The 144,179-nt window shown below is 39.2% G+C and overlaps 5 protein-coding genes and 1 pseudogene across 5 annotated transcripts; 2 read left to right on the top strand and 4 right to left on the bottom strand.

Moving 5' to 3' along the window:
* Positions 1 to 6,948: 6,948 nt before the first annotated feature.
* Positions 6,949 to 7,887, bottom strand: LOC118836981 (olfactory receptor 148-like). Its single transcript, XM_036744042.1, has one exon. It carries the CDS (start codon positions 7,885 to 7,887, stop codon positions 6,949 to 6,951), a length of 939 nt encoding a protein of 312 aa, XP_036599937.1.
* Positions 7,888 to 16,150: 8,263 nt separating this feature from the next.
* Positions 16,151 to 17,089, bottom strand: LOC118839090 (putative olfactory receptor 10D4). Its single transcript, XM_036746526.1, has one exon. It carries the CDS (start codon positions 17,084 to 17,086, stop codon positions 16,151 to 16,153), a length of 936 nt encoding a protein of 311 aa, XP_036602421.1. The 5' UTR covers positions 17,087 to 17,089.
* An 11,706-nt stretch (positions 17,090 to 28,795) lies between these two features.
* LOC118836980 lies at positions 28,796 to 29,703 on the bottom strand (annotated as a pseudogene).
* A 9,726-nt stretch (positions 29,704 to 39,429) lies between these two features.
* Positions 39,430 to 40,362, bottom strand: LOC118839673 (olfactory receptor 148-like). Its single transcript, XM_036747181.1, has one exon. It carries the CDS (start codon positions 40,360 to 40,362, stop codon positions 39,430 to 39,432), a length of 933 nt encoding a protein of 310 aa, XP_036603076.1.
* Positions 40,363 to 50,606: 10,244 nt separating this feature from the next.
* On the top strand, positions 50,607 to 82,145 carry LOC118839670 (von Willebrand factor A domain-containing protein 5A-like). The gene is made up of 19 exons (XM_036747179.1): positions 50,607 to 51,031; positions 56,559 to 56,608; positions 56,732 to 56,934; positions 57,333 to 57,555; positions 57,696 to 57,871; positions 58,181 to 58,295; positions 59,138 to 59,304; positions 59,570 to 59,658; positions 59,876 to 60,020; positions 61,221 to 61,300; positions 61,600 to 61,714; positions 65,294 to 65,458; positions 65,933 to 66,033; positions 66,247 to 66,500; positions 66,982 to 67,065; positions 67,181 to 67,312; positions 79,263 to 79,399; positions 79,780 to 79,906; positions 80,837 to 82,145. Exons 2-19 carry the CDS (start codon positions 56,566 to 56,568, stop codon positions 80,914 to 80,916), a joined length of 2,436 nt encoding a protein of 811 aa, XP_036603074.1. The 5' UTR covers positions 50,607 to 51,031; positions 56,559 to 56,565; the 3' UTR covers positions 80,917 to 82,145.
* A 19,174-nt stretch (positions 82,146 to 101,319) lies between these two features.
* On the top strand, positions 101,320 to 128,527 carry LOC118839671 (von Willebrand factor A domain-containing protein 5A-like). Its single transcript, XM_036747180.1, has 18 exons — positions 101,320 to 101,344; positions 108,019 to 108,070; positions 108,194 to 108,396; positions 108,797 to 109,019; positions 109,160 to 109,335; positions 109,645 to 109,759; positions 113,613 to 113,779; positions 114,052 to 114,140; positions 114,358 to 114,502; positions 115,512 to 115,591; positions 115,889 to 116,003; positions 116,663 to 116,827; positions 117,309 to 117,409; positions 117,626 to 117,879; positions 118,449 to 118,601; positions 125,671 to 125,807; positions 126,187 to 126,313; positions 127,240 to 128,527. The coding sequence occupies exons 2-18, from the start codon at positions 108,028 to 108,030 to the stop codon at positions 127,317 to 127,319; spliced, it is 2,373 nt and encodes a 790-aa protein (XP_036603075.1). The 5' UTR covers positions 101,320 to 101,344; positions 108,019 to 108,027; the 3' UTR covers positions 127,320 to 128,527.
* Positions 128,528 to 144,179: the final 15,652 nt, after the last annotated feature.

Below are 144,179 nucleotides of genomic sequence, written 5' to 3'. Positions count from 1 at the left end.
AATTGCTTGCCACCTCAATGAGGGGAAGGAGGAAGGGAGATCATTTAAAACTCAAAATTTGAAAAATTAATGTTAAAAAATTATTTTGCATGGAATTGGGGAAAAATAAAATACTAAACAAAAATTATTCAAAACTAAATTCAGAATAATATTTCTCCTCTCCTTTCTCTAATTTCACAAAGAGAGAACTCTCTCCCCCAAAAAAACTCCTTCATCATTCCTTAAGATCAACAAGCATATATTAAACATATAAAACATTCTATGTCATCATGGTGCAGAGGTGTCAGACTTGTCTCCTGGGCCCCAGTTGAGAAATGTTAAGAAAAATAAATAAAAATACAATGTAGATAATGTTAATTTATGGGTTTTGAAGTCAATATCTGATGTGCAGGGAATTATTTGAGTTTGGCCACACTGGTACAAGAGATAGGAAAATGCTTTGTAAACCTTAAAGTACCATAAAAAATGGGAGGTGTCATAGAATGCCAGCCTTGAATCAAGAAAACCCTGGTTCCAATTGTGTTTTTGACCAGTTGTGTAACTCTGGACAAGTTGTTTCACTTTTCAGTGCCCCAGGCAGCTTTCCAAGGCTATATATTATAGATGAGCTATGGAAAAGTTTCCTTACCAGGATTTCTCTGCACAAGTGATATTAAAGACAAAACATGACAGAAAATGCTAGGCACTGGAAACACAAAGAACAACAACAACAAAACAATTTTTACTCTCAAGAAGCTTATATCCTGCTTGGGAATACACATTTAAATGGTTAAATAAACAAGGTAATGTTAGGGGGAGCAAAAGGAAGCAAGTGTTTATATGGTACATACAACTGTGCTAATCATTTTTCAAATATTAAATCATTAGATCCTCACAACAATCTGGGGAGGTGTGTACTATCATTACACACATTTTATAGTTAAGGTAACAGAGGCAGACAGAAGTTAAGTGACCTGCACAGGGTCACAAAAGCTAGAAAGTGTGTGAGGCTGGATTTGAAATCAGGTGCTCTTGACTCCAGACCCAGAGCTATGTCCACTGTGTAATGTAGAGAAATGAACATTTATGAGAATCAGGAAATACTGTCTTTAAGGTGTGGTAGCTTAAATCACCCAATTATATGCCAATAAGTTTAATAATTTAAGTGAAATGGAAGGATAATTACAAAAATATACATTGCCAAGATTTTCAGAAGAGGAAATAGAATATCTAACTAGATTTATTTTAGAAGAAATTGAACAGGCCATAAATGAGCTTTTAAGAGAAAAGCACTGGAACCAGAAGGATTGATAAGTGAATTCTATGAAACATTTAAAGATCAACTAATTCTAATAGTAAATAAATTATTTGGAATAATAGGTCAAGAAGGCATAGTACCAAACTGCTTTTATGTACTGATACCTAAACCAGGAAGAGGGAAAACAGAGAAAAAACACTATAGGCCAATTTCATTAATGAATATGGTTGCAAAAATCCTGAATAAAAAAAAAATTTAAAAGATTACAACAATATGTTCCAAAAATTCTACATTATGATCAAATGGGATTTATACCAGGAATGTAGGGATGGTTTAACATAAGGAAGAGTATTAACATAATTCATTATATAAATCATAAAAATTTTAAGAAATCATATGATTATATCAATAGATGCAGAAAAAGCTTTTTAACAAAATTCAATACTCATTTCTATTAAAAACACTTGAAAGTGTTGGTATAAATGGATGTTTCTTTAAATTGATAGAAAGCATTTAGGTAAAACCATCGGCAAACATTATTTTTAATGGGGTTAAGCTAGAAATCTTCCCAGTAAGATCTGGTATGAAACCTAGTGCCAACTGTCACCAATATTATTCTGTATTGTATTGAAAATCCTAGCAATAGAAATAAGAGAAGAAAAAGAAATAGAAAGAATCAGGATATGGAATGAGGTAACAAAACTATCTCTTTTTGCAAATGATAAGATGATATACTTGAAAAATGCCAAAGACTTAACTGAAGAGTTAGTTAAAACAATTAGTAATTTTATCAAAGTAGCACGATATAAAGCAAATTGACATAAATCATCACCTTTCATTTACGTCACTAACAAAACTCTGCAAAGAGAGTAAAAAAAATACCTCATTGAAAATAACTCTAGGCAGTTTAAAATACGTGGAAGTATGCCTATCAAAACAAAACTATACAAACAAAATTATAAAAAAAACTTTTCATAAAAATAAAACCAGATTTAAATAATTGGAGAAATATTAAGCATTTATGGGTAGGCAGGGTCAATATAATAAAAATGAAATTTTAACAAACTGATTGATATATTCAATGTTATCCCAATTTAATTACCAAAAAAAATCATTTTACTGAATTAGAAAGAAATAACAAAATCATTTGGAAGAAAAGTGAAAAATATCTAAGGAAATAACAAAAAGAAATGTAAAGGAAAGAAGTTTAACAATATCGGATCTTAAACTATATTATAAGGCAGTAATTATCAAGACTTTCTGATTTTTTTCTATGAAATAAAAATGTAGATCAATGGAAGAGAGCAGAAAAACAATTTATAGCAGCAAATAAACATAATGATCTTTTATTTGACAAGTGTAAAGGCTTCAGGTTTTGAGATAAGAATTCATTGTTTGGTAAATATTGATGGGAAAGCTGGAAAGCAATATGGCAGAAACTGGGCACAGACCAATATCTTACACCATTTACCAAGATAAACTCAAAATGGATACATGATCTACATATGAAGAGAAATATTATAAGAAAACTAGAACTAGTACTTACCAGATTTATGGATAGGTGAACAAGCTATACATAAACAAGAGACAGAGCAAAGCTAGCTGTAAAATGGATCATTTTGATTACATTTAATTAAAAAGGTTTTGTGCAAATACAACATATGTAGCAAAGGTCAAAAGGAAAGTAGAAAATTGGGGGAAAATTATAGATGATTTCTCACATAAAGGTCTCATATCTCAAATACATAAAGAACTTTGTCAAATCTGTGAGAATATAAGTCATTCACCAATTGATAAACGTTCAAAGGATAAGAATTTCCAATGAAAAAATCAAAACAATTTATAGTCAGATTAAAAAATGCTCTAAATCATTATTGATTAAAGAAATACAAATTAAAACAACCTTGATATATTATTTTTATACCTACCAGATTGCCTAAAATTATACAAGGGGAAAGTGACAAATATTGGAGGGAATGTGGAAAAATCGGGACACTAACTCATTGTTGGTGGAATGGTCTATTTCCAGAAACAATTAGGTAAAAAGGAAAAGAACCTACATGTTCCAAAATGTTTATAGCATTTGTGGTGGCAAACTACTGGAAATTGCAGGGGTGCCCATTAATTGGGGAATTGCTGAATAAGTAGTAGTATGTGATTGTGATGGAATACTTACTGTGATGTAAGAAATAATGAATTCAATGATCTTAGAAAACACAAGGAAATATTTCCACAAAATAATGGAGAGAAATGACCATAACTAAGAGAATATTGTATACAGTAACAGCAATATTGTTTCAAGAATGACTTTGAGGACATCATTTATTTTGATTATTATAAACACCCAAATTAACTATAAGGACATATGAAGAAAGATGCTATCTGCATCCAGAGAAAGAACTGATAAATAGAAGTTTGTATAGAATAATTACATATATATGTATGTATGTATGTATTTATGTGTATGTATGTATATGTACCTATTTGTGTCTGATGGAAGCCATCTATAGGAAGACCTGGGAGGGAAGAAAGAAAAAAATAACATGATAACATTGCTGCATATTTAAAAGGAATAGCAAATTGTACATAAGAGATTTGCAGTTTCATGTGCAAGAATCTTTTTTGTTATACTATGTTATGGAAATGCTTGTTTTATCCCATGAATACAAAATATTTTTTTTGAAAAGGTGATGAGTACAGACTAGAAGGAAGGTTAAGATTTTAAGAGACGCAAATGAGAAGAGACTATACTCCAAACATGCAGGACAAAGGTCAATGAAAATAGATATAAATATAGATATAGATATAGATGTAGATATACATATACATATACACTCACATATACATATGCATATGTATATGTGTATGTGTATGTGTCTGTTTCTGTGTGTGTGTATCCCCAGTGCTTAGTACATAGTAAGAGATTAATGTTTACTAAATTGAATTGAATCACAGCCCAAGATAGATAGGGAGACTGTGTGTGAAACCTGGGGGTAAATCTAGGCCCCCACAGGATCAAATGGAAAGGTCTGGAGCATGATGCTACCGTGCTATAGGGATAACTCAAAAATACAGTCAAGGCTGTTGAGGATCTGCTACTATGGAAGTCAGAAGGACAGAGGATAAGGTTCAAGGGCCATGACTAGCTACATGGTACAGAAGATAGACTGTTGGATCTATAGTCATGAAGACTTGAATTCATATCCAGTCTCAGACATTGACCAGCTGTGTGACAACACAGTCACAAGTCACAACTTCTGTCTGTCTCCATGTCCTCTTCTATAAAATATCTCCCAGGGTTGTTATGATGTTATGATGATTGGACAAGATAATATTTGTAAAGTGCTTTGTAAGCCTTGAATTGTTCTATAAATGCTAGCTAAAGTGACGATGGTTAGAAGAAGATTCAATTAAACTCAACGAACATTTATTAAGCACTTATTATGAACAAAGTACATCATTAGACACTGAAAGGTACAAAGACAAAACAAAATATTTCTTACACTCAAGGGGCTTACATTCTACTGAAGAATAAACAATACATGCTAATAAGTAAATAGAATATATACCAAATAAATATAATTTTATTTCAGGAGGGAGATATCCAAGGGTATGCTGATAAATGTTTACCAACCACCTCTCTGAATATGTGTCTGTGAGGGAGTGTGTATTCACATATACCTGTATACATGACACTGCTAACAAGATTTTAATGTGTTAGCCTCTAACCAGAGAATAACAAAAGAGCAGATCAGAGACAAAGTGCCAGTAACCAGGTAGCCATTTAATTAATTAGCTTCATTAAGAGGAACAGATTTGCAAATGGGAATTCTCCTGCTCAGTATTCCAACTTGCTGAAGTGAAGACAGAGAGTAAATTCAAAAATCACAAGTGGGAGGGTAGGGGGTAAGGTAGACTACAAATAATTGTTCCTACAGAGTAGTTTCCCACAACAAATCCACAAATGGAAGACAATACAACAATTCTGGAGTCCTGAGGAAAATAAATTGCTCGAGTCTTTGGGGTCATTACTTGGTGGGTCACAGGACCATAGTTCTGTGACAGGAACAGGTTCTATAATCTTTGATTCTCTTCACCTCAGGTACACAGGGAGAAGAATGACAGTGATTGTGAGCCTTGTCAAAGTTTGATAGATCAGTTCAAGCTGTATTGTGAATCCGACTCATAAACTGACATAGGCAATTCTGAAAAAATCTAATCTATTAGTATATTCATTACACATATCATATCAATTATAAAAATCATAATTCCCTTCACAACATTTTAGTTCAATCAGGATTAGTAAGATTTTCTTTATCACTCTCTTAAGTCTAGACAATCAACGAAACAATAAATCAAGCTCTGATTTGTAGCATTTGATTATTTCTAAGGTGTAAATGCTCACACGAAAAATTTAGCTATTAGTTCTTCAGTCCAAGCTGATTATAGCACATCTCTGGTAGATATGGAAGAACAGCAAGGACCTTACATGAGAGAGATTATGTAAGTTGAATCTTAAAGGAAGTTAGAAATACTAATACATAAATATGAAAAGGGAGTACATCCAACAATGGGAAATTATTGTTCTATTTGACCGTAGACAGAAGAACTAGGAAGAATGGATAGAAATTTCAGAGACACAGATAGTAGTTTGGTATAAATGAAAACTTCATTCACAATCAGAGCTATAAAAAAAAGCAATTGGCTATCTTGGAAAACAGTAGGTTTCCTTGCATTCAAATTTTTCAAGCAAAGGCTTCATGTCAGAAATGTGATAGAGAGGATTCTTGCTCAGGTTCATGTTCAAAAAGAGGCTTTCTGACCTTGGAAATTGACAGATGCCACAAATTAGGGCTTGGTTTATTGTTTGGTTGATTGTCTAGACTTAGGAAAGTGATAGAGAAAATATTTGTCTTGAGTACATTTTTTCCCATAGGGCCAGTTGTTAAACATCTACCAGAATACCTCTGGATTAGGACACATACAGCAAATAACATTCCCTGGCAGTGCTTTTTATAATACTTACTCCCTGAAAGTGAATGTAAACAGGAGATTGCTAAAGGTGTGGAAGAAGAAAAGACTAAAGGTGTGGGATAGAATGCAGAACATATCTAGGAGAGATTTCATGGATTTTTTTCTAAGAGAATAAAACTAGAACTGAAACAAAGTAGAAATTTGAAAATTAAGATAGGCTGTCAACTTTGCGTCAGAGACTAGAGTAAAGGAGCAATGAATGGGAGATATTGTCAATGGGTTTGGTGATTTAAAAGTGGGAAAAGGGGAGCTCTTTTGTACCTCTCTACACCAATGAAATCATATGCCTAAACTGTCCCTTACTTCCCCCAAAGAAACACTCTTCAAAATTGCTACCATGAGAAACACAGGTATGTTCAAAGATGAGTTTCTCCTAAGATAATGATTTCAAAGAAGTAATAAACTAGTGAAGCCTTCCTACTCACAGACACTTCATGAACTCTGCAATGGAAAGGGAATCCCAACAGAAAAAGGCCTTTAAGAGAAAAAAAACAACTCAACTATTTTTTTCTCATGTTGTCCTACTTTCTGGTTGCGTGCACCATACAGAACAGACAGAATGACACACAGAGAGGGCACAGACATGTTGACCATTCGCTGAAGGAAAGGAATCTGATCAACAGTTTCCATCCAAAGATGGAAACAGAGACTGACCAGTGAGATTGAGGCCTCCTTATTTAGGCCTCTGTAGTTAGTCCTGTCCCACACAAAACACTTTTCAAGGCTCTTTTTACTTCCTTGTTTCTCAGAGAATAAATTAAAGAGTTCAGCATAGGTGAGACAATGTTATTCAAAATTTGAACCACAGCACTAAGCAAAGGGTTGGGTGTGGACTGAAAATAGATAATGATAACTGGTCCATAGGCACACATGATGGCAATGAGGTGGGCACTAGAGGTAGAGAAAGCTTTGCTCCTCCCTGCAGTTGAACGGATCCTCAAAATGGCTATCGCAATGTGGGTGTAGGAAACAAGAATAGTGAAAAATAACATTAAAGCCAAAAGGCCAACATTAGTGAAACCCACCCTTTGGGCCAGTGAGCTGTCAGCACAGGCCAAAGGTAGGATGACGGGGATGTCACAGAAGTAATAGTCTATTTCACTGGGGCCACAGTAAGGCAACTGGAAGGTGAGTGATGTCAGTATAGTGGCATGGATACAACCTATCATTGAGGTACATGTGGCTAGGACAGCACAAAATCTGGGGTTCATGATGACTGTGTAGCGCAGTGGATGACAGATGGCAACAAAACGGTCATAGGACATCACAGAGTATAAAATGCCCTCTGCACATCCTACAAAATGGTAGAAGAAGAGCTGGGAGGCACATCCTTTATAAGACATGACTCGACTATTTCCAGAGAGAAAGACCAGCATTTTAGGAGAATTCACTGAAGGAAAAAATATATCAAAAGTAGATAAGAGACCCAAGAAGAAATACATGGGTGTGTGAAGGTGAGAGGAAGAGATGATGGCCAAGAGGATGAGGAAGTTCCCCAGCAGGGTGAAGATGTAGATGAATAAGAAGATGACAAAGAGCATAGTCTCCAGGCCTTCTGTATGAGGGATTCCCAGGAGGATAAACTCAGTCACCTCTGTGTAGTTCTTTATGTTCATAGGAGAGTCAGACCTGGGGAAGACAGAAGAAAGCAGATGCTGAGTACAGATATCAAATACAAAGGGTGAGTCAGTTTAGAATGATACAAATTCATCTTCTATCATCAATTTATATTTTTTATTGAAAACTTTTTTAGTACAACAACTGGGAAGATTATCACGCACTGGAAGAAAGTCTGACCTTTTTTTACCTGAGACTATCACCCTCAACTTTCAGTCACCATGATTGCAAGTAAAATGGAGCTCAAAGGTATATAAAATTATGACTTCTAAAAAAGTGAATGGAATGAAATTCCTGCTATTAATCAAAGGAATACTATTCAATAAGCATTTAAAATTGGAGAACAAAAAATATCCATCATAAAAAATGATAAAAGCCAAAAAGAAATGTCAAAATGAACCCACCAGTCTTGGATCCTTGTTCTTATTTTATGCTGGTTTCCTTTATCATTCCTGAATGAGGTCATCAATCCTGGCCGCCTGCTAAGAAATTAAAAGATCATAGGCATTAGAGCAACTTTGACAGTGACTGTGTGAAAGTCACAGCCAAGGCATAGACTGAATGGGGACCTCAGTTGTGTAGAATATGCTGTCACTAAGTAGAAAATCATTTCCATATCTTGACATGAAAGTAATCCTCACAGGGGTACAAAGATGCTCCTCATTTATCAGGTAGCACACTCAGAAATTTAAGTCCAAACATGAACTTGGAGGATTGACCCTGGGACCAAAATTTTCAAAAATTTCCAATAAACACTGCTTCAGGTATCGACTCCTCTATCACAATATGGTTAATGATCATGATAACAGGCATATATAGGACTTAATGTTTGTAAAACACTTTCCCTGCATGATCTCATTGAACCTCTCAACAACCCTATTAGGTAGGTACCATATGTATTATTATGACTATTTACAAATAAGGAAATAGAGTCTCAAAGAGGATAAGTGACTTGCGGATAGTTGCAGAGCTTATGTATCAGAGGTAAGATTTGGACCCAGGGCATCATAACCCCAAGACAAGGACACAGCCTGTCACTGGCTTTTCCATGATCAACAAAGATTTCCTCACAGAAGAAGTTGAGGTGATTCCTTAATGAAGTATGATACAGTCTTTTGAGTCTTCACTTTTTGTGTCTGTGTAGCTAAGTAAAAACTGCTGAACTCTACAGGTTCAAGGAACACAGCCAACTGTTCCCAGACACCAATAGTCCAATATACTTTTCTCCTTGAATTTCCTGTTCTGGAGATTCTTATAGAAATTTAGCTCCTAACCTTGGGAGTCATTTAATAGCCTCACCCAACCTATGATTTCCCATTATGTTCTCACCATGAAAAGCAGTGAGAGAGTAAAATTAAGTGAACATATATGTCCAAGAGAGAATATAGTTGACTGGGGATGAGAACTCTTTCTTCCTTTTTTCAAGTCTCTCATGAAGGGAAGATGCAAATTTTTCTATCAATGCCTTCTATTTTAGGTGCCATGAGGCAGGGCCAGTGTATGTAGCTGGCAACCCTGAATGCTTCTCCTTATTAGACAAAATTACCAAATTAGACAACACAGAACCGACTTTTCCTATGCACTTCAGTGATTCTTTCTCAGACCTTAATAGCTGCAGGACTTGGGGTGGGAAGTAGAAGGAGAATTTATAATTAGCCTTGGTTTCCCCTTGGGATCTCATCTCTGGATACATCACAAACTCAATAAATCTCTTGAGCTGAGTGAACAATTAGACCTTGGGAGTTTTGAGACTTTAGAAAAGGGACAACACTCTGGTGGAGTAGAATCTAATGATATTTTTCTGGTAAAGCAAGTTTCAAAGTGTCACAGGTTTACAAATTCTTCTCTAAGTTTATTGCTTTCCCTATCCCCACCCCAAAATTATTATCAATCATAAATACAATGTGAAAAATTCAAATGACTCCAAAGTGAGCCTGAGAAAGGAGTGACCTCCAACTTAATTTGGGAATTCCAGATCTGCAGTACAGTTGTAAACCGTGGGATCTTCTCACTTAATGAATATTCACTTTGTTAATAATACCTTCCTCTCAATAGCACTGTAGATTCATAGTGCCATTATTTGAGTAATGGCAAAGGTGGGAATGAATTTTTATTCTTTCTGGTTGGGCAAAGTCTTTGTGTAAGAACTGACTTCCCATGGCAAATCCAAACATAAAGAATGTATTATTATACTTTCAATAAGTAGAAGAGTACTTCTGAATGGCCATAATTTGCAGCCCTCATACTTCCATTTTTAATTTTCCAGACACTGTACTCTGATTTCCACCCCACCCCCCAAAGGAATCCAGGAAGGCTGGAGTGCCTATTGCTCTTCAATCCATAGTCTCATTCTTCCTTCCCAAGTTATGTGGCCCTGAACCCCTCTGTCCTCCTGCACTGATTCTACCAAATGGTCTTTCATACTACTTCAATGAACTAAGAGTCACCAACTAATATACTTTTGGTAATGTATAGAATCATCAGCCCTTGCCATTTGTATTGCTAATCCCTTTCATCTACTCTTTCCGATCTCCCTACCCTAGCACTTCATGTCTTAACATTCAGGATTTATAAAGCTTTAAGAATAGGAGCTGGTAGGCCCTGAGGGATGCTGCCATATCTTCCCTTCCCTTCCCTTTGTTTCCCTTCCCTTCCCTTTCTTTCCCTTTCTTTCCTTTCCCTTCCTTTCCCTGGCTACCGACATGCTGCCAAGATCTTCCCTTCCCCCCAACCTCTTTGTCAATGTTTCCTTCTATTCCCTCACTCTCCATTGATCTTCAAACCTTCATTATTCTTATTATTCCATTTTTCCCTGTGGATGGGAATTTGGAATGTGCCTTTCTCTCTAACCCTTAGGCTCATTCCCTAAGGTTGTAGGATCTTGGAGTTTTCTGGCTTCCTCCTATCCCCAATTTGTTACTCATATAGCTTTGATGAGTTAGGAGATATCAACAACGATATTCTTGTAATGTGGAGGACCACTGGATCTTGGCATCTGTACTAATGATATACCTTTTGAGCAAATAAGTCATTTTGACTATTATAAATAGCCAAATTAACTACAAAGAACATATGAAAGAAGACACTGTCTGTATCCAGAGAAAGAACTGATAAATAGAAGTATGCATAGAATGGCTTTATATACATATATATTTATATATATATATATATATATATATATATATATATATGTCTATGTACCTATCTATTTGTGTTTAATGGTAGCCATCTCTAAGGTGGAGAGGGGAAGAAAAAAGGGAAAAAAGAAATTCACAACATAACTTTATGGAATGGCAAGTTGTCCATAATAGATTTGCAGTTTCATGTGCAATCATATTTTTTGTATTGCATTATGTTATGGAAATGCTTTTTTTATTCCATAAATTAAAAATAAAATAATTTTTTTTTAAAAAAAGGGAAATAAAATTCAGGAAGAAGTAAAAAAAAGAAACAAGATTTTCAAAGGAATTGGCATTGCATTACTGTATTTTTCTCAGCCCCGGCAGAAGGTTGGGAAAAGAAATTTGAGTGAAATATGTGAGCATTTTGTTTTGTTTTTGATTCAGTAATCGGTTTGTATGATATTTTCTTTTAACAGTTCTGAGTTATTTGGGCAAAAATCTGAATAGATGCCATTTTTAAAGAAATAAATCAGTCTATATGAATTAGATGTCACTCTTAACAAAAATATTTGTCTATTAAAAAAGGATTAGAAAGGAAAAAAGCACTCAAGATGGGGGAGTGGAGGTTGCCTTTGAGAGAAAAAAGCAAATAATGAGTAAAGGTGAATACAATTAAGAAAAAATTTAAGACTCCAGATCTTTGTTTTGAGCCTCTGCTGGTCTTCATCTCTATATGTGAGTGAGCATCTTTAGAAGGAACTACAATTTTATGTTATGATTCAGTGAAAATAACATAAGCTTTAAAGTATCCATGTGAACATTCCATTGGAAACAGCCTGACATATAGCCCTATGTGTATGACCCAGGTAGGGGTTGCTTGGAGAAGAATGCCTGGATCACCATGGTTACCTGGGTGCAAAGGACAAATCACTTTTGACATTTGTCAACGTGACATTTTATCACTCCCTCAGGTATGAATTGTCAGACCTGTGGTGGAAGAGTCTGTGGTAGCTTCAGAAATTATTTCAATCCATAAGGAACTTTACTATGACATCCTTTTCTACCTTATCCCTCTTGAACCATGTTGTTCCATTGCCTGCAGGTTGAGTGCACCATTTGAATGTGAGCTCCTCTGTAGCCCTGTGACTTGGGTCTGGATCTCAGGCCTTTCAATTTTACCATCATATTATCTTTCACATACATATCCCCTTCTCTGCTGCTACTGAATACTGACATCACCCTCATGTATACCTCATGGCTAGACTATTGCAATAGCCTGCTTGTTTATTTCCTTGCCACAAGTCTCTCCCTTTTTCAGTCCATCATCCACTCAGTTGTTCAAAATGATCTTCCTGAAGTGCAGATCTGACCATGTCACTGCCCTATTTAATACACTCCAGTGGCTCCATATCATGTCCAACACCAAATATAAAGTCCTCTTTATGGCATTTAAAGCCTTTCATAACCTAGTGCTCTCCTGCTTTTCAGTCTTCTTACTCCTTGCAGTATCTCACATACACACACTTTACAAAGCAGTGATATTGTGTTCCTTGGTGTTTTATGAACAAGAGCAGGACCTTCCATCTCCCAACTTCAAGCATGTCCACAGGCTGTCTCCTCTGCCTGGAATGCTCTCCCTCCTTAACCCTGCCTCCTGATCCTAGCAACTTGACAGGCTTGGCTTCCTTTGATTCCTTCAGATCCTCAGCCAAAATCTTACCTTCTATAGGAAGCCTTTCCTCTGTTGATTACTCCCAGTTTATCTCTTGTATAGCTTGCTTGTACAGTTTCCTACACATTGTCTCCCCCATTAGAATGAGAGTTCTTTGAGAACATACATGAGTTTCACTTTTATTTTGTTTAGGAAGAAAAGAATGAATGAATGTCAGATGCCAGATAGATAAGTGGCAAATTTTTAAATGATGTCATAATTTGGGTACACAACATCACCTACTAAAAGAACTCTCCCGAGAGAAGAAACTAAACTGAGTGAAAGTCATTGAATTTTTTTTCAAACATCTCTTGCTCTCTCCCTCCTACAAATATCAGTGGGGTGAAGGGGAAAGGGGAGGTCCATAGGAATTGACTAGACTGGGTAGAGAAGAGGAAGACCGAGACAGAAATAAGCTCACAAAGACCCTACATCCACACAAAATGTCTACAGACTTATAAGATGTGTCTCTTGGGCTGGCACAACTTTGCAGATGAATCTTTTTCATTCTGTAACCTCCACTGGACTCATTTTTCTCCTTTTCTGTGAGGAGGATGACTTTTTCTGTTTAAAACACCTTATGTCTGTGGATTGCTGCAAGGAGTCTCAAGGTGGTAATTCATTTTGGTGAGAATTTTAAACTTCCTCAAAAAGTAGAGTTAAAAAAGAAAAAAAAGAGCTCTCTCCACTTGCAGAAATCTTACCTATCACAATCTTTCTGAGCCATCTCTTCGCTATGCTTTTTTTTTATATTACACTTCATTGATTTGTCATGAAAGCTAGCCACACAAGCAAAGTAGTGAAGATCGTTCCCTATATCTCCCCAAAGTATCCTGGATGCCTATGACATTAGGAAAGGGACATTAAAAATTGTCCGCCTTTTATGACTTCTTTCTTAAGTTTGTCACTTGATCTTACTGATACAATCAAATTGCCATGGGAAGCTGAGTCTTATTATCTAGTTTCCACTGAGGGAGCAAACTCTCATTCTTCTGCACTGGCTGAGAAGGGAAAGAAATAGGAAGTCATTTTAATACTCCATCACAGCTTTCTTTTTTCATTTGACTCTCTCACTTTTCCCATCCCTCTAAGATTATGAGAGACATACCTCTAGCCTCTCTCTATCCCAGGTGACTGTTTTGAAAATTGAGCATACACTAGATTAGTGATATCAAACTTACCTAGAATGGTGGGGGGAGGTGGGGCAGAGATTGTCACTAAACCATGCTTAACGATCTCTGTGGAAGCATATTTACTTAGAAAAACACATATGAACATTGTATATGTTTTATTTTATTTTATTTATTTCTTAAAATATTCCCAATTAATTTTTCTTTTTTCTTTTTTTTGAGGGGGGAAGGCAAGGCAATTGGGGTTAAGGGACTTGCCCAAGGTCACACACAAAGTAAATATGTCAGTGTCTGAGGCCACATTTGAACTCAGGTCCTCCTGACTCCAAGGCTGGTGCTCTACTCACTATGACACCTAGTTGCCCCTCCCAATTACCTTTTAATCTGGGATGTGGCTGCATATGAAGCCTTCAGGCCATGTATTTGATGCTTTTGCATTAAATTTTTAAAAAGAGAAAACAAAAAGAAGGTGAAAAATAATGACATTTGATGGATGTTTTAAGTGTGCACTGAGACCATAGCACTTAGTGAACAGATTATTAAAAGTAATATCTCTCCATCATCAGAGAGCATTTAAATTGTTAATATGTGTAAAAGAGGTGGGGGTAATCAACACTATCATTTCAGTTTTACCTTTTAGTATTTCACAAGATGTTTAACGCTTCTATGCTTTAAGTACTTATCTCTGAAGACATTAAGTATTCAAATGTCATATGGATTAGTTCCCATTTGATTTTAAAATACAATAGCTTTACTATTTCAGAGAATTCAACCTTGGGTTGGATCAAGAACTCTCTCTCAGTTGGTCACCATACTTCCACTGGAAAGTTCTTTCCTTCTGTATTGTCTGGTATATATCCTCCTATGCATGTATACCTTCTGTGATTTCTGTTTTGCTACAATTTGGATAAATGATTTTCTTTGCTAATAATAATAATGTAGCATCTCTCTTAGTGACTTTATTGTCTCACCATTGTCTGCTCCACCAGTCAATTGTTAGGAGTTTTCACCACTTGACACCATACATATGCATGAAACCTCCCACCTCCAACACATACACATACATACGTTGATGTGGTTACAAGTGACTAGAAAAAAAAAAAAAACAGGTGCTTATTGATTGAGATATGATTGGTCAAATGATGGTAATAGAATATGATTGTATCACCAAATGATTATGAGGGATTTCTATAAACATAAAATTTGAATTATCTGATGCAGAAAAAAATTAAGTAGAACCAAAAGAATATTATGCCTAATGAATGAAATAATTCTAACTGGCATGCTTAGGCACAGATATGTTATATAGTTTTCACTGACCATTCAATTTTCATTCTTCTTCAAGGATTGAGGGGAAGGGAAAGAAATAGTAAGCAATTTCAGTATTCTATCGGAGCTCTTATTTTTCCACTTTCTTCTCACTTTTTTGAACCTCTAAGATATGGCAGATACACCTCTGACTGAAAGACTTGGGGGGATCTCTCTCCCCTTACATTCCCTCTAACAGGATGAAAGAACAAAGAAGTGGCTCCTTTACAGGGAGAATCAGCCATTTGTTTAGTAACTATTACAGTTGGAAAGTTAAATCAGAGCTAGGAAAACAATTTACACAATGACCAAAATAATGTAAAGGACAATATTGAAAGATTTTAGAACTCTGATAAATGCAGTGACCAATCAGGATTTCAAAAGACTGAAGATGAAATGTGTTTCCTACCTCAAAGGAGTGAGGGCTCAGATTAGAGGTGCAGAATGAGGAACACATTTGAGACATAGCCAATATATCGATTTTTGTGGCCTCATTATACTTACTTGAAAGTAGAGTTTCTATTTGGGGGTAGGGAGGAGATGGTGGGAAGTGATAGAGATCAAAAAAGAAGAAGAAAAGAAAGAAAAAGAATATACCAAAAAGAGCAAAAGAAATTTCAGAAGGATACAGACAGATAAGTACAGTAGTTTTGTTACTACTGTATGATTTTGATATGTTTCAAAGAATTGTAAATGACATAAGTTTGCAGTTCATATGTATTTTTCTTTACTTTTTTGTATATTGAAATGTTAATGTTTCTTGATGTTTGTTAAGTTCATAATAAAAAGAAAATACTCATTAAAATATGTAATTATATGGACAAAAAATCATTATGAAACATGGGAAAATGTATAGACATGTAAATATATTTTGTAAGAATTAGCAAGCTCAAAAGATAAAATAGTTTACAATGGTTTGTAGTTACTTAACAAAGTTTGAAAGACATTCTTGAGAATTGGGCTCAAGCTTTATCCATCAATACTTAGAGGTTTACTCATTTTCAACAAGGAGTCCCATTTTATTTAACACTTTGTTGAGGGCAAATTTCACATCCTTATTCCTTAAACTATAGATCAGGGGATTCAATGTGGGGGTCACATGATTATTTAATATCTGAACCACTGAGCCAAGCAAGGCACTAGGAGTGGGTTGTAGGTAGATGATAATGACGGGCCCATAGGCACAAAGGATTGCTGTGAGGTGTGCACTGCAGGTGGGAAAGGCTCTCCGTCTACCTTCAGTGGAACGTATTCTGGATATGGAGATCCCAATGCGAGTATAGGAAATGAGAATGAGGGAAAGACATATGAGAGACAAAAGACCAACATTAGTGAAACTAACCCTCTGGGCTAAAGATGTGTCTGCACAGGCCAGAGGTAAAACAGCAGGAATGTCACAGAAATAGTATCCTACTTGGTTATGTTCACAATAAGGTAACTGGAAAGTAAGGCAGGTCAGGATAGTAGCATGAACACAACCACCCATCCAGGTGCTTGTTGCTAGGATAGAGCACACCCTATGACTCATGATAACTGTGTAGCGTAGAGGGTGACAGATGGCAACAAAACGATCATATGCCATTACAGTATACAGGAAGCCCTCAGTGCATCCCAAGAAATGGTAGAAGAACAATTGGGTTATACATCCTTGGGAAGAGATGGCTGCTGACTGACCAGAAAGATAGTACAACATTTTGGGTGAGGTCACTGAGGAGAATCCCATGTCAAATATAGACAGGTTTCCCAGGAAGAAATACATAGGGGTACGAAGACGAGAGGAAGAAATGATGGCCATGAGGATGAGCACATTCCCTGACAGTGTGCATATGTACAAAGACAAGAAGAGAACAAAGAGCACTGTCTCTAGCCCTGCTGTCTCAGGGATTCCCAGCAGGATGAACTCAGTCACGAATGTGTAGTTCCTCATTTCCAAGGCAGAGTCAGCTCTCAGCTATCTGTGAAAGGAAATGTATAATCTAATTTAATGTTGTTTTTTTTTAAAATACAGTGATTTTGAAACCAAAAGAAGAAACTGCTTCAAATTGCCCTAGAAGTTACAGACAGCTGCTGTCAGGGCCCCACAACTTCTGATTAAAAACTGCTAAGGCTACAGGATCTCTCTGACATATATATCCATAGAGAACTAGACAGAAGGAAGGTAGGTTGGAGCCAGACTATGGGAGACTCTAAATACCAGGCTCAGGCAGCTTCATTTTATACTAGAAGCCTTTGGGAGTCACTGGAATTTTTTGATCTAGGAAGAAACATGGCCAGATCTGTGCCTTAGAAAGACAATTTTGGCATCTGTGTGATAGATAGATTAGAGAATATAGAGAAAGGCAACAGGGAAACTAACCAAGAAGTTATTGAAATAGTCTAAGTTAGAGGAACTGTGGCTCAAAACCATAGTATTAGTAGTGTGGGTTGAAAGAAGGAAGTATATTTGAGAGATATTGTGGAAGTAGAATTTGTCAAGACTTGGCAAACTCCATACTACCAAGCCAACAGCAGTATTCCAAATACTTCCACACAAGAACAAAGTCAGAAAACAAAGATTCAGTGCCCAACAACCTAAGAAAGGATCCAGCCTTGGTTGTGATATTTGCTCATTCAAGTTGGTTACCCCAGGGTTCCAGCCACTTCCAACAAGCAGTGTATTCTTGGGAACCTTTGGAATTCTAGCCACCAGAGAATTGAGAGAAAAAGTTGAATTCAAGGCTTTCACTTTCCAATTATTCCTAAATTTCTATCATCACTCCACCGCAATCTAAGGCATTGAACCTCCCCTATTTTCTTCACACTTGAACCTAATTACTTCTTGGATTGAGAGGTCCATTATACTCAATCCCTAATTATATTCCCTTTCTTCTTTTCCTCCATCCACCATAACTTTTCACTCAAAGCTGACATCTTCTGTCATTTACAATTTTATTCTTTGTCTGTACACATAGAAACCCACAAGAATGAATTTCTGCAATTTATTTACAATAGATATATAAATTCAAGATAAGGTAATTGAAAGTGAGTTAAAAGAAAATTATCCAGTCCTGAGCACTTGATACTTAATTCATATGATATTCTATCTAACTACAGTTTCCTGTGCCTAGATTGGTGCATCATAATTTCATTTTGTCCTAGTACTTCAAATTCCTTGAAGGCACCAGAAAAAATGATATCTCTCATCCTAGAATACCCTTTGGCATTCCACTATTCTCATTGGGATCAACCAGTATCTTAGCTGACTGATCCATTCTAAAATCCCAACATCTCTCTTAAATCATAAAGCCTCCTGAGTGCGTGTTGGGCAGTGGGTTCTCTACCTATCTTTCTAAGTAATCACTGAGCCAACTAATTCTGTTCTGCTCCCTTTCTCTTTCCTCCTCTTCCCTTCCCTCTTTTCCCACCCCCCTCCTCTCCTTTCATCTTCCCTAACCAAGAAGAAAAATAAACAAGAAATCCAAATGATGAAATTTGAAAGTAAATCCATAACCTCAAAATCAGAATAATTCAATTTGAGACAGGTTAAGCCTACATCCAGAAAGAGGATCCCCACTCTTTGTATTTTACAACTACTTAGGGCCCCATCCCAGCATCATTAGAGCTCATATTTTTATCAACTGTCCTGCTCCTCACCTAAGGTGAAATGTAACAATCTTATTGAAGAGAGACACAGATTCCTCTCTACCTCATGCTCTCTCATCTTACCAGTAAAAATCAAAGATAAGAGCCCAAGGGATAGCAAATGCATGGTTGCTATAAAGCCAAAGTTTGTCATTAATTAGGCAGATTGCCACAGAGAAAGGTAAATTAAGCATATCGTGGCAAAAAATTGCAACTTCTTATTCGAGCCTCACCTCTTGATCTTTCTAAACAGGTTCGGGTTGCTCAGTACCCAAATGTGGGGGACAACTGTTTTTCTCCCTAGGGTGACTTCTGGCAGTCAGCTAATCCTTCTATCTTTTGCAGTTTTACACTTTCCAAGAATGAGAATGAGGCCTCTGAACACTAGCAGTCTCACTTCCCAGGGTCCAAACTTCTTCAAGTAAATGTGAGAATGCTGGAAAAAGAGGAAAGAAGGATGGAGTGGTGATGGGGGAGAGGGTCAGTGAGGAGAATAAGGAGTGAGCAAAATTTTTACACTCACATTACTAATAGTCTTTGGCATGACTGACTGAGGCTGAGAGGTAATATTTTCGTTCATCCAAGACTTCCCCTGTCAGGCAGCAAAGAGGGGGAAATGTAAGATTCTTGTAAAACTCAATTTTAAAAATTTCTCCTTTTTTATCCAGTCACTCAAGAAGAGGATAATACAGAAAAGATAGTATCATTGCTTCTTCACATTGAGTACTTCCCAAATTCCAAGACCTAACACATTTCCCATATATATTTAGCTTAAATTTACTTGTCATCCCTTTGGGATCTTGTCCTTAACACTCAGTAAGCCTGGAGCAGAGGGAGCAATTAAAACCTGGGTATTCTGGGACCTTAGGAGAGAGAAAACACTGGTATAGACAGCATCTGTAAGGCTTTCATGCAACACTATACCCCTTTTGTTTGGAATCCCTACTGACAAATATTCTGACATATCATTATTTATCTTTTTTACATATGTGTGTATGTCCTATCTCTCTGAATAGCTTATAATTAGGGGAGCTATGACTTATATTTCATATTATTTCCATATCATCTATCACAATACTTTATAAATGGTTGGGTGCTTACAAATATTATTTGTCAATTGAAATGCTGAAACATATTCATTAAAGTGGTATAGTCATGTTTTCTCTCCTTAGCCATGATAAAAGATACTCACATAAAGAACTCACATAAAGAGTTGTTGATGATTGGCACAGCTTATCTTGAACAACTGCTTGTTTGTTTATATGACGGACAGTTTCATGTATATCTGCATTGGTGTGTTGGTAAGCAAAATGGGCTCTTAACACTTAGTTCTACCAAGTGCCCTTGAAGAGTTTGGCTTTTGTTTCCTTTGAGTAATTCAGTGTATTTCATTGAGCCTTACTAGGTGCTAAGCCCCAGGCCCAAACCTCTATTAGGTGTGGAACCTATGTGGGTGTGGATTGGTGACTGGGGTGGGGCCCAAGGTGGGGCTGGCTAAGGAGAAGTGCTAACTCCAGAGCCATGCCTGTCTTGAGTCTTACTAAGTGCTAAGCCCCAGGCTATAACCCCTATTAGGTGTTAACCTAACCTATGTGGATGTGAACCTCCCAGGGTCCTAAGGGGAGGAGCTGACTCAAGAGCCAATCATATCAGCCTAAGTTCTGGACATTCAGATGACATTTGATGACGTCTGAAGCCCTATAAGAAGAGAGGACAGGGCCATTTGTGCAGGGCTCTCACTCGAGATGGTGTTGATGTGGAGACTCCAGGCAGCTGCAGCTAGGGGCCCTCCAGCTTGTAACCTGGATGCTGAGACTTTGTGAAACTCTGGTAACTATGTATTGGGATTTGAATCAGACAAGGTCTGTCTGTCGATGTTTGTACTCTATTTGTATTTGTTCTGAAGTTCAGTATGCTGGCTTTTTCCCCTGAACTAAGTGATGATATTTGTATGCTGAATTAAAGTAAGCTTGTCAACCCCTTCACCTTGCTTTCCTTAGTTAAGCAGATCAAAAGAACCTGTGCTTTTGCAGCATGCTGGTAGCGTTCTTGTTGTTGGGCTTTCACCCCCACAATAGCTGCTGGCCGGATTGTTGAAGCAATTGGTAAAGCAGCTAAGTCACACAATAGTTAGAGTACTAAACTTTTGTTACTAGCTGTGTGACCTTGGGCAAGTCACCTATAAAATGCAGATATCAATAGCACCTTCCTTCCAAGATTTTTATAAGAATAAAATGAGATAATTTTTATAAAGCATTTTGGAAACCTTAAAGAGTTATACATATGCTCATGATGATGGTGGTTCTGATAGTGGTTATGGTTCATAAAAATAAGAGAAACATTGTCAGGAGAAGTGTAAGAGATGCTTATGATGCTTAAACTCCTGAGGCTTTCCAGTCAAAGTGGCAGAACAAGAATTTGGAAAAGGGTCAGGGTCATGTCATATCTCTCAAAAAACATCAAAAGCAACACCACAATTAAAGGGAAAAAAAGGCTAAAAAGCCATATAGAAGGATATACCAGGCAAAATGGAGTAGAACTAATGTGTAGCAATAAAAAAATGCCAGGATATAGCTAAAAAAGTCTAGAATGCCAGAAGAAAATGCTAAATTGAAAAACAAAATCCAACAATATAGGATGTATTAAGAAGCAACTTCAAATGGATAAATGATGCACATGTCTTTACGCTCCCCACCAAAAAAAAAAACTGGTATGAACATCTCAAAAGCAAAGGAGTTTATAGAAATTTTTTGTTGTGTCTTTTTGTAAGAGGAAGAACTCAAGTCAGCATGAAGATTACTAAAGTCTATATAAACTAAACAATGAGGGGAAAACAACATTGAAACTATAATAGAAAGCTTAAAAAAACAATCCACAGAAGCAACTGGGTTACTGCAATGGAAAACATAACTGTCTATAGTAATACCCGAATGGGAGAACATGCTGGGAAAATGAATTGATTATTCAAAAATATTGAAAAATCTACAATGCCAAGTGACAGACTCACAGCATGGGTCAAGATGGAGCAAACTCTGGAAGACTCAACACAGAAAATATAGGAAAACAAAAGAATCTGAACACTATTATCCAGGATATCATTCCAGAAAACTCTTTAGAAATAAAAAAAGAAATGCCAAGTGACAGACTCACAGCATGGGTCAAGATGGAGCAAACTCTGGAAGACTCAACACAGAAAATATAGGAAAACAAAAGAATCTGAACACTATTATCCAGAATATCATTCCAGAAAACTCTTTAGAAATAAAAAAAGACATATATATATATATATATATATAATACATATATATATGTATGTATATATATATGTATGTATATATATACATACATACACACACACACACACACACACACACACACACACACACATATATATATATATATATATATATATATATATATATATATGTCCTTCAGGATGTCCTTGAACTTCTTACATGAAGTTGGTTGAACTACAACTAGGATTATGCTCCAGAAGGGAGGTATTTGAAATAATTCACCTTTCTCAATTCCAAACAAATTAGTTTCTAGTTAGACAGCATCATATAATCTGAATGACTAAATGCTTCTAATAAAATGAAAAAGAGAAAACTAAAAGTAATAAGAAATGTGGGTAATATGTTAATGTGTTTTTATTTGCTAAAGCAGCCCACAGTTGTTTTTGATGTTTTTAAACAGATAGGTAGCCATACAAAACAGAGAACTTATGAGAGTTTCGTTAACCTTAGGTTAATCATGGTAAATAATAAGATTTTTAATTTTTAATAAACAAAAAAGGAAATAAAGAATCACATAAGAGCAACAACATAAAAGATGTCATCAGAAAACAAAAAGTTGGATGGATGTGAATTGGTTTAACCATGCTGCAAAATACTTTGAACTATGAGAGAATAATGACTAAACTATTCATACCTTTTAAATGAGAGATCCCACTACTTGTCATAGACATCTAGGTTGTTAAAGATAGGTCTCATAAGTACAACGAAATATTCCTAGTGGTACATTATTTTGTGGGAATCTATTGAGAATTCAAAACAAAGTTTGAATACGACAACTCTGGAATATGAATTGCTACAATGAAAAAAATAAATTGATACAATATTATTGAATAGTAAGTGATGAATATGAGGAAATGAAAGAAACATGGGAAGCCTTGTATGAAGTGATAGAAGGAAGTAGGAGAACCAAAAGATGAAGGTACAAAGATACACAATGATTAAGATAACACAAATTAAAAGAATTCTAAAAGGAACCGAAACTCTGAGGAATCACAGTGACCAGTCTTAGTCTATGACAATAGGTAATAAGCCCTATTTGCCTTCTCTTAGCACAGAGGGCAGAATGTTTCATCGTTGGCAAGACAGTGCCACTGTATTAATTGTTTTTGCTGGTTACAAGGGAGGGAGGGCTCAAAGCTGAAGTGTTCAAAGGGGCTATAATCGGAAAGGAATAGGTAACTGATGGCCAGACTGCACAATTCATTGGTATCCATTCAACATCACAAGATTTCAAAACAAGTTCCTAGCTCGTCTGCTGGGCATCCTTTAAAAGACTGATAGGAGCACATGGACAAGAGACATCCAGAATAGGCAGTTATGGATGGGCTATAATCTGCATTATCAGGGGTGTCCACACCAATACCTTCACAGGTGCAGCAAAAGATCTAAGTGTGAAAGTTTTTTTTTCCCTTGTGATAAATAAGAATTCAAACAAATGACAAAAAAGTCCAACATTGGTAAAGCTAAGTAAACTGGAATTTTCAATAGCAACAACAAAAAAGTTAATGAATACATTAAAGACAAGAATCCAATTGTTTTCAGGAAATATTCAATCTATAAATATTAAATAGATTTTTCTGAAAGGGTGATATCAAATTTATCATATCATCACATTAAATCATGAAAACTAAGTGACATGGATAATAAAGCAAAGTGGAATTAAAACCATAATGCATTGGGGGATATAACAAGGGCATTTCGTCATGCTGAAAGATTCCATTAAGAACAAGAGCACACAAATTTTAAATATTCATGTACCGAATGACGATAAAGTAAAGTTCATCGTCTTACAGAAGAAACAACTTTAAGGGGCAGCTAGGTGGTGCAATGTATAGAGCACCAGCCTGGAGTCAGGAGGACCTGAGTTCAAATCCAGCCTCAGACACTTGACACACTTACTAGCTGCGTGACCTTGGGCAACTCACTTAACCCCAATTGCCCTGCCTTCCCACTTGCAAAAAAAAAAACTTTAAAAGATCAATAATAATATGTTTTAGCACCTTGTATCAGAATGTGAGGAATTAAATAAAAAGACAAAAAGGAAACATTATAGAATTGTCAAATATTAACCAGACTAGACAAAAAAGCTGTGATTTGGACACAAGGTTGAACTAGGTGAGACTGGCAAAAATGTCTTGGAAAATGTGGCCCAGGAGTAAGGAATCAGAGAAGCTAAAGACATGTGGAGGTTGTATAGAAACTTCTTACTTAATCACTGTGAATAGATTCCTGTAGGAAATCATTGGAAAATCATTAAAAGGAAAATAAACTCTGAGCAAATGAAAAACCAAGAGTAGTCCCAGAGAGCGTATAATGAAACATACCTCCCTCCTTTAAGCAGAGAAACTGGGAGCTACCAGGGCAGAAAGTTGTATTGATTGCCAAAAATAGTCTCTATATTGCTTATATCAGAAGAGAGAGTTTCTAACAATGGGAAGTTCGGGGTGGGGGAATGAGGTATTTGTAGAAATGTCTGTGATTTTAAAAATAAAGGTATCACTAAAACATATTTAAATATATTTTTTTGAAATAGGAAGGTACTAGACATGGTAAACACTAAACAAAAATTACAGAAAATGAAATTACCTCTACTTGAATAGAGATGAAATCGCTTGTTGTTGATATAAGGGTTGGGAGAGTCAATGTTCTTACGAGGAGAGGGAGAGTTATTGCTCAGTTTTCCTTATAGAGTCATACCAGTGATTTGTTAATGCAAAGAGAAAAATAAATATGACTCTAAAGAAGCAAAAAAAAAGATGAGGAAAAAAATACCGGCTTTTTTTTCTTTATTTTCCTCTTTATCAGTCTCTTTGATGGATTATTTGTGACCCAGGCTCACGTAGCTAGTGTCTCTGGCTTGGATTTGAACTCATGTTTTCCTGATTCTAGGCCTGGTGCTCTACCCATGCCACCTAGAGGAAAAGGAATAACATATATATGGTCTGGGTGTCCTCCCTAAATGGAGGTGCTAGGAGGAGTCATTCCACCAGAGGAAGAGGCTGCAAGGACAGAGGGTGCTCCCAGTGTATGAATTCCAGCTTTGGAGTAGGGCTTCGGGATAAAGAGCTTGGCTATGGGACAAGATGTTCAGTGTAAAGACTGGAAAGAAATAAGATATAGGTAGGACAGAGTTTTCAATGATCTCTACCTGTTTGCAATTGCAAAAGCCCATCTTTCAAATCTCCAAATGATGCCCTATGACTACAAGAAAGGGAACATTGTAATCTCCAAATATTCAGAATTGCAGATCACCAGAAAGGCAGTGGAAAGAAATTGCCTTTCCCATAATGATTTAAATGTGGAAAATGACAAAAAAATGACACTATCAAAGTTATATATGACTAGACAAGAGGGTATTGTCAGAATAACAGGGGGGCAGTCTGAGGGCTGCCCTGATATCCATGAAATATTTATTCTTTTTTTAATTAAATTTTTTTCCATTATCAAGTGTATATATATTTTCCCTACTGTGAAAAAAAGAAAAAAGAAAAGCCTTGTAACAGATATGCATAGTCAAGCAAAACAAATTCCTATTAGTCATGTGTAATGGCAAGCAGGGTGAAACTTTTTGCTGTTTTTTGTTTTGGAGTACTTCTTAGCACTTAGGCAATCAAGTGCCTTTGAGTCTTTCCTTTGTTTCAGTCAAGGGTTTTTGATTGAATCAGGAGTCTTTGATGACCTGTTTAAGTCACAGGAAGGCCTAGGTCACTTGGGTTTGAGTCATATGGTTATGATGCCCTCTGACCCTGAAAAAGGATATATATACTCCAAGGTTGGCATTTTGCTTGGGGCACACTCATTGGAAGAGTGTTGGTGTGGAGACTCTGCGTAGCTGTTAAGGAGCCCCGCCCCAGCTTTGAAAACCCAGATGTTGGTGCTTCTCTCTCTGGTAACTATGTATATATTGCTATGGTCAGACAGAAGACTGTCTATTGATCTGTTTATATTTTCTTTGTTTGTAATTTCTGTTTGTATTTGCTTTGAAGTTCAGAGTGCTGACTTTTTCCCCTGCACTAAGTGAATGATATGTGTATGTTTAATTAAAGTGAGGTTGTAAACCCCTTAAAGTTGCTTTCCTTAGAAAAGCAGATCAAAGAACCTGTGCTAGCAGCCGTCCTAAGTGCTGGTGTTATTGGCCTTGTACAGCTATAGCAGCTGCAAGCAGCATTGTTGTTACATCATGTCCAAAAATATGTATTTTCTTCTGCATATATAGTCTGTTATCTCTCTGTTGGGAAGTGAGTAGCATTCTTCATCATTTGTCCTCTGAAATATGTGTGTGTGTGTGTATACCCATATATATAAACAGAGAAGGAATTCTTTTGATGCATTGAGTGGGTTATCTGTAGAATAAAATGGAGACATATGAATGTATGGGCTCAATGTTCCAGAAATACTTATGGCTGAGACAAGGAAAATTCTCTGGGTTAAATCTCCCAAAAGCTTCTGCATGAGTTCCACAGTATGGTGATATCACACATTGTGTACACTGATTAGGTGGGAGCACTTCCAGGTTGTCAGTTTCAAAAAAAAAGGGCTGGAAGAATTAGATGGAAGTTAATGAAACTAGAGCTGTTAAGCAAAAGTCTCAAGAGACAGGAAAAAGTGCTGGCCGCATGTAGGTTGGATACAGATAGAGGCTTTGAAAACCAAGCTGATGCCACAGAGATGACAGTGATACAGAGACAATATGTGTTGTGAGAGACCTACTTTAGACATCTGTGGTTCACAAGAAGTCAATTCTCAGTAGCCACAGCCCTGAGACCAAAAGGGAAGTGTCTAACCTAGGAAAACTAAAGATGTTGACCTCAAATACCTGTGCCTTCAGTTTGATCTGATACGGCCTTCTCTTTCTCTGTTAGAGGAGAGTGACTAATTGGGGAAAGCTGATAAAGTTCTTCAATATCCTGTCATTTGCATTTTGTTTTTGATATGATAGTTTTGGCCACAACCCCAGTGCACTTGCTCTTTGATATATAGTCTTCCAGGACCCTTGGTCTTTTAGAATTGTCACTGCTGGGTCTTGTGTGATTCTAATTGTATCTCCACCATATGTGAATTGTTTTTTTCTTTTTACTCATAATATTTTCTCCTTTAGCTTTGGGTTTCAGATTTTGACTATGATATTCCTATACATTTTCCTCATGGGATCTCTTTCAGGTGATGATCAGTGGATTTTTTCTATTCCTACTTCCTCCTTTTGTTCTAATACTTCAGGACAATTTTTTTTTTTTATTTCTTGTATCAAGATTCTTCTAAATCTGAGTTTTCTTAATCTGAAGAGAGGGGTGGTGGTAGTAATAGTAGTGAACAAAGCATTGAATATAATATCAGGAAACCAGAGTTTAAGTTCCTTGCTTGCTATCATAGCCAAGGCGTTAAACCTGCCAGGACTTCAGTTTCCTCATCTGTCAAAAGATAATAATAATACTTATACTACTTACCATAAGCGGTTGCTGGGAGAAAAGTACATTTTTAACTCTGAATAACTTGTAAATACAAGTTATTGCCTGGCTGTTCAGTTGTTTCAAACTCTTTATGACACCATTTGGGGTTTTCCTGGCAAAAATACTGGAGTGGTTTGCCATTTCCTTTTTTTATATATAGATGAAGAAACTGAGGCAAACAGGATTAAGTGACTTGCCCAGGATCATACAGCTAGTAAGTGTCTAGGATCAGATTTGAACTCAGGAAGATGAGTCTTCTTGACTCTAGGCCTGGCACTCTAACCACTGTGACACATACCTGCCCATTGTCTGGTTAATACCTCTTTATTAAAAGGGATTTCATTAGTTTGTTACCCAGACTCAGAGCCAGAAGTAAAATTTTGTATATGGCTATACGTTGTTCTATGAACAATCCAACACCATTAGAAAAGAAATGTCTTTTATTAAATCAAAAAACATCCTTTTTTAAACACCAGCCATAAATCACCTCATTTCCTAAAAGTGGACAATGTCAGACACCGTCTGCTTTTCATGATGCACACACACCTGAAGCAAGAGTGCACAGAGAAGTCTCATAAGCTCCTTAGACCTAAGCACTTGGTGTTGGCTCTCATCCCTATAATGGCCAGGTGAAAAGGAAAACAACAATACTGCTCAGTGATCCCTTAATGGCCCACAGTCAGAACATTTTTCAGTTATACTAGATGGCCTAGCTTGGAGTCAGGAAGACATGGGTTTAAGTCCTGTAGCTTAAGAAAAATACAGAATGTGTAATCTTGCAGGACTAACTTAACCTCTCTACCACAAACAACTTGCTTAGAATATGTTACACTTTAAGTTGCTTATCAAAAGTGTTGGAGGGCATTTTAATATAGGAAGTTCTTCATACCAATGAAATAACAGAACTAAACTGTCTTTTTTGCCTCAAAAAAAAAAATCCACATTTCAAAGGGGGAATATTTACCTTAAGATGGTCATTTCTCTGAGGTTACAGTCACTGCTGCCTTGATCACAGAGTCTTCCTAAGTTCCAAAAGGAAAGTCAATCCAAAATGGGAGGTTTCTTCAAGAGAAGAAAGAAATTACCCTACTACTATTGCTCCTGTGGGTCTCATTTCTGGCACATATACCATCCAGAAATCAGAAAATGATGACAGAGAGAGCAGAGACATGCCTAGCATTTCATTAGCGCAGGACAGCATAGGAATTTGACCAACGGGTTGCATAAAAACATGGCAAAAGAAACTGACCAGGGAGACTGAGGCCTCCTTATTTAGGCCTCTGCAGTTAGTCCTGTCCCACACAAAACTCTTTTCAAGGCTCTTTTTACATCCTTTTTTCTCAGAGAATAGATTAAGGAGTTCAGCATAGGCGAGATAATGGTATTCAAAATTTGAACCACAGCACCAAGCAAAGGGTTAGATATGGACTGAAAATAGATGATGATAGTTGGTCCATGGGCACACATGATGGCAATGAGATGGGTGCTACGGGTAGAGAAAGCTTTTTTCCTGCCTTCAGTTGAATGGATTCTCAATGGAGGTCTAGGAGACAACAATAGTGAAAAATAATGTTAAAGTCAGAAGGCCACCCTCTGGACTAGTGAGTTGTTAGCACAGGCCAGAGGTATTATAGAGGAAATGCCCACAAAAGTAATAGTCTACTTCACTGGGGCCACAGTAAGTCAAGTGGAAGGTGAGCGATATCAGTATCGTGGCATGCATACAACCTATCAATGAGGTACATGTCACTAGGACCACACAAAGTCTGGGGCTCATAATGACTGTGTAGTGCAGTAGATGACAGATGGCAACAAAATCGTCATAGGACATCACAGAGTATAGAATGCCCTCAGTGCACCCCAAAAAATGGTGGAAGAAGAGCTGGGAGGCACATCCCCTGTAATAGATGGCTCAGCTATTTCCAGAGAGAAAGACCAGCAATTTTGGGGAACTCAATGAAGGGGAAAACAGGTCAAAAATAGATGAGTCCCAAGAAGAGATACATGGGTGTGTGAAGGTGAGAGGAAGAGATGATGGCCAAGAGGATGAGAAAGTTCCCGAGCAAAGTCAGGAGATGTATGACTAAGAAGATGACAAAGAGCATAGACTCCAGCTCCTCTGTGCATGGGACTCTCAGAAGAATAAACTCAGTCACCTCTCTGTGGTTTTTTATTGTCATAAGAGAGTCAGCACTAGGGGAAGACAGAACAAAAAAGAGTGATATAGATTTCCAGGACAAATGCTTAATTTGGTTGGCACAATATAAATTCATCTTTGCTAATTTCTGTTTTATGTTGAAAAATCTTTTTTAAATATAAGAATTGAGAATACTGTTAAGCTCTTGAAGCAAACATTTCCTTTCCCATCAGAGACTGTCACCTTCAACTAGCTGATATTATGGTTGCAAAGCAAAATGGATATCTTATTTGGATAAATTCAGGGCTGTTGAAAAGAATGAATTGAAAAGGAATGGAGTAACTACCATTAGGAATAGGAATACCAATCAATAAACATCTAAAATAATTGAAGAAAAATTGTCCACTATCAAAAATGAAGAAGGCCCAAAACAAGCAGCTGTCAGACATGAACCTATAAGCTTTGAGTCTTTAGTACCAGTCAGCTGGTTCTCTGAATTCACAGGCAAATCACTCCAAGCACTACATGACAGGGGAGGTCATCAAGGGTCCTGTCTAGATATCTGCTAGGAGATTAAAAGTTCCCATGGGTGGAAACACCTCTGCTAGTACAAATCATGGCCAAGGCCCATGGCTTAGTGTATTTAGAGAATGCATATGTAGAGGAACATGCCTACACTAATTTGAAATTGAAGGCCACATCTTGAAATATAAAGAAGTGTCTTTCATTAGAATGCAAAGTCATGAAAACCAATGCTGAAAACTAAATATGTTAAATAAATAAATTAAATTTAAAAAAAAAGAATGCAAAGTCATTCCATCTATGTCAAATAGCACTCCTGGAGATGAAAGTCAAATTCAAGTGTGAAGGCTAGCTCCCAACTTCAAAATATCAAGCATTTCTAATAAATCTTTTGTCTGCTATTGATTTCAGACATGACCTTTGTGATCACTACATCATCTAGAATAATAATACATACTTATAATTTTATGTTCTATTAAGGTTGACAAAACTCTTTTACAAATTTATCTCACACAATCCTAAAAACATTGTGAAGTACATGCTACAGATTTTATTTTTTCCATTTTACAGTTAAGAAAACAGTTTCAAGGAGCTTAAATGACATGCCCATAGTCACAGAGCTAAGTTTCAGATTCTAGATTTGACTCAAGGTCTTCCTAACTGTGAGTCCAAAAGTCTATCCACTATACAATTTAACTTCAGAATCAGAGAATCCTTGTCACAGAAAAAGCTGGGCTGAGTGTTTCAGAGAACGTGATTCAATACTTGAACCTTTGTTTTTATGTGTGACCAGGCATTTGTTTCTGTATGTATCTGGTTTTTTGTCTGTGTCCAGGGGAAAGCTTATGATTTCTCTGGGTCTGAGGGGCTCTGTTGCCCATCTACAAGTCCTAATAACCCATTTAGTTCTTCCTCTGGAGACTTTTAGGAAGATGATGCTTGACTTTAGAATCATTCAAAAGTGCCCCCTCAATGATGGCTCTGCATTCTATTCTCAACGAAAGCAGAGATATCAAAATTAGGTGAACTTACATGTCCAAAGGACAACATGTTTTACTGGGTCTGAGAAATAGCTTTTTTCTTTTTAGCAAGTTTCTCATGAAGGGAAGATGGAGCTATTTCCTTCTATGGCACCTTCAATTTTAAGTGACATGAAGCAAGAGAGTTCTGTAGGAGGCAACCTTGACTTCTCCTTATCAGCCAAGAATATGTACTTTTTCATTCATTTGTTCATTTATTTGTTCATTCCCTGTAAAAGTATAAGATCTTTAAGGGCAAACATCATGAAAATAAATACAACACATAATTTTTAGAAGGTTTTTCTCAATTTTTATGAATGGTAACAAATGCCAATTAACTATATTTTGATCTGAAACAAAGGTCTACCTTATGGAAAATTTATCTAATTCCATAATGAAAGTGAATGGGAAAATATGTGTCATTTAACAGAGATGCTCATTATATCAAAATTGCTCTCAATTCATCTATTTGTCTAAAAATACCAACCTTAAATGCCAACCTAAGAAGTTTAGAGTTTATTTAATAGGCATTCATTTAAAATTGTGTATATGACTAATATAAACTGTGTCTCTTAAGAAGTTAGAAGATTCAGATGATAGGACATTCCTAGTTCTAGGTAAGCTGAATCAGTGATGTTGACTAGAATTTTATAGCCTTAAAGATGACAAGGATGCTATAGCATTGGAGAAGAGCAAATGTTCATCTATTTTTCTAGATTTGGAGGAGATAAGAATGGAGCCTACAAATTATAGTTCATTGAATCTGATTCTGATTCCAGATGTAAAAGTTTGAAGAGACGTTGATATTTAAGGGGAAATTCAGTCACTAAGAATTAGGTAAAATGAGCTGGAGAAGGAAATGGCAAATCACTCCCAGTATCTTTTCTAAGAAAAACCCAAATGGGGTCATGGAGAGTAGGACACGACTGAAAGGCCTCAACAACAACAACAACAACAAATCAAGAGGTTCTCATTCATGCTTTTGAAGGGATAAGCACAGTTTAATGACTTTGGCAGCAGAGTTCCAAATTACTTTTTAAAATAACTAGACCACTACACAGTTCTACAAAGCTAAACTTTGCCCATCTTTCCATTCTCCTTCAAACAGTGATTTTTTTTTTCTTTTTGTCAACTCTACCAACATCATGGGTATAACGTGGATCTTGAGAGTTGATGTAATTCTCATTTCTCTAATTATTATTGATTTAGAGCATTTTTATACGGTTGTTGATAACTTGTATGTCTTCCCTTGAATACTACCTGTTCATATCCATTGACCATTCTTCTATAGGGGAATGATTCTTTTTCTTATCAATTTGAATTTATTATTTATTCATCTTAGATATGGATTTTTATCGAAGAAACTTATTGCAAAATTTGTTTTTCCCCAGTAACTTGTTTTCCTTCTAATTTTTATTACATTTGGTTTTACATAAAAACCTTTCAAAAATGTATTTGTAATCTAAATTGTCAGCTTTATCTTTTCTGATCTTTTCCTTTGCTTGTCCAGTCTCTTCCCTGATCCATAGATTCAAAACATAATTTCTTCCTTTCTACTCCATTTTATTTGTAATGCCATCTTTTATTCCTAAGTCATATAACCATATGGAACTTACATGTGGTGTAAGGTGTTGGTTCATACCTAATTTCTGCCAGTCCAGCATTTCCAACATTTCTTTGTCAAACAGTGAATCCTTACACCAGTAGCTAGGGTCTTTGGGTTTATTGAACACTATGCTACAGCATTCAACTGTTTTTATATGTTGTATATTGGATCTGTTCCATTTATTGACCTCTCCTTTTTTTAACAAATATTTCTAATAAACACTACTTCAGATAATTACTCCAGGCATGCATTGTTACCAATCCCTATATCATATAGAAAAATACTAAGTTTATATATCACTTTAATGTTTGGAAAGCATTCTTCACACAGCATCTCATTTGAACCTCTTGACAGTAGTGTAAAATAAGTATTCTTGTTGTTTAGTTATTTCAGTGGTATCTGACATTTTGGAACCTCATTTGGGCTTTTCTTGACAAAGACACTGGAGTAGTTTGTCATTTCCTCCTCTGGCTTATTTGACAGATGAGGAAACTGAGGTAAAGAAGGTTAAGTGACTTGCCCAGGGCCACATTACTAGTAAGTTTCTAAGTCCATATTTGAAGTAAGGTCTTCCTGACTCCAAGTCCAGTGTTCTTCTCTCCACTGTGCCACCTAGCTAAAATAAGTGTTACAGGTTTTATTAACTCCATTTTACAGATAAGGACACTAAGGCTCAAAAAGGTTAAGTAATCATTGCATGGTCACAGAGTTTGTAAGGGTCAGAGGCTTTTGGACCCAGTTCTTCCTAACTAAAAGTCTGGTAGTCTATTCACTACATTATTCTACTTCTCCAGAAACAGCAAATCCCTTGTCACAGAAAAAGTTGAGCTAAATGTTTCACAGAATATTGTCCAAACTTTTCAGCCTTTGCTCTTTGTGCCTGTACGTCCAGGTAAAAACTGCTGAATTCTCTGGATCCAAGAGGTGCAGTCACCCATCCCCCGGCTCATAAATTTGCTTCATATCTATTATTCTGAATTTTCTTGTAGGAAGGTGATTCCTAATCATTTTACAGCCCCATTCCACTTTACTTTCACTCTGAAATGCAAATGGATGGCCAAAAATTTAGGGAATACCACAGTTGAGGAGAAACTTGTTTAGCTCAGATTTAGGTTATCTTTCTTACTTTTCTCTTGTTTCTTGTAAAGGAAAGATGGGGGTGTTTCTGTCCATACCTAATTCTTCTTTAAATGCCATGAGGCAGGACTAGTGCGTTGTAGCTGGAATTCCTGAATGCTGTCCTGAGCAGGCAAGATCACTCAGGTTGGACAACTGACTTTCCCTATCCATTGCAATGATTCTTTCCTTGATAATCAGGAACCCCAGGACTCACACAAGAATGATGGTAGAATTTAAAATATTCTTAGTTTCCCTTTGGGTTCTTGTATCCAAAAACATCACAAAATGAGGGAATCTGTTCAGCAGGGGGAGCAATTAGACCTTGGGTATTTTGAGATTTTAGAAAAGAGACAGCCGTTTCGTAGAGATCACACACACTTACATACATTCATACATACATATACATACACACATACACAAATGTATGTATGTATGCATACATATATGTGATTTGATATAGATATAGACATGACATAGACATGGACATAGACATAGACATAGACACAGACACAGACATAGACGTAGACATAGACATAGACATAGACATAGACATAGATAAATTTCCTAGCAAAACAGACTCCAGAGTCTCACAGATTCACAAAATCCTTCTCTGAGTGTGATGGTTTCTCCACTCCAATCCCAACATTGTTATCCACCATAGATACAGTGTGAGAAAATCAAAAGGCTTTGATATCTTGAAATTAAAGCAGGTAAACAGGAAAAGAGTGACCTCAGACTTCATCGGGGAATTCCAGATGTCTATTCTCTTCCTAAACCACAAGACCTTCTCGTTAAAATAAAATCCACTGTGTTAATAATAATAATGCTTTTCTTGCAACAGCTTTGTAAGATACAAAGTGCAAGTGTTCCAGGAATGCCTGAGGTAGGCCTTAGCTTGGTTTTCTTCAGGGCAAATTTTAATTTCATAAGGAATGCATTATTATACTTTCAATCCAAGGAATAGGTATAATGAAATCTCACTTTGTAATTTCTATACTCCTACCTTCCTAAAATGAGCAATACTTCATTGCCTACCTCACAATCATCCTATAACCTGAACATGGAAAATTAACTAGCTATTTCACTGTATAGAGATATAGCCATAAAGAACAAAAATTATGGTAATAAATACAAGTGATTGTTAAAAGGTCTCCTGAATTCTTAAGTATAATTAAGTGTGCCAAGTGATTTTATTACTCCTAAGGACAAACATCTTTCTGTTGGAACACTGACTTAATTTCATAATGTCAATGAATAGAAAACTAAGACTAAGTAATTCTGAGTCATCTATTCTGGTAAAAATCTAAAAGAAGCCCTTACTTGCTAGGAAAAGGAGTTTATCTTTATTTAGCAAGCAACAAGCTTCCACTAAAGGTGGGGGATGTAATTAATTTAAAAACTTTGTCATTAAGATACACAATTCAGGTATCATCAAGCTTCTCATAGTTCTGAATTATTAAGCCAATGATGCTAATTAGGATTTTATAGACTTAACTTTTTCAGTTTTGGTCACCAAGAATTAAGGAGATATGTTTTTGAGCTATGATCTTTGAAAAATTGCAGAAGTTCTTCAGTAGATAAATATTATTGGAATATTAACAGGATTCTCAGAAGAATAGAAGCAAAGTATCAATAACCAAATGAAAAATTGCTCCAGAATACTAATAATAAGAGAAATGCAAATGAAAACAATTCCCAATTCCACTTCACATATTACATTGACCAAAAAAGAAAAAAAAAGGAAAATGATAATTGTTGAAAGCAATGTGGGAGGATAAGTAAAGTAATGTATTGTTGGTAATACTGTGAACTTACTGTAAAGTAAGTTGGCACTCTACCCCAAATTCTCTAAATTAAGAATAACCTCTGATCCAAAATACCACTACTAGGCATTTATTCTCAAAAGATCAAAGACAGAGGGAAAGGACTCATATGTATGAAAATATTTCTTTCAGCCCTTTTTGTTATAGTAAAAAACTGGAAAAAAAATTAGATGCCAATTGAGAAATGGTTGAACAAATTGTGACATTTGAATGTAATAGAATACTATCACATTATAAGAATTAGTGAAAGATGAATTTAGAGAGATCCGAGAAGACTTGTATGAATTGGTCCAGGGGGAATTTTTGTTCTGTTTTGTTTATTTTTATTTTTTTATTTTTTTCTGTTTTTTAAAATTTATTTAATATATTTAGTTTTCAGCATTGAGTTTCACAAAAGTTTGAATTACAAATTTTTCCCCATTTCTACCCTCCCCCCACTCCAAGATGGTGTATATTCTGGTTGCCCCGTTCCCCAGTCAGCCCTCCCATCTGTTACCCCACTCCCCTCCCATCCCCCTTTCCCTTCTTTTCTTGTAGGGCAAGATAAATTTCTATGCCCCATTGCCTGTGTATCTTATTTCCTAGTTGCATGCAAAAACTTTTTGTTGTTGTTGTTGTTTTTGAACATCTGTTTTTGAAAACTTTGAGTTCGGTCCAGGGGGAATTAAGCACAATCCGGAGAACGATTTATACAATGGCTACATTTTAAAGTGGAAAATGAATGACATAAAAATTTTGGTTAACTTGTCATAACTCCAAAAAGCTTATGATTAAGAATGCCTCTTGACTTTTGGCAGAGAGTGATGGGTCATTAGTGGAAAATGAGACACACATTTCAGACATGATCAATTTGTTTTGCTTGGTTATAATTGCTTATTATAACAGTAGTATTTTGTTTATTGTTGTTTTATTGGTGGAGAATTGTGTGGGAACATCAGAGGGTAGAAATGGCAATACAAGAAAACAAAGGGCAAGAGCACAGATAAATTTTTTAAAAAAATACATAGAAGACAGCAGAAAGTACTTCAGAATGGGACACAGACAAACAAGGCAACATTGGTTCTACAATGATAAATTTAATATATACTTTTTAAAAACTGCATTTCATACATGTACAATTTCATATTCTTATTCACTCCTTTCTCTCCCAATCCCTCCTCCACAGCTTCCTTGCCAACAGTCTTGATGCCTGCACACATACTCTTCCCTGCTCCTTTCTTCCCCTCAGTTCTGGAACTATGAACAATGATCAAATAAACTCTGTCATTGTTTATCAATGGAGTGTATCTATTCTACCTATTCCTCTATGATCCCACTGTCCCTCTTGGAACTTAGCCCACTTCATGAGAAGTGTCAATCTCAACAATGCCTTTACTTGGATTAGAGGTGGTCTGACTGAATTCTTTGAAATGGTTCCACCACAACACATCATGAAACCACAACAGCTTTTGCAGCATCCCTGGGTGGGCAGAGACTAAGCCTCAACAGTTTTTGGCCTTCCTTGGTGGTCAGAAACTAAACCTCGACAGTATAGTATTCAAATTCTTGAAGGAGAAGTTAAGTGAGTAATAGAAAGAAATAGACAGCAAAACTAAACTTGTGGGGCACCTCAGCTGTCCCATCTCAGAACATGTTAAATACAACCAAAAAATAAACAAGAAAGAAACTAAGGATTTAGAGAGAGTTTTAGAAAAGTTAGATATGACAGATCTTTGATATGATTTAGACATAAAGCATGACACCATAAGCAAATTAGAAGACTAAGAATTAGTCTACCTGCCAGATCTATAGGGAGGGGAAGAATTCATGATCAAACAAAAAATAGAGAGCATTATATAATGTAAAATAGATATTTTTATTATATAAAATTAAAACACTTTTGTACAAATAAGACAAACGCAACCAAGATTATAAGCAAAGTGGAAAAATGGGAAACAATCTTTACAGCAAATGTCTCTGTTAAAGGCCTCATTTCTCAAATATAAAGAGAACTTAGTCAAATTTACAAGGATACAGGTGATTCCCCAATTGATAAATGGTCAAAAGATATGAATGGGCAGTTTTCAGATAAAGAAATCAAAGCTATCTATAGTTATGTGAAGAAGTGCTCTAAATCACTTTTGATTCAAGAAATGTGAATTAAAATTACTCTGAGGTATCATCTCACACCTATTAGATTGGGTAATATGACAGAAAAGGAAAGTGATAAATACTGGAGAAGATATGGGAAAATTGGGATACTAATGTACTGTCGGTAGAGTTATGAATGGACTCAACCATTCCAAAAAGCAATTTGGAAGTATCCCAAAAGAGCAGCTAAACTGAGGGCTGTCTCCAGTTGCCCTGATCTATATCTGGCCCCTAGACCCAGATGGCTGCAGAGGAGAAAGTGAGACTGGTGACCTTTCAAGCCCTCCCTTATTTGAATCCAATTTACTTGCAAGTCATGACATCATCTTCCTGATGTCATGGTCCTCTGCAAGAACAAAGGACAAAAACAATAGTCCTTTGATCCACTAGTAGGTCTATATCCCAAAGAGATCATAAAAAATGGAAAAGGACCTACATGTGCAGCCCTTTTTGTGGTTCAGAAACATTGGAAATTAAGGGGATGCCCACCAATTGGAGAATGGCTGAACAAGCTATGGTATATGAATGGAATGGAATACTATTGTGCAATAAGAAATTACGAACAGGCAGTTTTCAGAAAAAACCTGGAAAGTCTTATACGAACTGATACAAAGTGAAATGAGCAGAACCAGGAATACATTTTACACAGTATCAGTAACATTGTGTGATGATTAGCTATGAATGACTCAGCTCTTCTCAGCAATACAATGATCCAAGAAAAGTACAAAGGACTCATGAAGGAAAATACTATCCATATCTTGATAAAGAACTGATGCAGATCAAAAGCATATTTCTTTCACCTTTACATTATTCTTTCTGGTGTTTTTTTTAATCTGTTTCTTCTTTCACAACTGTGACTAAAATGGAAATATTTTTACATGATAGTACATATATTAACTATATATATATATAGTACATATATTAACTATATATATATATATTTTTTTTTCAGAAAAATGGAAGGGAAGAAGGGAGGGGAGTAAAGGAGGGAGGGAGAAAAATTTGGAACTCAAAATCTTATAAAAATTGATGCTAAAATTTTTTTGACATGTAACTGGGGAAAAATACTATTTGAAAATGAGAAGAAATCCATATCTCCTTGTATTTGAGGTCCAGCCCTAAGCTAAAAGAGGGTCTTTGTCCTGATTTGTTGGGCAATGGCAAGCACTGCTTAATAAATTGACATGCTTGGAGATCGAATCTTTGTTTCCTAGGCATTTCATCTTTCACCCACCACAATACTGATACGTTGCTAAAGTATATAAAGCAAAACTAGTGGGTCTTTTGAGTTGTCAGTTAGCTTGTCTCCAGCTTTCACCTCCCCATACCATGGCTTCCATATTCAAAGAGTATTGTTTGTATCTAAGGTTCATTGCAGGACAATGAGGTTATGAAAGTATCTACATCTCAGATCTTAGAGACAGAAAAAGGTAGAAATGAAAGAAAAATATATTGCTTTTATCATTTTCCTGAGAGAGAACCCAGAAAGAACAAAAAAGATAGAACAATATCTGAAGGGACAATTGTGAGAAGCAGACCTGGCCCATTAGTTACACCTCCCCAATGATTCCTGACCTATATAACACATTTTTCAGGGCTCTCTTTACTTCCTTATTCCTCAAAGAATATATTAAAGAATTCAACATAGGGGAGACAAGGTTATTCAATATTTGAACCACAGCACCAAGCAAGGGGTTGGGTGTAGACTGTAGATAGATAATGATAACTGGTCCATAGGCACACAGGATTGCAGTGAGGTGGGCACTGCAGGTGGAGAAGGCCTTGTGCCTGCCTTCAGTTGAACGGATTCTCAAAATGGCTATCCCAATGCGGGTATAGGAGACAAGAATAGTGAAAAATAATGTTAAAGCCAGAAGACCAACATTAGTGAAACCTACCCTCTGAGCTAGGGAACTGTCAGCACAGGCAAGGGGTAAGACAGCAGGAATGTCACAGAAGTAATAGCTTATTTCATTTGGGCCACAATAGGATAATGAAAAAGTGAATGTGGCCAAGATGGTGGCATCAGTACAGCCCACCAACCAGGCACCCATAACCAGGATCACACAAAGTCTGGGGTTCATAATAATTGTGTATCTCAAAGGGTGACAAATGGCAACAAAACGATCATAAGACATTACAGAATATAGAACACCCTCAGTACAGCCCAAGAAATGGTAGAAGAAGAGCTGGGAGGCACAACCACTATAAGAGATAGCTTGGCTTTGCCCTGAGAGGTACAATAGCATTTTTGGAGAGGTCACTGAAGGGAAAAATATGTCAAAAATCGATAAAAGTCCCAAGAAGAAATACATGGGAGTGTGAAGGCGAGAGGAAGATAAGATGGCCACCAGAATGAGTGAGTTCCCTACCAGGGTAAAGAGGTAGATGAAGAAGAAGATGACAAAAAGCATAGTCTCCAGACCCTCCATGTGAGGGATTCCCAGCAAGATAAACTCAGTCAGCTCTGTGTGGTTCGTCATCTTCACAGAAAAGTCAGTGCTGGAAGAAGACACCAAAGTGTGAGTAAAGATGTCAGAGACAGGGGATGAATTTGATGAGCAGGATACACATGCATGTGAGGCCAATAATCTATGGTTTTGGTTAATCCCATAATTTATGATTCTGTCAAAAGACACCAATAGGCTAGGAAAGCAAACCTGTCCTGTCCCGTTAAGATAGAACACCCTCAGCTGGTTCATCAGCTCACCTTTATCTAGCAAGTAGAGTTTACAAAGCACTTTTTTGATAGTGGTATTTAGAGATAAATAGTGCATATTACTCTTCTATCACTTTGCTGAGTTCACCCAGGTGATTCAAGGCAGAGTTGGTACCAATTCAGGGCCTTTCCTGACAAATATAGGGGGCTTTTTCTTTATCCCCTTCCCTCAGTGAATGCAAAATGAAACATTAAATTACAAAAATTTTGAAAAGATGACAAAATATTTAAAAAGAAATAAGTGGACACCTACAATTGATTTGATGACAATACAAATGGGCAAACCTGAGGCAGCTTTGTTAAAGCTCTCTGTGGATAGAAACAATATGAAACAATAAAGATTTATTTGGCAGCCTCAGCTATAACAGATGATTATTATATTAGGAACTACTGGACATATAATTAATCATTCAATTGACAAAATATCTATCAAACACTGACTGTATACCAGACATTTTACTAGGTACTGGATATAACATTTAGATAAGTCATAGACCCTCCTCTGAAGGTGTTCACAGTTTAGTAGGGAGATAAGGCATTAATCTAGACATCTATGAAACACAGTAGTGCATGAAAGGGTCATTTCACATCCAGGAGATATTTGTGAACTTTGATAGTTGAAGGAGTAGGAATGAATGAGATTGATAAGGGAAAGATAGGAAAGGGAGAAGGACAGAGAAAAGGGCTAAAGACTGCATTATCAGCTCTGCAGGTAAATAATGATCTCAACTATCACAGGAATGAAAAATTCATTTGGGGGTCAATTATGGACAGCTTATATGAAGGCAATTTAAAGGACGCATAATTGAGGAGGGCTCTAATAGTGGGGGTTGTTACAGGTGGGGAAAGAATAAGTATTTGTTATGCACCTACTATGGACCTGCTACTATACTTAACTATTTGTATGAGGTCAGAGTTCAGGGTACACTGAGAAAGTCTAGGATAGGTGGGAATAAACATTGCTGGATGTTGGACAGCAAAGTCACTCTCTGAGAGTGATGTCCCTTCCTGAAACGGAATCTACAAGAAACCAAAAAATATCCACCTTTCTAGGGGCATGTCCTGGCACCACCACCACCAACAAAATGATTTATTTGGACAAGTTTTCAAGTAATTCAAGCAAGAAATTTAAAGATGCAAGGATATTTCAGGAGATAACATCATCACTGGTGGTGATTCAACAGGAATTAAGTAACTTGGAAGCTACATGTCTCGGGCACTGATTAGAACAAGCAAACAGAAGGGGGACTTACAACTGGGGTCAGGGATCACACAGAAGTAGATCCAGACTATTTATCTGGACATTGGAAGAGTTTTTAAATGGTTTTGAGTTTTGAGCAGTCATGGATTTGAGACTCCGTAGAGAGCAATTCAAAGGACCAAATAATCAACTTTTAAAAGGCAGAGGCAGCAGCAGCTTTAATAAAAGCAGACTTTGCAGATATGATTTAAGCAGGATGTCCTGAACTATGGGGCTTTCTTACCCAAGCTGAGTCAACTTGTAAGACAGAAATTTTCTGTATCATAGGAGGATTCAAGTATAGTCTTTTCTCCTCTCCCTCTACATTCCTTCTCATGGAGATCTCATTAGCTCCCATGGATGTAATTGCTGTCTCTCTGCTGATGATTCTCAAATCTACCTAGCCTTTCCTCAACCTTCTTCAATGACTTCCAATCTCATTTTTCCAACTTGCCTTTCAGATATCTCGAACTGTATGTCCCATAAACATTTTAAACTCAACATATGGAAAACCAGACTCATAATCTTTCCTCTCCCCTGCCCCCCACCTTCCACTTTACTTTAGAAAGCAACACCATCCTCCTATTCCCTCAGGCTCAAAACCTAGGAGTCCTCCTCAACTCCTCATTATTTCTCATTCTCTATATCAAAGCTGTGGCCATGGCTTATCAATTTTACTTTCGCAGCATCTCAAAGTTAGGGCTCCTGTTCTCTGACACTGCATCTACTCTAATGCAGGTCCTCATCATCTTACACCTAGAGTTTAGATATCCTTCTAACCCTTGAGTGCCATCTCTTAACTGAGTCAAGTTTTACAGAACCAATCCTTTTATTAAGGGGATGTGTACTATGAAGTTTGGATTCAGTTGAAGTGCCAAACTTAGGGACCTAGATGGCCACATGTGACCTCAAGGAATCAGGTTCCCTACCCCTGAAGACTATTGTAATAATCTGCTAGTGAGTCTGCCCACCTGAATTCTCTTTCCACTCCACTCAATTCTCCATTCAACCACTAAAGTGATTTTCTTAGAGCTCAGATCTCACCCAGTCATCCTCGCTACTCAATAAATTCCAGTGGCTCCCCATTGCCTCCAGGACTAAATAGCAAATGCTTTATTTGTTGTTAAATATATATATATATGTACATATACACACATATATGCATATATATGTATGTGTAAATATATGCGTATGTGTATATATGTATGTGTGTATACAGATATATAGATATAGATATAGATCTCCTAGCCATGCTCTTACTTTTCCATTTTTTTTTTTTACATCTTAGAGCCTCCAGGATCAAATACAAAATGCTATATTTGACATTCAAAACTCTTCATAACCACCATCTTCCTACCTTTCCAGTCTTCTTACACCTTACTCCCAAACATGGACTCTTCTATCCACTGGTATTGGCCTCCTAGCTATTGAAGGAACAGGAAGTTCTCATTTCTTGGCTCTGGACCTTTCCCCTGGCCCCGCCTCATGCCTGCAACGCTCTCCCTCCTCTGTGCCACCTATGGACCTCCTTAGTCTTTTTTAAGTCAAAACTAAAATCTTTCTTTTACTGGAAGTCTTCCTCATCCCCACTTTATTCCAATGCATTCCCTCCATTATTTCCCTTTCATCCTACACATAGCTTGCTTTATATATGTTTGTTTGCATGTTGTCTCCTCCATTAGACTGTAAGATCCTTGAGGGCAGGGACTCTCTCTTTTTTTTTAATATCCCTTAAGTATCCCAGCAAGTAGTACAGTGCCTGGCAAGAAGTAGTCACTTAACAAATGTTTACTGATTGCTTAATTACTTTGTGTAATGTACTATGTTGAGTACAATGGGAGAGTAAAAAAAAAATTAAAAGATATGGTACCTGACCTAAAAGTGCTTATGATCCAGTAGGGGAGATAGGACATAAGCATAGAGAACCACCATAAAAAGTAAAGTATAAGATAGCAGAAAGAACCCAGGCTCTGGAGCCAGAGGATGTGGGTTCAAATCCTACTTCTGATACTAATATTTTACCTTGGGAAAGTCTCTTAACTTCCTGGGTTTCAATTTTCTAGTCTGTAAAATGAGAGGGCCTTGAGAGATCACCTTCAACTCTAGATTTGTAATCCTATTAAAGGAAGAAAGCTTTATAAGAGGTCGTTGAAAAGAACCTCCAGCATCAGGAAGCTAAGAAGGCTTTTTGGAGGAGATGGCATCTGAACTGAAACTTGAAGGACGAGTAGAAATTCCACAGAGGTAAGGAAGGACTTTTAGGGGGAAAAGATAATGAAAACAAGTCATGGAGGTTTCTTCATTTGTACAATGAAAGGTATAAGATCTCTTTCAGCATTATCTATTGACTACATTTAGGGAAGGTGGAGTAATCCCCTTTGGTTGGAATGTAGGGTATGTGAAGGGAAATAGAGCAGGATAAAGAGATTAGGGCTAGACTACAAAAAGGTTTTCAGGCCACGCTGAGTTCTTGCACCAATCAGAAAAAGTAACACGTTTTGCAAATCTTTTGATCTGAGCTCTGTCAGGAAGGGCAACCAGGTGGGTAAGTGGACTGAGCACTGGGCCTTTAATAAAGAAGACGAATCTTCCTGAGTTCAAATCCAGCCTCAGACACTCACTAGCTATGTGACCCTGGGCAAGTCCCTTGACCCAATTTGCCTCAGTTCCTCACCTGTAAAATGAGCTGGAGAAGGAAATGGCAAACCACTCCAGTAACTCTGCCAAGAAAACCCCAAATATGGTTGAGAAGAGTCGGACAAAACTTAACAACAACTAGGACAACAAACTGCTTCAGAAAGATTAATCTGTATAGGATGGGGGTGGGGTGGAGTGGGAGGAACTGGAGGCAGTGAGGTTTTTAAGGGGATTATTCCTGGAAAGAAGGAAAAGTGTTTGCAACGGAAATGGGAAAGTGAGCACTGATTGGAGAAAGCCAAGCAAAGCACTTGTAGTCTATTCAAATTTAAGAAGTGTGGCCAGCAGGGTGAAGCTATTGAAAGCCCTGGATCCAAGAGGAGGAGCTACCACAGCAGCTCACAGTCTCTACTATGCTCCTCTCTTGTCCTTGGCTTTTCAGTAATGGCCTTGGGGTGATCCCCAAGGGGCACTCAATCCTCTCCTAGGTCATTTGAACGTTATTTCTTCCTCCCTAATGAGCCTAACTAGTGAGCACCAAAAGAATTATGGGAAGTCCAGGTCACTTACTTGGCCTAAAATGACTGACCAGGGTAAAAAATAATGTTTCTCTTCAAGGCCAGATGTACTCCTTCAGCTTAGTCCTTGAACTCGTGTAGGTTCCATGGGGCAAGGCCTGTGCCCTAGTCAGGGACTCTAAATCCTCCTTTTTTCTCATCATCATTCAGGAATGGGGTGACAATAATGTTGAGGTTTGCTCCCCCATCCACAGCAGCAGGAGGAGCTGCAGTGTTTTCTACACTGCTGAAGGTTTAAATGGTCTTGGTCTCCCTCCAGATTCCCATCCCCTGATATGCCTCCAGACATAGGGAGCCCACTGAGCAAAGAGACCAATTAATTAGTTTTCAGCTGTGGTGGGGACTTAGAAATGAGAAAACAATCGTATGGAAAATAGTAAACAAGATGAACATCTCTGGAAAGGGAAGGGTCCTAAGGGTCCTAATCCCCATCCTAAATATAAAATTGTTGCTACTCATTAATCCTGCAAAGCAGCACTTAGCCTTAGTGTTGGAACATGGTAGGATCATAATAAATGTTTATTGCCTGACTGTCTGATCTGGAAGGCCTATATTGAAGGCAGCTGGAAGCAGTTCCTTATGAGCTGTCCCCATATCAAGGAAACCCCAGAACAGAAATGTTCTTTGTCATGAGACTTGTGATACTTTATTAGTGCATATGAGGAGACTGTGAAAAATTATTTTTAATAATTATTATCTCAGAAATCTCCAGCCCCTTTCTTCTAAAGTCCTGTCCTTAAGTCCAGTTTTGCTTCAGAAGGACATTACTGATAATGAGATTTCATTGACTCTCCTTAATCTGGTCAGCCCCCAACCCAAGTTCTCAAGTTACTTAATTTAAGGTAGGGATCCCATTTTGTTCTGGTCGGGCTTGGATGGAGACAGATTCTTTTGTCTAGATAGCCCAAATCCTGGGGTTGGTCTGATAAAAGAAGTAATTCCTCTGTACAGAGGTAAGATAATGATGGGGTAGAATCAGCCCCTGTTGAAAGGGTATATAAACTGTGCACCTGAACACCAAAATCAGCCCAGTTCTAGAATGGCTCCCTGCCAGCTTTGAGAGAAATAAACAATGGACTCAGATAACCTAACTCTATCTTTTTTTTTAATTTTTATTTTTAGTTTACAACATTCGGTTCTACATAATTTTGAGTTCCAGATTTTCTTCCCTCCCTCCCCCACTCCCTCCCCAAGACGGCATGGTATCCCATATAACTTCCATGTATAATGCTGCATTGAATTAATTTACACACTAGTCAAGTTATGGAGAAGAATTGTGACCAATGAAATGAATCATGAGAAAGAAGAAACAGGACCAATAAAAAAAAAAACCAACCCAAAAACAAAAACAAAAGAGAGAAAAAGAAAAAACAAGTTGGGGGGGGAAGGCTAGCGTGAAGTGTGCTTCAGTCTGCATTCATACTTCATAGTTCTTTCTCTGGATGTAGATAGCATTCTCCATCATGAGTCCTTTGGAATTGTCTTTGTACCTTGTGTTGCTGAGAAGAGTGAAGTCTGTCAGGGTTGGTCCTCACAGAATCCATGTATCTGTGGTTGTGTACAATGTTCTCCTGGCTCTGCTCTGCTCACTCAGCATTATGTCGTGTAGTTTTTTCCAGGTTGTTATGAAGTCTATATCATCCCCATTTCTTATGGCACAATAGTATTCCATTACCTTCATATACCACAGCTTGTTCAGCCATTCCCCAATTGATGGACATCCCTTTTATTTCCAATTCTCAGCTACTACAAAAAGAGCTGCTATAAATATTTTTGTACATATGGGTCCTTTTCCTGCTTGTGTGTTTTCTTTGGGATACAACCCTAGAAGTGGTATTGCTGGGTCAAAGGGTATGAACATTCCTATGGCCCTTTGGGCATAGTTCCAAATTACTCTCCATAATGGCTGGATCATCTCACAACTCCACCAGCAATGTAACAGTGTTTCAATTTTCCCACATCCTCACCAGCATTTATCATTTTCCTGTTTTATTTTAGCCAATCTGACAGGAGAGATGTGGTATCTAAGAGTTGTTTTGATTTTCATTTCTCTAATCAGTAGTGATTTAGAGCATTTTTTCATATGCCTATAGATATCTTTAGTTTCTTCCTCTGAAAACTGCCTGTTCATATCCTTTCACCATTTCTCAATTGGGGAATGGCTTGTATTCCTATATATTTGGCTCACTTCCCTGTATACTTCAGAAATGAGGCCTTTATCAGAGACACTAGTTGTAAAGATTTTCTCCCAATTTTCTGCTTCCCTCCTGATTTTTCTTGCATTGGACTTTTTTATACAAAAACATTTCAATTTAACATAATCAAAATTATCCATAGGTGAAGAAGGAGTCCTACCAAATTCTTTTTATGACACAAATATGGTACTAATACCCAAACTAGGTAGAGTCAAAACAGGGAAAGAAAATTATAGACCAATTTCCCTAATGAATATTGATGCAAAAATTTAAAAAAAAATATTAGCAAAAAGATTGCAGCAACTTATCATGAGAATAATACACTATGACCAGGTAGGATTTATTCCAGGAATGCAAGGCTGGTTCAATATTAGGAAAACTATTAGCATAATTGACCACATCAACAACAAAACTAGCAGAAACCATATGATCATCTCAGTAGATGCAGAAAAAGCCTTTGATAAAATACAACACTCATTCCTATTAAAAACACTAGAAAGAATAGGAATAAATGGAACCTTCCTTAAAATTATAAATAGCATCTACCTAAAACCATCAACAAGCATTATTTGTAATGGGGATAAGCTAGATGCATTCCCAATAAGATCAGGGGTGAAACAAGGATGTCCATTATCACCCCTATTATTCAATTTGGTACTAGAAACGTTAGCTGTAGCAATAAGAGAAGAAAAAGAAATTGAAGGAATTAGAATAGGAAAAGAGGAAACTAAATTATCACTTTTTGCAGATGATATGATGATTTATCTAGAGAATCCTAGAGAATCAAGTAAAAAACTACTTGAAATAATAAACAACTTTAGCAAAGTTGCAGGATATAAAATAAACCCACATAAATCCTCAGCATTCCTATACATTACTAACAAAGCCCAACAGCAAGAGATAGAAAGAGAAATTCCATTCAAAGTTACTGTAGACCCTATAAAATATTTGGGAGTCTATCTGCCAAGACAAACCCAGGGCCTATATGAACATAATTATGAAACACTTTTCACATGAATAAAGTCAGATCTAAATAAATGGAAAAATATCAGTTGCTCATGATTAGGCCGAACTAATATAATAAAAATGACAATTTTACCTAAATTAATCTATCTATTCAGTGCCATACCGATTGAACTACCCAAAAATTATTTTACTGAGCTGGACAAAATAATAACAAAATTCATCTGGAAGAACAAGAGGTCTAGAATATCTAGGGTATTAATGAAAAGAAATGCTAGAGAAGGTGGCCTAGCCATACCAGATATTAAATTGTACTATAGAGCAGCAGTCATCAAAACTACCTGGTACTGGCTAAGAAACATAGTTGTGGATCAGTGGAATAGGATAGGAACACAAAATGGAGAAGTCAACAACTATAGCAATCTACTCCTTGATAAACCCAAACAATCCAGCTTCTGGGCTAATAATTCACTATTTCACAAAAACTGTTAGGAAAATTGGAAAATGGTAGGGCAGAAACTGGGCATAAGCCAATATCTTACACCATATACCAAAATAAAGTCAAAATGGGTTCATGATTTAGGAGTAAAGGCTGATGCTATAAGTAATTTGGGAGAGCAAGGAAAAGTTTACTTATCAGATTTATGGAAAAGAAAAGAATTCATGACCCAACAAGAGATGGAGAGCATTACAAAATGCAAAATGGATAACTCTATCTTTCTTATACCAAACTGTGTATAGTTGACAAGAGACACCCTGTGATTTTACACAGAGGAAGCATATGCTAGAATCATGGGATAAGGAGTAAGTATAATTAATTGATATTAATTAAATTTCCCCCTTTTTAATATGGTTTACTTGCAACATAGTTTAATCATTAATTATACCTTTACTTGGAAAGTGAGCTGATAAAAGCCTATCTATGCCCCGAATAAGTTTAGCCTATTTTAATGTTGGTGCCTACCAAGTTGTACAAGTCTATGGTAAGCCTTTCTGGGACAAAAAAAGAGAGGCAAAAGATAGGCCCTGCCCTCAAGCAGCTTGCAATCTAATAGAAGGAAAGAACTAGAAAACAAATATGTTTATAGCAACCTACATACTGGATAAATAGGAAATAATTAAAAGATTGACCTCTTAAGTGGGGTTTGCCAAGGCTTCCTTCAGAAGGTGGAATTTTAGCTGGGACTTGAAGTTTACAAATTTTTTTAAAATATATTAATTGTTGTTATCTTTGTCCTTCATTTTCACAAAGGACCATGACATTAGAGAGATTATGCCGTGACTTGCAATTGACTTTGATTTGGGTGAGGGAGGGTGTAAGTAAGGTGAATTTTAGTGTAAGTAAGGTAGATTTTAGTGTGTGTAAAGTGGATTTTTGTTATTATTTCTTAGAGTTCTGTTTCCCAGGATCTATTGCCATAACAACCTCAGTTTCCCAGGATCCATGGCCATAACAATCTGTTTCCCAGGTATTAGATACGAGTTCCCAGGCTCATGGTTCAAAACATTTCCATCATGCTTCTGCAGCATTATATAAGGATAAATAATATAAATGTGTGCTGAAACTGTAAACATCCACTGTGACTGCTCAGTGAGATATAAGGATGAGGTGATGTAAACTTGTGAGGCAACTGCTGGGAATATGCCTTCTTTGTCTGATGCCCTATAAAATAGGTGGTCAGTGGTCAGTGAGTTGGGGAACCTTTATGGTTAAGTTGGGATGCTGTGTGCCTTGATGGACCCCCATCAAGGATTGGGAGGGGGCAGTCTGTGTTTGGCTCAACCGGCTGCCATTGAGGCTTGAGGGGATTCAGGGGATACGAGAGTTGTGCCCATCTCGACTGGCCCCATGAGTAGGGGTAGTTGCCCCCCCTTCTCCCTGGCCCCTGTAAGAAGGGTGATTAGGGAATACTGTAAGAGTTTGTGGTGCTTCCGTTATCATCAATACTGTGTTAGAGACTAGACTAGAATAAAGCTTAGTATTAACCCCTTTGAAGCTCTCTTTCCTGTCTAACCAGATCAAGAGCAAACCTGCTAGAGGCTGGAGTCCAAGCCTCCAGTGCCTCCTGCGTATTATCTGTCTAACAGAGGGCTGTGCAAGGTCACCAACCTCACTTTCTCTTCCAGAGCCATCTGGGTCCAGTGGCCAGATATTCATCAAGATGACAGGAGATGGCTCAGGATGCAATGGGGGATCCTGGCCCTTTTAGGCTAAGGTTTTTACATTAAAAAAAAAAAAACAAACAAACAAACAAAAAAAACCCTAACAATAACAGGCCCACTAAAAAGAACAAATAATATAATTTTACAGAAACAATTAATCCTCCCAAAAATAAGAAAAGTGACATTGTTTTGCTTTTTTTTTTCCCCAACTCTCTAACCTCTGGCTTAATAGAAGACATCTGGATTCTCATATCAGCTTCTGCATTGAATCATTGTAATTTGTTTTGGTTGAACTTTATGAAGAAAACCTGGCTTCACACCGCCAAGTAGTTGGACAATGAAGGAATATTTTAATAAACAAATAACGTCTTAGTATCAGGAAAATAACAACGTTGAGGACCCCCTGAAAAGAATTTAGAGAACCCTAAGGGTGCGCAGACCACACTATGAGAATCCCTGACTGAAGGATTTTTGGTGAACCCTTAAGAGCTAGATGGTGAACGTTTGAATGTGGAGTAATGAACTTGCAGACAATCCCTTGAATGTTGATTATATAGTTTGTAGTCAGTGCCTGGCAGAGGCGGGGCTTTCTCGGAAACCTAAACTGATGCTCCTTGCATTTTACCGGGAAACTCGGCAGCGCTAAGTACGGAGCAGGTAGGTTATTGACGTCCCCTCCCCAGCACCTGGGATTTTACTCCTGCCCCAGGATATAGTGCCTTTGCTAATGGTGCACCTGGGGTTCCCTCCAGCCCTCCCACCCCCACCCCCTCTCTCACCCTCATCCCCACCCGCACCCGAACCCTCCCAGCAAGTCCGGCTGTTCTTCTAGTTCAGGCTCTTGGACTCAAATTTTTCTCCGTCCCTTCAGGGACACCCCAGGAGACTGGGTGGCGGGCAACATATTTCCTTCTTTTCCTGATGGCTCACTGCCTTCTGTGTCCCATGCCCTCGACACCCGCATCAGCGCTGGGACAGAAGGAGTGCAGCCTCATGCCCTCCTGCGCGGAGTTTCTGGCCGCTATTGAAGCCTGGTTTTCCCAGAGGCTCACCTGCAGGAGTGATTTAAATAGTATCTGGCGGGTCCTGGTCCTGAATGCAAGGTCCCCTAGTCGCTGCGTTTACTCCTGCCGCCATGACCAGGGGTCTCCCTTAGCGAATTGGCACCTGTATTACCGGGTACTGGCCAGTAAGAATTTCCTATGCCAAGGAGTGTGGGTATGGCACTAAAAGGGAAGGAGAAAGTCTCCAACTCTGGGCTTTTGAGGGCTTAGACTAGTCTGATGTTTACTATCTTTTAAAAACCCGGGTTCTCCCCCTACCCCGCCATTTAACGTCTTACTTTCCTCCAAAGCTTGAGAGGAAGGCTTGTGCATTGGAGAGAACTACGCACTTGAAAGCAAGATTCAGAAGACCTGAATTTGAATTCTGTTTCTGAACCTTGAACAAATCAGTTCCCATTTCTGGGCCTCAGTTTCCGCTGTTAAATGAGATCTTATGTAACCTTCTATATCTAACTTTCTGTCATTATAAGAACTTTGGCCTTGTCGCCCAGGCCTGCTGTGTTTCACCCATTTTGGCCCCTTCCTGTTCTTTACTTAGAGTTTCCCCTCCCCTCCCCCTGGCAGAGTTTTGTTTCGGCCAGATCTATTAATGCTGCAGGTTCTGTTATCCTGAACCAAGCTCGATCTTTGTTCTGATTGCATTTTGCGGGCCCCACCCTGCCTTAGTTAGGATTTGCCTGATTGTTCCTATCACATTCTTACTGAAACTTGGGGCTGGATGATGGGAGCTGACTTGGGGGTGCCATTTGGAGTAAATATAGACTTCTCCACTGGCTGAATTTTTAGAATGAGCCCAAGTTTTACTGCTTTAAGACGAAAATTGACAAATATTTATTAAACAGTTGACATTGTGCCAAGATAGCTGGTTGGTGCAGTGGATAGAGGGCCAAGCCTTAAGTCAAGAAGTCTCCTGATTTCAAAACCACCCCCAGACACTTACTAGCTGTGTGATCCTGGGCAAGTCACTTAAGCTCATTTGCCTCTCAGTTCCTCCTCTGTCAAATGAACTGGAGAAGGAAATGTCAAACACTCCAGGATCTTTGCCAAGAAAATTGCAAATGGGATCAGGCAAATTCATACACCAATGAACCTGAACAACAAAAAATGTACTAGGCACCATGCTAAATGCTGAGGTTACAAGGAAAAGCAAAAATAGCTCCTGCTTTCAAGGAGCTCATATTCTATGGGAGAAGAAAACATGCAAATAACTAGATGTTTATTAAAATATTAAATAAATGCTATGATTAAATATTAAAATATTTTTCAAATAGGAGTTAGGGCTGAGCATGGAGGGCCAAGAAATTGTGCCACAGGTTTTCAGAGGGATAGGTACACTTCCCATGACTTTTCACGCTCTTAGTACCCTTGGAAAGTTTAGGCAAGATTAGCAATGACTTTTTGGGACTGTTTTAACCTTTTGGTGTTCACTGAATGCTCATAGTTGTTTTGTGTCTTGTAAGATATCCTGTTAGAATTAATTTTTTTTAAAATAAGGGTAGCACTGTTTCTTTCCATAAGATATTAGGGTGTCAGTGGGAGTCACTTTGTCTTCCCCAGGAAGCCCCCTGGAATGTGATACAGTTCAGGGACTGACCTGTGACCCAAGGTGGAGAAGAAGCTGGGAGAAGACTTCATTTAGCATGACAACCCTGACCATACCCAGTAGGACTGTGTGTTTAGAAATGGCAAGCCCTGACAGAAATCAATGCCATGAATTGAAGAATAAAGCATCTTTAATTCAGATACCAGGGTAGCAAACCTGCCACCCTGGAGGATGTCTCAGCAGTTGACTCAAGGGAAAGATTTTGTCAACCGGGTGAAGCCCAACCCTCAACATGCAGAGGAGTCCAAGCTGAGTTGAAAGCACAAAAGTTTATTAGGAGGAAAATCAGACAGCAGTGCCCAAGTCCCTAGCACAAAGTACAAAAGGGCAAGTAGAGGCAGGGGAGACTTATGCTTGAAAACTACAAACAGTAGGTACATGGAGGGGTTGGGAAAAAGAATGGACAGTCTTTCTTGGGTATAGGTGGATAGAGAAGCAGGACACTTTGCAGGAACAATTGACCATAAAGCTGGTTTGGGCCAGTTTGGGGTGCAGGGGAGGAGGACACACAGCTCAGCAAGGTCAACCAGTGAACACCAGCAAAGGCATCTGGGAGTGAGCAAGACTTGGGCTCACTTCAGGCTCCTGATTGGCTCCTTTCAGCAAACAGGCTTGCTCTGTGTCCAATGCATCTGCCTGATAAGGTGACTCAGAAAACAGACATACGAATCTCCGAGGCTCTTCCATAGTTTTAATGCTTTGAGAATAGGGGGAGGAGATAGTATGAGGCAGCAAGACCTAGTCATGAGATCACAGTGGTGCTTGGAGAGGGAAGATTGATGATTACTGCTTTATAATACAATTTAAGATCTGGTATGGCTATGCCACCTTCCCTAGCATTTCTTTTCAATTATTCCCTTGCTATTCTCGACCTTTTGTTTTCCAGATGAATTGTTATTATTTCTTCTAGTTCTATAAAACAATTTTTGGTAGTTTGATTGGTATGGCACTAAATAAGTAAATTAATTTAGGTAAAATTGTCATTTTTATTATATTAGCTCTGAGAAGGAAACCCACTTTCTTTCTGCTGTTTTGCCCTTCATCTCAGCAATCCCAATGGAGCGGGGGCAAGGACAATAGAAGCTGAGAACCAGCTTAAGCTGGTTCTCTGGGTAGGGGCACTTAGAGTGCAGTTCAGACCAATCTAATCATGAATAAATATCTTAAAAGTAGGAATGTACAAATGTTACTGAAACTCTGACATCACTAGGATCATTAAAGGAGTGGCAAGTAACATTTGGTATTAATGAATTTCTCTCATTATATTAGCAGTTTTCTGTCAGAAGATACACTGGTGGGGAAATCCAAGAACTGAGGTAAAGAGCAAGGTGGGCAGAAGAGTTGGATAAAGACAGTGGTAGCAGATAAAGGTGTGGTATATAATGTCATCAAAGAATATTGCAGACCACTTGAAAGAGGACATCTATGAGGAGACTGAGACAAATCACAAATTTGACTCAAACATTTCAGTTCTCTAAACATCTGCTGGAATCCTTCTCTTCTCCCTCCCCTTCCACAACCAGAACAGCTAATACTTCTTTTTTTACTTTCTTTAATACTAATTTCATCCTTCAAAAAAAAAAATCAAAAAACCAATGAGGGGAAGTCCATTTTGACTCTGATGCTCACCCATAAGGAAGAACTGGTTGGTAGATGGAGGGGACAGAAAATTTGGTGGTGAAGTGATCAATCTAACTTAGAATTTCTAATAGAGAAATGGAGAGCCAGGCAGAGTTTGACATAGTTTTTAGATTTTAAGAGGAGACTTCAAGGGGCCTAGAGACAGAAAAGGCTGAATTTCATGGCCCAGATTTCTACAGATTTTCCAAGGCAGTAGGAAACCTCTCAAATCTCTTGGAGATTCCTTTTAGATTGTGAGGTCCTTAAAAACAGGATCTATCTTGCTTTCTAAACTTGTATCACAATGCTTTGCACACAGTAAGTGATTAATAAATGCTTCATCATTCTGACCTCAGTCCAAGACTGCTCTCAGAAATCAAATTCATCAGTGATTCCCATCAGGAAGACAAAGGGGAATAGCCTAAAGAAAACCCCCTATGAGTATTTGGAGAACTTCTTTTTAAAGGGTTCCTGAATTGAATGGATGAATGAATGAATTGTGATGGTAAACAGGGTGGGACTTTTTGCCTTTGTTTTTTCTTTAGGAGTGCTTCTCAGCACTAAAGCAGTCAAGTACCTTTGATGAATCTTGCTTTTCAAATGTAATGGCAAGAAAAGTGGATTTTTTGTTGTCTTTTGTTTGAGTACTTCTCAGCACTAAAGCAATCAAGTGCCTTTGATGAGTCTTGCCTTTGTTTCAATCAGAAGTCGTTGATTATATCAAGAGTTTATGATGACCTCCTTAAGCCATGGGAAGGCTTAGGTCACATGTGTTTGAGTCCCATGGTTGTGATGCCCTCTGAACCTAATCAGGGTATATAAGCTCTGAGGGTGGCATTTTGTTTTAGGGCTCACTCAGTGGAAGAATGTCATGTGATTTGACCAGATGAGACTCTGGGTAGCCATCATGGAGCCCCCTGGCTTTGAAAACCCAGATGTTGGTGCTTCTCTCTGGTAACTGTGTATATATTGCTATGGACAGATAAAAGCCTGTCTGCTGATTTATGTTATTTTGCTCTGTTTGTATAGTTTCTGTTTGTATTTGCACTGAAGTTCAGGTGCTGACTTTTTCCCCGGAACTAAGTAAATGATATATGTATGTTTAAATAAAGTGAGATTGTTAACCGCTCAAAGTTGCTTTCCTTAGAAAAGCAGATCTAAGAACCTGTGCTAGCAGCCCTCCTGTGTGCTCTTGTTGTTGGTCTTTTACCTCTGCAACAGCTGCTAGCAACATTGTTGTTACATGAATAAAAGAAAAAGTATTTATTTTTAAAAAGAACATTCAAGACTGTTAAACATGGATTAAGCTGAAACGAGTAAGGAAAGCTAAAGAAAACAACAAGAAAAAGAAGAATGTGGCTTCCTTTAGGATTTAGGTCACATCTTGGTAAGACTCAGAGAGGATAGTTCAGCAATAATATACTCTCCTTGGAAACAACCACAGCGCCTACCAATAGAAACAAACCCTTTGGTTGAACTACTAGTTCCTCCCTAAATAAAGGAAGAACTACCCACTTATGTCATCAGTTATCATATTTGCTCTTTATTTACCTATTCTGGGGCTGAAGCCACCACTTATCATCTAGCATTTCTGGGTGTCCTATGTGGAGCAGCCAGTACAGTTCTATCGGCAAGTCTCACTGTGGCTAAGTAACTGGGTCACTGTCTGAGCCTAGGGTAATTTAACTCTTGGCCTCTCAGATTGAACAGAGATGTGTCTGTTCTCTTTGACCTCTTCTTTCCCTCTTTCTTGCCATCTTTGCCTGCCTTCCAACTGGTGGAATTGTTTCTTACAGAGAATTCTGGTTCCAATAAAAAGTCAGGTCCACAGTGGTGTTGGAATAACAACTATGGATTACTTAAGATTTCACTTTTTTTTTCTTTTTTTTAAATACAGTTTCACTATGTTATTCCCTTGTGGTCTTCTCACCCACTCCAAGCAGCCAGGTAAGTCTACCATGAGTACCAGAAAGGTAAGAAAAAAAAAGAGAAGATTTTAGAACTCTGTAGGCCATCTCTGGAGTCTTTGGTGCTGAGAACTGAGGGCTGGTGTGCATTTCCTTCCTCCAGTGCCTCTTAAGAGCATCTCTGTGGCTGTGTCTATCCATGAGTTTGTGGCAGATGTGTCTGCAACCCTGGACTACAAGAATGAGGAAGCAAATCCTGTGGAAGCATTCTTTGTGTTCCCCATGGATGAAGACTCTGCTGTTTATAGCTTCCAGGCTCTGGTGGATGGGAAGAGTATAGTGGCAGAAATACAAGAGAAGCAGCAGGTAGTAGGCATGGCACCCCAGGGCTCCCCTTTGCATTCTTCATGTTAAATCGGTATGTTTTATTGTAGTCTCAGTGGGAAACACTGAATTGCTTTTGTCCTCACTGGAGCTGCTGTTTTGCCCACAGTGTTCTCTTCTGTCAAATGAGTGGGTTGAACTAGGAAGTCCTCTAGGGACTTTCTGACCCTAAATCTCTGTTTCTTGACTGAAGCCCTTTGGAGAGAAGTCAACCTGAGTGGCTTTTGCTTCTGCTCTCAGCCCTGCTATCATTTTCTTGCTGACTGCCTCCCCTAACCCCTTTCCTTATCTTCCCTTCTGCCTCTCTCCCCAAAGCCTTCTTTTCCTCTTCTATTTGTTCCTAAGACTTCTTCATTCCTGTTCTTCCTCTTGCCCCTCAGGCCCAGGAGAATTATGAGAATGCCATCTCTGAAGGCCACCAAGCCTTCCTTCTGGAGCAGGATAGCAGCTCTGGTGACATCTTCAGCTGCAGTCTAGGAAATCTTCCCCCTGGTCAGAAAGCTGCTGTCACTCTGAGCTATGTTCAGGAACTATCCCTGGAGGCAGATGGGGCTGTTCGCTTTGTCCTGCCAGCCATCTTGAATCCACGCTATGTCCTGCAAGGTGAGGAGCCTGGCCTCCTTCAGTAATAAGAGGGTGGCAGATTGTGGATGGAAGAACAATGGGGACATCTTGTTCTACCTGGATCCTGTGACCTAGGTAAGAAAAGGGATCTGGGATCCTCACTGTGTGGGTCATTGTAGAGTCAGCTGAGGCAGACAACATCACCTCTCAAATCCCTCGGGTTCCTGGCAAGGAGCTGCCCTACACATTTAGTGTCAGTGCCAACGTCTGCTCTCACAACGGCATTGAGAAAGTCCAGTCCAACTGTGCTCTGAGTCCCCTTCAGTACTTGGAAGATGACAAGACTGTTGCCCAGGTAACTAACTAAGCAGGGAGCATCATTGCCTTGGTGCCCCTGCCCACTTCCATACCTCATAGACCTCTTTTTTGTTTCCAGTTACTGTCCAATGTCCTAAATTCATCCATAAGATGGTCATATTGTACCCTCTTCCCCTCCTTCTAGACCCAGATGTTTCTCCTTTCATACTAACTCCATCCCAGAGCATCACTGACCAATGGGAAGTTAACTCTCCAGCCCCTTGTTCACATCTAGGAATCCAGAAGAAGCTCCTGGAATTTTCCTTCTTCTCTTAGCATTGCTCTGCTCTGCCCCATCCTCTTTCAGGTTTCCTTGGCTGAAGGGCATCAGTTTGATCGGGATGTGGAGATGCTGGTTTACTACAGAGAGGTGAACACACCCAGTGTGTCTGTGGAGCTGGCCCAGGCTGATGCCAAACCAGGTGAGCCAATCTCAGGAGCTTGCTCACCTTGCTGAGGAACTACCTTCCAGGCATGCTGATACTTGGCAGAGAGGTACTGAAATAGTTGTGGGATGGTTGTAACTATGGTATGCAGTGGTAGTCTCAGGAATCCAAAGAGGGAGATTCATTACCTTACTGAAAGAGAACAAGGAAGGATTTCATTGTTATCCCAAATGTAGAAATGCTAAAGCTTAAAGAACAAAGTTACTGTTCTGACTGTTGAATGTTATACTAGGATAGTTTGACCTACTTTAAAATCATAATGTAGTATAGTCTCAGACCTGGAATCCCAGAATTGGAAGAGATAGCCAAGACACTACTTTCTAATGAAGGATCTTTTTATAGAAGCTGTTGTCTAACTGTGGCTTTCCTGCCATGTGCTTGCACAGTTCACTTTGTTGGTAGGACCTTACGGTTTATCCATCTTCAGTTTAATGTGATTAGATTGGGCACAGAGTTCTAGCTGGACGAGATCTTTTGGAAATCTCTCTTGTGATGTGTGACCAGTCCAGTAGTATAGTCCAATATATATCTCTAATCTCCTTCACATAATGTCAAGGGATTTAGAGGTATAGCCTGCGTCTGATGGCTCCTTCCCCTGTACAGTTTTCTTTGGCAATTTTATAAGTTAAGTCCTTTTGCAACTAGAGCAAGAATGCCAACCAAAAATAAAAGTTCAAGGGTGTAGTAATAAAACTCTCTGTGCTCATTCAGCTGCTTTCCCCACATTATTTTGCTTTCTGGTGATATATGTGTGTGTGTGTGTGTTCATTTATTCATTTATGTATTTTTTATTTATTTATAATTTTACTTCTGGGTAGGTTCGCTAATGGGAGATCCAGCTGTGATGGTGAGTTTCTACCCTAGTATACCTGTGTCTCAAGGAGATAGCACTGGTGAATTTATCTTCCTCATGGACCGCTCAGGGAGCATGTCCTGCGAAATGAATAGCGAAGAAGGTGCCCAGTTGCGCATTGATAGTGCCAAGGTACCAGTTTCTTTTCCCTTTTATGCTCCTTTTGCATATCCTTTTTTTCTAGGAGTGAAAATGGAATTTAGAGGATTCGACTAGTCTTGTAACATACTGACTATTTGCTTATGGTGGGCTGAATTTCAATGTGACCACTTTAAGGGTGACTCAGTGCTATTGGAATCATGGAGGGGAGAACGGGGTGAGATCTAAGTATCATAAGGATGGAAAATGGCACACTTTATTTTTTTAAAATCTCTTCTCTGCCTTTCTTCTCACTCAGGAAACTCTGGTCCTGTTGCTGAAGAGTTTGCCCCTTGGCTGTTTTTTCAATATCTATGGCTTTGGATCCTCCTTTGAGTCATTCTTTCCGTGAGTCTCTGGCTAGAGTCACTGAGGTAGGGAGGAAGATGGAGGGTAAAAGGGGAAGTTTTAAGGGAGATATTACAAATGGTATAGTTACAGAATTCTAGGATAAGCCCTGTCTTTGGAGCTGGGGCTTATGAGAGGGGGAGGAGGCTTAAGTTCCTGACACTGCTGGAAAATGTCTCTCATGGAACTTTCATGTGTATGTATGTATGTGTCTCAGAGGGAGTGTGGAGTACACGCAGAAGTCCATGGAGGAGGCTGTGCAGAGAGTAAAGGCTCTAGAAGCAAACCTGGGAGGGACTGAAATCTTAGAGCCCCTGAAGGATATTTATAGCAAGTCCTGCAGGCCAGGCCACCCTCGGCAGGTGAGGAATTGGGACTGGGAGGAAGGGAGACAAGTTTGTTTGGGTGATGGGTCCTTAGCATTAATCTTGTCTGAAGTCAAAGGTGATCAGGTTTGTTTTGGAGGCAGTTGGGGTTCAATGACTCACCTAGAGTCACCCAGGTAGGAAGTGCCTAAAGCTGGATCAGAACTCAGGCCCTGCTGCCTCCAGGGCTGGTGCTCTATCCCTTGGGTCACCCAGCCACCTAGTGTTAAATCAACAGTAAGAATAGACTAGGGAAGTCTAATAGAGTCTCCCCTCCCATAAGAAGAGTCTCATCTCTTGCACTAGTGGTGAGACCTATTGGCTATACAACAATAACTGAAAATTCATATTGTAATTTGTGATACAAATAATATAAAAATAAATAAATGGTAAAGATATACTTTATATTGTTTGGTTCTTATAACATCATTGTGAGGTTGGTCCTACAGATGTTATTTTCTCCACTTTACAGCTGGGCAAACTATGGTTTTGGGTTGCAAGACTTGCTCCTGGCCACAGAACTACTTAAGTGATAGAGATGACTCTGAATGCAGGTCTTTACTGATGTACTCTAAGTCCATCCTTCTTTTTTTTTATTTTTATTTTTTTTTTGCAGTGGGGAAGGCAGGGCAATTGAGGTTAAATGACTTGCCCAAGGTCACACAGCTAGTAAACATGTATCAAGTATCTGAGGTCAAATTTGAACTCAGGTCCTCCTGACTCCAGGGCCGGTGCTCTCCTCACTATGCCACCTAGCTGCCCCCCACCCTTCTTTCTATTACATCCACTGCCTCTCCAAATCATTGCAACATTCCAGTGAAAGATCCTGCTCACAGAAGATCCTGATTCAGCAGTTTAGGAGGCTCTAAAACCTCCCAGGTGTCCTGAATGAACCCCTACATCACAGTTGTTGAGATATTTTTTAAGTGCTTAGCATAGTGTCTGGCACATAGTAGGTGCTTCATAAATCCTTATTACTTTCTCCCTGCCACAGCCCCATATCTCACCTCTAACCATATCTACAGGGCTGCTGACAAATGGCCTCCAGCCTCCCCTTATGGACCCACAGTAATGTGGAACTGAATAGTGAGGCAGCCTCCTCTGTGGTGGGGCATCTGCTGTAGTTTGGGTCAGGAGAGCCCTGAGGAAATTCAGGTGGCTTTGACAGGATCTGTGACTGCTTGTCTCCCTCTGCAGCTCTTCGTCTTCACAGATGGAGAAGTTAGTGATACCTTGAAGGTCATTGCTGAAGTTCAACGCCACAGTCAGAATCACAGGTATGGTTTTCAGGATTCAGCCTGTGAAACGGACTTAACTCACCATGGCTCTGATCCTTAGTTTTTTCATCTGTAATATGATGGGGTTTGGCCAGACAGCCTCAGAGGTTTCTCCCTGCACTCCATCTGTGATTCTATGATGATGATCTGTAAGATGGCTGGGTACCTAAAGAAGGACTCTGATCCCTCAGCAGGACTCTACCCCTTAAGGCATTTGTCCTCTAATTCCCCACTGAAGTAGGAGTCAGGAAGCCTTTCCTAAGGCTTCCTTTGGCCAGCCTGCTGTCTTCTCATTACAGGTGTTTCTCTTTTGGAATTGGAGAAGGGGCTTCCACCAGCCTTATTAAAGGCATTGCTCAGGCAGCTGGGGGCACTGCAGAGTTCATCACAGGCAGGGACAGAATGCAGCCCAAGGTGACTTTTTTTTTAAATAATTTATTTTTAGTTTTCAACATTCACTTGCACAAGATTTTGAGTTCCAAATTCTCTCCCCATCTCTCCCTTCCTCCCACCCCAAGACAGCATACATTCTAATTACCCCTTCCCCAAATCTGCGCTCTCTTCTATCACCCTCCCTCCCCTTCCCTTCTATTTTCCTTTAGGGCAAGATAAATTTCTGTACTCCCTTGCCTGTATATGTTAGTTTCTAGTTGCATGTAAAAATAATTTTAAACATTTGTTTTTAAAACTTTGAGCTCCACATTCTCTCCTGTCCCCCCTCCCTACTCACCCTCATTGAGATATGAGTAATTCAGTATAGATTGTATATATGTAGTCATGCAAAACACTTCCACAACAGTCATATTGTGAAAGGCTAACTACATTTCTCTCCATCCTATCCCACCCTCAAATTTATTCTCCTCTCCTTTGACCCTGTCCTACCTCAAAAATGTTTGCTGCTGATTACCTCTCCTCCCATTTGCCCTCTTTTCTCTCATCCCCCCCTCCCCGCTTTTATCCTCTTCTTCCCCCTACTTTCATCTAAGGTAAGAGAGATTTCCATACCCAATTGAGTGTGTATGTTATTGCTTCCATCAGCCAAATCTGATGAGAGTAAGGTTCACTCATTCCTCCTCCCTTTCCCCTTCTTCCCTTCATGCCTCTTTTATGTGAGATAATTTACCCCATTTTAAATCTCCCTTTCTCTTTCTCTCAGTACATTGCTCTCTCACCCCTTAATTTTATTTTTTAGATATCCCTTCCTATTCAACTCACTCTGTGCCCTCTGTCTATAGATAGATAGATAGATAGATAGATAGATAGATATACCCTCCAACTACCGTAATACTGAGAAAGGTCTCATGAGTTACAAATATCTTTCCATGTAGAAATGTAAACAGTTCAACTTTAATAAGTCCCTTATCATTTCTCTTTCCTGTTTACCTTTTCATGCTTCTCTTGAGTCTTGTATTTAAAAGTCAGATTTTTCTATTCAGCTCTGGTCTTTCATCAAGAATGCTTGAAAGTCCTCTATTTCATTGAATATCCATTTCTTTCCCCGAAGGATTATACTGTTTTGCTGGGTAGGTGATTCTTGGTTTTAATCCTTAGTTTCTTTGACCTCTGGAATATCATATCCCAAATCCCTTAATGTAGAAACTGCTAAATCTTGTGATATCCTAATTGTTTTTCCACAATACTTGAATTATTTCTTTCTGGCTGCTTGCAGTATTTTCTCCTTGACCTGGAAACTCTAGAATTTGCCTACAATGTTCGTAGGAGTTTTCCTTTTGGGATCTCTTTAAGGAAGTGATGGGTGGATTCTTCTCATTTCTATTTCCCCTTCTGGTTCTAGAATATCAGGGCAGTTTTCTTTGATAATTCCTTGAAAGATGATGTCTGGGCTTTTTTTATTGATCATGGCTTTCAGGTAGTCCAATAATTCTTAAATTATCTCTCCTGGATCTGTTTTCTAGGTCATTTGTTTTTCCATTGATATATTTCACATTATCCTTGATTTTTTCATTCTTTTAGTTTTGTTTTATAATTTCTTAATATCTCATAAAGTCATTAGCTTCCATTTGCTCCATTTCTAATTTTTAAGGAATTATTTTCTTCAGTGAGCTTTTGGACCTCCTTTTCCATTTGGCCAGTTCTGCTTTTTAAGTCATTCTTCTCCTCATTTGCTTTTTGGACTTCTTTTGCCATTTGAGTTAGCCTATTTTTTTAAGGTGTTATTTTCTTCAGCATTTTTTTAGGTCTCCTTTAGCAAGCTGTTCAGTCATTTTTCATGATTTTCTTGCATCACTCTCATTTCTCTACCCACTTTTTCCTCTACTTCTCTTACTTCACTTTCAAGATCCTTTTTGAGCTCTTCCATGGCCTGGGACCAATTCATATTTTTCTTGGAGGCTTTGGATTTAGGGGTTTTGACTTTGTTTTCTCCTTCTTAGTGTATGTTTTGATCTTCCTTGTCACCAAAGTAAGATTCTATAGTCTGATGTTTTTTGCACCGTTTGATCTTTTCCCCAGGCAATTACATGACTTTTTAGCATTTTGTTAAGGTAGCACTCTGCTTCCAGAGTGGAGAGTGCACTGTCCCAAGCTTCAGGGGTTTTATGCAGCTATTTTCAAAGATACTTCTAGGGATCTGTAAATTTTTATTTCTTCTAAGTTTTTATGATCAAAGGAGTGGTGTTTACTCCTCTCCTGGTCTGTGAGTGACCACAATCCCTCCTTTCTGTCTGAAACCGTGTGGAGGATTCCCTCTCTGTCCACACTACAAGTTCGGCCATGCCAGCACTGATTCTCGCCCCAGGACCACCACCCAGGACTATGAACCAGATCCAAGCAAAGGCAAAGCAAGGGAATCCTGCTTCAGCACCAGGAAAGCGATCACTGCAATCCCCCTCTGATCAATCCCTTGATCCCCCCACTGTCTATGGGGCCAAGAGCTCTGGAAGCAGCTCTGCCAGTCCAGCCACCGCCACTGCCCTGGGGCTGGGGCTGGAGCTGGACCACACTCCTTTGTCACTCAGATCTGGACAGACCTTTCCCACTGATCTTCTATATTGTGTGTGGTGTTTGTGGATTGAGAAGTCTGGAAACCAACACAGCTGCCAGTGATTCAATCCCCTGAGGCCTACTCAGGGTATCGCTGGGTCCCGGTCTGTGCTGGTGTGGCCTGCACTAGACTGCTCTCTCAACTCTATGCAATAGACCTTTCCTGTTGACGTTCCTGGTTGTCTTGGGCTAGAAATTTGTTTCACTCTGTCATTTTGTGGGCTCTGCTGCTCTAGAATTTGTTTAGAGTGATTTTTTACAGGTCTTTGGAGGGGTTTGGGAGAGAGCTCAAGGAAGTCCCTGCTTTGACTCCACCATCCTGGCTTGGCCCCCAGTTTTCTTTTCTTCAAAAGCATCTGTTTCCCACTGAGGCACCACAGTAGCTACTTGAGCACAGATACATCTTTGTCCCCATGTCCTCTGCTCTGGTATTTTTTGTATTGAGGTGCTTGGGAACATGCCTTGTTAGTGAAGTGGGACCTTTCCACTTCTAGGCCTTGGGACTTTACAGCTGTAAACCTGAGAGCTCTTGAGTGTGGAGCAGGGGTGACCTCACAGTGTGTTGAAAGAGATCCAGGATGTTTCCCTGGGAAAGTCTCTGGTCATGACAGACAGATGTTTAAGGGACATGAACATGAAGGGGATGAAAGGTATAAAGACTGGAGCTGACCTCAGGGACCAGGACCTTTCCTTGTTTCCCTGGAGGTTCTGGCTCTACAACTTGGAATTAACTTTGTTGTCATCTTTAAAAATCCCACTATCCCAAGTTTCCTGTAAATGACAAAAAGAATTGGGGGAACAGGTTGCTGTGATATGTTCAGGAGTTTGGAAGAGGGTTGAAGCCTGGTTTCTCACATGAGCAGGGAGGAAGAAATATCTTCTCAGCCATTAATTATCCTCTCCTATCAAGTTCCCTCCCTGCCTGTAAAGCCTCTTTTTCTGGGGGTCCTTTCTACCTCAAGCTCTACAGCCTCCATTTTGTTCCCACAGGCCCTCCAATCCCTCAAGCGGGCCCTGCAGCCAGTGGTACAGGATGTCTCCCTGACCTGGACTCTGCCACCTGGGCTGGAAACTACCTTGCTCTCTCCAGCTCCTGCTGTCATTTTCCATGGTCAGAGGTTAATTGTCTATGCTCAGTTGAAAGGGACAAATGCAGTAAGTGCCCATTCCTACTTTTGGGTCCTATAGTTGTGATAGCAGATGTCCAAACACTGTCCTGGGCTTTTCCTTTTCTGTTAGAAGGTGGGTATGTGGGCTTATCTAGAGGATGGCATGTGGAACAAGTGTTCTAATTTCCTTTCCCTTCTGGTATACCTGGACCTTGATAATGTTATTTTTCCTGAACATGACTCCATTCTGATCTAGTGTGGTATGTGGGACAAAATCATGGCTCTGGGGTCTAAGGACCTGGGTTCAAATCTCACCTCAGATGCTTATGACTTATGATCAGGTACAAGTCACTGAGCTCCTTTGGACCTCCGTTCCCAGCTATTTAAAATGAGGGAGTCAGACTGGATGACCTATGAGATCGCTGCAAGCTCTAGAGCTATGATCTTGTATTTGTGATTTAGACCTCAAGACTCCCCTTAAAGGGCTGTTTACTCCCTGACCTCTCTGCTTTTCTTCTAGTCCAGAGAGGCAGCAGGTGAGGTGTGTCTTCACTACACACTCCAAGGTGATACCTTCAAGAACACAGTGACATTCTCCCTGGAGCCTAAAGCAGGTGACAAGTAAGAATCCTTGGCAATTCCTCCCTCCTTTTCACTTGTCTGTTGTTGAGGCTTCTCTCCCTCCCTTTCTCATTAATCTATCCTGTGGACTCATACGTCTTTTCCTTTTATTACCCACTTGCTTTCCCTGGTTATTGGGAATCCTTAGGAATTAAGGGTTAGGACTCCCTTTCCAGGTGCCCATAGGTAGCAAAGAAGATTGTCTCGTTCCAGACTTACAATTCATCGCCTGGCTGCCAAGTCCTTGATCCAGACCCTTGATGGAAACTTACAGGATGCTGCAGAGGAGAAGAAAAGAGTGGTGGATGTTAGCCTTCAGTCGGGAGTTGTCTCCTCTCATACTGCCTACATCGCTATCAACAAGGAGCTCAATCAGCCCATTCAGGGGCCCCTCACTCGGAGGGATATTCCATTGGCTTTTAACTATCCCATAGTCTCATGTTGCTGTTCCAATCTAAGTAGTGAAGGTAAGGTGGATCTGAGCTCCTTGACTCATGTTCTAGAACTAAAGAGGTCATATGTGTGTTTTCTACCCTTTTCAATTTTGGAAATCCTGACTAGTGTTTTGAGATGCTTTGTTGGAGTAGCTTTCTTGGTGCAGTCAGGGAGCAGGGGAACAGAGGAGTGCATATCTTGGGGGAGATGGAAAATCACAGAGAAGAAAGAAATAAAGGAGGGGCAGGGAAGAACTATTGAGAAGCAGAAATCTTAGAGATTAATAAAGTCATACTTGCTAAAGTTATAGCCATTTTATTCCTGTATCCCTTAAACTACAGTTATGTAGATGGGTGCAGAATGTTCTGTAGCTGGGTATTACCTACCAAGAAGATATTGGGGACACACTGAACAGCTGGTGTACAGGACCACTTTAACACTTACAGAGCTTCTGTCTCTGAATGAGAATACCAAAGCTGTTCTGATCTTACCTCCTGTCCTTCTGGGTTTCAGATACAATGGCACGTCCTTTTCCTGTTCCAGTATCATCTTCTGCATTTGCAAGATCCACCACCTTTAGAGCGCGTGCTGATTTAGGTGAGCTTGATGCCTGGGATGATAGCTATCTCTGTTACTTAGATTCTTACACCATGTTATCTGCCAGAAGTAAGATTCCATTATTTTCTTTTATTTTGGTCTATCCCACCTGTAGGTTTTTCCAAAATTGCCCGCTTCTTCAGAAAACGGAAGACTGGCTCATTTGCAAATTTGCAAAAGCCTGTTAAAATGGCATCACCTCAAGGTAGCCCAAGCATCATGTTCACAGACGATTACAGGAATATAGGTGAGGGGGACTCTGGACTCTGTTTTGGGTCATTACCTCTTTGTGTGCTGCCAATGTCTTGCTCCAAATGTTTATTACTTTGAGGCTTTACCTCTGAAAAGTATTAGGCAAGGAAAGGAAGTTGATTGTTTCCGTATTGCCACTGCGGGCCTTGCTTAGTTGCCTTGTCTCCTGGTTACTTATATCATTTCTTCACAAAGATATTCTCTTCCTGGTGGCTAAGCATCAGCTCTTTCTTCTCCTCTCTTCTCTGCTCCAATCTTCACCAGACTTTCAGTAAAAGGAGAGGAATCTTGTTTTGCAGGTTGGCACCAAACAGCCCCACCCTTTTCTAGGATCTGCTACCACAGATGTGTTTGGAGTGCTCCTTACTATGTGATCAATGAGGTTATAAGGAGTCACTGAAGTTTATTAAGAAGGGAAGTAACATTGTTGGGTTTATATTTTAGGAAAATTATTTTTACAGATGTCTGGAGGTTGGATTGGAGTAGGGAGAGACTTAAGCCAGAGAGGCCAGTAAGGAGACAATGCAATAATCCCAGGGACAGTGAATTAGGTTGGTGACCGTGTAGGTGGATAGAAAGCAAAGAGAGTGCTATGGGAGATAGATGATCAGATTTGTCAACTGATCTGTCTGTGTGGGATGAATAAGACGAATTGAGGATGACTCCAAGATCTTAAATCTGAAGACTGAAAGGATGGCTATGCACTTAACAAAAATAAATTATGAAGAAGGATGGATTTGGGGAGGTTGATAATGAGTTTTTTTTTAACATATCGACTTTGAGATGTCTACAGGATATTGAGTTTAAAATGTTGAATAGGCATTTGTTTATGTGAGATTATAGCTCTAGAAGAGAGATGATAGCTCGAAATATAGATCTCTATATGGTCTGTGTGGAGATAATTAAAACTATGGGAGCTGGTTATGTTACCTACTCAGTATAAAGAGAAAATTCCTCAGGGAGAACCTTTGAGTATAACCAGTTATGGATGCTTATACAGATGATTGTGTAGGAAGGGAGATTAAAAAGTGTTGGCTAGATGGAGTGCAGTGTCAAAAAATTGGTAAAATTATGTAGCGGTTTTGTTCCTGTGTCCCTTAAATGACAATTATAGACAGAAATGAGTATCCAAGAAGCTAAGGGTGCCTCCAGTGTTAGTAGCTGCAGATAGGTTGAGAAGAATTAGGATTGAGAAAAGTCTATCTGATTTGAAATTAAGAGGCCATTGGTAATTTAGGAGAGAATAGTTTCAGTTTAGTAATAAGATTAGAAAGCAAGAAAGATGTTAACAGGTGAGATAATCAAGGAAGTAGAGGCAGAAATTATTATTGGGTTTTTGTTCATATGTCCTGGCAAACATCTAGAAATCCCAATCTTAGTCTCGATCTCAATCTGTTCTTCACTTCCCATCTCTTTTTCCTCTTGCATTCAGCATGTAGCAGTGATTTGAAAATAAAATAAAACATAACTGTGGTCTTAAGGTCTTGTGTTTCTTGCTCAGTTCTCCATGATCTTCAGGAATGTATTCTGGGTCTGTTCTGGTAACATCCCTTGCCCCTGTGGGATGGGGAAGAGTGGGTAGTGGTTTCCAGGTGGGATAATCTCAGGAGGTTCTCTTCTCATATACTTGAATAGAATTATGTCTCAGGAACTCAGAAGAACTTTCTGTTGTTATGCTATGTGTGCAGGTGGTTCTAGAGGATAAAACCAGAAGCCATAGTTAGAAGTTGGAAAGTCACAAATGAAAATTTGATATAAGAAAAAAGCATGTTACAACCTAGAGCTATGCAAAAGTAGAATGGGCAGCCTTGAGGTAGAGGGTACCTCTTCACAGGATGTCTTTAAGTAAAGGCTGGTGGGATATTGTAGTGGGGATTCCTCGGGGGTTATTTGGGATTTGACTAGAAGACTACTGTTGTTCCTTAAAATTCTCAAATTTTGTGATTTTCTGAAAAGGCTGCATTAGGAAGTCATCAACCATTCATTTTTGCCTCATTTTTCTCTTGCTTTTTAACTAATGATCTTTCTAGTAAGCCTGCTTCATTCTTCTGAAAGCCAAAAATGTGCTACTGAAAAGATTTAGCTCCCAGCACCACCTCTGTGGGAAGCCCATCAGACTTTTCATAATTCCATATGTTCTGCCTCTTCATTCCATTTCTACATTGAACGTGACAACTTTTTAACATATGTGAGAATTCCCCTGTGCTTCTTTAGATACTCCCAATCCTCTGAAACATAAAGCTCTCCTTACCTTTCAGAATTCATGATTTAGTAATACATTGAAGAATTTTGTTAGCAGTCAATATCAAGGTCAATTGCCTCTAATTGGAAGATACCACTCTCTTTTCTTTTTTGGAAAATGAGGAAGAAAATATTTCTAATCTCTTCTTTTCTTCTTTTTGAAAAAAATTATTAAGATCATTTGCTTTTATATCCCTTTTGTTTATGAATATCTCAATCTCCCCCCATCCTTTTTATTGTAACAGAAGATAGCTAATCAACACTGTAGCCGTGCCTGACAGTATGTGCATTTTCCCAAATACATAGTACCTCCTGCTTTGCAAAGAAAGGAGCCTCTATTCTTTCTGAGAATATTTCATTTTCCTTGATAAGCTGGAGATTCAAGAGGCATTCCAACAGAATTACTTTTCTTTATATCTTTTTTTTAAACCAAGTTCTTTTAATAACACTATTTTAAAAAATAAGTAGAGATTGATTGGTAAGAAAAATAAAAAAGACAAGAAGGTGCAAAAATACAAGGTTTTGAGATTTAAGCAATATTAATATAAACAATTGTTTCATACAGGGTTATAATTAAATTAATGTCCTGTTTACTTTCAATTAATACTTCAGACAAAAGACACATTTTGAGGAAAATGATACATATTAATTTTCAAGCACATACAGCCCACTATATAGTCATTAAATCTGAAGTGATTAAATACTGGTTTGTTTTTTTTTTACAAAGAAACTATACGGGGGCAGAGCCAAGATGGTGGAGTAAAAGCAGGTACTTGCTTGAGCTCTCCCCCAAACCCCTATAAATACCTGCTAAAAATAACTCTGAACAAATTCTAGAGCAGCAGAATCCACAGAATGACAGAGTGAAACAAATTTCCAAGCCAAGAACACCTCTAAGGTCAACAGGAAGCATCTATTGCACCAGTCTGAGAGAGGAACACAGTCCAGCACAAAATGGGCCAGCATAGACTTGGCCCTCCAGCAAACCTACAGCATGCCTCAGGGGACTGAATCACTGGCAGCTCTGGTGGTTTCCAGACTTCTCAACCCACAAACAACAAAGACAACCTAGAAGGTCAGTAGAAAAGGTCTGTCAGAGTGCCATCTGGCCCCAGTTCCAAGGAGGCAGCTGTGTCAGGAGTAATAGCTGCTTCCAGAGCTCTCCACCCACAGACAGGAGAAGGCTGAAGTGTCTGCTCAGAGGGGCATTCCAGGGATCTCTTTGCTGACGCTGAGGCAGGATTCCTTTGGCTTTGCCCATGCTTGGATCTGGGTCACAGTCCAGGGTGGCAGTCCTGGGGCAAGGATCTACGCTGGCATGCTGGCACTTATGGCTGCAGAAAAGAGTGCTTGTGGTCACTCATAGACAAGAGCACAGACCAGGAGAGGAGTAAACACCTCTCCTTTGATCATACAACCTGGAAGAACTGAAAACTTACAGGTCCTGAAAACAGCTGCACAAAACCCTCTGAAGGGTACCCTTTCATATACCCATGAAGCTTGTACACTGGAAGCAGAGTCCTATCTTAACAAAGAGTTAAAAAGTCAGGTAATTGGCTAGGAAAATGAGCAAACAGCAGAAAAAAAATGACTATAGAATCTTACCTTGGTAACAAGGATTATCAAAATATTCAGGCAGAAAAAGACAACAAAGCCAAAGCTCCTACATCCAAAGCTTCCAAGAATAATATGAACTGGTCTGAGGACATGGAAGTGCTCAAAAAGTATTTTGAAAATCAATTAAAAGAAGTAGAGGAAAAACTGGGAAGAGAAATGAGAGCAATGCAAGAAAATCACAAAAAATGAGTCAACAGCTTGCTAAAGGAGACCCAAAAAATGCTGAAGAAAGTAATACCATAAAAAATAAACTAACCCAAATGTCAAAAGAGGTCCAAAAAGCCAATGAGGAAAAGAATGCCTTAAAAAGCAGAATTAGCCAAATGGAAAAGGAGGTCTAAAAGCTCACTGAAGAAAATAATTCCTTAGAAACTGGAATGGAGCAAATGGAAGGTAATGACTGTATGAGAAGTCAAGAAATTATAAGACAAGACCAAAAGAATGAAAAAAATAGAGGACAATATGAAATATCTCACTGGAAAGACAACTGACATGGAAAATAGATCCAGGAGAGATAATTTTAAAAATTATTAGACTACCTGAAAGCCATGATCAAAAATAAAAGCCTAGACATCATCTTTCAAGAAATTATCAAAGAAAACTTCCCTGATGTTCTGGAATCAGAGGGTAAAATAGAAATTGAGAGAGACTGCTGGTCACCTTCTAAAAGAGATCCCAAAAGGAAAACTCCTAGGAATATTATTGCCAAATTCCAGAGTTCCCAGGTCAAGGAAAAAATATTGCAAGTAGCCAGAAAGAAACAATTCAATTATTGTGGAAACAATTAGGATAACACAAGATGTAGTAGCTTCTACGCTAAGGGAGCAGAGGATCCAAAGGTCAAAGGAGCTAAGGATTAAAACCAAGAATCACCTACCCAGCAAACTGAATATAATGTTTTGGGGGAAAAAATGGATATTCAATGAAATAGAGGACTTTCAAGCATTCTTGATGAAAAAACAAGAGCAGAATAGAAAATCTGACTTTCAAATACAATACTCAAGAGAAGCATGAAAAGGTAAACAGGAAAGAGAAATCATAAGGGACTTATTAAAGTTAAACTGTTTACATTCCTACATAGAAAGATGATATTTGTAACTCATGAGACCTTTCTCAGTATTAGGGTAGTTGGAGAGAATACACACACACACACACACACACACACGGCACAGGGTGAGTTGAATATGAAGGGATGATATATTGGGTTTTGGCTTAAGGAGGGAATAACATATTCTCTCAGTTCAGTATAGAAATCTATCTTACCCTACAGGAAAATATGGGAGAAGGGGATAAGAAAGGGGTGGATAATAGAAGGGAGGACAAATGGGGCCAGGGGCTAATCAGAAGCAAATACTGTTGAGAAGGGACAAGATCAAAGGAGAGAATAGAATAAATGGTTGGGGGATAGGATGGGGGGAAATAGAGTCAGTCTTTCACAACATGACTATTATGGAAGTGTTTTGCATGACTACTGTATATAACCTATATTGAATTACTTGCCTTCTCAATTAGGGTGGGTGTGGAGGGAGGAAGGGAGAGAATGTGGAACTCAAAGTTTTAAAAAGAAATGGTAAAAATTGTTTGTACATACAACTGAGAAATTAGATTCTGGCAGTGGGGCATAGAAACTTATCTTGCCCTAAAGAAAAATAGAACGGAAGGGGATGGAGGGGGGGAGTGGTAGAAGGGAGGGCAGATTGGGTAAAGGGGTAATCAGAATGCATTCCATCTTGGAGTAGGGGGAGGGGAGAGATGGAGAGAAAATTTAGAACTCAAAATCTTGTGGAAGCGAATGTTGAAAACTAAAAATAAATTAATTAATAAAAAATGTAAATATAATGATATGGTGTAATAGCAAGTAAAGTGAGACTTTTGTTGTCTTTTGTTTTGGAGTGCTTCTCAGCACTAAGGCAATCAAATGCCTTTGAATCTTGCCTTTGTTTGAATCGAGTCATTGATGTGAAACTATATATGATTGTGGTGCTGGTGATTAAAGATCTTTACCACACCCTTTTGCTAAGTAGATACTAAGCCTCAGGCCTACACCTTTTTGCCAAGTAGGCGCTAAGCCCCAGAGCCCTAAACAAGGGGTGTGTGTGTGTGTGTGTGTGTGTGTGTGTGTGTGTGTGTATGCGTGTATGCTCTGGGGTTGGCATTTTGATTTTAGGAGTTTACTCATGGGAAGTTCATTTGATTTGGCCAGATGAGACTCTGGGTAGCCGTTAGAGCCACCAGCTTTGAAAACCCACATGTTGGTGCTTCTCTCTCTGGTAACTATGTTTATAATATCTTGGTCACATGGCTAGAAGCCTGTCTGTTGATTGGTATTTATTTGCTCTGTCTATATAATTTCTTCTTGTAATTTCTGTTTGTATTTTCTCTGAAGTTCAGGTGCTGACTTTTTCCCCTGAACTAAGTAAATGATGTATGTATGTCTGATTAAAGTGAGATTGTTAACCCCTTAAAGTTGCTGTCCTTAGAAAAGCAAATCAAAGAACTTGTGCTAGTAGCCCTCCCGTATGCTGGTGTTATTGGTCTTACACCTCCACAGCAGCTGATGGCAACATTGTTGTTCCACATGAATAAGCTGAAAAAATTATTTTTTAATACAACTGAATTCTGAAGCACTACAAAATGGTTAATACTGAAGAGAAGTCTGAATAAGCTTACTTGGTAAGAAATGTTCTTAGAGACACGTTACTTGATGAAACTGGAATTTTGATGTAAATTCTGTTTTTCAAAGCTTTCTCCTTACCTCCTTACTTTCCATTTGCAATTTATTAATATGTCTGGTTAATCAGAAGAGGAGAAAGACTTTAGAGTAGGCTTCTGCCAGTCAGAAATCAGCCAAAGTCAAGACAGGATACACCGACATCATTAAATAACTTCCTGAGATCACAGTACTATTCCTAAAGGTTTGTTTCTGATTCAGATGTTAATCTAGCTCTTCCATCATTTAGTGCATGAAGATCTATTACTTACACCCAGGAAAAGGATAAAGATAGATGATATATTCTCACTGAAAAATTCCTCTTGCCCTCCATATATGCTCTTCTATCATTCCTATTAGTAGATTTCATGGTCAGGTCTTTTCATTATGCTCGGCATGCTTTTTCCCCAGTGTATTTCTTTTTTAAAAAATCATATTTAATTCCCCCCCATTATGTGTAAGAACAATTTTAATCATTTTTTTGAAGTTTTTGAGTTCCAAATTCTATTCTTCTTTCTCATCCTGACCCCTCCCCAGATAGTAAGCAAACTGATATAAGTTATATGTATGCAATCATGTAAAACATTTCCATATTAGTCATTTTGTGCAAGAAACTCAAGAGAAAGAGAGAGACAGAAAGAGAAAGAGTAAAAGGAAGGAAGGAAGGAAGGAAGGAGTAAAATAGTATGCTTCAGTCAGCATCACTTCTTTGGAAGTAGATAGCATTTTTCATCACAGGTCTTCTTGTATTGTTGAGAATACATAAATCATTCACAGTTCTTCATTGTACAATATTGCTGTTACTGTGTACAACATCTTTGTATCAATTCATGTAAGTGTTTAGGTTTTTGTGAAATCATCCTGCTTATCATTGCTTATAGCACAATAATATCCCATTACAATCATATGCCAGAACTTGTTTGGGCATTCCCCAATTGATAGTCATCCCCTCAATTTCTAATTTGTAGCCATCACAAAAAGAGCTGCTATAAATATTTTTTGTACAAATGGGTTCTTTTCCTTTTTTTTTCTTTTTATTCTCTTTGGGATACAGACCTAACAGTGGTAGAGCTGTATCAAAGAGTATGCAAGTTTTATTGCCCTTTGGTCATAGTTGCAAGAATAGTTGGATCAGTTTACAACTCCGCCAACAGTGCATTAGTATCCCAGTTTTCCCACATTCCCTCCAACATTTGTCATTTTCCTTTCATGTCATATTATCCAATCATTGGATGCAAGATGGTACCTGATAGTTGTTTTAATTTGCAATTCTCTACTCAGTAGTGTGATTTGGAGCCTATTTTCATACTATAGGTGACTTTTATTTCTTTGTCTGAAAACTGCCTGTTTATATCCTTGGACCATTTATCAATTGGGGAATGTCTTGTATTCTTATAAATTTGACTCAGTTCTTTATATATTTGAAGAATGAGACTTTTATCAGAGAAACTTATTGTAATTCTGCCCTACCTAGTTATATGCTTTCCTTATAATTTTGGTTGCATTAGTTTTGTCTGTGCAAACACTTTTTTTATACAATCAAAATTATGCATTTTACATTTTGTAAACTCTCTATATCTTGTTTGGTCTTAAATTCTTCCCTTACCCATTCATATGACAAGTGAACTATTCCTTGCTCTATTAATTTTGCTAATGGTTTCACCCTTTATGTTTAACTTATCCATTTTGACCTTATCTTAGTATACAGTGTGAAATGTTGCTCTACACGAAGTTTCTGCCATAATGTTTTCCAGTTTTCCAATCAGATTTTGTCAAATTGGGAGTTTTTTCCCAAAAACTTGGATTTTGGGGTTTATCAAACATTAGATTACTAAGGTTATTTATTGCATTGTACTGTGTACCTAATCTATTTCTCTGATCTACCACTCTATTTATTAGCCAGTACCAGATGGTTTTAATATTACTATTACTACTTTATTAACTCCGTTTGAGATCTGGTACAGCTAGTTTACCTTCCTTCACATTTTTTTTCATTGAATACCTTGATTTTCTTGACCTTTTGTTCTTCCAGATAAATTGAATTTTTTCCTAACTCCACAAAATAATTTTTTGGTAGTTGGATTGGTGTGACGCTGAATAAGTAGATTAATGGAGGTAGAATTGTCATTTTTATTACATTGGCTCAGCTTACCCATGAGCAATTAATATTTTTCCAGTTGTTTAGATCTGACTTTATTGATATGAAAACTGTTGGCTAATTTTGTTCATATAGTTCCTGGGTTTGTCTTGGCAGGTGGACTTAAAATTTTTTATATTGTCTAGATAATTTATTTTGGGGGTTTTTTAAGTTAGTATTTTTTCCCCAATTACATGTAAACACATATGGCATATGATTGGACAAAATAGCTCCTACTGATTGTTTTAATTTCTGCCTAATTAATAAATTTGCCCCTTTCATTTTTGATACTAATGGTTTGGTTTTCTTCTTTCCTTTTTTAAAATCAGATTAATGCTTTTTTTATTTTTTTTTTCATTTTTTGTAGGGGGGAAGGCAGGGCAATTGGGGTTAAGTGACTTGCCCAAGGTCACACAGCTAGTAAGTGTGTCAGGTGTCTGAGGCCGGATTTGAACTCAGGTCCTCCTGACTCCGGGGCTGGTGCTCTACTCACTGTGCCACCTGGCTGCCCCATACAGTGCTTTATTTTTTATTGTTTTTTTTCATAAAACCCAACTTTCAGTTTTATTTATTAGTTCAATGGTATTCTTTAACTTTTACTAATCTCTCTTTCAATTTTCAGGATTTCTAATTTGCGTTTTAGTTGAGGATTTTTCATTTGTTCTAGGTTTTTTTTTTAAGCTTGCATGCCCAATTCATTGATCTGTTCTTTCTCCGTTTTATTGATATAAATATTTAGAGATATAAAATTTCCACTAAGAAGTACTGCTTTGTCTTGCACCCAGTAAATTTTGGTATGTTGTCTCATTGTTGCTATTCTCCTTAATGAAATTATTGATTGATTCTGCGAATTCTTCTTTGACCCACTTATTGTTTAGGTTTAGATTATTCAGTTTCCAATTAATTTTTAATCTATCTTTTCATTTTATTGAATGTAATTTTTATTGTATTGTGATCTGAAAAGGATGCATTCAATATTTCTGCTTATCTGCATTTGGTTGTGAGGTTTTTATACTCTAATACATGATCAATTGTGTGTAGGTGCCATGTACTGCTGAGAAAAAGGTAAATTCCTTTGTATTCAATTTTCTCCAGAGATCTATCATATCTAACTTTTCCAGAATTCTATTCACCTTCTTAACTTCTTTCTCATTCATTTTGTGGTTAGATCTATCTACTTCTGAGAGGGGGAAATTGAGGTCCTCCAGGAGTATAGTTTTACTGTCTATTTCCTCCTGTGACTCATTCAATTTGTTCAAAATTTAGATGCTATACCATTTGGTGCATATTTGTTTACTATTGATATTACTTCATCATCTATGGTATCATTTCCCACACCTTAGTTTCCTTCCTTGTCTCTTTTATTTAGGTCTAGTTTTGCTTTTGCTTTCTCCCAGATCATGATTGCTATCCTTACTTCTTTTTTTTTCACTTCACCTGAAGCATAATAGATTCTGCTCCAACCCCTTACCTTTACTCTGTATGTCTCTATTTCAGATGTGTTTCTTGTAAACAACATATTGTAGGATTCTGGTTTTTAATCTGTTCTACTATCCACTTCTCTTTTATGGATGTGTTCATTCCATCCATTCATATGTATAATAATGATGAATAACTGTGTATTTCCCTCCACCTTGTTTTCCCTTGTTTATCCTTCTTCTTCTCTTCCCTTTCACCCTGTTCCTCCTCACAAGTGTTTTGCTTCTAATCACTGCCTCTTCCAATCTGCCCTCCCTTCTATCATCCCCGTTGCCTCCTCTCTTATTCTCATCACTGTGTGTAGAGTAGTAGAGTAAGATAGTTTCAATAGTTTTATTAATTTCAGTTTTATTCATCTGTCCTTTGGTTTTCACTATTTCTAATTTGGTATTTAATTTTAATTTTGTTCTTTTTCTAGCTTTTTCAGTTGCATACCCAATTCATTGATCTCCTCTTTCTCCATTTTATTCATGTAAGCATTCAGACATATAAAACTTTCCCTAAGAACTACTTTTGCTGCATCCCATAAGTTTTGGTATGTTGTCTCATTCTTGTCATTCTCTTGAATGAAATTACTTTTTGTGATTTCTTGTTTGACTCATTCTTTGTGATTAGATTATTTAGTTTTCAATTAATTTTTAGTCTATCTTTCCATGGCTCTTTATTACATACAATTTTTATAGCATCATGATCTGAAAAGGATGCATTTAATATTTCTGCCTCTTTTCAGTGGATTATGAGGGTTTATGCCGTAGTACATGGTCATTTATTGTGTATGTGCCATGTACTGCTGAGAAAAAGGTATATTCCTTTCTATTCTCATTAAGTTTTCTCCAGAGGTCTGCCATATCCACCATTTCTAAAATCCTATTTACCTCCTTAACTTCTTTCTTGTTTATTTTGAGGCTAGATTCATCAAGCTCAGAGAGGGGGAGGTTGAGGTCCCCCACTAGTATAGTTTTGCTATCTATTTCTTCCTGTAACTCCCTTAACTTCTTCTCTACACCACTTGGTGCATATGTTTCCTTCCTTACCTCTTTTGATTAGATTTATTTTTGTTTTTGCTTTGTCTGAAATTAGGATTGCTACCCCTGCTTTTTTTTTTACTTCAGCTGAAGCATAATATATTCTACTCCAGCCTTTTACCATTATCCTCTGTGTATCCCCCTGTTTCAAATGTGTTTCTTGTAAACAACATATAGCAAGATTATGTTTTTTAATCCATTCTACCATCTCATTCTGTTTTATAGGAGAATTCATCCGATTCACATTCACAGTTATAATTACTATCTGTGTCTTGCTCTCCATCATATTCTTCACCCCTGCCCCCCCCATTTATGCTTTTGTTTCTCCCTTTACCCTTTCCCACCTCAAAAAAGTTTTGCTTTTGAGCACTGCCTCCCTCAATCTTCCCTCCCTTCTGTCAACCCCCCTCCCTTTTCTTTCCCAACTATCCTGGGGACCGGGCCTTGCTGCTCTTTTGGTCTGGGAATCCCGGCTTGCTCTGGGGCAGGGTCTACAGCGTGGATTGCCCTGGGAATTAGCAAGGCCTTGGTGAAATTGTTGGGAGTGGGGTATTGCTGTCTGAGGCCCCTTAGATAATGAAGCCTAGGGGCTCTCAAATTAGAGTTACTACAAGGAGCCCTCTCTATTTTATCCTGTTAATGTATTCTCCTTTGTGTCTAGTAGGTCTTTAGAGAATGCCACTTTCCTCAGCTGCTGTGAGGGTGTGACACTAAAGTTTACTATTTTCTCCCCCAGACACATCCTCTCCAGAGTCTCCACTTCTGCAATTGATTTCCCTCCAGAAGGCAGATGGTTCCTGGGAACTAGATGAAGCTCTGACCTCAGTCCTGGGTCTGAGTGTTCAGAGTGCATTGGCTGCATTGCCTGACCAGGTAAGGTCCCAGAGAGAGGAGGGCATCGGGTGGGGGGCTGTATTGGGGAAAGAGCAAGACAGAGGGAGCTAAGGAGAGCAATCCACCTTTGGACAGAGTGATGGGAGTCATTTCCCATTAGGTGTGGTCTGTGACTGAGAGAGGTTGATAGAAATGCTTTCTAGGCCTTAAAGCCAGATACTTTCTCATGTATAGATGCTCAGTAAACATTTGTTCATTGAGGAGAGCAATAAGGGCAGGGAACTTGAAGGAAAAGTAGATAATCTATCTGGGATCAGTCTTTTCTATGGTTCTGGAAGGGTCAAGTACCATCCAAAGGTTTGGCTGCCCCTTTCTAGGGTCCTGTAACCCTGGGCCTTTGGGTTCAATATATTTTCTAGAGTAAAGATGTCCCAAGGTGGGCCACCATCTTGGCTGTACTGTGGATGCATAGCTCCAGTTGGGACCAGAGAGAAGAATGGGAACTCCTGGAAAGGAAGGCTGTGGCATGGATTCAGGCTCGATCTGGTAAGGATTCTGTCTTAAGAACTTTTTTTCCTCAAAAATCAGGACACTTACTATTCCCTCAGGATACTGACTCATTAACCTGTCTAGGGTGGCAGATGGAGGGATTGATGGCCTGATTCCTTTCTATTCTACTTGTTGATCTTTCAACCCAGAGAAAGGACTCACAGATAGTGAGGGACACAGAGGAGGCAAGAGAAGGTTGGAAATGCCTATGGGAAAGGGTGGTGGGATATCAGGAACTCTCCACAGAGTAGTCTTGGCTCTCTTCACATTCCTGCTGCCAGGCTGCTAGCATCCCTCCTACTTTAGTCCCATAGATGCCCCCAAGGTGAGCCTGAGACTGCTCTAACAGCTGTTCACTCCTCTGCTTTCAAGAATGGTGTACCTCAGAAGTACTTGTCGGGCCAATGAAAGTGAAAGGGGAATTTAAGGGATGAGAAAAGAAAAAGACCATGACTCTTGGTGGGAATGTAGCAGTGCCTTCTTTTAAACATAATAAATGCTTAATAAATGTTTGCTGGAGTTAGAAATGTTTGGGGGAAGGCAGAATGAGAGTAGGGGTAGCTAGGTAGTACAGTGGATAGAGTGCCAGTCCTGTAGTCAAGAGGATCTGAGTTCAAATCTCGCCTCAGATGCTTCCTAGCTATATGACCCTGGGCAAGACACTTAACCCTGTTTGCCTTAGTTTCCACATCTTTCAAGTGATCTGGAGAAGGAAATGGCAAACCACTCCAGTATCTTTGCCAAGAAACCCCTAATTGAGGTCACAAAGTGTTGTACACTACCAAAATGATACAACTACAACAAGGAGGAGAAAGAATGAATAAAGGAAGGAGGAATGAAAGAGAATAGGATACAGACTGGTGAAGTGAATCCACTTCTCTGCTTTTCCTGGCATTTGTCCTATTATCCCTCCTCTTGTGTTTACAGATTCCTGCCTGGGTGAATGCATCAAAGCTGCCAATGCTCTTCTGAAATCATCTGTGGATCCTGCTGTCTTTGGCCTGTGAGAGTAGAAATGAAAATGTTTATCTTTTGACTGCTGCTCCTTACCCTCTATGCTGCTAAAACCTGTTGGTGTATCTTCCTTTCTTGTTGTGCTCATTCCCCATAGAGACTGGTCCATCATATTCCATTTGGTTCAGTTCAGCTATTTTTTAAGGGCCCTGCTACGTGTTGGGCATGTGCTCAGAGCTGTTGCAATGAAGACAAAAGGGATAGTCTTCTCACACAAAAGCTTGCATTCTACTGGGAGAGCAGCAAGTACACAAGTTAGCAAATTCCAAAATATATCCATAATAAATAAAAATAATTTTGGGGGGTAAAGGGAGAAAGTAGGATGAATCAAGAAAGAACTCTTTCTGTTCCACAAACACTTTTATACTAGATCATTCTTTGTGGTTACCAGAATCTCTGTCATGGCATAAAATCCATGAATTTCAGGGCTGGGGAAGGTAGGTATTACTCCAGCTTTTCGTCTGCCCCCCTTTGCACTATCTCAAGGCATATTAAAGAAAGAATGGTTTCCCCTGTTTCATAAATGGGTAAACAGGAGAGGGGTACCTAGTTTGAAGTGTCTTTTTGTCTATGTGCAGGTAGGGATTTCACTTTTGAAAAGAGAGTTAAAATTTAGATGGAGGTAGGACATGCATCTACCATGATGTGTGTTATTGTATAACTAGAACTATTTGCATTAGATGACTTGAAAAAAATTTTTGTAACACTTTATCTTTCATACTACCTGGACAAAGTTGATGAGCAAGAAAAGACCCCCAAAAGAAGCAGCTGGAGGAGGAAGGCAAGAATTAGGTTTAACCTAACTCTGTGTCTGGGGGATGGGCTTGGGAAGAGATACCTAAACTGCACTGGACCATTCTGATTGTCTCTATGTGGCCTTTATATCCTCTACTTGTACAAGCACTGATGAGCTCCCCATGCCACCTATGGATGCTCTTGGAGACATAGGGAGTAATCTGTGCTCATGGAGGTGGAATGCTATGACTATAGGCTGTGGGCCCTTGGCTTTTATGCCCTGTTCCCTGCTAAACAACAATAGTAGTAGAGAGATCTAGGATGGAAATAAACATCTCCCTCTCTCTGAGATGAAGGAAAAGGCCTTCTCTGCACATTACAATCTTATATCCTCACTTGTTTCATCATGGGTGCTTAAGCTTTTCACAAACCTGTTATTTCCTGCAAATATTCTACTACCAAGAATAAAATGGCTTGCCTATTAGTGCTCTTTGTTTCATCTGGTATTTTCTTCTGCCCAGTCACAGTATCTTGGTCCTTACAGCCCTAAGCTGCTATCCTGATTGCCTGCCTTTCCCAGTGGGCAAACTCCACCCCTTCTGCTCTTTTTCTCCCATATGTGTCCTACTGTCCCACCTCATAAGTAGGACTCCATAATTCAGCCTCTAGCCCCAGTTCCCTTGGGTTCGGTGCTGCCTGTGGCAGGACTTCCCAGGAATGTTTAGATGAGCCTTCAATTCATGGTGTCGGTGGAGGAGAAAGAGCAATGGAATGATCTAAGATCCTTAAAAATCTGCCTAGTTATTTGGTATTGAGAGAAGATTCTCATTCTGTTTAGTGGAAGATACACAATCCTGACTCCAGCTGTTTTTGCCTTTCTCATTTACTTATCAATTTTTTAGGGAGACCAGGGGTCCCTAAGAAGTTAGATCTAAACCCTTCCTCTAGGCAAAGGACCTTGATGCTCAGGGCTGAGCATTTTTATAGTTCCTTGGGGAATCCCTGGGAGGTTCTTTCAGAAGTGTGGAGACTCCTGATGTAATAATAGGCTAATCTTCAGAAGTGTATGTGTATGTAGGGGGGGTTTCTCATAACTGGCTAGTGTCAATGTCCAAGTCAAGCACAACCACTTTTATCAGCAGGCCTTCCACAGTTCATCAGCTACAGCTCAGGTCAGCAGTGGCTTTCCACAGGCTATCAAACATTTGTGAGTGGCCAGTAGTATCCTAGGGCACCAAGCAAGTGGTAGTTTTAAAGCAAAGGCCACTTACAAGAGGCAGAAGTGATTTCTAGGGGTGAGGGGATATTGCAAATACAAGACCTTAATACATGTTAATATATGTTTTTAGAACAGGACTAGCTAATACAGCATGGAAAAATCTTATAAATCAAATGCAAATAATATAATGCTTAATTAATCATAACTCATCTTAATGCCATTAACTCAAATTTCATCCCATTCTGCTTAATTCACTGACATACCCATTAAATCACGATGAAGTAAATGAATAATGATTAAATCAAGTTAGGAATATCAAAATTATCTTTACACTAAGAAATTTCAAAAGTCTAAGTAATTTGGTCTGAAGTTGAGAAGCCCCATTGTGTTATGCTCAGGCAGAGATATTCTATTGTCTAGATAGTCCCAAATCCACGGGGTAGTGTGATAAAAGAAGTATTTCCATCCAGAGATGGGATGATGACGGGGTGACAGCCCCTGTTGAAGGCATGTAAACAGTGCACCTTAATCCCAAAATGAGCTTAGTTCCAAACTGCAGCTCCCATATGTGGATGCATGCATGCTGTCTGCTTTGAGAGAAATAAACATGGATACTAAGTAATCCTGTTTTTCTTAGACAACTCTAAAGGTTGACAACCCTCAGGATGCCCAAAGAAATGGTAGAAGAAGAGTTGTGAGGCACAGGCCCTATCTTGGCTTTGCCTTGAGGTACCATAGCATTTTTGGAGAGGTTACTGAAGGGGAAGTCATATGTCAAAAATAGAAAAAAGTCTCAAGAAGAAATACATGGGGGTGTGAAGGCAAGAGAAGGATAAGATGGCCACAAGAATGACTGAGTGCCCTACCAGGGTAAATAAGCAGATGAAGAACTAGGTCTGTATCCCAAAGAGATCATAAAAACGGGTAAAAGACCCACATGAACAAAAATATTTATAGCAGCTCTTTTTGGGGTGGCCAAGACCTGGGGGGATGCCCATCAACTGGGGAATGGCTGAACAAGTTGTCATATATAAATGTGATGGAAAACCATTGTGCTTTAAGAAATGATGAGCAGGCAGACCAGAAAAATCTGGAAAGACTTATATGAACTGATGCTGAGTGACATAAGCAGAACCAGGAGAACATTGTACACAGAAACAGCCACAGTGTGTCATGACTGATTTCGATAGACTTAGCTCTTCTCAGCAATGCAAGGTTCTAAGACAACTTCAAAAGGCTCGTGGGGAAAATGCTATCCACATCTAGAGAAAGAACTACAGTCTGAATGCAGATCAAAGCATACTGTTTGCTCTTTTCGTTTTGTTTTGTTTTGTTTCTTCTTTCTCATAGTTCATCACAATGGTTCTCATTTTTCTTTACAACATGACAAATGTGAAAATATGTTTACTATGAATATATAACCAAACCCCAAAGGGTGACTAAAGGTGTCAGAGACAGAGGATGAGTTTGATGATCAGGAAACAAATGCATGTGAGGCCAATAATCTATGGTTTGGTTAATCCCCAAATTTTGATTCTGTCAAAAGACACCAATAGGCTAGGAAAGCAAACCTGTCCTCTCCCATTAAGAAAGAACGCCCTCAGCTGGTTCATCAGCTCACCTTTATCTAGCAAGTTAGGGTTTACAAAACTCTTTTCTCATAAGGATATTTAGAGATAAATAGTGCATATTACTCTCCTTGTTTTAAAGATGAGGCCATTAAGGCTCAGAGCATTGACATCACTTTGCTGAGTTCACCCAGCTGATTAGAGGCAGAGCTGACACAAATTCAGGGTCTTTGGTGACAAGTTTAGGGGTCTTTTTCTTTATTCCCTTCGCCCAGCGAATGTAAAATGAAATTTATTAACTTGGAACAATTTTAGAAAGATGATAAAATATTTAAAAGGAATTAAGTGTATAAGTGGACATTTAGAATTGATGTGGCCACAATAATTTTCTCTCAAAAGTAACAAGGTGACCTACAGTTGTCAAATGGGGAAACCCAAGAGCTTTCTTAAAGCTCTCTGATTAGAAACAATATATATTCACTTAGTAGCCTCAGCCATAATAGAAGATTATGATATTAGGAACTGCTGGACATATAGTTAATCATTCAATTGTCAAGCATTTACCAAAGACCTACTGTGTACCAGGTATTGTACTAGGTACTACATATAAGTCAGAGACCTTCCTTTGAAAGTGTTTACGGATTAATAGGGAGATAAAACATTAACCCAGACATATCTGAGACACAATAGTGCATGAAAGGGGGATTGTGCACACAGATACATTTGTGAATGTGATTGCTAAGGGAAAGATTGTAAAGGAAGAAGAAAAATGGGCTAGGATAGAGAAAAGGACTAAAGACTGTGTCAACCATTTACCAAAGCTTCAGTTCAAAGCAACTAACAGAATCAGTTTCCCCCTTAACTCAAGGTTTGTCTAAAGAACAAATGGAATGGGGTTCCCCTTTATCAAAGGTCTGTTCAAGAACAAACAGAATGGGATTCACCTTACCAAAGGGTTGGCCAAGGAACAACAGAATCAGGCTGCTATAATATGTTCATTTACTCTCATTAAGCCAGAGAATCATGAATTGCATAGGGCTCAGAAAATAATTCTGAACTCAGAGGTAAACAAACTGAAGGAGACCCATTATACACCTAGAGCAATCCCAACTTTGGATGCCTATCTCAACCAAAATTATAGCCTCCATATGTTAACCATAATATGAGAAAGGAATTTCTTAATGTAAATACAATAAGAAAAGTGTCACCTGAAATTAAAGATCCAGGATGTCTGCGTGTCTTCTACCTTTAACATAACATAATATAAGAAAACATAAGAAAAGTCCTGTTATCATGATGGTGTCCAGTTCAAGGCACCTTGTACTTGGTAGTCATAAACAGAAGAATTCTCCTGATCAGATTAATCTGGTATTATAGTTGCTGAAACAGGAAGGGAAATATTAGGTTCACTCAGAGAGCAAAGCAAAGCATGTCAGTTATTCCAGAGCACAGAAAGTATTATGGTAGGCCAAAAATGTCTTTCTCCTGATTGGCCAATTCATGTTTTAGGCCTTTCTCAGGTGATTGGGGGCTCAAAATGGTTCACAACTGCAATATCAGCTCTAGAGGTAAAGAAGAATGATCTCAAGTATCACAGGAATGAAAATTTCATTTAGGGGTCAATCATAGCTAGCTCATGAATATTTAAGGGATGCATAATGAACAAGGGATCTAACAGTGGGTATTATTATGGGTAGGTAAAGGAATAAGTATTAAGCACCTACTATGTTCCTGGTTCTGTACTTGGCACTTTGTATGAGGTCAGAGTTCAGGGTACACTGAGAAAGTCTAGGATCAGTGAGAATAAACTATGCTGGATGTTGTTGGATGGCAAAGGGAGAGTGATGTCGTTGCCTGAAATGGAATCTAAAAGAAACCAACAAAGACCCACCTTTCTAGGGGCATGTCCTGGCCCACCACCACCACCACCACAATGGTTTCTTTGGACAAGTTTTGAAGTAATTCAAGCAAGAAATTTAAAGAAGCAGGGATCTTTCAGGAGACAAAATCATCACAGGTGGTGATTCAACAGGAATTAAATGACTTGGAAGCTACATGTCTTAGGCATTGATTAGAACAAGCAAACAGAAGGGGGACAGCTGGGGTCAGGGATCACACAGCAGTAGGTTCAGACTTGTTGTCTGGACATTGGAAGATCCTTTAAATGGTTTTGAGTTTTGAGCAGGTGTGTATAAAGAGCAACAAAAAGGACCAAATAATGGACTCTTGAAATACAGCAGTAGCAGCAGTTTTAATAAAGGCAGACTTTGTAGACATGCTTTAAACAGGACTTCCTGAGCTATGGGTCTTTCTTACCCAAGCAGAGTCAACTTGTAAGCAGAGATTCTCTGTAGCTTAGGAGGATTTCAGTATAGTCTTTTCTCCTCTCCCTCCTATATTCCTTCTCATGGTGATCTCATCAACTCCCATGGATTTAATTGCTGTCTCTCTGCTGATTATACTCGAGTCCACCTAGCCTTTCCTCAAACTTCTTTGCTGACCTCCAATCTCATTTCTGCAACTTGCCTTTCAGACATTTTGAACTCTATGTACAGTAGACATCTTAACCTAAACATATGCAAAACCAAACTCATAATCTTTCCTCTTCCCTGCCCCCCACCTTCCATATTACTGTAGAGGGCAACACCATCATCTCATTCCCTCAGGCTCAAAACCTAGAAGTCCTCCTTAACTCCTCACTATCTCTCACTCCCCATATCAAAACTGTGGCCAAGGTTTATCAATTTTACCTTTGCAACATCTCAAAAATATGCCTCCTGTTCTCTGACACTGACCACCCTGACACAGGTCCTCATCACTTTATATCCAGAGTACTACAATAGCCTGCTGGTGAGTATGCCCATCTGAATTCTCTCCTCACTACATTCTTTATTCAGCCACTGAAGTGATTTTCTCAAATTTTGACCACGTCATCCTCTCTACTGAATAAATTCCAGTGGCTTCCTATTGCTTCCAGGACCAAATAGCAAATGCTTTATTTGTCATTCAAAACTATATATACATACACATATACATATACACATATATATACACACATATACATATTTGAAAGTGGTTTTGCATGTATATATACATATACACATACACACATATATACATGCATATATGTGTGTGTGGACATATATGTGTATATACACATATGTGTATGTATATATGTATTAAAGATCTTTTGAGATCATTTTGAGTCCCCCAAGACCTGAGAAAGGCCTAAAATCCAGATCGGCTAATCAGGAGAAAGACATTTTGGCCCACTTTGAGCTTAACCTACCATAATGCTTTTACTGCTCTAGCATAACAAATACGCTTTGCTTTGCTCTCTGAGTGAACCACAAATGCCCCATCCTGTGTCAGCAACTACAAGGCCAGATGAAGCTGATCAGGAACATTCTTCTGTTTGTGACTACCAAGAAAAACTACCCATTTGCATCAGTTCTATATCATGTTGAGTGGGAGATTTTTTAAAAAATGAAAAAAGACATAGTACCTGACCTAAATGTGCTTATGATCCACTAGGGGAGATAAGATATATACACAGAGGGGGCAGCTAGTTGCTGCAGTCAGTAGAGCACTGGCCCTAGTCAGGAGGACCTGAGTTCAAATATGGCCTCAGATGCTTGACACACTTACTAGCTGTGTGACCTTGGGCAAATCACTTAACCCCAATTGCCCTGCCTTCCCCCCTCAAAAAAGAAAGATAGCAGAACCCTGGCTCTGGAGCCAGAGGCTCTGGGTTCAAATCCTATTTCTGATACCTACTAATTTTTTGGAGGGGTAAGTCTCCTTGCCCAAGAAACCTGCTGGGTTTCATTTTCTCATCTGTAAAATGAGTGGGCCTTTCTAGATGGACTGGGATCACTTTCAACTCCAGATTTGTGATACTATTAAAGAAAGAAAGCTTTATAAGAGATCATTGAAACAAATCCCCAGCACTGGGAAGCTAAGAAGGCTTTTTGGAGGTGATGGCATCTGATCTGAGACTTGAAGGATAAATAGAATTTCCAGGGAGGTAAGGAAGGACTTTGAGGTGAGAAGATAATGAAAACAAGTCTCAGAGGTTTCTTCATTTGTATAAGGAAAGGTAAAAGCTCTCTTTCAGCATTGTCTTATTGACTATGTTTAGGGAATGTGGAGTAATACCCTTTGTTTATAATGTAGGGTGTGTGAAGGGAAACACTAGATAGAGCAGGATAAAGAGATTAGGGCTAGACTACAAAAGGGCTTTTAGGACAGACAGAGTTTTTGCACCATTCAGAGAAAGTAAAATGCTTTGAAAATCATTTGATCAGAGAGCCAGCCTCAGACATGCACTAGCTGTGTGACCCTGGGCAAGTCCTTTTAACCCCATTTGCCTCAGTTCCTCACCTGTAAAATGAGCTGGAGAAGAAAATGGCAAACCACTCCATTATCTCTGCCAAGAAAACCCCAAATAGGGTTGAGAGGTGTTGGACAGGACTTAACAACAACTAGGACAACAAACTACTACAGAAAACATAATCTGTGTAGGATGGGGTGGGGTTGGGTGGGAGGAACTGGAGGGAGAGAAATTTTTAAAGAGATTATTCCTGGAAAGAAGGAAAAGTGTTTGCAGTGGAAATGGGAAAAGTAGGAACTGATTTGAGAAAGCAGAGCAAAGCACTTGTATTCTATTCAAATTTAAGAAATTTGGCCAGGAAGCTCAATCTATTCAAAGCCCTGGATCCAAGAGGATGAGCTACCACAGCAGTTCACAATCCCTACTGTGCTCCTCTCTTTTCTTTGGCATTTCAGTAATGGCCTTGGGGTGATCTCCAAGGGGCACACGCCACTCCTAGGTCATCTGAACACAATTTTTTCTCCCCTAATGAGCCTAACAAGTGAGGACCAAAAGGATTAAGGGAAGTCCAGGGCACTTACTTGGCCAAAAAGGATGACTGACCAGGCTGAAAATTGTTTCTTGGGATGGAGCCAAGATGGCCACACGAAAACAGCATCTTACAGGAGCTCTCACACAAATTCTGTCAGATACCTCTAAAAAAGTGAGTGTGAGCAGATTTGAGAGAGTTAGAAGCCACTAGTAGACTGAGTGTGGCAAATTTCCAAGGCAGGGGAGTCTGCAGGGTTGACAGGATGGATATGTAGGCTGAGAGAACATCTGGTGCATGTGGAGCTGCACCAGACCACACCAAAGCTGAAGCGGCTGCAGAACTCAGCCAGCTATCCAGGCTGTGAGAACTCTGGGCACGCATAACTGATGGTGACCCCCAGGCCTCCCACCCCAGGACAGGAGTCTGTAGGAGCTACAGGAGGAAGCAGCGCAGTGCCTGAGGCCATGAGAACAACTACTCCTGAGGCTTGCAGCCAACAGTCTAAAGGTTTGAAACTCGCCGTCTTGAACTTCTGGGAGCCATAATGACCAGCTAACATGGCTCCCATCCCACTCTAACCCAGATAATATGCCCTTGGAAGACACTCTGACATAGAGGAGCCAAATGTGGGGCTTCAGTAGCCATTTAGCTTGAGAAGTTGGGGAGAGGGCCCTTCTCATGGTGGAAGGAGACTAGTGCAGGAAGAGATGTGTCCCAGCATGCCCCACCTCAGTAGAACAGCTGGAGTTCCCCAGCTTCAAGTGGGCAGAGCCAGCAATTGTCAACCCCAGGACCTCTGATGTACTTTCCCACAGCCAAGGGAGGGGGCAGACATCAATGCAGAAAAAGGCTGTATCACAGCACTAAGGGAAGAGGAGACTTCCAGCAGGCAGACCACCCCTCCCCCACACCTCAGGAAACCAGAGGCCATAACACACAAAGCTAGTAACTACACCCACAATTCCCAGAACAAGAAGCCTGGGACAGACCTCCTGAGCTCCAGAAGCAGAAATCCACTCTAAAGCCAGGAAAAGTTAACCAACATGGAGAAGAACTCTAGAAAACTAAGGACTATTGGTTCTTTTTCTGGAGACAGGGGAGATCAAAATACCAATTTGGAAGAGGACATCATTGACACTATACCCACATCTGAAACCTCAAAAGAGAATGTGAACTGGTCTCAAGCCCAAAAAGAATTCCTGGAAGAGATCAAGGAGGATTTTAAAAACCAACTTAGAGAGGTAAAAGAAAAAAATGGAAAAAAAAAATTCACTGATGAGAACAAATCTTTAAAAAGCAAAATTGGTGAAATGGCTAAGGAGATTCAGAATCTAGTTAGAGAAAACAACGCCCTGAAAAGTAAAGTCAACCAAATGGAAAAGGAGGCTCAGAAGCAAAATGAAGATAGCAATTCATTAAAAATTAGAATTGAGCAAGTAGCAGCTAATGATTCTATGAGGCATCAAGAGTCAGTCAAATAAAATCTGAAGAATGAAAAAATAGAAGAAAACGTGAAATATCTGATTGGAAAAACAACTGATCTGGAAAATAGATCCAGGAGAGATGATCTAAGGATTACTGGTCTACCAGAAAGCCATGATGAAAAAAAGAGCCTGGACAGTATCTTCCAAGAAATCATTAAGAAGATAACAGCCCCGAGGTCCTAGAACCAGAGGGCAAAATAGTCATGAAAAGAATCCACTGATCACCCCCTGAAAGAGATCCCAAATTGAAAATTCCAAGAAATATTATAGCCAAATTCCAGAATTCCCAGGTCAAGGAGAGAATACTGCAAGAAGCCAGAAAGAAACAATTCAAATATCATGGAACTATAGTAAGGATCACACAGGATCTTGAAGGTTCTACATTAAAAGATAGGAGGAATTAGAATATGATATTCCAAAAGGCAAAGGAGCTTGGACTACAACAAAAGATCAACTACCCAGCAAAATTTAGCATAATTTTTCAGGGAAGGAGATGAACATTCAATGAAATAAGAGAATTCCAGATCTTCCTGATAAAAAGGCCAGAGCTCAATGGAAAATTTGATCTTCAAATACAAAACTCAAGAGAGACATAAAAAGGTAAATGGGGTTGGGGGAAGGAAACTTGTTAATCAATAAAGGCAAATTGTTTATATTCATATATAGGATTATATTGCACTATATATGTTATATATATATATGTTATACATATATATATATATATACACACACACATATATATATGAGACAATCTTGAGAATAGTATATCTATTATGACAATTCAAAGTGATATACATAGATTCAGGGTGTCAGTATAAAATAACTAATATAATGATAAAAAACATAATTAAGGGATGTAAAGGGATGTATCTTGGAGAAGAGGTAAGGAGTAGTAGAAAAGGGTAAATTACATCACATAAACATGCACAAAAACATAGTATAGTAGAGGGGAAGAAGGGAGGGAGAAGAGCAATATTTGAGCTTTACTTTCATCAGATTTGGTTCAAGAAAGGAATAACATACTCTGATAAGTATAGAAATCAAACTTGTCCTGCAGGCAGCAGGAGGGGAAAGGGGAAAGAAAGGGGGATTGGTCAAAAGGGAGGGAAGAAGTAGCAAGGGGAAAAAGGGTAAGATAAGGGAGGGGAATCAATAGGGAAAGTAAACTGAGGAAGGCAGTGGTTAAAAGCAAAACTTTTGTGAGGAGTGGAAGGGAGAGGAGAAATAAAATCATAAATGGTGGGGGGGATGATATAGAGAAAAAGACATAGATAGTAATCATCACTGTGAAGGTGAATGGGATGAACTCTCCCATAAAATAGAATCAGATAGCAGAATGGATTAAAAACCATAATCCTACATTATGTTGTTTACAAGAACCACATTTGGGACAGAGGGACACACATAGGGTAAAGGTAAAAGGCTGGAGTAGAATATATTGTGCTTCAGATAAAGTAATACAAGCATGGGTAGCAATCCTAATCTCAGACAAAGCAAAAGCAAAGATAGATTTAATTAAAAGAGATAAAGAAGGACACTATATCCTGCTAAAAGGTACCATAGACAATGAAGTAATATCATTATTTAACATATATGCACTAAGTGGTATGGCATGCAGATTCTTAGAGGAGAAGTTAAGGGAGTTACAGGAAGAAAGAATCAGCAAAATAATACTAGTGGAGGACCTCAATGTCACCCTCTCTGAACTTGATGAATCTAACCACAAAAAAAAACAAGAAAGAAGTTAAGGAGGTAAATAGAATTCTAGAAAAGGCAGATATGATAGACCTCTGGAGAAAACTAAACGGGGATAAAAAGGAATATACTTTTTTTCCCAGCTGTACATGGCACATAAAAATTTGACCATTTACTAGGGCATAAAAACCTCATAATCCATTCAGAGAGGCAGAAATAGTCAATGCATCCTTTTCAGATCATAATGCAATAAAAATCATTTGTAATAAAGGACCATGGAAAGATAAACTAAAAATTAATTGGACACAAAGTAATCTAATCCTAAAGAATGAGTGTGCCAAAGAACAAATTATAGAAACAATAACTTCATTCTAGAGAACAACAATAATAAGACAACATACTAAAACTTATGGGATGCAGAAAAAGCTGTTCTTAGGGGAAGTTTTATATTTCTAAATTCTTACATGAATAAAATAGATAAAAAGGAGATCAGTGAATTAGGCATGCAACTGGAAAAGCTAGAAAAAGAATAAATTGAAAATCTTCAATTAAATACCAAATTAGAAATACTGAAAACCAAAGGAGAGATTAATAAAATTGAAATCAAGAAAACTATTAAACTAATAAATAAAACTAAGAGCTGGGTTTATGAAAAAAACAATAAAATTGATAAACCTTTGGTCAATTTGGTTAAAAAAAAAAGAAAATCAAATTACCAGTATCAAAAATGAAAAGACTGAATTCACCTCCACTGAAGAGGAAATTAAAATAATAATTAGGAATTATTTTGCTTAGTTACATGCCCATAAATTTGACAACCTTAGGGAAATGGATGAATATTTACAAAAATATAAATTTCCCAGGTTAACAGAAGAGGAAGTAAAATACCTAAATAACCCCATCTCAGAAAAAGAAATTGAGCAAGCCATCAATGAACTCCCTAGGAAAAAGTTTCCAGGGCCAGATGGTTTTACATGTGAATTTCATGAAACATTTAAGGAACAATTAATTCTCACACTTTATAGACTATTTGGGAAAATTGGGGAAGGAGTCCTACCAAATTCTTTTTATGACATAAATATGGTACTAATACCCAAACCAGGAGGAGTCAAAACAGAGAAAGAAAACCATAGACCAATTACCCTAATGAATATTGATGCAAAAATTTTAAATTAAATATTAGCAAAAAGATTGCAGCAACTTATCATGAGAATAATATATTATGACCAGCTAGTATTTATTCCAGCAATGCAGGGCTGGTTCAATATTAGGAAAATCATCAGCATAATTGATCACATCAACAACAAAACAAGCAGAAAATAGATGCAGAGTAGATGCAGAAAAAGCTTTTGACAAAATACGTCCATTACTATTAAAAACACTAGAAAGCATAGGAATAAATGGAGCCTTCCTTAAAATTACAAGTAGCATCTACCTAAAACCATCAGCAAGTATTATATGTAATGGGGATACCATATTTCCCCATGTGTAAGATGTACCCTTTTCTGAAAAATTTGGGGTCTAAAAACTGGATATGTCTTATACAGTGGTTATAGATTTTTTTACTTACATTTCCCGCTTTTTCAGGCTTGTGGTCTTTGAGCTCATTGTTTCGCATTTGTTACCAGTATATTAGGTTACGTTTTGCCACATTCTGCCCAGAAATGGCTCAGAAAAGATTTTTGTACAGTGCTACATTCAAGTTAAAAGTGATCCAGTTTGCAAAAGTGAACAGAAATCATGCTGCTGAACATAAGTTTGGTCCTCCTCCAACTAAGAAAACAATCTGAGACTGGCTACAAGAAGAAGAAACTCTACTGAAAACTCTGTGGCAGAAGAAGGCCATGAGAGGCAAGTCAGCAAAATGGCCTGATTTAGAGAGGGAATTGAAGATATGGAAAGAAGAGAAAAGGGCAATTGCAAGTCCTGTGTCCACAAATATGGTTCAGCATGAGGTAAGAAAAATTGCTGATGAAAAAGAAGTTACTGATTACAAAGGGGGACACAATTGGTGCTTCAGGTTCATGAAACAGAATGAACTAAGCATGCATACATGCACCAGACTTGCCCAAAAGATGCCTGAAAGCTATGAGCAGATGAATAAACCTTGAGTTCAATAACTTCATGTAACACATTTTTTACAAATTTTAGGCCCCAAAATTGGGGTGCATCTCATACATGGGGAAATATAGTAAGCTAGATGCATCCCCAATAAGATTAGGTGTGAAACAAGGATGTCCATTATCACCCCTGTTATTCAAATGGGTACTAGAAATGTTAGCTTAAGCAATAAGAGAAGAAAAAGGATTGAAGGAATTAGAATAGGCAAAGAAGAAATGAAGTTATCACTCTTTCCAGATGATATGATGATTTACTTAGAGAATCCTAGAGAATCAAGTAAAAAACTACTTCAAATAATAAAAAACTTTAGCAAAGTTGCATGATATAAAATAAACCCACATAGATCCTCGGCATTCCTATATACTACTAACAAAGCCCAACAGCAAGAAATAGAAAGAGAAATTCCATTTAAAGTTACTGTAGACACTATAACATATTTGGGAGTCTACCTGCCAAGACAAACCCAAGGCCTAAATGAATACAATTACAAAACACTTTTCACACAAATAGAGTCAGATCTAAACAAATGGAAAAACATCAGTTACTCACGGTTAGGATGAGCTAATATAATAAAATGACAATTTTACCTAAATTAATTTACTTATTCAGTGCCATACCGATTGAGCTACCAAAAATTATTTTACAGAGCTAGGTAAAATAATAACAAAATTCATCTGGAAGAATAAAAGGTCCAGAATATCAAGGGAATTAATGAAAAGAAATGCTAGGGAAGGTGGCCTAGCCATACCAGATATTAAACTGTACTATAAAGCAGCAGTCATCAAAACTACTTGATATTGGCTAAGAAACAGAGCCATGGATCAGTGGAATAGGAAAGGTACACAAGACACAGTAGTCAACAAGTATAGCAATCTACTCTTTGATAAATCCAAAGAATCCAGCTCCTGGGCTAAGAATTCACTATTTCACAAAAACTTCTGGAAAAATTGGAAAATGGTATGGCAGAAACTGGGCATAGATCAATATCTTACATCATATACCAAAATAAAGTCAAAATGGGTACATGATTTAGGAATAAAGGCTGATACTATAAGCAATTTGGGAGAGCAAGGAATAGTTTACCTGTCAGATTTTTGGGAAAGGGAAGAATTCATGATCCAAGAAGAGATAGAAAGCATTACAAAATGCAAAATGGATAATTTTGATTATGTTAAATTGAAAAATTTTTGTATAAACAAAGCCAACGCAACAAAGATTAGGCAGGGAAGCATAAAATTGGGAGAAAATCTTTATAACTAATGTCTCTGATAAAGGTCTCATATCTAAAATACACAGGGAACCAAGCCAAATTTATAGGAATACAAGCCATCCCCCAATTGAGAAACGGTCAAAGGATATAAACAGGCAGTTTTCAGAGGAAGAAATTAAAGACAGCTATAAACACATGAAAAAATGTTCCAAATCACTACTGATTGGAGAAATGAAAATTAAAACAACTCTTAGGTACCACATCTCTCCTGTCAGATTGGCTTACATGACAAAATGGGAAAATAATATATGCTGGAGAGGATGTGGGAAAATTGGAACATTGTTATATTGTTGGTGGAGTTGTGAACAGATCCAGTCATTCTAGAGAGCAATTTGGAACTATGCCCAAAGGGCTATAAAAATGTTCATACCCTTTGACCCAGCAATACTACTTCTAGGGTTGTATCCCAAAGAGATCACACAAAGGGGAAAGGGACCTGTATGTACAAAAATATTTATAGCAGCTCTTTTTGTGGTAGCAAAGAATTGGAAATCAAGGGATTGCTCATCAATTGGGGAATGGCTAAACAAGTTGTGATATATGAATGTAATGAAATACTATTGTGCTATAAGAAATGGGGAAGATATGGAGCTCATTATAACCTGGAAAGAACTACATGATATGATGCTGAGTGAAAGGAGCAGAACCAGGAGAACATTGTACACAAGCACAGACATATTGATTCTGTGATAACTAACTTTGATAGACTTGGCTCTTCTCAGCAATATAAGGTTCAAAGACAGCTCCAAGAGGCTCATGATGGAAAGAGCTGTCTACATCCAGAGAAAGAACTATGGAGTCTGAATGCAGATTGAGGCACACTATCTGCGCTCTCTCTTTTTTTTTTTTTCTGTCTCTTCTGGTTTTGTTTCTTCTTCCTAATGATTCACTCCATTGATCATGGTTCTTCTTTACAACTTGACAATTGGGTAAATATGTTTAATGCCAAGGTATATGTAGAACATATATGGGATTCCAAGCTGTCTTGGGGGGGGGGGAGGGAAGGGAAGGGAAGAAAATTTGGAACTCAAAAACTTGTGGAACTCATTGTCGTAAACTAAAAAAATCTACAAAAAAAAATGTGTCTCTTCAAGGGTGGATGTACCACTTAAACTCAGTCCTCAAACTCATTTAGGTTCCATGGGGCAAGGCCTGGGCCCTAGTCAGGGACTCCAAATATTTCTTTTTTCTCATCATCTTTCAGGAATAGGGTGACAATAATATTGAGGTTTGTTCCCCCATCCACAGCAGCAAATTCCTACCAAGCAGGAAGAGCTGCAATGCTTTCCATATTGCCCAAGGCTTAAATGTTCTTGGTCTCCCTCTGGGTTCCCATCCCCTGGTATTCCCACAGACATAGGGAGCCCCTGAGCAGATGGACCAATTAATCAGATTTCAACTATGGTGGGGATTTGGAAATGAAAAAACAATAGTACAGAGAACAGTAAACAAGACAAAAATCTCTGGAAATGGACGGGTCTTAAGGGTCCTAATACTTGTCATAAATACAAAATCATTGTACTCATTAACCCTGTGATCCAGCACTTAGCCTAGTATCAGGCACATAGTAGCATCTCAATAAACATATATTGACTGGACTGCATGACCTAAAAGGCTTGTACTGAAAGCAGCATAAGCAGTTTCTGATAGTGCCTCAGCTGTCCCCATATCAAGGAAACCCCAGACCAGAAAGGTTCTTAATCATGAGACTTTTAACGCTTTATCAGTGTGTATAAGAAGAAACACCCTGTGATTCTATACAGAGGAAACACATTGCTGTGCAATTTGGACTTTGCTGGTAATGCAAACTCTCCGTGTCCTAAGAAGCCAAGCTCTTACCCTGCTCTCCTCTTCTCTTCCTTTACCCCTCAAGACACCAGAGAATGTAAATCACAGGAGGAGAGTTTAATATGGGTGACAAAGAGGGACTTGAGAAATGACCAACAAATCAGGGCTATCACTTTTACACATTTTGTTCTCCAGCCCAACTCCTGAATTTGCTGCCTTGCTCCCCATCCTCCTCCTTGGACCAAGGTTGGCTTAAGGCAGTAGTTTTCAAACTTGAGGGTCTCAGCACTCCTTTACACTTAAAAAAATGGATTGCGGACCCCCAAGATAATTGTTTCTGTAGGTGATAGCTATCAATATTTGCTACACTTCGTTGGACTTTTCCATCACACTCCCAGGAACCTCATGATCAGGAGCCTCATCATTCTGAAAGATGGCATCAGCCCCTCTGATTGGAGAGCAAAGATTTCCTTCCCAAAGGTCCATTTAAAGAGGGTCACCCAGGCCAGCCAACTCTCAATTTGCCCGTGATGGATTTCTCCATCTAGCTGCCATACTTTCTCCTCTCCTCCCCTCTTTCCTTTTTAGCTCCCTTTTTTTCTCCCAATATACCCCAGATTAAATTGTAAACTCCTAGAGAGCAGAGACTATCTTTCTTTTCCCTGTTTCATCCTCAGCTCTTAAGAATGTAGTCAGCACATAATAGGTGCTTAATAAACATTTATGGACAATTGGAAATTCACAGTTAGTTCAATCAATTGACATTAATTAGACATCTACTTATGAGCAAAGCATTGTGCTAAGTGTTTCTGGAACAAAAAAAAAAGAGGCAAAAGATAATCCCTGCCCTCAAGAAGTTTATAATCTATTAGAAGGAAACAACTAGCAAACAAATTGTTGTTGTTGTTGTGTTTGTCCTTTGTTTTGAAGAGGACCAGGACATCAGGGAAATGATGACGTGACTTGCAGTTGACTTTTATTTCAGTGAGGGAGGGCTGTGCAAGGTCACCAGCCTCACTTTCTCCTCCAGAGCCATTTGGATCCAGTGACCAGATATTCATCAGGGTGACTGGAGATGGCCCAGGATGCATTGGGAGACCCTGGCCCTTTCAGGCTAAGGCCTTTTCATGTACTCACTTTGAGTGAGGTAACAGCCATTCAGAGAATAGGCCTCTTTAAGAAGCGAGTCAAGGTATGGCTCCTTTAATTAGAAAAAAGAAAAAAAAATCAAGCTAGGAGGGGAGGACCCTCAGGGAAGCGATGCCAAAAAGAAACAGTTACCATTGACATTCATTCTAAGCCAGGAGGGCCCAAAATACAGCCATTAAGTGGGGCTTGGGCAGGGAGCTATTGTGGTGCAACTAAGAGGAAGGAAGGAAGGAAGGAAGGAAGGAAGGAAGGAAGGAAGGAAGGAAGGTAGGTAAGGGATGGTTCACAGTGAAGTTCCCCTCACTAATACACTGTTATATTCTTATGTCTCTCTCTCTCTTTGCTATACTTTGCCAAATAGGTTTCACTTTCATTTCCTGAGAAACAGGATTTCCCCCTAAATGATGAAAGGAAACCAAAACTGAACCTCAATAATCCTCTTCTGATTGGTTGCCCCCAAATTTGGTAATAGGAAATGCACAATGAGATTTTGTAAAACAATGTCCTCTGCTAGGGTACAGATTAGTTATGAATAATTATGGTAATGAAGGATAGAAATTGCTTTGCCCAGATTAGTTAGACTTAGTAAGAAGACTGTGAGCTTCCCTCACCTGCCAATGGTGAGTTAGGACAGGGGTTAGGAGGTGGGGTTAGGATAAGGACAAAAGAAGCCTGAGAATCTGCCATTCCCTGGCTGCCTCAGCTTGAGCAACGCGGGGCTCAAAGGAAGGAAGGGAGGGAGGGAGGGAGGAAGGGAGGAAGGAAGGAATCTAGCTAATAAATCCCAAGTTAAGTGGACAACTTCTGGCAATCAAAATTTAATCTTCTTTTGGAGAGGAGAGGAAGAGGGAGAGAAAGAGGTGAGTTACCCAACTAGCTGGGTCCCGACTGAGACAGATCAGTTCACTCACAGGTTGTGTTTGTCCTTCGTTTTAGAAGATGACCATGGCATCAGGGAAATGATGACGTGACTTTCAGATGACTTTGATTTTAGTGAGGGAGGGCTATGCAAGGTCACCAGCCTCACTTTCTCCTCCAGAGCCATCTGAATCCAGTGACCAGATATTTATCAGGATGACTGGACCCCAGGATGCAATGGGAAACCCCTGACCCTTTTAGGCTAAAGCCTTTTCATGTACTGACTTAGAGTGAGGCAACACCTATTCAGTGAATAGGCCTCTTAAAGAAGTGAGTCAAGGGATGGCCCCTTTAATTAGAAAAAAAAATCAAGCTGGGAGGGGAAGACCCAAAGGGTTACTGTTCACTATAAGCCAGGAGGTCCCAAAATACAGCTATTAAGTACAGTTTGGGCAGGGACCTATTGTGGTCATACCTACAAGCTTCTGAGTGAACTGGGTTTAAGGTTTTGTAAAAGAAAAAGACAGATAGAAAGAAGGAAGGAAGGAGAGAGAAAGAAAGAAAGAAAAAGAAAGAAAGAAAGAAAGAAAAAGAAAGAAAGAAAGAAAAAGAAAGAAAGAGGAAGGAAGGAAGGAAAAGAAAAGAAAAGAAAGAATTCTAGCCAGTAAACCCCAAGTTGACTGGGCAGCTTCTTGCCATCAACATTTACCTTCTTTGGAGAGGAGAAGGAGAAGGAGAGGAAGAGGGAGAGAATGAGCTGAGTTACCCAACCCGCTGGGTCCGCTTTCAAGCAGCTCGGTCTACTCACAGGTTGTGTTTGTCCTTCATTTTTGAAGAAGACCATGGCATCAGGGAGATGATGAAATGACTGGCAGTTGACTTTGATTTCAGTGAGGGAGGGCTGTCCAAGGTCACTAGCCTCACTTTCTCCTCCATAGCTATCCTTAAGTCTATACAAACTTGCTTGTATAGCAAACAAATAGGCATAAAACAAGTGGTATGTTGGATAAATAGGAAATAATTAGAAGAGTGCAAGTACTCTCTGAAGTGGGGTTTGTCAAGACTTCCTGTAGAAGGTGGAATTTCAGTTTGCACTTGGCTTTATAAAATTTTTTAAAATATATTAATTTACAAAAAAATAACAATAGCAAGCCCACTAAATTTAACAAATTACATAATTTTATGGAAATAACTATTTTCCAGAACAAAAACAATGATAAAGTGTCATGGTTTTGCTTCCCCTCCACCCACCCCAATCTGCCTTAATAGATAACATCTGGTTTTTCATATCACCTCCTGCATTCAGTGTATTATCATTTGTTTTGCTTGAAGTTTATGAAGAAAACTTGACTTCACACAGTTGGACAAGAGAGGAGTATTTTAATAGGCAAATAACGTCTTAGTATCATAAAAATAGAAACCCTGAGGACGCTCTGAAAAGAATTTAGAGTACCCCAGGGTCGACCACACTACGACAATCCTTGGTGAACCCTTAAGAGCTATACGGTGAACATTTGAATGTGGAGTAATGAACTTGCAGATAATCCCTTGAATGTTGATTACATAATTTGTAGTCAATGCCTAGGGGAGGCAGGGCTCTCTAGGAAACCTAAACTGATGCTTTTTTTTCACTTTGCCGGCAAACTCGGCAGCCCGAAGTACTGAGCAGGTAGGTTATTGACGTCCCCTCCCCAAAACCTGGGATTTTACTCCTGTCCCAGGATATAGTGCCTTTGCTAACGGTGTACGTGGGGTTCCCTCCAGCCCTCCCACCTCCACTCCCTCTCTCACCCTCATCCCCACCCGCACCCGAACCCTCTCAGCAAGTTCTTCTAGCTCAGGCTCTGGGACTCAAATTTGTCTGTGTCCCTTCAGGGGACTCCAGGAGACTCAGTACAGGGCAGCCTATTTCCTTCTCTTCCTGATGGCTCACTGCCTTCTGTATCCCATGCCCTCGACACCCGCATCAGCGCTGGGACAGAAGGGGTGCAGCCTCATGCCCACCTGCGCAGAGTTTCTGGCCGCTGTTGGAGCCTGGTCTTCCCAGAGGCTCATCCGCAGGAGTGATTTCAGTAGTATCTGGCGGGTCCTGGTCCTGAATGCAAGGTCCCCGAGAGTCTGAGTTTACTTTTGCCGCCGTGGCTGGGAGTACCCCTTAAAGAAGTAGCGTCAGCACTACGGGGCTCTGGCTGATTCAGGCAAGCGAGGATTTCTTATGCTAAGTAGGGAGAGTGTGGGCCTAAGAGGGAAAGAGACAGTCTCTAAATCTGGGCTTGGGTTTGAGAGCTTACACCTGTCTGGTGTTTACTATCTTTGAAAACCCGCGTCCACCACCCCCTTCCCCCCCCCCCCCCCCCACTATTAAACGCCTTACTTTCCGCCTAAGCTTGAGAGGGAGGGTTGTGCATTAGAAAGAACTCTGAACTTGGGACCAAGATTCAGAAGACCTGAATTTGAACTCTCTGAACCTGGGACAAATCACTTCAGTCTCTAGACTTCAGTTTCCTCTATTAAATGAAAAGCGAGTCCTTTTTTTTTTTTTTTTTTTTTTTTGCAGGGGAGAAGGCAGGGCAGTTGGGGTTAAGTGACTTGCCCAAGGTCACACAGCTAGTGTGTCAAGTGTCTGAGGCCGCATTTGTACTCAGGTAAAGCGAGTACTTCTTATGGAACCTTCCAGCTCTAACTTTCAGGGATTATGAGAACTTTGCACTTATTGCCCAGGCCTTGTTTGTTTCGACCATTTTGGACAATCAATTTATTGCTCAGTCCCTTCCTCCTCTTTACTTAGAGCTGCCAGACGGGGAGAGTTCTCTTTCCAGCTAGATGTGCTGATACTGCAGGTTCTATTATCTAGGCATTTCTGCAGGGCTGCTCCTTGTTCTGACTGCATTTTGCACACTTAGCTAGGATTTCCCTGATTGTTCCTCATCACATTCTTGGTGAAACTTGGGGCTGGATGTTTAGAGTTGACTTGGCGGTGTCATGTGAAGTAAATATGGACTTCTGTGCTCGCTGATTTCTCAGGGTGAGCCTAGGTTTTACTTCTTTAAGGTGATAATTAGCAAGCATTTATTAAACACTTACCATGTGATGAGACAGATAGGCAGTACAGTAGATAGACTTCAGACTCCTCGGTGAGTTCAAACTCACCCTCAGACACTTACTAGCTGTGTGATCCTAGGCAAGGCACTTAACCCCGTTTGCCCCTCAGTTCCTCCTGTGTAAAATGAGTTGGAGAAGGAAATCTCAAAGCACTCCATTATTTTTGCCCAGAAAATCCCAAATGGGGTCAAGAACAGTTAGACAGGAATGAACCTAAACAACAACAAAAAATGTGTTAGGAGCTCATATTCTGTGGGAAAAGAAAACATGCAAATAAGTAGAGATCTAGTAAAATATTATTAAATACTAAATAAAAGTGATTGTTAAATATTCAAACATTTTAAAAATAGAAATTCAGGCTGAGTATGGAGGGCCAAGGAATTTTACCACAGGTTTTCAGAAGGCTAGGAACACTTACCATCAATTTTCATTTTCTTGGTATCCTTGGGAAGTTTAGCCAAGGTTAGCAATGACTTCTAGGGACTCTTTCGACCTTTTATTATTCACTGAATGTTCGGAGTTTTGTCTTGTAAGCTATCTTGTTAGAATTTTTTTTAAGTAAGCAAGGGCAGCACTCTTTCTTTCCATAAGATATTAGGGTGCCAGAGGTAGTCTCCTTGTTTTCCCCAGAGAGCCCCTGGGATATGATACAGGTCAGTGAGTGACTTATGGCTAATGATGGAGACAAGGCTAGGACTTCATTGAGCATGACAACCCTGACAACACCCAATAGGATCACATATTTAGATGAGTCAAGTCCTCAGATAAATCAAAGCCATGAGTTGAGGAATAAAACGTCTTTAATTGAGATACCAGGGTAGGAAACCTGCCACTCTGGGGGATGTCCTGGTAACCAAATCACTGTGAAAGGTTATGTCAGCAGGGTGAAGCCCACCCCTGGAAATGCAGAGGAGTCCAAGCTGGGTTGAAAGCAGAAAAGTTTATTAGGAGGAAAATCAGACAGCAGTGCCAAAGTTCCAAAGTTCCTAGTACAAAGGAGCCCATAACCTAGGAGAGGCAGGGGAGATTCATGCTTGAAAAGCACACAGAGGTGGTTCATAGAGGGGCTGGGAAAAATAGACAATCTAAGGGGTGGGCAGAGAAGCAGGACATTTTGTGAGAACAGTTAACCACATGGCTAGTTTGGTCCAGTTTGGGGTGCAGGGCACGCAGCTCAGCAAGGTCAACCAGTGAATACCAGCAAAGGCATCTGGGGGTGAGCAAGACTTGGGCTCACTTCAGGCTCCTGATTGACTCCCTTCAGCAAACAGGCTTGCTGTGTGTCCAATGCATCTGCCTGCTAAGGCACTCATAGAAAACAGACATATTAATCTCAGGGGCACTTCCATAGTTCTTATACTTTGAGAAGAGGGGAAGAGGTAGTATGAGGGAACAAGACCTAGTCATGAGATCACAGTGGCCCTTAGCAAAGAAACACACTTTATTCCGGCTGTTTTACCCTTCATCTCAGGAGTCCCAATGGAAGGGGGCAAGGGTGTGAGAAGCTGAGAAGCAGCTTAAGCTAGGTTCTGTTACAAAGTAAAATCTCTGGGTGGGGAGACTTAGGGTGCAGTTCAGCCCAACCTAATCATGAGTAAATATCTTAAGAGTAGGAATGTTAAGACATTACTGAAATTCTGACATTACTAGGATCATGAAGAAAGTGGCAAGTAACATTTGGTGTTAATTTCTGTCATTAGATTAGCAATTTTATGTCAGAAGATACTCTGGTGAGGAAATCCAAGAACTAGAGGTAGAAAGCAAGGTGGGCAGAAGAGTTGGATAAAGACCAGTGGTAGCAGAAAAAGGTATGGTAAATAATGTCACCTAAGTATATTGCAGACCTTTTGAAAGAGGACATCAGTGAGGAAACTGAGACATCACAAATTTGACTCAGACATTTCAATTCTCTAAACATCTGCTAGAACGCTTTTCTTTTCCCTCCCCTTCCCGAACCAGAATAGCCAATACTTTTTTGACTTTCTTTAATGTTAATTTCACCCTTCAAAAAAAGGAAAAACCAACTAAGGGAGGTTCATTTTGAATCAGATGCTCACCAATGTGGAAGAACTGGTTGTTGGGCGGAGGGGACAGAAACTTTGGTGGGAAGTAGATCACTCTAGCTTAGAATTTGTGATAGAGAAGTGGAGAGCCAGGCAGAGTTTGACACATGCTATAGATTTTAAGAACAGACTTCAAGGGGTACAGAGACAGAAAAGGTTGGATTGCATGGCCCAGATTTCTATAGGTTTTCCAAAGCAGTAGGAAACCTCTTCAATCTCTTGGAGACTCCTTTTAGACTGTGAGGTCCTTAAAAGCAGGAACTATCTTCCTTTCTAAACTTGTATCACACTGCTTTGCACACAGTAAGTACTTAATAAATGCTTTGTCATATATTCAACCAACCATTGTTAATGACCTCAATCCAAGGCTGCTCTCAAAAAGGAAAATCTTCAGTGAACCCCCCTATGAGTGGATAGAGAATTTTTCAAACAACTTAGATTTTTTTCATAGTTGTAAAAAAATTGAAGCAAGGTCAGGGTAATGAAGAATGAATTCAAAAGTATACCTTTGTCCTGTAAGAATAACAGTCAACCGACATAAATCAGGGGCATTTTTGTATATTACTAACAAAGCCCAACAGCAAGAGAGAGAAAGAGAAATTCCATTTAAAGTTACTGTAGACACTATAAAATATTTAGGAGTCTACCTGCCAAAACAAATCTACGAACTGTATGAACACAATTACAATACTTTTCACGCAAATAAAGTCACATCTAAAGAGTTGGAAAAAACATCATTGCGCCTGGGTTGACCGGGCTAATATAATAAAAATGTCAGTTCTGTCCAAATTGATTTACTTATTCAGTGCAATGCCAATCAAACTACCAAAATTATTTTATAGAGTTAAAGAAAATAATAACAAAATCCATCTGGAAGAACAAAATGTCCAGAGTATCAAAGGAATTAATGAAAAGAAATCCTAGGGAAAGTGGCCTAGTCATAACATATTTTAAATTGTATTATAAAGCAGCAATCATCAAAACTACTTAGTACTGGCTAAGAAATAGAGCGGTGGATCAGTGGAATAGGTTAGGTACAGAAGACATGATAGTCAATGACTATAATAATCTACTGTTTGATAAACCCAAAGACTCTAGCTTCTGGAATAAGAACTCACTATTTAAGAAAAACTACTGGGAAACCTGAAAATAGACCAACATCTTACACCATATACCAAAAAGAAGTCTAAATGGGTACACAATTTAGATATAAAGGCTGATACTATAAGCAAACTGGGAGAGCTAGTTTACCTGTCAGATTTATGGAGAACAGAAGAATTTATGAGCCAACAATAGAGAATATTATGAAATGCAAAATGGACAATTTTGATTACATTAAATTGAAAAGCTTTTGCACAAAGTCAATGCAACCAAGATTAGAATGAAGCAGAAAATTAGGGAAAAATTTATACAACCAGTATCTCTGATAAATGCCTCATTTCTAAAACATATACAGAACTGAGTTAAATTTATAAGAATACAAATCATTCCCAAATTCAGAAATGGTCAAAGGACATGAATAGGCAGTTTTTAGGTGAAGAAATTCAAGCTATCTATAATCATATGAAAAAATGCTCTAAATCACTATTGATTTGAGAAATACAAATCAAAACAATTCTGAGGTACCGCATCACACCTATCAGACTAGCTAAAAATGACAAAATAGGAAAATGATAAATGCTGGAGAAGTTGTGGGAAAATTGGAACACTGATGCATTGTTGGTGGAGTTCTGAACTGATCCAACCATTCTGGAGAGCAATTTGGAATTATGTCCAAAGGGCTATAAAACTGTGTATACCCTTGGACCCAGTAGTATCATTTATAGGTCTGTATCACAAAGAGATCATAAAAAAGGGAAAAGGACCCACATGTACAAAAATACTCATAGCAGTTCTTTTTGTGGTGGCCAAGAATTGGAAATTAAAGTGATACCCATCATTTGAGGAATGGCTGAGCAAGTTGTAGTATATGAATGTAATGGAATAGGAATGTAATGGAATAGGAATAAGAAATGATGAGCAGGTGGACTTCAAAAAAAAACCTGGAAAGACATATATAAACTGATGCTAATTGAAGTGAGCAGGACCAGGAGAACATTGTACACAGTAATAGCCACAATATACAATGACTAACTTTAAATAGACTTATCTCTTCTTAGCAATGCAAGGACCTCAGACACCAAAAGACTCATGATGGAAAATGCTGTCCACATCCAGAAAAAAACTATGGGGTCTGAATGCAGATCAAAACATATTATTTGCTCTCTCTCTATTTTTTTCTTTTTTTGTTTGTTTCTTCTTTCTCATGGTTTCTCCCGTTGGTTCTAATTCTTCTTTACAACATGACTAATGTCAAAATAGATTTTATATGAATGTATATGTAGACCCTGTATCAAATTGTATGCCATCTTGGGATTGGGGGAGGGGAGAGATGAGGAGAAAATTTGGAATTTAAAATCTTATGAAAATGAATGTTCAAAACTAAAAATCAACAAATTTTTCAAAAGTGGTTGCTAAATTGAATGGATGAATTAATAAAGAAATGAAAACATATCTAATTTAAAAAGAATAACATTCAAGAGTGCTGAAACATGGATTGAGGTGAGGTGAGGTAAGGAAAGCTAAGGAAGACCCCAAAAACGAGAGAGAATCTGGCTTCCTTTAGGATTTAGGTCACAGCTTGGTAAGACTCAGAGAGGATGGTTCAGCAATAGTATACTCTCCTTTGAAACAACCACAGCTCCTACCACTGGAAACAAACCCTTTTGTTGACTATATTCCTCCCTGAATAAAGGATGGACTGCCCACTTATGTCATCTTTTACTTTCCTGTACCTGTTCTGCAGCTGAAGCCACTTATCTTTTAGCTTTTGTGAGTCTCCTACGTGTAGCAGCTAGTACAGTTCTATCAGTAAGTCTCACTGTTGCTAAGTTAGTGGGTCACTGACTGAGTCTAGGGGAACTTGACTCTTGGCCTCTCAGATTGAAGAGAGACATGTCTGTTCTCTTTGACCTCTTTCTTCTTTCCCTCTTTCTTGCCATCTTTGCCTGCCTTCCAACTATTGGATTGTTTCTTGCAGAGGATTCTGGTTCCAATAAAAAGTCAAGTCGACAATGGTGTTGGAATAACATCTATGGATTACTTAAGATTTCATTTTTCTTTTTTTTTTTTTTTAAAGAATTTCACCATGGAGTACCCTTGTGGTCTTCTCACCTGCTCCAAGCAGCCAGGTAAGACTACCCTGAATCCAAGCAAGGTTAAGAAAAAAGAGAGAGAACTCTAGAACTCTGTAGAACTTCTGTGTGGTCTTTGGTGCTGAGAATTGAGGGCTGTTGTGCATTTCCTTCCTCCAGTGCCTCTTAAGAGCATCTCTGTGGCTGTGTCTATCCGTGAGTTTGTGGCAGATGTGTCTGCAACCCTGGACTACAAGAATGAGGAAGCAAATCCTGTGGAAGCATTCTTTGTGTTCCCCATGGATGAAGACTCTGCTGTTTATAGCTTCCAGGCTCTGGTGGATGGGAAGAGTATAGTGGCAGAAATACAGGAGAAGCAGCAGGTAGTAGGCATGGCATCCCAGGGCTCCCCTTTGCATTCTTCATGTTAAATTGGTATGTTTTATTGTAGTCTCAGTGGGGAAACACTGAATTGCTTTTGTCCTCACTGGAGCTGCTGTTTTGCCCATAGTGTTCTCTTCTGTCAAACGAGTGGGTTGAACCAGGAAGTCCTCCAGGGACTTTCTGACCCTGAATCTCTGTTTTCTTGACTGAAGCCCTTTGCAGAGAAGTCAACCTGAGTGGCTTTTGCTTCTGCCCTCAGCCCTGCTATCATTTTCTCACTGACTGACTCCCCTAACCCCTTTCCTTATCTTCCCTTCTGCCTCTCTCTCTAAAGCCTTCTTTTCCTCTTCTACTTGTTCCTCAGACTTCTTCATTCCTACTCTTCCTCTCACCCCTCAGGCCCAGGAGAATTATGAGAATGCCATCTCCCAAGGCCAGCAAGCCTTCCTTCTGGAGCAGGATAGCAGCTCTGGTGACATCTTCAGCTGCAGTCTAGGAAATTTGCCCCCTGGCCAGAAGACTACTGTCACTCTGAGCTATGTTCAGGAACTGTCACTGGAGGCAGATAGGGCTGTTCGCTTTGTCCTACCAGCCGTCTTGAATCCACGCTATATCCTGCAAGGTGAGGAGCCTGGCCTCCTTCAGTAATGAGGGGGTGGCAGATTGTGGATAGAAGAACAATGGGGACATCTTGTTCTACCTGGATCCTGTGACCTAGGTAAGAAAAGGGATCTGGGATCCTCACTGTGTGGGTCATTGCAGAGTCAGCTGAGGCAGACAACATCACCTCTCGAATCCCTCGGTTTCCTGGCACGGAGCTGCCTTACACATTTAGTGTTACTGCCAATGTCTCCTCTCCCCATGGCATTAAGAAGGTCAAGTCCAACTGTCGCCTGAGTCCTCTGCAGTACTTAGAAGATGATAGGACTGTTGCCCAGGTAACTAACTAGACAGGTTACATCATTTCTTTGGTGCCCCTGCCCACTTCCATACCTCAAACTCCTCCTTTTTGTTTCCAGTTGCTGTCCAATGTCCTGAACTCACCCATCAGATAATCATATTGTGCCTTCTCCCCCTCCTTCTAGACCCAGATGTTTCTCCTTTCATGCCAGCTCTATCCCAGAGTATTACTGACCAAGGGGAAGTTAACTCTCTAGCCCCTTGTTCTCATCTGGGAATCCAGAAGAAGCTCCTAGGTTTTTCCATCTTGTCTTAGCATTGCTCTGCTCTGCCCCATCCCCTTTCAGGTTTCCTTGGCTGAAGGGCATCAGTTTGATCGGGATGTGGAGATTCTGGTTTACTACAGAGAGGTGAACATACCCAGTGTGTCTGTGGAGCTGGCCCAGGCTGATGCCAAACCAGGTGAGCCAATCTCAGGAGCTTGCTCACCTTGCTGAGGAACTACCTTCCAGGCATGCAGACACTTGACAGAGAGATGCTGAAACAGTTGTGGGATCAATGTAACTATGGTATGCAGTGGTAGTCTCAGGAATCCAAAGAGGGAGATTCATTACCTTACTGAAAGAGAACAAGGAAGGATTTCATTATTATACCACATGTAGAACAGCTAAGACTTTTAAAGAACAAACTTACTGTTCTGAATATTAAATATTATACTCTGATAGTTTGACCTACTTTAAAATCATGATGTAATATAGTCTCAGACCCAGAATCCCAGAATTGGAAGACATAGCCAAGACCCTACTGTCTAATGAAGAATCGTTTTATAGAAGCTGTTCTTTAACTGTGGCTTCCCTGCTGTGTGCTTCCACAGTTCGTTTAGTTGGTGGGACCTTATATTTTATGCATCTTCAGTTTAATGTAATTAGATTAGGCACATAGTTCTAGATGGATGAGATCTTTTGAAAGTCTGCCTTGTGATGTGTTACCAGTTCAGTTGTTTAGTCCAACACATCTCTCTGATGTACGTCACATAATGTCATGGGGTTTAGAGGTACGGCCTGCATGTGATGGTTCTTTGTCCGATACAATTTTTCATTAGCTATTTTATTTTATTTTTTGTTTATTTAATATATTTCGTTTTCAGCATTGATTTTTACAAGAGTTTGAATTACGAATTTTCTCCCCATTTCTACCCTCCCGCTCTCTGCAAGATGGCGTATATTCTGATTGCCCTGTTCCCCAGTCAGCCCTCCCTTTTGTCACCCCACTTCCCTCACATCCCCCTTTCCTTTCTTCTCTTGTGGGGCAAGATAAATTTCTACACTCCGTTGCCTGTGTATCTTATTTCCTAGTTGCATGCAAAAACTTTTTTTGTTTGTTTTTGAACATCTGTTTTTAAAACTTTGAGTTCCAAATTCTCTCCCCTCTTCCCTCCTTGCCCACCCTCCCTAAGAAGGCAAGCAATTCAACATTGGCCACATGCCTATGATTATGTAAAACCCTTCCACAATACTCATGTTGTGAAAGACTATGTTTTGCTCCTTCCTAACCTATCCCCCTTGATTGAATTTTCTCCCTTGACCCTGTCCCTTTTCGGAAGTATTTGTTTTTGATTACCTCCTCCCCCATCTGCCCTCCCTTCTATCATCCCCCTTTTTTATCTTCTTCCTCCTTCTTTCCTGTGGGGTAAGATACCCAATTGAGTGTGTATGGTATTCCCTCCGATTTACTCATTCCTCCTCACCTACCCCCTTTTCCCTTCCTACAGAAATGCTTTTTCTTGCCACTTTTATGTGAGATAATTTACCCCATTCTATCTCTCCCTTTCTCCCTCTCTCAATATATTCCTCTCTTATCCCTTAATTTGATTTTATTTTTTTTAGATATCATCCCTTCATATTCAACTCACCCTGTGGTCTCTGTCTATATAAATATATATATATATATATATGTATATATGTATATATATGTGTATATATATGTATATCTATGTATATGTACATGTATATATGTGTGTATATGTATATATATACATATCTATGTGTGCATATATATATACACCTACATACATACATACATACACACCTATATATATATATATATATATATATATATATATATATATATATATATAAACACACATATATATATGCACATTCCTTTCAGCTACTCTGATACTGAGGTGTCATGAATCATCCACATCATCTTTCCATGTGGGAATGTAAACAAAACAGTTCAACTTTAGTACGTCCCTTATGATTTCTCTTTCTTGTTTACCTTGCCATGCTTCTCTTGATTCTTGTGTTTAAAAGTCAAATTTTCTATTCAGCTCTGATCTTTTCACTGAGAAAGCTTGAAAGTCCTCTATTTTATTGAAAATCCATATTTTGCCTTGGAGCATGATACTCAGTTTTGCTGGGTAGGTGATTCTTGGTTTTAATCCTAGCTCCATTGACCTCCGGAATATCATATTCCAAGCCCTTCGATCTCTTAATGTAGAAGCTGCTAGATTTTGGGTTATTCTGATTGTGTTTCCACAATACTCAAATTGTTTCTTTCTGGCTGCTTGCAGTATTTTCTCCTTGATCTGGGAGCTCTGGAATTTGGTGACAATATTCCTAGGAGATCTCTTTTTGGGATCTATTTGAGGAGGTGATCAGTAGATTCTTTCAATTTCTATTTTACCCTCTGGCTCTAGAATATCAGGGCAGTTCTCCTTGATGATTTTTTGAAAGATGAGATCTAGGCTCTTTTTTTATCATGGCTTTCAGGTAGTCCAATAATTTTTAAATTATCTCTCCTGGATCTATTTTCCAGGTCAGTGGATTTTCCAATGAGATATTTCACATTGTCTTCCACTTTTTCATTCCTTTGGTTCTGTTTTCTAATGTCTTGATTTCTCATAAAGTCACTAGCTTCCACTTGCTCCAGTCTCATTTTTAAGGTAGTATTTTCTTCAGTGGTCTTTTGGACCTCCTTTTCCATTTGGCTAATTCTGCCTTTCAAGGCATCCTTCTCCTCATTGGCTTTTTGGATCTCTTTTGCCATTTGAGTTAGTCGATTTTTTAAGGTGTTGTTTTCTTCAATATTTTTTTCAGTATTTTTTTGGGTTTCCTTTAGCAAGTCATTGAGTCATTTTTCATGGTTTTCTCCCATCATTCTCATTTCTCTTCCCAGCTTTTCCTCTACTTCTTTAACTTGCTTTTCCAACTCCTCTTTGAGCTCTTCCATGGCCTGAGACCAGTTAATATTTTTCTTGGAGGCTTTTGATGTAGGCTCTTTGACTTTGTTGACTTCTTCTGGCTGTATGTTTTGGTCTTCTTCATCTCCAAAGAAAGATTCCAAAGTCTGAGACTGATTCTGAGTGCATTTTCGCTGCCTGGCCATGTTCCCAGCCAACTAATTTGATCCTTGAGTTTTTTGTCGGGATATGACTGCTTGTAGAGTTAAGAGTACTTTGTCCCAAGCTTGAGGGCTTGCACTGTTGATTTCAGAGCTATTTCTATACAGCCAGCTCTGCCACACCAGCACTCCTCCTTCCTCAATAACCACCAGCCTGGACCTGACTCATCTTAAGCCAGCTCTGCAGTCCAGCTCTGATCAGCCACTGATCCAGGCCCCAGATGGGCCTGGGGCCAGAAGCAACTGCAGCTGTAGTTCTGTGGCTGCACCACCCCCGCTGCCCCTGGGGCAGTGGCCAAACCACGAACTCCTTCCACTCTGTCCCTGCAACTTTTCCCACTACCCTTCTCTGTTATCTTTGGTGTTTGTGGGTTGAGAAGTGTGGTAACTGCCACAGCTCACTGATTCAGGGCACTAGGGCCGGCTCCACCCGGCTCCCGTTCTGGTTGGTCCTGCCATTGCCCACACTGGGCTCTGCTCCACCCCGCTCCCAGTTCCGTGTGCGATAGGCCTCATACAACGACCATCCAGGCTGTCCTAGGCTGGATCCCTGCTTCTCTCTGCTATTTTGTGGGTTCTGCAGTTCTATAATGTGTTCAGAGCCGTATTTTATAGGTTTTTGGAGGGACCTGGGAGGGGAGCTCATGCAGGTCCCTGCTTTCCAGCTGCCATCTTGGCTCCGCCCCTCATTGGCTATTTTATAAGTTGTCTTATGGCCTTTCACAACTAGGGCAAAAATGCCAACCAAAAATAAAAGCTCAAGGTGTAATAATGCCACCCTCTATCCTCACTCAGTTCCTTTCCCACATTTTGTTTTTTAGTGTTTTATGGTTTGTCTATATATATATATGTATACATATGTGTGTATATATTTCTAAACTTATATTTTTATATTTTTACCTCTGGGTAGGTTCCCTGATGGGAGATCCAGCTGTGATGGTGAGTTTCTACCCTGGCATCCCTAAGTCTCGGGTAGAGAGCAGTGGTGAATTCATCTTTCTCATTGACCGCTCAGGGAGCATGTCTTCCCGAATGAATAGAGCGGATTGGTATTCCTCACGCATTGATAATGCCAAGGTACCAGTTTCTTTTCCCTGTTATGCCCCTTTTGCATATCCTTTTTTCTAGGAGTGAAAATGGAATTTAGGGGATTCAGTTAGTCTTGTAATATACTGGCTGACTATTTGGCCATGGTGGGCTGAATTCGAAAGTACCCACTTTAAGGATAACTCACTGGGACTGGAATCATGGAGAGAAGAACAGGGTGAGACCCAAGTATCACAAGAATCAAAAATGGCAGACAAAATTTTTTTTTTTTAAATCTCTTCTCTGCCTTTCTTCTCACTCAGGTAACTCTGATCCTGCTGCTGAAGAGTTTGCCCCTCGGCTGTTTTTTCAATATTTATGGCTTTGGATCCTCCTTTGAGTCATTCTTTCCGTGAGTCTCTGGCTAGAGTCACTGAGGTGGGCAGGAAGACAGAGGGTAAAAGGGGAAGTTTTAAGGGAGATATTACAAATGGTATAGTTCCAGAATTCTAGTATAAGCCCTGTCTTTGGAGCTGGAGCTTATGAGAGGGAGAAGAGGCTTAAGTTCCTGACACTGCTGGAAAATATCTCTCATGGAACTCTCATGTATATGTATGTATGTGTCTCAGAGAGAGTGTGGAGTACACGCAGAAGTCCATGGAGGAGGCTGTGCAGAGAGTAAAGGCTCTAAAGGCAAACCTGGGAGGGACTGAAATCTTAAAGCCCCTGAAGGACATTTATAGCAAGTCCTGCAGGCCAGGCCACCCTCGGCAGGTGAGGAACTGGGACTGGGAGAAAGGGAGACATAAGTCTTGTTTAGTTGATGGGTCCTTAGCATTAATCCTGTCTGAAGTCAGAGGTGATTAGGTTTGTTTTGGAGGCAGTTTGTGGTTCAGTGACTTGCCCAGGGTCCCCCAGCTAGTAAGTGTCTGAGGCTGGATTGGAACTCAGGTCCTGTTGACTGCAGGACTGGTGCTCTATCCTTTGGGACACCTAGCTGCCTCATGTTAAATCAATTTTAAGAGCAGATTGGGGAGGTCTAATAAAGTCTCCTCTCCCATAAGAAATATCTCATCCCTTGCACTACCAATGAGACCTATTGGCTATACCATAACAACAACTGAAAATTCAAATGGCAATTTATGATGCAGATGACATAAATGAGAAATTATATAAATGATAATAATATAATTTATATCATTTGATTCCTACAACAACATTGTGAGGTTGGTCCTACAGATGTTATTTTCTCCACTTCACAGCTGGGCAAACTAAGGTTTTGGGTTGCATGACTTGCTCCTGGCCACAGAACTAGTTAAGTGATAGAGACGGCTTTGAACCCAGGTCTTCACTGATGGATTCTAAGTCCATCATTCCTCCTGTTACACCCAGTGCCTCTCCAAATTTCTGCAGGGTTTCAGTGAAAGGTCCTGCTCACAGAAGACCCTGACTCAGCAGTTTAGGAGGCTCTAAAACCTGAATGAACTACCAACCTCACAGTTGTTGAGATATATTTAAAGCGATTAGCGCAGTGTCTGGCACATAGTAGGTGCTTCATCAATGCTTGCTACCTTCCCCCTGCCACAGCCCCATATCCCAGCCTTAATTGCATCTACAGGGCTGCTGAGAAGTGGCCTCCAGTCTCCCCTTATAGACCCACAGTAATGTGGAACTCAATAGTGAGGCAGCCTCCTCTATTTTACGACATCTACTATAGTTTGGGTCCAGGGAGGAACCTGAAGTGGCTTTGACAGGATCTGTGGCTGCTTGTCTCCTTCTGCAGCTCTTCATCTTCACAGATGGAGAAGTTAGTGATACTTGGAGGGTCATTGCTGAAGTTCAACGCCACAGTCAGAATCACAGGTATGGTTTTCAGGATTCAGCCTGTGACACAGACTTACTCACCATGGCTCTGATCCTCAGTTTCTTCATCTGTAATATGAGGGGTTTGGGCCAGAGAGCCTCAGAGGTTTCTTCCTGCTCTCCATCTATGATTCTATGATGATGATCTGTAGATGGCTGGCTACCTAAAGAAGGACTCTGATCCCCTACCTGTCCTCTACCCTGTAAGGCATTTGTCCTCTAATTCCCCACTGAAGTACGAGTCAGGAAGCCTTTCCTGAGACTTCCTTTGCCCAGCCTGCTGTCTTCTCATTACAGGTGTTTCTCTTTTGGAATTGGAGAAGGGGCTTCCACCAGCCTTATTAAAGGCATTGCTCGGGCAGCTGGGGGCACTGCGGAGTTCATCACAGGCAGGCACAGAATGCAGTCCAAGGTGACATGATTTTCTTTTTTTCAAAAGCATCTGTTCCCCACTGAGGCATGACAGTAGCAACCTGAGCAGGGAAAAGTCCTTGTCCCCGTGTCCTGTGCTCTAGTGTTTTTTTTGTGTTGAGGTGCTTGGGAATGTGCCTGGTGGGTGAAGAGGGACCTTTCCCTTTCTGGGCCTTGGGCCCTTACAGCTGTAGATCTGAGAGCTCTTGAGTGTGGAGCAGGGGTGACCTCACTGTGTATTGAAAGGGGTCCAGGATGTTCCCTGGGAAAGTCTCTGGTTATAACAGACACTTAAGACAAATGAACATGAAGGGGATAAAAGGTATAGACTAGAGCTGGCCTCAGAGACCAGGACCTTTCCTTGTTTCCCTGGAGATTATGGCTCTACAGCTTGGACTTACCTTTGTTGTCAACTGTAAAAATTCCACTATCCCAATTTTCATGTAAATGACAAAAAGAATGGGGGGAATGGATTGCTGTGATATGTTCAGGAGTTTGAAAGAGGGTTGAAGCCTGGTTTCTCACTTGACCAAGGAGGAGGAAATGTCTTCTCAGTTATTAATTATTCTCTCCCATCAAGTTCCCTCCCTGCCTGCAAACCCTCTTTTTCTAGACATCCTTTCCACTTCAAGCTCTGCAGCCTCCATTCTCTTTCTGCAGGCCCTCCAGTCCCTCAAGTGGGCTCTGCAGCCGGTGGTACAGGACATCTCCCTGACCTGGACTCTACCTCCTGGGCTGGAGACTACCTTACTCTCCCCACCTCCTACTGTCATCTTCCGGGGGCTGAGGTTAATTGTCTATGCTCAGTTGAAAGGGACAAATGCAGTAAGTGCCCATTCCTACTTTTGGGTTCCATGGTTGTGGTAGCAGATGTCCAAACTCTGTCTTGGGCTTTTCCTTTTCTGTTAGAAAGTGGCTATGTGGGCTCTTTTAGAAGATGGCATGTGGAAGAGAGGAACAAGTGCTCTAATTTCCTTTCCCTTCTGGTATACCTGGACCTTGATAATATTTTTTTCTTAACCTGACTCCATTCTGATGTAGGGTGGTACGTGGGACAGAGTCATGGCTCTGGGCCAAGGACCTAGGTTCAAATCTCAGCTCGGATGCCGATGAGTTATGGTCAAGGACAAGTCGCTGAACTCCTTTGAGCCTCTGTTCCCATGTCTGTGAAATGAGGGAGTCAGACTGGATGACCTCTGAGATTACTGCAATCTTTAGAGCTATGATCTTATGTTTGTGATGTAGAACTCAAAACTCCCCTTAAAGGGCTGTCTATTCCCTGACCTCTCTGCTTATCCTTTTCCAGTCCAAAGAAGCAGCAGGTGAGGTGTGTCTTCACTACACACTCCAAGGTGATACCTTCAAGAACACAGTGACATTCTCCCTGGAGCCTAAAGCGGATGACAAGTAAGAATCCTTGGCAATTCCTCCCTTCTTTTTCACCTGCCTGTTTTTGAGGCTTCTCTTCCTCCCTTTCTCATTAATCTCTCTCCTGTGGACCCAGACATCTATTCTTTTTATTCCTCATTTGCTTTCCTTGGTTATTGGGAATCCTTTGGAATTAGAGGTTAGGACTCCCTTTCCAGGTGCCCATAGGTAGCACAGAAGATGGTCTTGTTCCAGACTTACCATTCATCGCCTGGCTGCCAAGTCCTTGATCCAGACCCTTGATGGAAACTTACAGGATGCTGCAGAGGAGAAGAAAAGAGTGGTGGATGTTAGCCTTCAGTCGGGAGTTGTCTCCTCTCACACTGCCTACATTGCTATCAACAAGGAGCTCAATCAGCCCATTGTGGGGCCCCTAACTCGGAGGGATATTCCATTGGGTTCTAAGCTTTACATGATGATATTCCCAATACCACGTTTAAGAGGTGGAGGTAAGGTGGAACTGAACCCTTTTACTTATTCTAAAGATACGGAGGTCATATTGGTGTTTTCTGGAACACCAATGTTTTTGGAGTTTCTCTTTTCATTCCTCAAAATAATGACTGGAATTCTCAGATACTTTATTGGAGTAGCTTTCCTGCTGCAGTGGGAGGGGAGGAAACATCCCTTAGGGGAGATGGAAAATCATAGAGAAGAAAGAAACTGGAGGAGGAAGAGGTATTAAAAAGTAAACATCTTAGAGATTAAGAAGGTCATACTTGCTAAAATTATGTCCATTTTTCTCCTGTATCTCCTAAACTATAGTTATATAGACGGGTGCTAAATGTTCTGTAGCTGGCTATTAACTCCCAAGAAAATATTGGGGACACACTGAACAGCAGGTGTGCAGGACCACTTTGACACCTACAGAGACAGAAGCTTCTAGGGGAGGATTACATAGCCAGAGAGAGTATGCCAGGGGCCACACCTGGAAGCATAGTCTGCCTTCCTCTGGACTTCCTGCCTGACCCAGGGATACTGAGGTTATTCTGATATTATTTCCTGTCCTAATGGGTTCCAGGTGGTTCACCATCTCCTCCACCCCTTCCGTGTTCATATGCCGCATCTCCCAGATCCATCATCGTAAGAGAGACTGCTAATAAAGGCAGACTTCATGTCTGGAATGATAGCAATCTCTGTGACTCAGACTCTTCCACAATGATATCTGCCAAAGGTATGATTCCATTTGTTTTTATTTTGTATTTTGGTCTTTTCCTCCTGAGGATTTTTCAAAAGTCCCCACTCTCTCTTCACAAAAAAGAAGACTTCCATGAGGGTAAATTTGGTGAAGACTTCTTTTAAAATGGCATCCCCCCAAGGGAGCCCAAGGAGCATGTTCACAGATGACTCCATGGCTAGAGGTGAGGGGGATTCTGGACTCTGCTTTGGGTCATTACCCCTTTGTGTGCAGCAAACCTCTTGTTCCACATGATTGCTGCTTTGAGGCTTTACCTCTGAAAAGTAGTAGGCAAGACAAGGAAGTTGATTTGTTTCCATATTGCCACTGTGGGCCCTGCTTGGCTGCTTTATCCCCTGGTTCCTTAGATCATTTCTTCACAAAGGTATACCCTTCTTGGTGGCTAAGTATTAGCTCTTTCTTCTTCTGTCTTCTCTGCTCCAATCTTCACTAGACTTTATGACTCCCAGTAAAAGGAGAGGAATCTTGTTTAAGAAGGTTGGCACCAAACCACCCCATCCTTTTCTAGGATCTCCTATCACAGATGTGTCTGGAGTGCTCCTTACTATGTGACCAGTGAGGTTATAAGGAGTCACTGGAGTTTATTAAGAAGGAAATTCACATGGTTAGGTCTGCATTTTAGGAAAATCACTTTTGCAGATGTCTGGAAGGTGGACTGGGGTGGGGAGAGACTTAAGTGAGTGAAGAGAGGCCAGTGAGGAGGCAATGCATTAATCCCTGGGGCAGTGAATTAGGTTGATGACCATGTAGGTACATAGAAAGGAAAGAGAGTGCTTATGGGAGTTAGACGTGATCAGATTTGGCAATTGATCTGGCGGCTGTGTGGGGTGAATAAGAGGAATTGAGGATGACTCCAAGATCATAAATCTGTTGCCTATACTCTTAACAGAAATAACAAAATTATGGAGGTGGATGGATTTTGAGAGGAAGACAATGAGTTTTTTTGTGGACATGATGTCTTTGAGATGCCTACAGGATACTGAGTTTAAAATGTACAATAGGCATTTGGTCATGTGAGATTATATCTCTAGAAGAGAGATTGGGGCTAAAAGTATAGATCTTGACATGATCTGAATGGAGATAATTAAAGTGATGGGAGCTGGTTATATCACTTAATGAGTATGAAGAGAAAATAGAAGACCTAGGGTAGAACTTTTGAGTATAAGCACAGTTAGGGATCATTGTATGGATGGTGGTCCACAAAAGGAGACTGAGAAGTTTTAGCCAGATGGAGAGCAGTGTCACAAAAATTGCTAGAATTCTAGCCATTTTATTCCTGTAACGCAAACTACAGTCATGTAGGAGAGTGAATATCCAAGAAGCTAAGGGTGCCTGCAGTGTTAATTGCTGCAGATATGTTGAGAAGGATTAGGACTGAGAAAAGTCTATCTGATTTGGAAGTTAAGAGGCCACTGGTAATCCTTGGGATCCTTGAAGAGTTTGGCCTTTGTTTCCTTTGATTAATTCAGTGTCTTTGATTGAGTCTTACTAGGTGCTAAACCCCAGGCCCAAACCCCTATCTATTAGGTGCTAAGCCTATGTAGGCATGAAGCCTTCAAGGGCCTAGGGGGAGGTGCTAAGACCAGAGCCAATCATAGGAGCCTAAGTTCTGGTGGCTCAGATGTCATTTGATGATGTCTGAAACTGTGTAAAAAGAGTGAACAGAGTTATTTGCTTAGGGCTCTCACTCTTGGTGGCACTCTGATGTGGAGATTCCAGGCAGCTGTAGTTAAGAGCCCTCCAGCTTGCCCAGATGTTGGGGACTTGGTTAAACTCTGGTAACTGTGTATTGGGATTTGAATCAGGCAAGGTCTGTCTGTTGATGTTTTTAATTTGTTTGTATTTGCTCTGAAGTTCAGGGTGTTGGCTTTTTCCCTGAACTAAGTGAATTTTATTTGTATGCTGGATTAAAGTAAGATTGTTAACCCCTTAACGTTGCTTTCCTTAGTAAAGCAGATCAAAAGAACCTGGGCTTGCAGCATTCTGTGAGCTGGTTGTTGTTGGTTTTATACCCCCCACAGCAGCTGCTAGCTGGATTGTTGAAACACTTATCTCCGTAACAGGTAGTTCTTGCTGATGGTTTTAGATGAATATTACTTATAATTTTAGGAAAAATTGCATTTCTATGCTTTCTAGTGTTTTTAATAGGAATTGGTGTTGTGTCTTGTCAGAGGCTTTTTCTATATGTATTGAGATCATAGGATTTCTGTTGGTCTTGTCACTGATGTGATAAATTACGCTGAACCAGCCTTGGCATATTCCTGATATAAATCCCACCTGTTAATAGTGTATGATCCTTGTGATATGTTACTATAATCTCCTTGCTAGTATTTTATTTTAATTTAGTATTTATTTAAAATTTTTGCATCAATATTCGTTAGGGAAATTCATTTATAGTTTTCTTTTTCCGTTTTCACTCTTCCTGATTTAGGTACCAGCACCATAATTTGGTAGGTCTCATTCTCCACCTATACTTCCAAATACCTTGTATAGTTGCTGGGATTAATCGTTCTTTAAAACGTTTGGTAGAATTCATTTGTGAATCCATCTGGCCCTGGGGATTTTTTTTAGGAAGTTCATTGATGGCTTCTTCAATTTCTTTGTCTCAAATGGAGTTATTTAAGTATTCTACTTCCTCATCTATTAATCTGGGCAGCTTATATTTCTATAAATATTAATACGTTTCATTTAGATTGTCATTGATTGGCGTATAATTGGGCAAAATAGCTCTTACTAATTGTTTTAATTTCTGCTTCATTGGTGTTAAATTTGCCCCTTTCATTTTTGATACTGGTAGTTTGGCTTTCTTCTTTCCTTTTTTAAGTCAAATTAACCAATGGTTTATCCATTTTATTGTGTGTGTGTTTCCCCACGCCCCCACCCCACCAATAAAACCTGCTTCTAATCTTATTTATTCCTTCAGTGGTGTTCTTACTTTCAGTTTTATAGATCTCTCTCAGTTTTCAGGATTTCCAATTTGAGGTTTAGTTGAGAATTTTTAATTTAATTCTAAATTTTAACCTAGAACAGTTTTTTTAAGTTTGCATGTCCAATTCGTTGATGCTTTCTTTCTGTATTTTACTGATGAAAGCAATAAGAGATATAAAAATTTTCCTAAGTACTGCTTTTTCCTGCATCTCATAAATTTTGTCATGTTGTCTCATTGTTGCTTTTCTCTTTAATGAAATTATTGATTGCTTTCTGTGATTTCTTCTTTGACCTACTTATTCTTTATGATTAGATTATTTGGTTTCCAATTAAGTTTTAATCTATCTTTGCACTTTATTGAATGTAATTTTTATTGCATTATGATCTGAAAAGGATGCATTTAATATTTCTGCTTTTCTGTATTTGGTTTTTTGTGCCCTAGTATGTGGTCAATTTTTATGAAGGTGCCATGTACTGCTGAGAAAAAGGCGTATTCCTTTCTATTCAGTTTTCTCCAGAGATCTTTCACATCTAAACATTCCAGAATTCTATTCACCTTCTTAATTTCTTTCTTGTTCATTTTGTTGTTAGATTTATCTACTTCTGAGAGAGGGAGGTCAAGGTCCCCCACAATAGATAGTGTTACTGTCTATTTCCTCCTGTGACTCCTTCAACTTCTCCTTAAAAAATTTACATATTATACCATTTGGTGCAGATCTGCTTAGTATTAATAGTACCTCATTGTCTATGGCACCTTTCAGTATGCTTTAGTTTCTTTCCTTACCTCTTTTAATAAGGTCTGTTTTTGCTTTTACTTTGTCTGAAATCATGATCACTCTCCCTGCATTTTTTTTTACCTTAGCTGAATCATAATACCTTGTGTCCAGCCCCTTATCTTTACTCTGTATGTCTCTGGTTGAAATGTATTTCTCTTAAACTGCCTATTGTAGGATGCTGGTTTTTAATCTAGTCTGATATCCATTTCTGTTTGATAGGTATATTCATCTCATTCATATTTGTAATACTGATAACTAATTGTGTATTTATCTTCATCCTGCTTTCCCTTGTTTTTCTTTCTTCCTCTCTTCCCTTTCATCCTGTCCCTCCTCACAAGTGTTTTATTTCTGCTCACTGCCTTCTCCAGTCCACCCTCTTTTCTATCAGCCCCACCTCTCCTCTTTTGTCCTCATCACTTTTTACTTCCCTAAAGGGGAAGACAGATTTCTATATCCAACTGAGTATGTTATTCACTCTTTGAACCAATTCAAATGAGAGTAAGATTAAATTTTGACTGCCAGCCCCCATCTTCCCCTCCATTCTAATAGCTCTTTCATGCCTCTTTTATGTGAGATGATTTACCCCATTCTATCTCCCCCTTCCCTCTTCTCCCACTACAATCTTACTTCTCCTTTATTTTTCTTTGAGGGGGGGCGGATATCATCCCATCATAGTCATCTCAAACCCACATCCTCTGTCCATGAATATTCCTAATTACCCTTATATTGATAAAGTTTTAAGAGTTACAAATATCACCTTGCCATGTGGAAATATAAGCAGTTTATCCTCATTGAGTTTCTTATGTTTGGTTTCTCTTTCTTGTTTCTGTTTTACCTTTTTATGTTTCTCTTGAATCTTGTATCTGAAGATCAATTTTTTTTATTAAGCTCTGCAATTTTAATTAAGAATGCTTGAAACTCTTCTATTTCGTTAAATAACCATTTTTTCCCCTGAAGGAGCATACCCAGTTTTTCTGGGTAGGTAATTCTTGGTTGTAATCCTAACTCCTTTGCCTTGGAAAATATCATATTCCTTGGAATGGTTTCTTCCATGTAGAAGCTACTAAATCCTATGTAATCCTGACTGTGCCTTCACAATATTTGAATTGTTTCTTTTTGTTACTTGAAGTATTTTCTTCTTCACCTGGAAGCTCTGGAATTTGACCATGATATTCCCCAGATATTCCTTATTTTGGAATCATTTCAGGTGGAAATCAGTGGATTCTTGCCATTTCTCTTTTATCTTCTGATTCTAACATATCAGGGCAGTTTTCCTTGATAATTTCTTAAAATATGATGTCTAGGCACTTTTTTTGATCCTGGGTTTTTCTGGCAGTCCCATAATTCTTAAATTATCTCTCCTGGATTTCCAGGTCAATGTATTTTCCAATGAGAAATTTCACATTTTCTCTTTTGTATTCCTTTAATTGTTTTATTGTATCTTGACATCACATGAATCATTAGCTTCCTCATGCCCAATTTGGATTTTTAAGGAATTATTTTCTTCAGTGAGCTTTTGTACCTTTTTTTTCCCATTTGGCCAACTATTTTTTTTTAAGGAATTATTTTCTTTGGTGAATTTTTGTGTAATTTTTTCCATTTTTTGTGTATGTTTTTCCATCTTTTTGTGTTTCTGTTACCAAGCTGTTGACTCTTTTTCCATGATTCTCTTGCAATACTCATTTCTTTTCCCAATTTTCTTCTTCTTTTCTAATTTGCTTTGAAAAACCCATTTTAATTTTGAATATCCTGACATATAATTGGGGAAAAATAAAATGTTATTTAAAAAATTATCATTAGGGGAAAAAAATGAATAAAAATAAATCTTAAGCTTTTCCATGAGTTCATTTTTGGGCCTCAGACCAATTTGCATTTTTCTTTGAGGCTTCACCTGTAAACGTCTTGACATTGTTGTTCTCGTCTGATCCTCCCTGATACCATAATAACTTTATATAGTCAAGTTCCTTTTTTTTGGTCACTTTTCTGCCTATTTTCTTATTTTGTACTTTTATGCGACTGTTGGTCTGTTGTATTGTACTGTCCTATACCTCTTGGCTCTGGGGCCTTGCTGATGACATTTTCTGGGCCTCAGGGTCGATGAGCAGACTTGTACTGGATTCTGGGCAGGGTGGGGGGCTCATTGTGGCCTTATACTTCAGCCAGTGTCTTGCTGCTAGCTGGCTTGGGGGGCAGTGTGGGGGTGTAAGATCCACCAACAACCAGCACCCAGAAAGCTGCCAACACACTGCAAAAGCACAGGTTCTTTTGATCTGCTTAACTAAGGAAAGCAAGGTGAGGGGGTTGACAAGCTTATTTTAATTCAGCATACAAATACCATTCACTTGGTTCAGGGGAAAAAGCCAGCACCCTGAACTTCAGAACAAAATACAAAGTACAAACATCGACAGACAGACCTTGTCTGATTCAAATCCCAATACATAGTTACCAGAGTTTAACAAAGTTCCAGCATCCGGGTTATGAGCTAGAGGGCTCTTACCTACAGCTGCCAGAGTCCCCCCATCAGCACACCAGCACTAGTGAGAGCCCTAAACAAATTACAAACATCAACAGACAGACCAAATACAGATTCATAGTTACCAGCATCTAGGTTCAGCCCGGGAGCTCATAGTGAGGGCTGGCCCAGAGTCACACGCGCCACCACTGCTGTGGGTAAGAGCTCCAAAGAGAGAAAGCCAACTCCTGGTTTTATATCTTCTTCAGGGTCAGGGGTGAGTCACACATGTGACTCACCCACGTGACCTAAAATCGTCATAAAGAGGCCACTTAAACCCACGTGGTCTAAAAGCCTCTGCTGTCCCAGACATGTCACTCAAACTCATGTGTAAACTAGGGCCTTCCCTGAGGCAAGGAGGCACCAAGGACACCCAAATCTAATCAAGGAAACAAAGGCCAAACTCTTTGAGGGTTAAACACTTGAACTAAGTCCTAAGAGCCCATTTTGCTTACCAACACAGGGGGCAGGCATCACTACTAATCAGCAGTCAGAGTAGGGAGTAGTTGGTGGCCTGCACTGGGGGTGGGAGCCTTTCTCTCTTGTTGGTCTGTGACTCCTGGCTTGCACTGTGCTGGGACCTACCTGGTGCATTGCTCTGGGGCTCAGCAAGACCTTGAAGGAATTGTTGTGGGGGGTGGTTGTTGTCTAAGGCTCCTTTGATATGAAGGCTTAGGGCTCTCAAATTCAGGTTACTGCAAAGGGCCCTCTCCATTTTACCCTGCTGATGTGTCCTCTTTTGTGTCTAGTAGATCTCTTCAGATTGACATTTTCCCTCAGCTGCCAAGGGGGTGTGAGTGATGCTAAAGTTTACTGTTTTTTCCTCCAGACACATCCCCTCCAGTTTCTCCACTTCTGCAACTGATTTCCCTCCAGAAGGCAGATGGTTCCTGGGAACTAGATGAAGCTCTGGCCTCAGTCCTGGGTCTGAGTGTTCAGAGTACATTGGCTGCATTGCCTAACCAGGTAATGTCCCAGAGAGAGGAGGGCATAGGGTGGCGGGTATATTGGGGGAAGAGGAAGACAGAGGGAGCTAAGGAGAGCAATCCACCTTTGGACAGAGTGATGGGAGTCATTGCCCATTAGGTGTGGTCTGTGACTGAGAGAGGTTGATAGAAACGCTTTCTAGGCCTTAAAGCCAGATACTTTCCCGTGTATAGATGCTCAGTAAACATTTGTTCATTGAGGAGAGCAATAAGGGCAGGGAACTGGAAGGAGAAGTAGATAATCTGTCTGGGATCAGTCTTTTCTATGGTCCTGGAAGGGTCAAGTACCATCCAAAGGTTTGGTTGCCCCTTTCTAGGGTCCCGTGACCCTGGGCCTTTGGGTTCCATATATTTTCTAGAGTAAAGATGTCCCAAGGTGGGCCACCATCTTAGCTATACTGTGGATGCATAGCTCCAGTTGGGACCAGAGAGAAGAATGGGAACTCCTGGAAAGGAAGGCTGTGGCATGGATTCAGGCTCGATCTGGTAAGGATTCTGTCTTAACCTTTTTTCCTCAAAAATCAGGACACTTACTATTCCCTCAGGATACTGACTCATCAACCTGTCTAGGGTGGCAGTTGGAGGGATTGATAGCCTGATTCCTTTCTATTCTACTTGTTGGTCTTTCAACCCAGAGAAAGGACTCACAGATAGTGGGGGACACAGAGGAGACCAGAGAAGGTTGGAAATGCCTATGGGAAAGGGTGGTGGGATATCAGGAACTCTCCACAGAGTAGTCTTGGCTCTCTTCACATTCCTGCTGCCAGGCTGCTAGCATCCCTCCTACTTTAGTCCCATAGATGCCACCAAGGGTGAGCCTGAGACTGGACTAACAGCAATTCACTCCTCTGGTTTCAAAAACATTGTACCTTAGAAGTGTTTGTGGGGCCAACAAAAGTGAAAGGGAAATTTAAGGGATGAGAAAAGATAAAGACCATGACTCTTGGTGGGAATGTAGCAGTGCCTTCTTTTAAACATAATAAATGCTTAATAAATGTTTGCTGGAGTTAGAAATGTTTGGGGGAAGGCAGAATGAGAGTAGGGGTAGCTAGGTAGTACAGTGGATAGAGTGGTGGTCCTGTAGTCAAGAGGATCTGAGTTCAAATCTGGCCTCAGATGCTTCCTAGCTGTGTAACCCTGGGCAAGTCACTTAACTCTGTTTGCCTCAGTTCCTCATCTCCAAAGTGATCTGAGAAGGAAATGGCAAAGTACTGCAGTGTCTTTGCCAAGAAAACCCCAAACGGAGTCACAAAGAGTCAGACACTACTGAAATGATACAATTACAACACGGAGGAGAAAGAATGAATAAAGGAAGGAGGCATGAAAGGAAATAGGCTACAGACTGGTGAAGGTAATTCACTTCTCTGCTTTTCCTGGCATTTGCCCTGTTATCCCTCCTCTTGTGTTTACAGATTCCTCCCTTGGTGAATGCATCAAAGCTGCCAATGCTCTCCTGAAATCATCTGTGGATCCTGCTGTCTTTGGCCTGTGAGAGTAGAACTGGAAGTGTTTATGTGTGGCTGCTTCTAAAACCTGTTAATGTGCTTTTCCTTCCCTGTTATGCACATTCCCCATACAGATTGGTCCATCAGATTCCATTTGATTCAGTTCAAGTAGTTTTTTAAAGGCCCTGCTATGTGTTGGATATGTGCTAGGAACTAATGCAATGAAGACAAAAGCGAGAGCCTTCTCACAAGCAGTTTGCCTTCTGCTGGGAAAGTAGCAAGTACACAAGTCAGCAAATTTGAAAATATGTATCAAATAAATAAAAATAATTCTATAGGGCTAGGGGAGAAAGTAGGATGAATCAAGAAAGAACTCTTTCTGTTCCACAAACACTTTTATACTAGATCACTCTTTGTGGTTACCAGAATCTCTGTCATGGCATAAAATCCATGAAGTTCAGGGCTGGGGAAGGCAGGTATTACTCCAGCTTTTCCCCTTCCCCCCTTTAGACTATCTCAAGGCATATTAAAGAAGGAATGGTTTTCCCCTGTTTTATAAATGAGTAAACAGAAAGAGGGAGATGCCTAGTTTGGAGTTTCTTTTTGTCTTCGTGCAGGTAGGGATTTCACTCTCGAAAAGAGAGTTAAAATTTAGGTGGAGGTAGGACATGCATCTAGCATGACATATGTTATTGTATAGCAGAAGGAGAATTATTTGCATTAGATGACTTGAAAACAGTTCTCGAACACTATCTTGCACACTCCCAGGACAAAGCTCGTGAGCAGGTAAGGACCCCAAACAAAGGGAGCTAGAGGAGGAAGGCAAGCATTAGGTTTAACCTATGTGTCTGGGGGATGGGCTTGGGAAGAGATACCTAAACTGCACTGGACCATTCTGATTGTCTCTATGTGGCCTTTATATCCTCTACTTCTACGAGCACTGATGAGCTCCCCATGCCACCTATGGCTGCCCTTGGAGACATAGAGACTAATCTGTGCTCATGGAGGTAGAATGCTATGACTATAGGTTGTAGGCCCTTGGCTTTTATGCCCTATTCTCTGCTTAGCAAGAATAATAGTGGGAAGATGTAGATTAGAAATATACATCTCCCTCTCTCTGAGATGAAGGCAAAGGCCTTCTCTGCATGTTACGATCCTATATCCTCACTTGTTTTGTCATGGATATTAAGCTTTTCAGAAACCTGTTACTTCCTGCAAATATTCTACTACCAAGAATAAAATGACTTGCCTATTAGTGCTCTTCGTTTTATCTGGTATTTTATTCTGCCTGTTCACAGTGTCTTGGTCCTCATAGCCCTAAGCTGCTGTCCTGGTTGCCTGCTTTTCCCAGTGGACACACTCCACCCCTTCTGCTCTTTTTCTTCATGTGTCCTACTGTCCCATCTCATAAGTAGAACTCCATAATTCAGCCTCTAGTTCCAGTTCCCTTGGGTTGGGGATGCCTATGGCAGGATTTCCCAGGAATGTCTAGATATGCCTACAATTCATGGCATTGGTGGAGGAGAAAGAGCAATGGACTGATCTAAGATCCTTAAAAATCTGCCTAGTTATCTGGTATCGGGAGAACATTCCCAGTCTGTTTAGTGAAAGATGTACAATCTTGACTCCATCTCCTCTCATCTTTCTCATTTGCTTATCTTTTTTTATGCAGACCAGGGGTCACTAAGGAATTAGATCCAAGACATTCTTTTAGGCCAAGGACCTTGATGTTCAGGAGCTAAGCGTTTTTATAGTTCCTTGAGGATTCCCAGGGAAGTTCCTTCAGAAGTGTGGAGACTAATAATATAATAATAAGCTAATCTCCAGAAGTGTATGTGTATACAGGGGGGATTTCTCCTAATTGGCAAGGGTCAATGTCCAAATCAACCACAACCATTTTTGTCAGCAAATCTTTTACAGGTCATCAGCTACAGCTCATCTCAGCAGTGGCTTTCGACAGGCCATCAAACATTGGTGATTGGCCAGCAATATCCTAGGGGACAAAGCAAGTTGTGGTTTTAAAGCAAAGGTTCACTTAGGAATGGCAGTAGTGATTTCTAGGGGTGAGTTGATATTGTAAATACAAGACCTTAATACATGTTAATATATGTTTTTAGAATAGGCCTAGCTAATACAGCGTGGCACAATCTTATAAATCAAATGCAATTAATATCAGTACATGCCTAATTAATCATAACTCAATAGCATTAACTAACATAACTAACTCAAACTTCATCCCATTCTCCTTAATTCACTAACAATCACTCATACCCATTAAATCACAATGAACTGAGTAAATACTGATTAAATCAAGTAGGAATATCAAAATCATTTTTACAGTAAGAACTTTCATAACACTAAAGTAATGTAATCTAAAGTAGGAAAGCCTATTGTGTTCTGCTCAGGCTTGGTTGTAGACATTCTTTGGTCTCGATAGCCCAGATCTGGGGGGGTTCTGATAAAAGAGGTATTTCCTGTGTCCAGAGATGAAATGATGGTGAGGTGACAGCTCTGTTGAAAGGGTAGGTAAACAGTGCATCCTAACACCAAAATGAGCTCGGTTCCAAACTGCAGCTCCCATACATGGACAAATGCATGCTGCCTGCTTTGAGAGAAATAAACACGTATACAACCTAATCCTGTTTGTCTTTCTTAGACTGAACTGTGAAAGTTGAGAACCCTCAGGATGCCCCCGAGAAATGGTAGAAGAGTGGGTAGGCACAGCCCTATAGGAAATAGCTTGGCTTTGCCCTGAGAGGGACAATAGCATTTTTGGAGAGGTCACTGAATGGGAAAATGTGTCAAAAATCAATAAAAGTCCCAAGAAAAAAGTAGATGGGGGTATGAAGGCAAGAGAAGGTAAGATGGCCAAAAGAAGGAATGAGTTCCCTACCAGGATAAAGAGGTAGATAAAGAAGATGACAAAGAGTCTCCACACCTGTATGAGGGATTCCCAGCAAGGTAAACTCAGTCAGTTCTGTGTGGTCCTTCATCTTCACAGGACAGTCAGTCCTGCAAGAAGACACCAAACCACAAAATGTGAGTAAAGATGTCAGAGACTGAGGTTGAGTTTGATGAGCAGGACACACCTGCATGTGAGGCCAATAATCTATGGTTTTGGTTAATCCCACATTTTGATTATGTCAAAAGACACCAATAGGCTCGGGAAGCAAACCTGCCCTCTCCCATTAAGAAAGAACACCCTCAGCTCTTTCATCAGCTCACCTTTATCTAGCACATTAGAGTTTACAAAATTTTCTCATGATGACATTTAGCAGTAAGTAGTGCATATTAAGGCTCAGAGAGTCGACATCGCTTTGCTGAGTTCACCCAGATGATTAGAGGCAGAGCTGACACAAACTCAGGGCTTTTACTGACATGTCTAGGGGCCTTTTTCTTTATCCCCTCCCCCCAGTGAATGTAAAAGGAAACATTACCTTGGAAAAATGACATAATATTTAAAAGGAAATAAGTGAATAAGTGGACACTTACACTGGATGTGGAGACAATCATTTTCTCTTAAATGTGACAGGGCGATCTGCACATGACAAATGACTGGAGGTAGCTTTCCTAAAGCTCTCTGATTAGAAACAATAAAGATTTACTTAGTAGCCTCAGCTATAATAGAAGATTATTATATTAGGAACTGCTGGACATATAGTTAATCATTCAATTGTCAAGCATTTACCAAAGACCTACTGTGTACCAGGTATTGTACTAGGTACTAGAAGTAACATTTAGATAAGCCATAGACCCTCCTCTGTAGTTCTTTGCAGTTTAGTAGAGAGATAACACATTAACCCAGACATATATGAAACACAATAGTGCATGAAAGGGGCATTGCACATCTGGAATATATTTGTGTCGTTTGATGGTTGAAGAATTGAGAATGAATGAGATTGCTAAGGGAAAGATTGTAAAGGAAGAAGAAAAATGGGCTAAGGATAGAGAAAAGGGTTAAAGACTGTTGACCATTTACCAAAGTTCAGTTCAAAGAAACAAACAATCAGTTTCCCCCTTAACCCAAGGTTTTTCCAAAGAATAAATAGAATGGGGTTCCCCTTTGTCAAAGGTTTGTTCAAGAACAAACAGAATGGGGTTCACCTTACAAAAGGTTCGACCAAGGAACAAACAGAATCAGGCTGTACATGTGCTATCATGTCTTTATTTATTCTCATTAAGCCAGAGAATCCTGCATTGCATGGGAGTCAGGAAATAATTCTGAACTCAGCAGTAAACAAGCTGAAGGAGAGCTTTCATACACCTAGAGCAATCCCAAGTCGAGATGCCTATGTCACCCAAAATTATACCCTCCATATGTATTAAACATAATATGAGAAAGGAATTTCTTACTAGCAAAGATTGTATATACAATAAGATAATTGTCAAAGTATCAGTTGAAATTATAGATCCAGGATGTCTCTATTTCTTCTATCATTAACATGATATAACATAAGAAACTTAAGAAAAGTCCCGTTATTCAAGATGGTGTCTGTTCAAGGTGCCTTGTTCTTGGTAGTCCTAAACAGAAGAGTGCTCCTGGTCATCTTCAACTGGCCTTGTAGTTGTTGACACAAGAAGGGGCATATTGGGTTCACTCAGAGAGGAAACCATGTCGGTTATTCCAGAGAATGCAAAGCATTATTAAAGGTTAATTTAAGCTCGGAGTAGGCCAAAAATGTCTTTCTCCTGATTGGCCAGTCCAGGTTTTGGGCCTTTCTCAGGTGATGGCGGCGGGCCTCAAAATGTATTATCGGCTCTGAAGGTAAAGAGGAATGATCTCAAGTGTCACAGGAATGAAAAATTCATTTGCAGGTCAATCATGGACAGCTCATATGAAGATTTGAGGGATGCATAATTAAGGAGGGATCTAATAGTGGGGTTATCATGGATCACAAAAGGAATAAATATTTCCTAAGCACCTACTATTTTCCTGGTACTGTACTTGGCTTTTTGTAGGATATCAGTGCTCATGGTACACTGAGAAAGTCTAAGATAAGTGGGGATACATTTTGCTGTATGTTGGGCAGCAACACTGGATGTTTTTTTTTTAATTTAGTTTTTATTTTTAGTTTACAACACTCAGTTCCACATGTTTTTGAGTTCCAAATTTTCTTCCCCTCCATCTCCCCCCAATCCCCCAAGATCCCAAGATGACATGTAATCCCATATAGATTCTGCATATACCTTCACATTAAACTTATTTTCATAATAGTTAAGTTGTAAAGAAATATAACCTATAGAATGAAGCATGAGAAAGAAGAAACAAAACCAAAAAAGAAAAAAAAGAGAGAGAGCAAATAATATGCCTAAATATGCCTAAATCAGACTCTGTAATTCTTTCTGTGGATGTGAATAGCTTTTTCCATCATGAGTCTTTTCGAGATGTCTTAGAACCTTCCATTACTGACAAGAGGCAAGTCTATCAAAATGAGTCATCACAAATACCGTGTGTCTGTAATCGTGTATATTGTTCTCCTGGTTCTGTTCTCCTCACTCAGCATCGGATTACATAAGTCTTTCCAGATTATTATGAAGCCTGTCTGCTCCTCATTTCTTATAGTGCCATAGTATCCCATTATATTCATATACCACAACATTTTTAGCCATTCCCCAATTGATGGGCATCCCCTTGATTTCCAATTCTTTGGCATTACAAAAAGAGCTGCTATAAACATTTTTGTACATACAAGTCCATTTCTCTATGATCTCTTTGAGATACAGTCCTAGAAATGTTATTGCTGCATCAAAGGGCATGCACTTTTTTATAGCCCTTTTGCATAGTTCCAAATTGCTCCCCAGAATGCCTGGATCTGTTCACAACTCCAGCAACAATGTAACAGTGTTCCAATTTTCCCACATCTCCTCCAGCATTTATCATTTTCCTGTTTTGTCATGTTAGCCAATCTTGCAGGTAAGATGTGAGTGTTACCTAAGAGTTGTTTTGATTTGCATTTCTCTAATCAATAGTGATTTAGAGCATTTTTTCAATGTGACTAGGTATCTTTAATTTTTTCCTCTGAAAACTACCTGTTCATATCCTTTGACCATTTATCCATTGGGGAATGACTTATGTTCTTATAAATTTGACTGAGTTCCCTGTATATTTTAGCAATGATGTCTTTATCAGAAACACTTGATATGAAAATATTCCCAATTTTCTGCTTCCCTCCTAATCTTGATTGCATTGGATTTGTTTGTACAAAAAACTTTTTCAATTTAACGTAATCAAAATTATCCATTTTGCATTTCATAGGGCTCTCTATTTCTTGTTTGGTCATAAATTCTTCCCTTCCCCATAAATCTGACGGGCAAACTATTCCTTGATCTCCCAAATTGCTTATAGTATCAGCCAATATATCTAAATCATGAACCCATTTTAACTTTATTTTGGTATGTAGTGTAAGTTATTGGTCTGTGCCCAGTTGTGGCAACAATATTTTCCAGTTTCCCCAGCAGTTTTTGTGGAATAGTGAGTTCTTATCCCAGAAGCTGGACTCTTTGTGTTTATCAAAGAATAGATTACTGTGTCTTGTGTACCTAACCTATTCCACTGATCCACCACTCTTTTTCTTAGCCAGTACCAATTAATTTTGATGATTACTGCTTTATAATACAATTTGATATCTGGTATGGCTAGGCCACCTTCCTTAGCATTTCTTTTCATTAGTTCCCTTGATATTCTGGATCTTTTATCTTTCCAGGTGAATTTTGTTATTATTTTTCTACCACTATAAAATAACTTTTTTGTTAGTTTGATTGGTATGACACTAAATAAGTAAATTATTTTAGGTAAAATTGTCATTTTTATTACATTAACTTGGCCTAACTATGAACAACAGATGTTTTTTCCATTTATTGAGATCTGACTTTATTTGTGTGAAAAGTGTTTTGTAATTGTGTTCACATAGGTCCTGGGTTTGTCTTGGCAGGCAGACTCCCAAATATTTTATAGTATCTACAGTATCTTTAAATGGAATTTCTCTTTCTATCTCTTGCTGTTGGGCTTTGTTAGTAATATATAGGAATGCTGAGGATTTATGTGGGAACACTGGATGTTGGACAGCAATCACTCTCTGAGAGTGTTGTTCTTGCCTGAAATGGAATCTAAAGGAACCCAACAAAGATCCACCCCTGCCTGGGACTATATTCTGGCATGGCCACCATCACCAAAATGATTTCTTTGGACAAGTTTTCAAGTAATTTAAGCAAGAAGTTTAAAGAAGCAGGAATATTTCAGGAGATAAAATCATCATAGGTGGTGATTCAACTAGAATTAAATGACTTAGAAGCTACATGTCTTAGGCACTGATTAGGACAAGCAAACTTATAAGGGGGACTTACAGCTGGGGTCAGGGATCACACTGAAGTAGGTTCAGACTTGTTGTCTGCACATTGGAAGATTTTTTCAATGGTTTTGAGTTTTGAGCATTTGTGTATTTGAGACTCCAGAGAGAGCAATACAAAGGACCAAATAATCAACTCTTGAAATACAGCAGCAGCAGCAGCAGCAGCAGCTTTAATAAAGGCAGACTTGGCAGATGTGCTTTAAATAGGACTTCCTGGACTATGGGTCTTTCTTACCCAAGCAGAGTCAACTTGTAAGCAGAGATTCTCTGTAGCTTAGGAGGATTTCAGTATAGTCTTTTCTCCTCTCCCTCTATATTCCTTCTCATGGTGATCTCATCAGCTCCCATGGATTTAATTGCTATCTCTCTGCTGATTATACTCAAGTCCACCCAGCCTTTCCTCAAACTTCTTTGCTGACCTCCAATCTCATTTCTGCAACTTGCCTTTCAGACATTTTGAACTCTATGTACAGTAGACATCTTAACCTAAACATATGCAAAACCAAACTCATAATCTTTCCTCTCCCCTGCCCCCCACCTTCCATATTACTGTAGAGGGCAACACCATCCTCCCATTCCCTCAGGCTCAAAATCTAGGGGTCCTCCTCAACTCCCCATTATCTCACACTTCCCTATAGAAGCTGTGGCCAAGGTTTATCAATCTTACTCTTGCAATGTCTCAAAAAGATGCCTCCTGTTGTCTGACACTGTGACTACTCTGATGCAGATCCTCATCACTTTACTCTCCTTCCTTGGGCTCATTTTCACAATGAACTCCCATCTGTAACTCTATATGCATGATCCACCAGCTTTGAGAGAAATAAATATATAAATGCAGCCTAATTTTGTTTGTCTTTCATAGAGTGAACTCTGTAATGGTTGACAGCATATATGTGTAAATAAGTATGTAGGCATATATATATATATACATACACACACACACATATATATATATACATACACACACACACACACGCATATATATATATAAACATGGACTCTTCTATCCACTGGTATTGGCCTCCTAGTTATTGAAGGAAGAAGAAGTTCTCATCTCTCAGCTCTGGACCTTCTCCCTGGCTCTCCCTCATGCCTCAAATGCTCTCCCTCCTCTGTTCCACCTATGGACCTCCTTAGTCTTCTTTAAGTCAAAACTAAAATCTTTCTTTTACTGGAAGTCTTCCTCTTCCCTACTTTGTTCCAGTGCTTTCCCTCTGTTGATTATTGTCCATTCACCCTAGATATAGCTTGCTTTGTATATATTTATTTGCATGATGTCTCACCCATTAGACTGTATGATCCTTGAGGGTAGGGACTCTCTTTTTGCCTCTTTTTGCATCTCTTAAGTATCCCAGCCCATAGCACAGTGTATGGTACACATTAGTCACTTAATAAAATTTTATTTATTTGTTAATTCCTTTGTGCAATACATTATGACAGTGAGAGATTTTTAAAAAAAAATGACAAAAGTCAATGTACCTGACCTAAAGGTACTTATGATCAAATAGTGGAGATAGGACATATGCATAGAGAACTACCTGTAACAACAATGCTACTTGCTGCTTTACTGTGCCTGGGTAAGGCCAATAACACCAGCACACAGGAGGGCTACTAGCACAGGTTCTTTGATCTGCTTTTCTAAGGAAAGCAATGTAAAGGAGTTAACAATCTCACTTTAAACGTGCATATATCTTTTACTGAGTTCAGGGGGGAAAGCCAGCATCCTGACCTTCAGAGAAAACACAAAGAGAAATTACAAGCAGAAATTATATAAACAGAGCAAGTAAACACAAATAAACAGACAGGCTTTCAGCTGCCTGACCAAAGCCATACATATATAGTTACCAGAAAGAGAAGCACCAATATCAGGGTTTTCAAAGGGGGGTGCTCCTTAATGTGTACCCAGTGTCTCCACACCAACACTCTTCCAAAGAGGGTGCTCTAAACAAAATGCTAACCTCAGAGTACATATACACTTCTTCAGAGTGCTTCACACTTCTCAAGGGCTTCACACCTCTAAAGGGTTTCACACCTCTTACAACCTAACTAGCAAAAGGGTGTGGGCCTTCCTACAAAGAAAGGCAAGACTCAATCACAGGCATTTGATTGCCTTAGTGCTGAGAAGAACTTCAAAACAATAGACAACAAAAAGTCCCACTTTGCTTGCCCTTACACTACCATAAACAGTAAAGTGAGATAAGGGTATGAGATAGCAATAAGATGCCTGGCTCTGGAGCCAGAGGATCTGGTTTGAAATCTGTAAAAAAAAAAAAAATGTGAAAATTGTGAAAATAGAATGGTTGATGACCTTACTAACCTCCTTGATCTGGTTGACCTTCCTTACTATCCAGAGGAAGGTGAACGGACCTGAGATTCAGAATTGTCTAATCAGGGGGCAAACTGAGCACCCATCAAGCAGGATATACCTGCGGTACTTGTAGTATTTGCTAAATCATGAATTTCCACCAAAAGGACAATTACTCAGAAACTGAACAGTGTGAGAAATCTTCCCTGGGATTTACCCAGACCAAGACCTAACCAGACAGAGGAAGAAACTCTAGTTTGGGCTAATTGGTGTATTCCCTCTCATTGTGTTTGCTCAGATAGTTCTAGAATAATGTTGATTCTCCCTATTGTTAAGACAGGTGTTATGGAAATTGATGTCTCTTTGTTTAGGTTTTAGGTGACCAAAGTCATGTACTCTAAGACCTTCCTTTTAATATAGCTCACCTCCCAGTGTGTCAACCAATTAGAAATTGATTGGCACCCCTTGAGAACACCTACTTTTCAAAAGATATCTAAACTATATACTCCAAATCCCAGAATGAACTCAGCCTTTTGACTGCAGCTCCACATGTATATGATTGTCCCCTTGAGAGAAATTAATGTGCAGAGTACCTAACTTTATTTGTCTTTCTTAGACTAATCTCTGAGAATGGTTGATAAATCCTACTTCTGATACCTAAGAATTTTTTATCTTGGGCAAGTTTCTTAACCTGAGTTTCAATTTTCTCATTTGTAAAATGAGAGGGCCATTCTTTTTTTTTGAGTTTCAATTTTCTCATTTGTAAAATGAGAGGGCCATTCTTTTTTTCTAAGATGGACTGAGATCATTTTCAACTCTAGATTTGTGATCATATTAAACAAAGAAAGCTTTATGAAAGCTCATTGAAAGGAACCTCCAGGATTGGGAAGCTAAGAAGGCTTTTTGGAGGAGATGGCTTCTGATCTAAGACTAGAAAAATGGATAGAACTTTCGCAGAGGTAAGGAAGGACATTGAGGTGGAAAAGATAGTGAAAATAAATCATGGAGGCTTCTTAATTTGTGCAACAAAAGGTATAAGATTTCTTTCAGCATTATCTTACTGACAATGTGAAAAATTATAATCTTGGAGACTCAGAGCTCCAAACCCCAATCCCTTACCCCCAGTCCCCTTCTCCAAAATTCTTCAGAAGAACATTACTGATAATGAGATTGCACTGGAAGCTACCCAGGTTTGGGTGCAGACAGATTTTTCTTCCTAGATAGCCAAAGGTTGGGAGTAGTCTGGTATTGTTGAGGGGTGCTCTGAAAGAAGAGCCATTTCCTCTGTTGGGAGGTGGAGTGATAGCAGCCCTAATTGAAAAGGTATGTAAATTGGGCAACCTAACTGCTAAACTGAGACAGTTCTGGATGGTATCTCCCATGCAATACATGTCAATAGCTTGAGAGAAATAAAAGCTTAATTTTGTATGTTTTTCTTAGAACATCTCTGTGGAAGACTGACATTTATGTGGTGCCATGACTCAGATTTGGACTGGGATTTGGAGACTGGACTGTTCCCCCTGACAGCACTGGGACCAGCACCCATAGGATTCTTTTCTTTTAAAGTCTCAGCCTTGAGTCTTATCCCCAAATCCTTGTTCTTTATGTATCAGACTTCCTGAATTAGGTTGCAGTCTGCTTTTCTCTCCAGGCAGTTCTGGGGCAGAGACCTCAAGACAGGTCTCCTGTGAAAGGATATCCTTTATAATTTGGCTATGATTCAGTCAGAGTAAATTGGCATGTGATAAATTATATTGTAATATGAATTGGTTGCATTTAGAAGGATGTGGAACTAAATGATAACTGGATTTTGACCAGTCTAATTCTAAATTAATTTATCTTTTTTTAAAAAAGCCTAAAATGCCAACAAGAAAACTAGATTTATGCACACTCTAACTAGTCATTCTATCCATGTCTCTGTGTCTCTGTGACTGTCATATTTCATGTTCATGCTGAAAAATTTAAAATGCAGGTAGAAAAACTTTTTTTTCTTTTTAAAATATGTTTTATTTCATCAAATACTTCCCAATTATAATTCAAAATTTTAACATTCTTTTTTTAACATTTTGAGTTCTAAATTCTCTTCCTCCATCCCATCCCTTCACCCCCTTAACCACCCTTTGAGAAGGCAAGCAAAATGATATTGATTATACACATGTAGCCATGTAAACTGTATTACCATATTAGTCATGTTTCAAAAGAAAATACACACACAACAAGAAAAAATAAGGAATATAAACTCTACACTCAGAATTCATCATCCTCTCTGGAGGTAGATAGGATTTTCCAACATGTGTCCTTTGGAATTGTTTTGGCACATTGTCTTGATCAGAATAGCTAAGTCTTTCATAGTTGATCATCCTTAAAATATTGCTGTTATTATGTACAATGTAGTAAAAATTTCTAATGTCTGTAATTAGAAAGAACATGGGAAAAAACTCCCACCTTAGGCTTTTAGTGGGAGATCAAGACATTTTAGGGGGGCTCCCAATACGGACCAAACTGGGTGTAACAGTAATGTTATTAGCATCTGCTGTGGAGGTGTAAGACCAACAACAAGACCAACAACACCAGCACACAGGAGGACTGCTGGCACAGGTTCTTTGATCTACTTTTCTAAGGAAGGCAACTTTGAGGGGATAACAATCTCACTTTAATGAAACATACATATATCATTCACTTAGCTCAGGGGAAAAAGTCAGCAGCCTGAACTTCAGAGAAAACAGAAACAAAAATTACAAGCAGAAATTATACAAACAGCAAATAAAACAAATCAGCAGACAGGGCTTCTGTCTGTCCATAGCAATACATAGGTAGTTACCAGATTCAGAAGCACCAACAACTGGGTTTTCAAAGCTGGGTGGAGGGAGCTCCTTAACAGCTACCCAGAGTGTCATCTGGCCAAATCACATGGACATTCTTCCATTGAGTGACTCCCCGCAAAGCAAAATGCTAACCTCAGAGTATGTATACACTTTTTCTCCAGGGTAAGCCCACAAAGGGCATCACAACCATATGACTCAAACTTCAGTAACTTAGGCTTTCTTCTGACATAAGCAGGTCTTCAAAAGACTCTTGATTCAGTCTAAGACTCCTGATTCAAACAAAGGCAAGCCTCAATCAAAGGCAATTGATTACATAGCGCTGAGAAGCACTCCCAAAGAAAAAAGAGCAAAATGTCCCACTTTGCTTGCCATTACATTGAGATAGAAGAATAAAGTTAGATAATAAGTAATGGAATTATAAAGCAGGATGAGACTCTTCCAGAAGTTAGTTTGGAGGTGGAGTCAGTTAGTTTATGCTGATAAGATTTAAACCAAGGTGTGTTTAAAACTGCCAGAATAGGTTTTTAGACTTTTAAGACATTTTAATCAAGGCTTTATATCATAGCCTTAAATGTGACTTTAGGATTTCAGTGATTTGTTTAAAATCCATTACAAAATGCATCATACAACCTGTTTGTGATGGGTTTTGAGAGAAATACACCTCTGTTGATTTGTAAATTGTTAGGCATTAATTCCCTCCAGATTCTAACAGGTGCAGAGAAGCAGGACAAAATTGTCATGAGTATAATTTTTAATTTGGAATTTAAAGGAAAATGAAGGTAGTCTGAGTAATGGGTTTGAAAAATTAGGAAAGAGAAATAAAGTCTTAAGTTGCTAGAAACATAGTCAGTCCAGGAATAAACAATACTCTTTGGAAAGCCAGGAAGGTTTTAATTATATTTTACATTTATTCTTTCTGAATAGAGTACAGGAGAGTACAAGGACTCAGACAAATGCCAGTCCTTTTATTGACTCCCAATTCCAATCTCCTGCCTGGCTCTTCATTGGCCAGATACAACCCCCAGAATTGCCCACTTTATACCTGCTTCAGACAGCTCATTAAGCATGCTCACAAGCCTCTAACCTTTCACCTGAAACCAGAAGCAGAAACCAGAAGTCTGGTTTCTGCTAGATCACGGCTCTGATTAGAACCAGTCACATGACCTACAGTCCGCTGAAGCTGGTGGAGGGGGGAGGAGTGCTTTCAATCCTGTGGAAACAAAACTCCTTCCATTCATTTCCCACAATTTCCCTCTCTTTTCTTTTATTCAAATTTTGTTTCCACATCTTTTATACTCCTTTATTCTCTTTCTCATATGAATTCTTGCCCTTCACAATCACCCCTTTAAGTAAATATGGGAAGGGGGAAAGGTTGATTGACCCATGGACAAATCAAAGTGGCGCAGTCCCCTTTATAAATACAGATACAGAAACCCAAAAGAAAATTATAATGCAATTGTCCCTTTGAGATTCAGAAGTCTCTTCTGATACCACTGTCTGGCAGGGAACATCATCTGATGAAGTCCTCTGTTCCTTGATATTTGTTCCAGCCATCTCCAGCACAGCATCTCAGCATCTTCTTCTTCTTGTCTTCTTGTAGGAACCAGCTTTCTGTCTACTCTCCTACAAAAGTGACCTTAGCACAATTTTAAGTTACCATTCTTACAAAACCAAAATTGGAAACTTGGCCAATTATCATGTTTAATAGAATCATATTAGAACCTAATTTCTTACACTTTATATTAATCTACTATTAATTCTCCTGCCAGAAGGATGAAATTTCACTAAGGAATTAATAGCAGACTCCAGTACATACACAAATACATTAAGAAATCAATTTTTAGCACACTACACATTAAATCATAAACTTCTAGTCATTCCATGTTTCTTTTAAGGCATTTACAGAATAAATCACAAGCCATTCTTCTTTTAACATTAAGTAATTTTAACAAAACTTGAGATAAGTATGATCCTAACTAAGTAACAAAGTAATATCCTCACAAGACCTTGATCTAATTCTCTCCATACTATTACAAGGAATTAAAAGACCTTAAATTATACAGGAACACACACACACACACACACACACACACGTGTGTGTGTGTGTGTGTGTGTGTGTGTGTGTGTGTACTAATAATAGATGTCAAATCTAAAGAGCTAGTTGTGGTTTGGGCTAAAATCCTAAGCCTGCTATCTCAATTTTGTAATAATCTGAGATGTTTCAGAATCAGTTATTCAGTAGATTTGTTATTGTGCTTACAAAACTTCTAGATTATAGAAATTTGCCACTGAGAGATTAGGGACTTAACCTATATCAAGGGAACAATATTTCCCTAATTTCATGTCAACTCCAAGCAGAAGCTATGCCAAACTGCAAACTGCATTGAGCCAGGCTTAAAGTCTGCTAGTCTTTAGTTAAGGAATCAAGTCAAGAGAGTCCCACCTCAGCACATGTGGAACAGCTGCCCTCTCAACCTACAGTTCAAACATACAGTTCATACTTGCCCCTCGCAGGGATGCTGGCATCATGGAGCAGTGGCTCAGACAGCCTTCCTTGATGTCCATACCTGGGGTTTGACCCAGAAAAAGTCAGTTAACTGTCCCATTGGGTCTTTGAATAGCAAGTTCCAATAATCAGTTTAAGATATGACTATAATCTCACATTGGTCAAAGAACATCTTTAAAATGAGCCCTATATAGCTTGCATGCATTTTTATACTTGTTTTAGTTCATAAAATCAAAATTTCCCATTAAGATCATCAGTCTGTTCAGAAGAGTCTCTGTTTCCCAAGCTTCTAATGAGATATACTTCAAGAACTGAAGCATATAAATATGATAGGTTCAAACTCTATCTTTATCTCACGTTAGGTCATGAAATGAATTCAAATCAAAACAACATTTAACTGTCCCATCAATGCAAAAGTATTCCACAAGTTATTTCCCTTTAAGAAACTTACACTGAAATTCTTTTCCCCAAACTGCAGATGTTATTTGATTTAGTTCCAGTAATTAATTCAGCCAATTGTATTAATACCCAATTGCTCTTACATCATTTTGAAATATGTAAGGACCTTATTCCATACAGACACTTATCTAGTAACAGGCAGATAACTAGGCCAAATACCCATTTACCAAGTTGTTTAAGATACAAAAAGGAATATAACCTTAGGCTAAATAGCTAAGATCTTAAACATACACTTTGTTATAGTAGCTCAGATGTATCCCAGCCTTAGTCCATGGGATAATGATTCAACATTGGGTTTGTACCTTTGTTCCACGAACTTATTTTCTCTTTGTTTGATTATCCTCATAAAATTTGGAAAGAATGTTATCTTTCACATGACTATATGAAAGTACCAATTTTCCAAGTTATTTGATTGAAAACAGCAAGATTTCACATATTTGCATTAATCAAACTTTCCATTTTCCCACATAAAACATTCTAGGCATTTGGGTACTAGCACTTCACAATAATAACAAATTCCAATAGAGACTTTTCCTTTTATCACTAACTTCTTGTTTTAATTAAAGAGACCTGCCACATGCAGCATCACATCCAATTGTTCTCCCTTGAGTAACTAATGGCATCTCCCCAGAGGGTGGGTTCTTTTACAACAGATGGCACATCTCAATAATCAAAACTTTACCAGGAGCTACATCTCAAATTCTAATTTTGAAATCTGTCCGAAATCAGTTATTAGAGATCATCTGCAAATTCTCAGCTAATCAAGTTCCCTACCTAGGAACTCCATATACAAAATTTTACCAATTTGATACACTTCAATATGGTTGGATGTACTTTGCATAGAGACTACAACTCTAACAAAGCAAGTCCATCCAATCTGAGGGCCTCCTGTTTTTTAGCCTCCTGTGGCTTTCTAGCCTGTGCTGTTTCCAGGCTTTCCACCTCAAGAACCAGGGTTATTACCTCAAGGATCTTCTCTGTAGCTGCTGCCCAGCCCCGCTCCTTCCCTTTTGCCAGGTGGGAAAAGGTAAAGCTTTCTTTTCTTATCGTGATTAAGGAGGGGAGGCAGAGAGGGGGAAGGAAATGAAGAGACTATAAGGCCCTGATTTCAAAAAAAAAACCTTTGGCAGTCCCAACTTTTTAAACCTGAAAGTGTCCCAAACACTTCTTCCTTAGACTTTGTTGCCTCTCCCCACATCCTGGGTCATAGAACTTCCCTGTCTTCCTTATCTTGTGCCTTAATCTTTTCAGTCTCTATATAAGCATAACTCCCAAACATCTGGGTCCCACCCAGAGACTCATAAAATTCACAGTGGGTTTGAATTACAATAAAGTAGGCCTTCTAAAAATTATACAAAAGATTTTACAAAATATTTTTTAAAAGTATTTTCCTTTCTTTAAAAAAAACAGTTTACAATTTATCCTGAATTGACATAAATTACAAGAGGGATCCCAAACCAAGG

This window comes from Trichosurus vulpecula, chromosome 2 (genome assembly GCF_011100635.1).
Source record: "Trichosurus vulpecula isolate mTriVul1 chromosome 2, mTriVul1.pri, whole genome shotgun sequence".
Lineage (NCBI taxonomy): Eukaryota > Metazoa > Chordata > Mammalia > Diprotodontia > Phalangeridae > Trichosurus > Trichosurus vulpecula.
The sequence above is the reverse complement of the archived record's forward strand: the minus strand, read 5'-3'. Positions and strand labels throughout refer to the sequence as shown.

Bases quoted from the DNA above. Each gene is read 5' to 3' on its own strand.
- LOC118836981 (XM_036744042.1), bottom strand. From the start codon at position 7,887: ATGAACATAAAGAACTACACAGAGGTGACTGAGTTTATCCTCCTGGGA.
- LOC118839090 (XM_036746526.1), bottom strand. From the start codon at position 17,086: ATGAGGAACTACACATTCGTGACTGAGTTCATCCTGCTGGGAATCCCT.
- LOC118839673 (XM_036747181.1), bottom strand. From the start codon at position 40,362: ATGACGAACCACACAGAGCTGACTGAGTTTATCTTGCTGGGAATCCCT.
- LOC118839670 (XM_036747179.1), top strand. From the start codon at position 56,566: ATGTTATTCCCTTGTGGTCTTCTCACCCACTCCAAGCAGCCAG. The intron at 57,872-58,180 runs GTAACTAACTAA...ATCCTCTTTCAG, and splicing joins ATGACAAGACTGTTGCCCAG to GTTTCCTTGGCTGAAGGGCA. The intron at 66,501-66,981 runs GTAAGGTGGATC...TCTGGGTTTCAG, and splicing joins TTCCAATCTAAGTAGTGAAG to ATACAATGGCACGTCCTTTT.
- LOC118839671 (XM_036747180.1), top strand. From the start codon at position 108,028: ATGGAGTACCCTTGTGGTCTTCTCACCTGCTCCAAGCAGCCAG. The intron at 116,828-117,308 runs GTAAGTGCCCAT...ATCCTTTTCCAG, and splicing joins AGTTGAAAGGGACAAATGCA to TCCAAAGAAGCAGCAGGTGA. The intron at 118,602-125,670 runs GTATGATTCCAT...TTTTTCCTCCAG, and splicing joins CACAATGATATCTGCCAAAG to ACACATCCCCTCCAGTTTCT.